At 44.7% G+C, this 144,179-nt stretch overlaps 4 protein-coding genes and 1 pseudogene across 12 annotated transcripts; 3 read left to right on the top strand and 2 right to left on the bottom strand.

Moving 5' to 3' along the window:
* Positions 1-2,023: 2,023 nt before the first annotated feature.
* On the top strand, positions 2,024-5,289 carry LOC147615410 (mitochondrial import receptor subunit TOM9-2 pseudogene; annotated as a pseudogene). Of its 2 annotated transcripts, none has more exons than XR_015262849.1 (2): positions 2,024-2,501; positions 5,028-5,289. The product of XR_015262849.1 is annotated as a mitochondrial import receptor subunit TOM9-2 pseudogene, transcript variant X2 (transcript). The 2 variants fall into 2 exon arrangements; XR_015262848.1 differs by having other exon boundaries at positions 2,026-2,501; positions 5,031-5,289.
* Positions 5,290-22,700: 17,411 nt separating this feature from the next.
* LOC147615407 (uncharacterized) lies at positions 22,701-77,341 on the top strand. 2 transcript variants are annotated; one of them, XM_086779510.1, is made up of 19 exons: positions 22,701-23,491; positions 41,899-42,439; positions 66,369-66,623; positions 66,913-66,992; positions 67,091-67,300; positions 67,390-67,581; positions 67,918-68,157; positions 72,618-72,796; positions 72,887-72,980; positions 73,084-73,140; positions 73,227-73,361; positions 73,465-73,533; positions 74,093-74,206; positions 74,310-74,471; positions 74,819-74,947; positions 75,321-75,422; positions 75,581-75,651; positions 75,851-75,973; positions 76,096-77,341. In XM_086779510.1, exons 1-19 carry the CDS (start codon positions 22,988-22,990, stop codon positions 76,730-76,732), a joined length of 3,894 nt encoding a protein of 1,297 aa, XP_086635636.1. In that variant the 5' UTR covers positions 22,701-22,987; the 3' UTR covers positions 76,733-77,341. The 2 variants fall into 2 exon arrangements, with proteins under 2 accessions (XP_086635636.1, XP_086635635.1); XM_086779509.1 differs by having other exon boundaries at positions 66,901-66,992.
* On the top strand, positions 30,938-33,521 carry LOC147615409 (uncharacterized). The gene is made up of 3 exons (XM_086779511.1): positions 30,938-32,367; positions 32,498-32,813; positions 32,921-33,521. Exons 1-3 carry the CDS (start codon positions 31,118-31,120, stop codon positions 33,377-33,379), a joined length of 2,025 nt encoding a protein of 674 aa, XP_086635637.1. The 5' UTR covers positions 30,938-31,117; the 3' UTR covers positions 33,380-33,521.
* On the bottom strand, positions 47,435-48,290 carry LOC147615408 (uncharacterized). Its single transcript, XM_086779512.1, has 2 exons — positions 48,145-48,290; positions 47,435-48,037 (listed from the first exon to the last, which is right to left on the bottom strand). Exons 1-2 carry the CDS (start codon positions 48,283-48,285, stop codon positions 47,579-47,581), a joined length of 600 nt encoding a protein of 199 aa, XP_086635638.1. The 5' UTR covers positions 48,286-48,290; the 3' UTR covers positions 47,435-47,578.
* A 20,970-nt stretch (positions 77,342-98,311) lies between the features above and the next one.
* On the bottom strand, positions 98,312-141,503 carry LOC147615406 (casein kinase II subunit alpha-2-like). Of its 6 annotated transcripts, none has more exons than XM_086779503.1 (11): positions 141,096-141,503; positions 132,781-132,910; positions 131,980-132,075; positions 130,418-130,612; positions 100,762-100,919; positions 100,508-100,598; positions 100,361-100,426; positions 100,075-100,157; positions 99,269-99,336; positions 99,124-99,188; positions 98,312-99,025 (listed from the first exon to the last, which is right to left on the bottom strand). In XM_086779503.1, the coding sequence occupies exons 1-11, from the start codon at positions 141,374-141,376 to the stop codon at positions 98,948-98,950; spliced, it is 1,311 nt and encodes a 436-aa protein (XP_086635629.1). In that variant the 5' UTR covers positions 141,377-141,503; the 3' UTR covers positions 98,312-98,947. The 6 variants fall into 6 exon arrangements, with proteins under 6 accessions (XP_086635629.1, XP_086635633.1, XP_086635632.1 ...); XM_086779507.1 differs by lacking the exon at positions 131,980-132,075 and adding an exon at positions 133,002-133,476 and having other exon boundaries at positions 132,781-132,903; positions 141,096-141,499; XM_086779506.1 differs by having other exon boundaries at positions 132,781-132,903; positions 141,096-141,232.
* Between the last annotated feature and the right edge of the window lie 2,676 nt (positions 141,504-144,179).

The following is a 144,179-nucleotide window of genomic DNA, read 5'->3' as shown; positions in this document are numbered from 1 at the left end:
ATTAGCAAACACATTTTATAAATATGAAGTGAACAGGGAGGGAAAAGGTAGCAAAATCTTTTACTACATGAAGTACACATGGAAGCAACTACACCCCAATGTGTGTGACTGCCCAATATGACCTAAGAAATCAAATAAAATGCTATGGTTGTGGTATTCAATCCAATCCAATTATAGAGAAAGAGTCTCAGGGTGCCCTTACAATATCAATTAGGGTATTTTCAAGCACTATGCAAAGTTGGTCACTTGTACAAATATTGGGCAAAAACGTCAACTCCACAAGCTTCCAACTTTACAGAAGTCAATAATCAATGAAATCCTTAACATTGACAAGTTGGTCACTTGTACAAATATTGGGCAAAAACGTCAACTCCACAAGCTTCCAACTTTACAGAAGTCAATAATCAATGAAATCCTTAACATTGACATAGAGAAAAAGTTTGAAGGACTCTTCATTTCGGATATTGTTTTAATACTTAAGTCAATTCATGCACTTGATAACATAACTTAAAATAAGATGTTTTCTATTTATTAAAGGGTTTAAAAAATAAGGAAAACCTAAAGTTGATTAGTGTTGAGCTTACATTTTCTGTGCGAATGTAACTTCAAGGCTAATGTACCTCGGTTTCATATCTTGACTATAGATTGTACAACCCCTTTTAGTTCTTCTTTTGGCACAAATGAGACTTGTAGTTCAAGAAGTTTCTTTTCTAGCTTATGTCCTTTCTTATTCTTCCCAATAAACTTTCTTGTTAAACTCCACATGCTCTAGATAATTTTTATTGAAGTTAAAAAAACATTGCTTATATACAAGCTCTTTGGTGCAAAAATAGAGCGCATCTATGTTCTCTATTTTATTCACATAATAATTAAACCTAAAACCTTTGTAACTTTTTCATATGGGCTCGAAATAGGGTCAAATTGTGCTCAAATAAAATCAAATGGTGTGCACTCTTTGTTGTGATTTGTTATTTTTGTGAAGCAATGTGGAGTGTTGCCATGGATTTTATGCAACTTTTGATTGCAGTGTTGGAATTGCACAATAGTATGCTTTGGAGTTTAGAGATTCAAAGAAATGATAGATACATAGAGTTGTTGAGGTGCAAAGTTATTAAAGATTTTAGAGATGAAGTTGGATTTTTTCTTTGTGTTAGATCTAAATCTTCAGCACATGCATGATAAGTGCACGTTAACACAGAGTTTGGGCTTTAAAGCAAGCCTATAATCCTCCTATAATCCCTGTAAACTGTGGGCTATATAGTGGTGTTGCTAAATGACATTGGTCATTTCCAAGTGTTATGTTCATTTACTACACACATGTTTGCTCACTAGAGGTCTTCCATCAACCAAAGTGTAGCATGCTCTTCTCTTTGTGTCACCAATATAAAAAGTGCCACTGACACACTTCAATAAGGTAATTGGTACACTCATCCTGAAGCTTGTAATTGACAAGGTGCCACTTGTAAGGTGGAAGTTGTGAGGATCTGTTTAAGTAGGTAGCTTGTGATTACACACAAAAGTAATGCCCAATATTTTGAATTCCATGCACACGATATCTTCCCATCTATCCCATCGTGCTAACTAGGATGTTACTTCATCCCCATCGTTTGGAAAATCTTGGGCATATGCGCATGGGATAGGCAAGCATCGTTCATCCAATTAGGAGACGACTGGGACTGTAGCCATCTCTGGAGTCCGCTTTTAAGCTTGTGTTGTGGGCACCCAGATACCTTCTCGAGGGCACCTACGAGCAAGGACAAGCACAAGTAGTGTTTGAAATTTGCAACCCTGCCTTAGACTTCAAAATTTTCAAATTGAAGGTCCACAAGGGGTACCGTGGCCTCTATGTGAAACTCGCTACTCACTAAAAGTTAGTTGGGGTAGCCGACGGGTGTGTAGTTCAGCTGGTAGAACGGTTAGGTTCCACGATGAGGATGGAGGTTCGATGAGACGGACGCCCACACACGGGATGCACATATTGCACATGTCAACCTTCCAAAAAGAAAGTTACTTGAGGTGGCCTTGTTCATTTGAAAACCCAAAATGGTTACAGCACTTGCATGTGATGTAAACTGTTAAGACTTAGGGTTTTATATGATTGTCTGTGCCTGTGTAGGGTAAAGCTGTTCTCAAAGGGGTGTTGCTGGAGATGGCGCCAGGGAGGGCTTCCGGCAGCAGGCGAGGGCTCCCCGCCGCAGCAGCGGCAGGAAATGAAGGGATTCTGGCGCGCGTCGGCAACGCCGTCCGGCAGTCGGAGGTGTTCCACAAGAGCAAGCGGGCGGCATCCAACACGGCGCGCTTCAGCAAGAAGCTGCTTTGGAGCACGGGCAAGGCGGCCTGGATCGCGGGCACCACGTTCCTGGTTCTCGTCGTCCCCCTCATTATCGAGATGGATCGCGAAGCGCAGCTGGCGGAGCTCGAAGGCCACCAGGCCAGTCTCCTCGGCGCCCCTTCTCAACCCCCCGGCCTCGCTGCACTCAAATGATTCCCACATCTGCTGCGTAAGTTCCTTAAACCATGCCATGCTTAACTTTTTGCCTCTAAATCCAGTAAATCCAGTTGTGTAAAATCCAACTTATTTTTCATGATCCAGCTTAATCTGTTTATTTGTTGTGCCCACCATGATTCAGCTCAGTCTTTTGAGCAGCTTAGTCTGCTAATCTGCCTTAATCTATTGTGCCATGATTGAGCTTAGTCAGCTGTGTCCATAATCCAGCTTTATATGTTGTGCCCATAATCCAGCTTAATCTGCTGCCCTTAGTTGACCACATAGTTAGCTTAATCTACGATCGTAATGTATTCCCCTTAATTCAGATTAATCCATAACTCGGCTTTATAATCTGTGGGCATAAACCAGCTTAATCTAAGCCAGTTTGACATCCTGAGCTCTGGGTCCTCTAAATTTGGTGTCAAATCTAGTCATCCACTGTTTTAGGTGTTTCTCGTGCATTATGTGTCCTAAACCGATTTCTTTTGTCCAGTTTAGTGTTTTCTTGTAGATTGTGCTTCTGTGCTGGGTGCTTTGAACTCCAGCTGACCATCCACTGTCTCGGGTCCTTCAGTTTTACCTCATCCATCTAGGGTATCATCGTAGGATTGTCATTCACAGTTTTGGGTACTTTACCGTGTTTCCTAATCAGGTTGCCATGTGCTCTTTTGGGTCCATTATCCATTCTCCAAATCCAGCCCAGCTTTACCCTATGTATTTGTCTTGTCGTGTCCCCTAAAGCTTACTTATCGTCAACTGTTTTCTTTTAAATCCTCTATCATTGCCTTTGTTACTTAGCTTCTTCTCAGGCTGGTTGCACCTTACAGATTATTCTGATTTGTCTATGAACCTGCTCCCACTCTTGGGTCCTGGGAGGTAGTCTATGTGGAGTGGATGGTGTGAAGCTTTGTGAGTAGACTCTTATGGAGTCAAGATCGCACATTAGTTTTTGTGAAGTTCAGGAAATAGCCTGAACTTTCAGTTGGTATACATTTCTTCTGCATTAGCGGACATGCAGATATCTTCTTCCTTCATGTTGCAGCCAGCTGATTTATACTAATTCTTTCTATTCAAATCAGTGCAATTTCACAGCCAGCTACAGTGTGTGCTCTCTTTTAGTGCTAGTGTTCATCATCGTGGCTGAGTCTGCCCTTGTTTTTGGGGGAGTGTTAGGAACTCAATTTGACGGTTTATCTATAAAGATATGTCTATTTCAGCAACATACCTTTATGAACCTACAACTACTCTTGAGTGCTGATGTCATAGCACGTTATGCTGTGCATGATGTTGTTGATGATTTGAAGGTTTGTGAGCAGACTCTCAAGGAGTCAAGATCACACTTTGGGAAATAACCTGTCTTTTCTATTGGTATATATCCTAGATCCTCGACTGGAGTTGGATTATATGCATGCATGTGGGGTGTATGTGTTTGTAAAGGCCCTGAGTGTCTCTTGACAGCACGTCTGGCATAACTGTCTTGATTCCTTCGTCCTGGCTGCTTATCAGTCATTGTATTAGACTGTACTTTTGCTTTGCATTCAAGTTGTCACTCACAATCTTGAGTCCCTTGGGAATCTAGCTTGTATAGCACTATTCGGGTCATTTTTTAACTTTGCTTTAAATCCAAGATTTTATTTATTAATCTTGGTTCTAGAACCATCTATGCTCAAGACCATCTACTCATCACCTTTTTTGGCCCATCATTTCTAACTCCACCATGTCATCACTCCTTTGGGTTCTCAATCTTTCAACTTGTCATTCATCATTTTGGTTCTAACTCTTTTGGAAGCCAATGAATAAGCTTCACCTACAACAATGACGAAATCATGACAAGAAAGCTTCAAATGCAGCTAGCCAGTGACTGGTTTAAACTTTAGGTTGCCTTAAATCTAGATCATCATGCTGTGTTTTGGCCATGAAATCTGAATATGCCTAGTTTTGTGTCTATTATTGTCTTTTAATTCAGGTTTGCTCCAGACCAGGATCACTATTCAGCTTTTCCCTTATGTAGCTTATAATGCACTTTATCAGGCCCATGCTTTTCTTTTGAAGTTAAGATTTGCAGTATACTCAAGTCGTATCGTTGATCGTTCTCGGTATGGTCTTTTCTGTGAGTTCATGTTTGTTCCATTTTATAATTGGCCTTGGGTCCATCCACGTCTCTCCGACCTGTTGTCAATCTGCTCATTATCTGCGATTTTGAGCATAGTAACATGAAACAGTCATTCCTAGCAAAAAAGGCGAAACACTCTCTTGCGCCACCATTGTCGTTTTGGTTCCCCGTTTCCTAATCTTCTCTCAAGAATTCCCTTCCTTCATGTTCTAATTTTCTTACTATCTCTTCCAAGTTGTGGTTTTCTATACACACAAACCAAACACCCCCCCCCCCCTCCTTCCCTTTTTTTCTTCCCAAATGGCCTGCCAGTTCCTGGTTGCTACCATGGTGCAGACATTAACCGATTCTTTTTGGTTGTCATGTGGTAAGTCCAGGTTTAGGTTTGCCTTCTGATTCACAGTTTGAACTTTCCTTGTGTCCCAGCAGGCTTGATTGCGGGAGAATCAATGTGAACCTTGCAGAAATCTAAGTAAAATTTGCAGTCTATTGACCATCGTGTGGATGTTCTGTATCTAAAGACAAGCAGGATGTAGTCTATCAGAAATTGATGTCCATTTTGGAGGCCTGAAGGGCTTGTTGTTTTAGGACAGGCTTTTTGTGCCACTTAGTTACTACACAGATGTAACAGAGAACTAAAAATTATGTACAGCTTGAGGCTTTAGTATATTCCACCTTTATTTTGAAAGTATCGTTTCTTCAACAATTCATATCAGGTCCTACATCTGAAGATAGAAAGTAGGAGACGCCCTTTGGACTGGCATTCCCAGGAAGAACAGACATGGTGGAAGACCGCAGGTCAGCACATTCTGCATCTGAGAATGCTGGCCCAAAGGTTTCCCACTTGGAGTTGGGAATCTGGATCACCATTTCTCTGTAGAGCAAGCTTCGTAAGTGTTTGCTGCGTTTGAACTTTGGACAATGGACTGTAAATACACATGCAGGTTTCTGAGTCATGGGAATGTCACTTTTTAGGCGAGTCCTCTTTCCTTAGGTACCTGAATTAGTCCTGGAAAGTTAATATGTAGATTGAACGTTAATTTATATCCGCTCAACAATTAGCCCACGTAGCACTGCTAGCAGGTACTGACTTCTTACAGTTGTTAGATTTCATTCTATCTGTACGTGACATTATTATGTTACAGGGACTGACTGCAAAAATGTGGTTGACCTAGTATTTGGCAGAGTTCTGATTCTACCACCATGTACATCCAGATTCCACATCCATTGCTAACTTGGAATGTAGTGTGGTCGTTTCATAGGGCTAGCAAGGTGAAATGTATCGGGGAGGCACATATTTCAAAACCAAATTAACGGATAGCACAAATTATGTGCACTTAATCATGACATAAGCACAACCACAAATGAAAGTATGCACAATACACCACACTAGGTGTCAAAGACGGGGTGACCTCCCCTCTAGGTTAGATTACCAAAAGGAGTATGCTTCCAAGTACAAGATTACAGGTGCCCGGGGACTCACCACGGGCCTGCACTTGACTTCTCCAAGTACAACCAAAAGTGAAAGCAAAACAAACAAGTTCTTGTGACTGTCAGTCACAAGACCAGAAGACATTCACAAGTAAGTAGCCTCCTGCCACACTGCCTGCATGTCCATGAGGTTTGTCTCGGGCAGTGAACAAATGTGCCAGGGGTATCCGTGCCTAGCTTACTCCTTGTGCTTCCAGCGCCTTCACAGGTTTTTCAGCCTGTGAACATGGCCACCATGTGTATCCACGCCTAGCGAACTACTCCTGGGAGAAACTCCAGCAACTTGCCTTAGATCACCTAACACTGCCCAAAAGCTCACGAGCCAGTGCTGTCCAGCTGTTACACAGCTCCACTGGTCCAAGTCAGGATGTTTCCTGCGCCTGAAGTCCACAGTCGTGAGTTCATGATGCTTTGCATGAGGCCTTGAAGCTGTCTGGACAGCCACCTGGCACATGATTGGAATCCATACAGGTACCAGTAATATAGCCTAGACTTTCTCAATACCACTGCGTTGTGCACATGATCCAATATTCACCATGGACATCGCCTAGCCTTCATACTACACCATGTGTACAAGACCCGGTATCCATAGGGCACCGCTTGAAGTCCACATGGGTACTGCCTGTATGTCCAAAATATTATGCCATGCCCTTGGACTCCATATGGGCACCATCCATATGATCCATGTGCATGCTAAGGTCAGACATGTACACCACATGTCTGAAAGTCGAGAGTTTGTGATAAATAGTGATGAAATGATGTTTGTGAGGGCCATACATGTGTACATGTACCACGTGTCTCAAAGTCGAGAGTTCGTAATAAATAGTGATGAATGATGTTAGAGAGACAGCATACTAATGTCAACCACAAATCATAAACTGAAACTGAAAAGAGGATTTGTTTGAGTAGAGGTAGAAGTGCTGATGTTGAGGTACTATGCAAGTGGTCCATATAATCATATAGGTCTGAAATAGCTTTGGACATTTCCATAACCACTGACAGGAACTGTGAGGATGCATCGAAGATATAGTTGTCTCAGGTGGGTGTTCTTGACTCACTAGTTTGATTCCTATTTACACAACGGGACATTATGCAGAAGCTTATATTTTCAGTCAGATGCTTAAATTTTCACTTTGTTATCATGATACTATTTGGATTATTTCAATAATTACAAATATGATTTTACATGCATCTTAAATTTGATTAATTAGTCATTTTATTAAGCAATTTAAATTATCATCTAGTTTACTACCCGACAAAGAAACAAATTTAACAGCATATATACTTATGCATTTAAAATTAAATGCATACAATATCCATCATGGTGATTCATGGAATGATTATATATATGTGAATATTTTGGCTTGATGGTCATTTCATTATTATAAATATATGTGTAGGGTCCTAAAATTAGGAGTTGTTTTACTGTTGTTAGTTAGTAACTCGTGTTGAACAAATTTTGAATAGTTGATAACTCAAGATTGAGTCGATAGATTAACTTAATATACTAATCCTAAAATTCTGTTCTATATCTTAATGGTTGGTATTTTCTAAATAATGCAAAAGATCTCTAGATACTTGGGTTTCTTTTAAGGTTGTTTCTAAATAAGGTTCCTAGATATTTATTTTAATTCTACCTCACTCAGTGAGCTCCTACAACTAAATTTGATTGCTAGATCAAGATGGAATTTTGCAAAGTTATATAAATAAGGTTCTACAACTTGATAGTTTTGAGGTGGGGAGAGATGGCCTAGCGGTAAGGGCTCTTGCCCTACACGCCCCCTTCTCCCACATGTGGTCCGTCAATCTTGTCTCTAAAATAACCCTCGCAATACCAAAAAAAAAACTTGACATTGGATTAGCTCAAATAGCTTCCATGTAATTAGTCTATTTTAGTAAGAAAAAGAAGTATACTAAGTTCTATAAAAGAGAAAAAGCTCTTTCATCATCATAAGGATGTTACTCCTTAATACATGTTCTTTAACTTGGACTAGTTGGATCAATTAAATTAAGCTAAATATTTTCTCATTTATCTTATCATTGTATTTAATAATTGTTTCAAGTATGCATCACTTACTATATATTGTTGCATGTGATTTTCAAGCCTTGTCCTCCTCATTTTCTATTTTAGATTGTTAGAGAAAGAGAAAATGTATGATAATGATTAGTAAAAGCACAAAAGATGACACCAAAGAATTACATGCTATTAAAAGTGTTTGAATTTGCAATACATTAAAGATAAAAATTTACCTTTGAATTTTGGAGCTCTTGGAATCCCCCTTTGGGCTATGGATAAGCTATGGATAAGCCCTCACATAAAAAATGAGAATTTTCCTACCTCATCTTTGAAAGATCCTTTTTAAGCTTTACCTCTTGGTATATGAGCTTGTGATGCTCCACATTGAGGCCAAATTGTTTGAGGTAAATGGAGTATATGTGCTTACATAGCATATCTAGATGATGTGTTTTCTTCAACAAGTCTTCACACGTTCAAGAAGGAAAAACAAATATAATGATCATTTATTGAAGGTTCCATATATGAGATCATGGCATAGACACAAAGAGCTCTAATTGCTTTCTTGGGTTCACCACATTTATATTTACCATACCACATTCCAAAGCAAGGTTACATATTTTAATAGGGCTAGTGGGTCAAGGTGAGCCTTCAACACATGAGAGTGACAAACAATCAAGAGTGACACTCAAGCATGGAACAACACTAATTTTCTCATTAAATTTTACACATGCAATCCCATGGTGTGATTCTAAAAGAAAGGTGATGAACTTTTTGTTTAAGGATGGCATCAAGTTCTCTCGAGGTTCCATGTATGCAAGGTTCCCAAGAAAACAAACATATCAAAGGTCACATATATGAGATCATGGCATAGACACAAAGAGCTCTAACTACTTTCTTGGGTTTATTGCATTTATATTTACCATATCAAATTCCAAAGCAAGGTATCATATTTTAATAGGACTAGTGGTCAAGGTGAGCCTTCAACACATAAGAGATAAGAGAGTGACACTCAAGCATTCCAAAGCAAGGTATCATATTTTAATAGGTCTAGTGGGTCAAGGTGAGCCTTTTACACATAAGAGATAAGAGAGTGTGAGAAAGAAGAGATGAGAGAAGAGACAATGTACTCAAGAACTCATCAATGAACCACTAGCCAACTTGATTAGAAATGAACTACAATGCCTCATATATATAGGCATTAGATGAACGGATCTCTAGAAAAGTTCCTCCACCCAAAAATGTGTAAATAGGAAAAAATGGAAATGAATGCTATAAATCCCAAAAATGCCTAGAGGCTAAAGAGTGTGCCACTAGCGTAACACCATCTGGAGATGACACCTATCCAACACCTCCTCTTCAGGTCCAGATGGGAGGACCAATGCCAACGCGCTGAAGAAGATAATCCAAGGTAGGTCGAGGAAGAGGCTTAGTAACCTTGCCTTGGCTTACAAAAGCCGAGTCCTTTTTGTTTTGCTTGCGAGTAAGGCACTTATCATGAAGAGGACCCATAGTCTCTTCAAAGGAAGGGAAAGGAACTCGAAGAAAGATGTTATCTTTGAACGATTCAAAAGAAGAAGGCAATTTACCAAGTAGCTTGTGGACCGGATTGCTTACCAATGTACCAAACTCTTCAAGTTGCCGCTTGGTTCGATTGAATTCTCCAAGCTTCTCCACTATGTTGTCGGATTCGGAAATAGAAAGCTTATCCAAATCTTCTTCCAACTTAGCCATCTTAACCGTTGAAAGTCTTCCATATTGCATTTGTATAGCGTGCCATAATTGTTGAGCCGTACTCCTTGTAGAAAGAAATTGAGACACAACCGATGTAGACATGCCATGCACAAGTAAAGCTTTGGCCCGTACGCATCCATATAGGTTTGATATTGAGAAGGCACCATATGAGGAGAAGTGATTATAGACCACACCCCGGCGCTTTCCAAAAGAAGTTGCATAAACAAGGACCAAGTGTGGTAGTTGTTTAGGGTAAGCTTTTGTGAATCGGAAAGACTTGGAAGGCTCAAAGATTGAGTGAATGGGTTAAAGGGCTGATATGATTGAGTGGAGAGAGGAGTAGTAGTGGAAGTAGTAGAAGGAGGAATCATAGTAGATGAAGTTGCCATAAAAGGCATAGATGATGCAGGGGGATATACCATAGAGGGCATAGAAGTATGTGGATAGGAAGGCATAAAGGACAAAGAAGAAAGAGAGAAAGGATCCGTAGAAGGTAACGGATACGACGGAAAAGAGAAAGTAGAAGCACCTACCGAAGAAGGAATTACACCAACTTTCGTTGTAGTAGTTGCCGGTCCCCAACCGTCGTAGGAGATGTAGGATCCATAGTATCTTCAAGTTTGCCTTTGTCTTTTGGAGTAGAGGACTTTCGAGATCCCATAGGGAGAGGAGGGTGGGAAAACACAAGGGAAGAAGTGTCGTACCTCCAAAAACACAGCCAATAGATGGGCTGTCCACCAAGGAAGTATCTCCAAAATATGCACAAAGATAGTGCGAAAACGCAGCCACAAAACGCAGCCAATATATGAACCAATAGACTCCGTAGAAACCACCAAAAGAGGGTTGAGAATGTAGCCTTAGGTAGAAGGAGTATGGAGGAGTTGATTGTCCACAAAAACGCAAAGTGTGTAGCAAAGTGGAATTTTCAGCTGGTAGAAAGGTGTAGAAAAGAGGATGAATATGTACCTCAAAACACCATGAAGAGGGCTGAGGTTGATGATGAAAACGCAGCCAAGAAATGGCTACGAATCTCTCCACAAGAAGCCTCCAAAAAAACGCTACCGCATGTAGGGAAAACTAGTTGGCAATGTTTTCACCGCAAGTAGAGTTGTAGGACTCGGATTGAAGTGCTTTAAAAACACACTTGTAGAGGATGGTAAGGGGCTGGTTTGAAGCCTTTTGCATCATTAAATGAGTGCAAGGATGATGAGTAAGGGTTTCTGCAAAAAAACGCAAGCAGAAATTCTGCATGCAGGCAGTCTGCGAAGAATAACTCAAAAACGGTGAGGAATTTGCGAAAACTTTCTTCTGCTAAGTTGTAGATCACGATGATTCCAGTATTTTTCGTGGGCACAATCCTCAAAAACGCATTCGTTTAGCAGAAAATAAAAAAATAAAAAAATACCTTTGAAAGCGGGGTTGTTGAAGAGGACTAGAGGTAGAGAGGAAGAAGGATAAGGAGGCTCTATGTGCGCCACCACCTTGCTCTGATACCATGTGAGAAAGAAGAGATGAGAGAAGAGACAATGTACTCAAGAACTCATCAATGAGCCACTAGCCAACTTGATTAGAAATGAACTACAATGCCTCATATATATAGGCACAAGATGAACGGATCTCTAGAAAAGTTCCTCCACCCTTTCCTCCACCCAAAAATGTGTAAATAGAAAAAAATAGAAATGAATGCTATAAATCCCAAAAATGCCTAGAGGCTAAAGAGTGTGCCACTAGCGTGACACCATCTGGAGATGACACCTATCCAACAGAGGGTGACACTCAACCATGGAAAAACACTAATTTAGTCATTAAATTTTATACTCCCTCATGCAATTCCATGTTGTGATTCTAAAAGAAAGGTGATGAACTTTTTGTTTAAGGACATGGCATCAAGTTTTCTCAAGGTTCAATGTATGCAAGGTTGCCAAGAAAAAAAGTATAATGACCATGTATCCAAGGTCCCATATATTGGATCATGACATAAACACAAAGAGCTCGAATTGTTTTTTTGTGTTCACCATGTTTATATTTACCATATCACATTCCAAAGCAAGGTTACTTATTTTAATAGGGCCAGTGGGTCAAGGTGAGCATTCAACATATAAGAAATAAGAATGTGACACTCAAACTTAGAAGAGTAACACTCAAGCATGAAACAACAATAATTTAGTCATTAAATTTTACACTCCCTCCATGCAATCCCATGGTGTGATTCTCAAGCGGAGCCTCGTAGTCCTGCATAGATGATGACCCCCAATATTTCATACCGTTTTGTCATACCCGTTGGCTAGGCCAACATTATACTCATGATCGCTCTGGGTCTCAGTCAACCCCAACTTCTTGACTAACGAGTAGTTCAAGAAGTTGTGGCTAGCTCCACCATCGATAAAAACTGTGACTCTACGGCCACCTATGGTGCCATACATATGCACCATGTCATGCGGACCTACAGTAGGCTGCCACATCGCTGGTGTCACCGAACAAACGTGATGCTCATCACAATGACACACTTTCACCTCTCTGAACTCTGCGGAACTGAGAGGGAGTCTCTGCACTATATGCAACTGCCTAGAGGATTTACCATCTCTTTTGGGCTCGTTGCCTCTTGTGCTAGCTTTAAGCTTTGGACACTCAGCCTTCGTGTGCCCTACATCGTTGCAATTAAAGCAACGATTTTCCTTTCATGCTTTAATATATTGTTGGACTTCGCTGTCTCTTTTCTTCCTGGATGGTCGCGGTTTTTTAGACCAATGACCACCCTGTCCTCCCTGGTCCATCCTATCCCCCTGCTTATCCACTGCGGAGCCCTTTTCTTTTAAGGCCTGACCTCCTCTTCTCACTACCCTCGGCCCTGCTTGAACCACCACGCGCACTACGGCGCTTGATGTCATCAAATATCTGCGCATACTTAATTGCCTCTGCTAAAAGTCTTTAGGCTGTCTACGTACTCAAGGTAATATTCTTTGAGGCCTCTTTTAAAGCCTCGCAATGTGTGGAATGCATCGATCCCCTTTAGCTTGGGTACTATCTCCCTATAGTCTGAGATGTACTGAGTCGGGGATTTGTTCTCCATCAAGCACTTGTCCCATAACTCCCAGCTTCTCTCAGCCTCATTAACAGGCAAAAACTCTTTTCGAAACATCGTTTCAAACTCCGTCCAAGTGGCAGGACGAGTTGTCAAACTCATCCACCACTTGTACGCTTTGTCAGTTTAATGAGAGGCTAGCCTCTACGGGCACCCGGCTAGGCTGCTGTCTCGCAGCGCGTGCAAGTTTGGCCACTTCGCTAGAAACATGTTGACCGAGTCCTTGTTTCTCTCCTTCTCCTCGCCACCAAAACTAGGCGGCTTCAAGTCTTTCAATAACGACGAAGCTGTCTCTACGGACGGCCCCACAGGCGCATCGGCCTGTACTCTTACAACCACTGGCAAGGCTACGCTCACCCGTGCCGCAGGAGCTCGTCTACCACGAGGAGTCGGAGTACTAGCCGAGGCGGCTATCAGTGCATCTAACCGTGTGGAGATGCTCTGTAGCATCGTGACTAAGTCAGCTTGGACTTTACCCATATTGTTCAGTTTTGCATTAAGATATTTAAAAAGTCCACTAGAGAGCTCCGTCTCTGTCAGGACGTCGGCAGGGTCCAATAGGTCATAATCGTCGTCGTCATATTCCAAGAGGTCCTCCTCGGTCCCCTCGGCGACGTCGATGTTCATGTCATTGTTCATGTCATCTGGCTCATCGGCCAAAAAGGGGGTCATCTGCTCTGCGGCCGCTACTACGGGCTCGCTGGGTCCTAAGGTGGGGTCAACATTCCAAGAGGGCGCTGGCGGATCATGCGTGATTAACGAGCGCACTCCAGATCGGACAACGATTTGGGGATATATGGCTTGACAATTCGGTCGGGGTCAAACGACCGAGGACAAGAGACCTGAAAACCCTAGAGAAGTAGAAAGCGGTGGGGATACACTACACCTAGCAGACAAATTTTAATTCTTGCACGAATAAAAATGCGAGAACTCAAAAATTACAAAAACGCTAATAAAATGAGCAGTGGTGGAGAGAGAATAGTCACCCCCCTTACGGTCGCCTGCTGACTGCCGATTTGTGTTGCGCTGCGAGCCTTTACAAGCGTCGCTATTTCAGGATGCTCCAATCCGAGAGAAAGGTGCCTGCAACTCATTAAAAAATTTAATTGACAGTTATCATGCGAACAACCGCTTGGAACCGTAAAAGCCGGTGGTCATCAAGTCTTGTGTTTCCCTCTGCAGGAACAGCTTCACTGAAACATATGTCCCAAATACGAATGCCATCCCACTGTGGACCAGCCCCTGGTGCCGTGTATAACTTCCCCCCCCCCAAAAATATATATATATATATATATATATATATATATATATATGCGAGGACAGCCCCTTGCTGTAATTTTTTCCCCCACGGGAACCTGTGCCTGAACCACCCTGGTGTTGGATTTTATTTTATTTTTTTTCCATTCCTGCATCTGGCCGGGTTGCCGGCGCTGGCCTGGCTGGCCGCCTGGGGGTTGGCCGCCGGCGCTAGCCTGGCTGGCCACCGGCAACACCAGGCAGGCCGCCTGAATAGCATGGCTGGCCGTCTTTCCCCTTACAAAATACCCACACACACAGTGTGATATTACACAGTCGACCTCTTCTCCCACAGAGAATTAAACACAAAATTGACAAGCTCCAAAGCAAAAAAACACAGAAATTGCTTACCTGCAATGGAGAGCTTGGGTGTGTGCAAGGGAGAGAGAGAGAGAGAGAGAGAAAAAGGAGAAAAGAGAGAAAATAGAAACCCTTCCTTCCAGCTATGGCCAACTTCTTCTCTGTACACGACTTCTTGCTGTAGAAGATGATAAAGACCTTTGGGATAAGGTTATCCCCCCAATTTTGATTGAGAGCCAATCATTAAACGGCTGGGCCCGCTTTGCACGCCACTTGCGATCCCCACGCCAAGCTTTGATACCAATGTTAGATCTCCGTAGCGCCACTACGGGTGCTACTACAGGAGGGGACGACCTCTGGCTCACCACCCAGCGCCACAGAGGAAGAATGAGGATTGCCCCTCATCCCCCAGGCTATATAGTGTGTGGCCTGCCGTCCACACTAGCCTGGCCGCCCATGACTCCGCATGGGCGTCCTCTCCCATTGAACCCCGGATGGCCACGTCCTCGGCCATCCGGTCTGCCCCGCCGTCGGTCATAGGTGTTACAGCCTACATGTGACAATATCACTTGACTTCTCAGGTTTGTGCGATAAATAGCCCACACTGTGTCATGCACATCAACCTCTTGCACACTACAACCCCTTCAGCCAATAGCCTCAACATTTGTTGTAGAGAAACAAGTATAGATTTTCTCCTTCCCATGGCTTGCCTAGCCTAACACTTTGGTACTCTGAATTATCCAAGTCATGGACACACCCATCTCATCAAACACATCATTTATGAGATCAATGAGAGCTCTTTTCTCCATGCAATCCGAATACTCTCTCCTCATAAACTTTTGCAATCGAAATGCTATCATGTATGTATTTATAATTGAAATAATTTCATGTATGTATTTGTAATCCAAATACTCTCTCATAAGCTTTTTCATGCTTGGCCCGTCTCCAATGTGCCTTCCTTTTTAAAATAAGAGAGATGCTTGGAGATTTGTAAAATTAATGCAGCACCCCTGATCCCTAAGTGGACATCTTGAAGACATGACACTTGTAAATGAAGAAAATGATAGATGGCCTATTAAAACTATACTAATGAAGAAAATGATAGATAGCCTAGAAAAACTATACTATGGAAGAAATCATATGCACTGCACTTTTTTCTCTCAATTGAAGAGCAGTCTATCAAATCCACATTCCACATTGGTAATTCCCCCCTTCTGCTTCACTTTTTCAAACAACACATTCCCGTCAAACTTTGTTGGGAGTTCTGTAACATATTATATAGAGGACGCCATCTATAGCATATTGTATAGAGGACACCATATGAAAAGATGTATATAGATCATTTTTCAAAATCTACCAAAATCCCCATTGTTTAGAATGAATGGAGGAAATTATTCATTATCTAGCCAATGGATTGTTCAGAATGAATGGAGGAATTTGTTCATTATCTAGCCAATGGATTGTTTAGAATTTGTCTTGTTCCTGAATGAATGGAGGAAATTGTTCATTATCTAGCCAATGGATTGCACATTATCTAGCCAATGGATTGTTTAGAATTTGTCTTGTTCCTGAATGAGTGGAGGAAATTGTTCATTATCTAGCCAATGGCTTGCACAAGAAAGACAATTAATAGAGATCATGCTAGATGCATTATCAAGAAGGAATTCCCATGTGTAGCTAATGGCTTACCCCATAAAAGACCACGTAACTGAGATCATACCAAATGCCTTATTAAGAAGGAAGTCTCATATCAATTGACAGTTGGGTGTAATGATGCTAACAAGAGCTTAAGTATACTGAGATCCTAGAACAAGATCACTCTGGTGTGGTTGCTCTCTCTGGAGGATAATTTGAGCAGACACCACCATAAAGGAAATCCTATTAGTAGGCTTATAGTGGCCTACATTGATGATGTGCAAATATGTACTCTTCCTAGGAGTATCGATGCTTGTAGTAGATCAAAGATCCATAATGACATGTTGTCACTCTATCATGTTAGGAATGAAGAAGAAGTATGTTGCCACTCATACCATCACAAAGACAAAGCAACCAAGTTGTAGAAAATCCACCCAAAATTGTGCATAAGAATCATGCCCACACCAAGACATCATGAAGAAGAAAATCCACCGAGAATTGTGCATAAGAATCATGCCCACCAAGACATCATGAAGAAGGATGGGGATGTGTGTCAACTCACATTTCCAAGGGTCGCATAGTTGATGATGAGGTATTACCACCAAGGAGTTATCCATCAAGGATGTGTGTGCTCCTATTGGAGCCAAGGGGGGGACCACCATGCATTGAGGTCCCACAAAGCTTTGCACGAAGGTTGATGTAAAAACACCAAGTAGAGCTCACAATAGAGTAAGGAAATTCACACTCACATGTACTCACAAAGTAACATGTCTTCACAAAGAGTTGATAATTATGACAAGTGTAACTCCATTTCACACATGAAATGGATAAGGCCCCACCATGAAACTCACAAAGGTAAACATCACTAAGAAGATAAAGAAGTGCATTCACCCATCTCACACATATGGGTTGGGCACACATAAGTCACCATAGAAGTTGGGCATAACTCTCAAAAAATGTCTCACATATAGGGAATTTCATTAATAATGAGGACTATAATAGATTTTGATTTTGTTCTTTAGAAAGGATTAAAGACTCACAAAGGTTTGAACCACTTCACTCACAAAGCGAAAATGGAAGCCCTTTATACACAACGAGGGCAGTACAAAGGAGCTCAAATTTGCCAAGCTTAAGCTTAAACCAACTTAAAGTTTTGGAATTTACCACAAAAGGGGGTTAAATATAAATTTTCAAGGGACTCAAAGTCAACCTTCCTTCTTTTCAAGGAGGGAAAAGAAGGGAATTTCACCTTGATTTTTGCACCACTAATTGTTGTGCTCATTGTTGCTTCTACTACATGCCAACCAAGAAGAGATAACTGAGAAGGAATGACATGCTTATGTTGCTACTGATTAGGACTCTAATCATAGCTCTAATTATCTCACCACAAAGCTCAAGAATTCACACAAATTCTGCACATAGAAAGGCCTTCTTGTACCATACTAGCACATTGATTGGGGGAGAAGGGTGAGCATGGCGTTGCACTTTTTTGCTCCTGGGAGAGGCTAATATTTAGCTCACCACTAATTCATGCTTGATGTTAAGGAAAGTGAGGCTTTTTTCAATGCTATTCCGCACGATTAGACCTTAGCATACTCAATGCTAAGCTGGTAGCTTCACAAAGATTCTTTATAGCAACATGGGGCTTACATAAAGCTAATTTTTTGTGCTAGGGTGTTTAGAATTTCAGCTGGATGCTTTTGAGCAAGACATGCTGCATTCATTCTCATCTTGTATTTTTGATGCCTTTTTATACTTTTACATGTTGCTGAGAATAATGTCAACATTTGAGGTGTAGACATCATGCCAAGACCCATAACCGTCGAAGCTTGAGAGCTCCTTATTTTGGAATGGGAGGAAAAGCAAGCATTGTTCTCGTCGATAGTGTTTCTCAGGGTCTCTTTCCTTGTTGTAGTTTATGTACCGCACTATTCCTCGCATCTTTTGTATTTTGTGTGTTCTTCTGGTTGTGTCAAAGAGTGCCAGGAAATCCGCAAGGCATATGTTGGAGAGATGTGAAGGTCTTCTAGTGTACTTTTGAATGGAGTCAAGGAAAAATATTTCAGTGCTATCTTCTGGTAAGCATTCTAGGGATCATCATCGTTTTAGCAATAATGTACATTCTTCTGTCGGGGCCGTGGTGTTAACAAAGACACATTGCCTATAAGAAGTGCTGAGAGGAAGTGACAAGGCTATGTACAACAGCTTGTTTCGAGCTCAGCTACTGTGTGTTTAAGATTGTAGCGCCAATTTTTCGAGCTCAGCTGCTGCTGTGTGTTTAAGATTGTAGCGCCAATTTTTCGAAGTCACTCAACAGTGCTAGCATTGTTTTCAACACACCATTGGAATTCTTGCTTGATGGCTCTAGTCAATGTGGTGTCTATTTTTGTCATATATGAAGTGCAATAGCTTGTCAGACCATGCACATTGAGAATGTATGTATTGGCAGACCATAGTTCGGATAGATTCTTATTGAAATTATTTGTGTTTATGTCTTGTGGCTTTTGCTGAAAAAAAAATATCGACATGCTTATTATGGTGTGAATGTAGGAAAGGTATTCTGGTTTAGTTATTTCCAAGCGCTGCAAACGAATCTATAAATGAAGGTGTTGCATTCTTCAAGGCTAGTTTAAGCCTTTGTCTTGTTGTTTTTGACAGTTGTGAATTGTTTGAACTTGTTGGAAGCGGCCATAGTAAGATTGTGAATGCCATAGGAATCCTACGGAAGCCAAATTTGCATGTCTTTCTAGTCTTTGTGCATGATTTCGTATGACGATGAGTTTGTGCCTCACGAAGGTTCTCTGGTAGAGGTCGTCAGAGTTTGTGCTTATGTATTTGTCAACAAAAAGCGTAATCTCTTGGTTTGTGTCCCTATCCAAAATCAGGGCATTTTCAATCCATAGCAAGCCATGATCATGTTGGCTTCCTTTGCTTTGGAATTATGTAACAAAGAAGTAATCTTGGAGTTTGCCTATAATGGTTTCTTCGAATGCCAAGAATTTCTTCATTGCTTAAAGCGATGGACATAGTGACAGGCACATGTAATGGGATCAAATCGAATGAGTTATGGCTCGTATGTACCAACTGTCTCATCAAGTGCTTTCTCGATTGGGTTCAGAGCTTGTAATTAATCAAATCTCTCCATAGTCTCTCGACCATAGAAAAAGTCACGAAGAAAGTGGGCGGGCCTAGTTGTCGGATCATCATATTTTTTTTTCTTGAGCTTCTCTTTGAAGTCAGGAGAAGTGCGCAATGTCTCAAAGTCTCTATAGACTATCTTAGAGCTCAAAATTTTCTCTATATTGGTGTCGCGGGTGATATCTCTTGCTGTGAAGCTATAACCTTTCAATTTGCTTTTGCGTAGTCAAACCCAAATTGATGATAGCACTTTGCTGACCATGATTTTCACAGTTTTGAAGAATAAATTTTCAATGTTCAAAGCAAACTGTCTATCACCGGCTATGTGTCAATTCCCATTTTGCTGTCAGCTAGGTAGTTTTTCATTGAGTACTGATCGTATTTTCTTTCTTGCCCAAAGAACAATGTTGGGAAGCATAGTTCTTCACAATGTGCATCCTTGAATAGACTCAGTTGTAAAGCCTTCACATGGTGCAACGTGAATCATTGAGTCATTCATGTCTACCACTTGATGTGAAGAGTAGAGTCCATGCACAAGGTAATCAGAAAGGTAATCAAAAAAGGGCTTGTCATCTTGGCCACCATCTGAGAGCTTATTGACGTTTGCTTGCAAATTACACACTTATTAAAAATGAAAACTCCATTGAAGTTTGTTATCGCCAAAGTTCCAAAAACCTAATGACAACACGAGGTAAGATATATACACATACAATTTTCTTCCCATGTATTTAAGCACTCACTTTTGCCTCTTTGCCATATCCCATCTCGGATATTTGAACATTGAAGGTAGCTTCAAGCTCGCGTTTGTGTTTATCTCCGAAAACTGGTGTCAATAATGTGATGTCCAAGATACAGAGAATGTTAGGCAACTCCTTCCAAATGCCGATGTTTCGAGCGACAAACATGACAATTTTGCCTCTCTAAAACTGGTCAAACATTTGATGGTAAACATTTTTCCTTTTGTTCAACGAAGGTAAGCTGCAATGCAAGCTTCTCATGAGACACTTACAAAAAAACTATGGAGAAATTAAGCATTGAAGAGACTTACAATTGCCAAATCCATTGAGGTTGGACCATCTGCAATGGTCGATTGCTCGAAGTTACCAACACTCTACTCTTTTAACTTTGTCAATTTGAATGACAACAAAGCTAATGGTAGCTTTCAAGGTAGGATCACTTCGGGCTTTAAGAAAGTAGTTTTACGAATTTGTATTTCAGGCATAAATATTAAAGATACTTCAAAGGGCTCAGCCTTGATTATAAAAGTAGTAGCATCTACACACAAAGAAAAAGCAGCACTTCCCCCATCATTGGCATTTTTAGGAACAACATTTGCACCTTCTATGCGGATACATGCATTTTCTTCTATTTTGTCCACAAATTTTTGAATAACCCCTTCGCTAATCACTAAGGTTATAGTACTAAAGCCCTCCCTATGAGCGAGGTCCGCTTTTAAGTACTTCTTATAATCTTTGGTTGCCTTAAATGTACCATAAACATTCAGTACCCTACCCTCAAAAGCAAAACGAAGGTTGCTATTGGTGATTTGTGAGATACTAAGCAATGGAAGAGATAGAGAAGATTGGGCAGAGGTGTGAGGAACAATTGAGATCAACTTTCCTCTGCTTAGCTCCTCATTAGCTTTGCACACTGCTTAGCTCCTCATTAGCTTTGCACACCGCAACACAAAGTATAAATCATCATTCGGTTTTATAAGGATTACGTCAGAGTGAGGAGAAAGAGTTTTTTACCTTTCTTTCATTTGCTAGCAACAACAAGTAGTTCTCTATTCACTTTATGCTTAGACTGTTAGCCTCTCTCTTCCTGAGAGCTTTTGGAAACAATTCCTTCGATTTGTGGACAAGGAAGATAGGGATCTTCCAAGGACACAAAATCAAACTTTAGACACCATTCACAAGCTAATGATGTCGAGGGAGAATGCACACCCTTTTCATCCTGCTCAATAGCTTTAGAAGAAGACGTGGTAGAACTATTTCTAAACAAAGAAAAAAAAAGCTAAGCATTTTACGCAATGGTCTAAGATTAAAATATGTTTCAAAGACTAAGCAAATTTACCATTTGTCACAATCCATGTTGGAGAGCTCCATGCTTGTTGGAAATTTCCTAGCAACTTTTCATTGGTAGGCAAAATACCCACAAGCATGAGACGCTTCTTTATATAGTAGCTGGGCGCATGTGCTTTAATTTTTTATGTAATTTCATTTATTTAATAATTCCATTTCATCTCATTGACCTCACTTAAAAATGTGGTTAAATTTTCATTTCATTTTAGTTTGAATAATGACGTCACTTGGCTTTAGATTTACAAATCGCTTTCACAAATTACACATAAAATCTCAGATTTGCTAGTTAAATGAGGCGACCACGAAAATCTGTGCCCACTCTCTCATAGAAAACTTCTTTTGCACATAAAAAATAGCGCCACTTCTACTTAGATCCACCGCTCAGATTTGCCCACCATAGAAGCAAACGTGCCATGCACAACTTAACAAACAAAGCCCTCTATCATTAGGATGGAGGCTCCATGAGCCATGGGGAGACAACCCTTCATCATTGCGGTGCAAGCTCCATGAGCCATGGACGAGGCCTTGCCCATGGCAAGCCAATAGCATAGTACAAGCTTGCACGCATTAATAAAAGAACCATCAACATTACACCAAAAAAATAGACAAATAAGAATAAAACATAGTTTAGTTCGATCTAATAACACAAAAAATCATCTTTGTTCAAACTCTGTGCTCTCTCTCTCTCTCTCTCTCTCTCTCAGTTTGTGTGAAATGAGTAGGAGCAGTGACTTAAAAGCATCACAGGCCTCAAGGTCTCAAGATCAGGCTGCCCCTAACAGGGACACATCAGCATGAAATCCCATAGACTAGCATAGGCTGCCCAACAAACAAAAACTTTGCTCTCTCTCTCTCTCTCTCTCTCTCTCTCTCTCTCTCTCTCTCTCTCTCTCTCTCTCTCTTAGTTTGTCCGAAATGAGTGGAAGCTGCGAATCAAAAGCATCAAGGCCTCGTCATCGGTTGCCCCTAACAGGGACGCGCCAACATGAAGGCCCATGGACTAGGCGCATAGGCTGCCCCTCAGAGCTTAGCAAATTCAAAGCATCATTGGCATGAAAGCCTCAGCAATTAGCATTAGGTTGCCCCTCATAGGGACGCATCAGCATGAAGGTTTGCTGATTCACATCACAGAGAGGCACAAGAGCATGCTCATATTGAGAAGCCCAACGCTGCACATGAAGTGGGGGGAGGGACGCGAGCTCAAGTTGCAAGGTGTGGGTAGGCGCGGCCCAAGCAGCAATGTAGAATCTGCGGGGCACGAGGCCCAAGCTTCTCGATAGAGGAGCATCCCTTTATAAAGCCTCGGATACCTAATCCTCACAACCCTTTCAGCCAATAGAAAAAAAGAAGCCTAACTAACCTTTGAAACGACTTACTAACACAAATGATTATTTTTCCTTAGGAAAAAATATGGAACCGACCACTAAGGCCTGCCATGGTTGGAAAAAATATGGAACCAACCACTAAGGCCTTGCCCCCCATGGCAGGCCAAAAAGGCATGCATTAGACAGGACAAAAAAACCCTAAGCGAGGGGTTTAGTGCAGATTTTGGCGTCAACAGGAATACGTATTTAGTAGCTCCAATTTCTAGGGTTTCAACAGGCAACCTGCAATGGCGGAAGACGAGGCCATGGATACGGCCGAAGTATTTGCAGGGCAAGCGGACGACCTACACTTGTATGTGATGTCAAGATTTCAGAACTCCGCCGCCTTGGAGCATCGCCATCTTTGTGCAGTGGTTGCGGCGATGGCGGAGGTCATCAAGGAGCAGGGCCTGCCTCCCACTCCCACCGCATATTTCGCCGCCACCATGTCTGCCCTTGAGCGCCAGTGCAACAGCAGCGTGCCCATGGATGATCATGTGACCACAGCCCTCTGTACGTTCCTCGCCATCGTCCTGCCCAAGATCTCTCACGCTGTGCTCAGGTCCAAGGGGGCCGCCGCCCTTTCATTGCTCGTGGCCATAGCTGGCAACGGCAACGTCTCTGGTGGTGGCCTCAAGCCTGCCTTCACATGCATTGCCGCTCTATTGCGTGCAGCTGATAAGTCCGATTGGGCATATCTTGCACCCCCTTTCAACATACTTGTAAAGCACTGCCTTGATCAACGCCCCAAGGTAGGCGCTGCTTTCCTTACATTGCTGTGCTTTTGAATGTTTTGTTTGTATTAAGGAAAAAGGGTCTAGCTTGCATTCGTAATTTTTCTTGGAACTTAAAATTTGCAAACTTTTCATGGAATAGAACCTGGAATGGAAATAGAAAAAGGTGATTTGAAGGTTGGAGCCCTCCTACAGGAAAAGAGTCCATGTCTTTTGTTTCCTTGCTGGGCCAGCACTCACAGTCCTTGAATATGGAAAGTCGTACATGATCTTCTCACTAGACCTTGTCTTTAGCTGGCTGTGAATCAGAACTCACACCCTTGGTCGACAAGTATGCCTAGGTTAACTTTAGATCAACTTACAACCCACTAGGGACAACGTTATTTGCCTTGACTTGTGCTCTGCCAAAAACTCACGTGAGTTTTTATCCTATCTATAGCAGCATGAAGGTTTTAGGTTTTATTGAAGGACAATCAATCGCTAGTAGATCAAGTGTGAGCTTTCGTTTTCAAAGCATGATTAGATTCAACATGCCTCGTTAGCTCGAGGAGTTTGTGACTTGTGGAAATTTACTAGACATCACGACGTGAGGTCATAAATCATGGGTGGGATGCCTAACAGATTGATGCAAGGAGAATGCACTTGTGGACGTCCTTAGCAAGAAGGGTGCAACAATCTCTATTCTTGCTTGGAACTCAACTTTACTATTACAATGAGGGGGACTAAGAGTTCATTTTGAGTGGCCACGAACACATGTGACGTTTGATTTTATGAAACACCTCTGCGAGAGGTTCCCACTTGGTGGATTTCTTCTCAAAGGTGGGCATCGGACCAAACGGCGACTACTAGGTCTTTGCCTTGGTGTCAAACCTACCAAGGTACTCTTGGTATACACTCCTTCTTAGTGACCTCCTTGAGGGTTCATTGAGGTGGATTCTTGGAGGGTGGTCTTTGTCAGTGGTGATGGTCTATGGATGGTGTGAGGGGTGGGTGGCCTAACAAGGTCCATGTTTCCTAAGACAATCTCGCTGTTTTTCGTTTTCTCCTTCTTTTTCTTGTGAATTTGATTGAGCATGTTCTGGGTGAGAGGTCTATAGTAGCATTTCAGCTTGCTACCATTGAAATATCCTTCTATCTTAGTCTTATTCAATATCGCAATCTGTATTGCACCTTAAAGGAACAATTTCGGTGATTTGGTAGGGACCTTGGCCTCTATACTCGAGTTATCACTTGGTGTTCTTAACACTATACGTAAGTCCATGTTTCCTTCCTTCATGTATTTGTCCTTGAGTTGGTTGTCAAACCCCTGCTTGTGCCGTAGTTTTTCAACCATCAATCCATACACGGATCATAATCTTTGCTCGCTTAGTTGTTCTAAGGCAATTAGCCTTTTTGTGAGAGGGTTTTCCTTGAGGTTATGCCTTGCTGCAATTCGAAGGCTTGGAACCAAGTGTTTCATTGGCATTTCTGTGTCAAGTCTGAATGCAAGCTGAAAAGGTGTGCTCTTGACAACCACCTTGTATGCGGTGCGATGGGTCCATAGAACAGATTACAACTTGTGCTTTCTATTGCTTCTTGCCCATCTTTGTGAGAATGGTGCACGTCTTCTTTGTGCTTGCGGCTTAGCCATTGGCTAGTGGATAATAAGGTGTTGACTTTCTGTGCATCACCAAGGTGGATAGAAACATTAGGTACAGTACGCTTGGAACGTGCTCGGTACGGGTATGAAAAGTACTCATCAAGGCAAGGTACGTAAGGTACATTCATGTTTTTTTTAAATATTGCAAAAAATAAAACATTGATAGATTTGTCATTGATGACCTACATAAAAAAATATCAAGGAGCTAGCATATGTAGTATGCTCTTCAATCAACATAAAATGATATACAAAGAGATAATGCAGAATCCATATGAAATCATAGATGATAAATCATCATCAATCTATATCAAGAGTCACGACTTAAGAGTCCGCAACTTGCTAATAGATGAATCTTAAAATTGCCTAGTGTACAACTCTACTAGGCAATGGGCACTCAACAATGAATCCATAAGTGACAACTTGCACCATCAATGATCGCTAAACAATGAACACCATCACTACAGATCATCATCCAGGTCTAAAGATGAGGATGATGAGGAGTCCCCAATTGTGAGAACATTTCCACCACTATCATACTTTGGCTCCGCCACACCAAGAGGTAGATGTGCAACAAAACCCGAATCTGACTTTGGAGGAGAAGAGGGTTCTAGTTCTTTAGTTTCTCTTTGAGGTTGGTCCTCACGCCTCCCATTGCCAGTCGATCCTCTACCTCGAGATTGTTGCCACCTCTTCCTCGAATTTGAAGGTTGATCTTGTGGTGTCGAAGGAGTGATTGCGTAGGCATGTATCAACACTCCCCAACTCTCTATGGAATTGTCTCTACAACTCTTGCTTATCTTGAACCTCATTGGACTGAACCTCATGTTGTTCTCTGCTTCAGTGAATCTGGATGGACCTGTATGTCATTAGAAGTTCAAATTAGCTATTAGATTATGGAATCTCAAAAGTTAATAGAATATAATAGCATGGTGTTTTGTTGGAAATTGGCCCGGGGACCAAGTCGCAGGAGGTCACCCATCCCTGTGTTCATGCCATTACACGCTTAACTGGAAGTTTCCACAAATTGGTCTAGCCATCCAGACCCCAAAACCATAAGGTGATGGAGGACCTCCGGTCTATCCATTTTGTGGAAATCTCCTAATGCTACGCTTGGCATCACTTTTCTTAACACCCCCCCCCCCTTGGTGCCAACTTGTCCACTTTTTCTTCACTCAGAGGTTGAACTTGTCCATGTTTTCTTAGCTCAGGGGATCAATTTGGCTTCTCTAGTGGCTTAGAGGTTACACTTCAACCTATGGCTCCTAAGAGTCCCGGGAGGTCACCCATCCTAGTTGTGTTCATGCCAATACACACTTAACTGGAGGTTTTCAGAAATTGGTTGGTATCCATGAACAAATCAGCAATCTTGTAGAGGGTATGGAGCAATGTTGCCATGAGACGACGCATCCAATCCCACCTCCTACCAACAAGCTGCAAAATTTGCTTCACCCTGGATAACCAATTAACATTTTAGTCTTCGTTACAACGCTACGAAAGAAAGCCCCAAAGATTTAAGAGTTATGAAAGGATAATCACCTGTCTTTGGAGATGGCAGTGCTAGCACGTATCTTGTCTCTAGCTTTTGGAAAAGATGGTAGAGAAGTCCCATGGTGGATCCCTCCATATTTGTCACACGTAAGAGATACCAATAAAAAAATATTCCAGATATGGGCACAAGAACCAACTTTATTTCAAATACCAATGCGAGAAAACATGTAAGTCTTGGCACAGGTAATAAAACCCATCTTTCTCTGAAATAGAATTCTTTAAACCTTGGGAATAAATCTCTTACTTTGGATAAAATCTAAATCCATATAGGCAGGAATATTCATTATCTAGTCATGTTCGGTGACAAATCCCATGCCAGTGCATGATCCAAATACGATTCCTTGACTCTTCAAGTGATACTCTATATAGTTGGGTTCCTAGCCACAAATCCTAGAGAAAGAGTAGGGCTCAAGTCCAAAGAACTTCAATTCTTGTCTAAGTTTTAAATCTCATCCAAGCCATAACCTAGCGTAATACTACCAAGCCAAGTCATAGACCACAAGTGCCATAGCATCATAATCACAGGGGACGGAAGGGACGGACGGTTGGAACGGAGGGACGCCGAGTCGGGACGGATTAGCAACGGGGACGGCAGGGGACGGTCAGACGTCCCCCTAGAGGCGTCCCTCACAAGGGACGGTGACGGGGAAGGGGACGGTGGCAGAAACGGGGACGGCACTGTGGGGGGACGGCAGGGAGCCGTTGCGCGTAGTTTGTTTGTTTGTTTTTTTTTTGCCCGTTTCTAGCTGTTTGCCTTGGCCGTTTCTAGCCGTTTATGGCCGTTTGGCTTGGTCGTTTGGGGATGCCTTGAGCCTTTGAGGCTTGGCCCTTGAGGCTTGGCCCTTGAGGCTTGGCCCTTGCCTCTCTCTTGCCTTGGCCTTTAGGCTTGGGGCCTTGGGCCTTGAGGCTTGGCCCATGCCTCTCTCTCTTGCCTATCTAATATCTATATAAGAACAAGGCTACAAGGCTACAAGCACACACACACCCCTTCAAGTTTTCAACTTTCAAGGCTTCAAACTTGAAACTTCAAAGTTCAAGCAACTCTCTCTCTCAACTTTCAAGCCTCAAGCCTCAAGCTACACTCTATGAGTGTATCCACTCTCTCTAGTCTCTCTCCCTCAAGCCTCATTTTGATGGTACTTCCAAAGTAGAATAAGTGTAGAGTAGAAAAACTTAAAAAAAGGTATTTTTTGAGTGCCGTTCCCTCCCCCGTCCCCGTTCCCTACTTATGGCCGTCCCCCGTCCCCGTCCCCGTCCCCCGTCCCTTGTGACTATGCATAGCATCATACAGTCCATGGTCCAAATCTTGGACCCTATATGCAATACCGTCATGTGGTCCAAAAGCCAAGTCCTTGATCCTAGGTGTAATACCATCACATACAAACACTGGATCCCAGGCACATTGTCAGCATATGATCGAGTTCCATACCCTCCTCTCCTACGGACAAGGGAGTGTATCCTCTTAAGTCTTGGACTGGAGGCCCTATCGCCGTGAGATCAAGAACCTCTCCATGATGAACTATACCAAATGGATCTACCCAAGAGTTCCACGCCCTTGTCTTCCACGGGCAAGACAATGTATTTGTTGGAAGGTTGGCGATTTCGAGCATGTGATCTATGGCTAGAAGGTGCCTTCGATTATCCCATAAGTGGAAGCATGGGAAGTTGAAGAGCCATACATAGGCTAGAGTGGCACCTTGTCATAGTCATCTCCTCTGGCCGGTGTTTTGGGAGGCAGCTCACTGGGAGATGGGAGCCCGGTGGAGGGATGCTGCAGTGCCCGTTGGGGGTGTTCATGGAGCTCGATGGTGATGTGTCTCCTAAGTGTGTTAGTCTTCCGCTGCGCATTCTGACATGGTATCAGAGCTCGGGCGCGTGTGGTCCTGGGCGGCTCAGGCGTGTGTGGTCTTGGGTGACCCCCTCGTGCCTCGGTGGCTTGCAGAGCTCAAATCGAGGGAGGGTGTTGGAAGGTTGGCGATTTCGAGCATGTGATCTATGGCTAGAAGGTGCCTTGGATTATCCCATAAGGGGAAGCATGGGAAGTTGAAGAGTCATATATAGGCTAGAGTGGCACCTTGTCATAGTCATCTCCTCCGGTCGGTGTTTTGGGAGGCAACTCACCGGAAGATGGGAGCCCGGTGGAGGGATGCTGCAGTGCCCATTGGGGGTGTTCATGGAGCTCGATGGTGATGCGTCTCCTACGTGCGTTAGTCTTCCGCTGCGCATTCTGACAGTATCCTCATAGTACTTACCTCTTAGACCATGGTTTAATATCATCCCAGGGGAGAAATTCAGATAAAAACATATTCTCCATCACGAGAAAGTATGATTCCATATAAATTTTGAATCTTGATCCTCATAGCAAGAATACACGACTGTTAAAAGCGATTTAATACTTAAAATAAAGGCACTCACTTATCCACTTAATAACCACATGCACACTTTAAATATTGGACACCACACACGAACTTGAAATCCATCCCCCCCCCCCCCCTCCGAGCATGGATGTGTAGACTTGTATGTTAGATGGATGTGCAGTCTTGTATGGCCATCAAGCGCATGTACAATCGTGCGGATTGCTCATAAGCATGAACGAATTGTGTATGGCAACAATCGGCAAATATGGGCATCAACGAGAGAGAGAGAGAGAGAGAGAGAGAGAGAGAGAGAGAGAGAGAAGTTGAGATCTCACCATGCGCACAGAATATATATTTATATATGCACAAAGCTTTCTACATTTTGTGTCTGTGCGCATGGTGAGATCTCAACACACTAGCCAAAGAATATATATTTATATATGCACAAAGCTTTCCACATTTTGTTTTTCCTTCATGGTTTTCTTCCATGCTTGTCCTTCACGCTTTTGTATTACCAAGATTTTATTTTGCCCAAATTTACAAGCTAATGTCTAGACTCTAACCATAATGTTTGTGTCTTATCCAAAAATTCTTGAGTGCACCAAAAATAATAATGAGTGTGAATTGTTTTCATGTGACGAGGGCTCCAAAATATAAATTGCCCTGCCTTTTATTATAACCACCCATTATAATAATGATGTGAACACACATAAATTACATGTTTTGACCTTGTCTTCCACGCATATGACCATCTTGTCATCCCAATGACATACGTCCCGTGTAATCAAAAGCGTGGGTCTTGTTCTTGGGAGCCCATGAAGATGGCTTGGGTGCAGGCCTTTTATTATCAACTTTTCCACCCATTATTATAATGATGTGAACACACATAAATAACATGTTTTGACCTTGTCTTCGAGGCATATGATCATCATGTCATCCCAATGACCGTCGGACATATGTCCCATGTAATTTAAAGCGTGGACCGTGTTCTTGGGGGCCCACGAAGATGGCTTGGTTGCAGGCCTTTTATTATAAACTTTTCCACCCATTATAATAATGATGTGAACACACATAATGTTGCATGTGCGGAAGCCTTTGTTGTATTGATCCATAACCCTAAGCCTGATTAAGAACATTGTATTATTAAGACAGAGGAGAGAGAAGAAGAGAGAGATTGGTGTAAGGGTTTTCTTATATTTAATATGGTACAAAAAGGTTGCATGAATGCTTGTACACGTGTGGGCCTTGGTCGGCCTGAAGGGGTTGACCTTTTGGCCCCTTTCTACATGCTTCTACTAATGACTAATGATGTACTACTGAATGTATTGATGCTTGATGAATGAAATGACTTGTGCTTATATATATACTTTGGGAAGCAGTCAGCCAGCTACAAAAAGCCGTCAGCCATAGACCTTGATATAATCCATGTTTAAATGTTGAATGTTGGTTTGGTGGTCTAGCCACACTTGCCGCCTATTGTAGAGCAACTTGCTGCCTGTTGCACACATAGTTTCCAGAAACGGCGTTTCTGGAGCACCGAAACGCCGAAACATTTCGGAAACGTTTCCAGAAACGGAAACGGCGTTTCTGGCTTTTATTTTTTTCCAGGGTTCAAAAACCCGCGTGCTCTCTTCGCCGGCACTTTTCGCTTCTTTCCGCCGCCTGTTTGGAGCTGCTCTAGCCATCTACCTTGCCCTCTACTCCTCTACCTCCACATCAGCCCTCTACCACGCCCTCTACCTCTCTACTTGGGGCCTCCACCTTTGCCATCTAAGCTCTACCAAGCAAGAAGGAGTCACACCTTGCTCGCAGCCTGCAGGACCAGAAAAACAGCCTCCACTTCTCGAATCTCTCCGAGTCTTCCGACCTCGAACCGCACAAGTAAGTAACATGGCTCGGACTCCGGATCCTTTTTGGCAGCATGTGGAGCAAGTGGGGGCTTATGCAGGATCTGGTGGCTCCAGGAAATGGAGATGTAAATATTGTGGGTTGGTCAAAACGGGGAGTGTCACCCGTGTGAAGGACCATCTTGCTCATGTTCCAAACAAAGATGTAGGGCCATGCCCCTCTGTTCCTCTAGATGTTCGGAAAAGCCTTGAAATGTGGAGGCAAAAGCGTTTTGCCGTTCCCGAAGAGGAAGTATCTACAGCAATGGGTGGTCAAGAGCATGAAGCTGGTTCAAGTCAAGCAGCAGCAGCAAAGAGGGCCAGAGGCAGAGACACAGGATCAGATTTCTCCTCTACCTCAGTGTCGGGTGTGCATGCAAGGAGGACTCCTTTGCCAGGTGATGTATCACATTCACAAGACACCCCTCCAAAAAATACTGTACAAAGGGCTAGCATCCAAGCAGGATTTCAAAAGCAAGCAATTGCAGAGGCAACTAGGGAGCTCACCCGGATGTTCATACGGTGTGCCATTCCCTTTCATGTGGCCAAGACAAATCAATGGAGGAAGACCATGAGGGCCATCAGCCGCATTGGATGCGAGTGGGATGGCCCTACATCTGAGGCTCTGCGGACACGAGAGCTAAAGCGGGAAAAATCATGCATAGAAGTGCAGCTAGAGCCCTTGAAGGAAACATGGAAAAAGTATGGCTGCACTATATTGTGTGATGGGTGGTCAGATGTACGCAGGAGAAATGTATACAATGTTTTGGTGTCATGCTGCAAAGGCACTATGTTTTTGAAAGCCATTGATGCCTCCCTCCCAGGTCTCACAGTTACAGGTGCATTTATTTGGACACATATAAGGGAGGCTATAGTGCAAGTTGGGCCTGAGAATGTTGTGCAGGTGGTGACAGATAATGGAAGTAATTGTAAGTCTATGGGCTCTATGCTAGAGGATGAATTTCCAGCCATTGTGTGGACCCCTTGTGCATCACATAGCCTCGACTTATTGATTGAGGACATAGGTCAAATACAATGGGTTGAAGCCATCTTTTGCACCGCACGAAGCATGGTGAAGTTTGTGAAGAAGAGGCCAAAAGTCTTGAGCATGTATCGGGCCTACAGCACTCTTGAGCTATTGCAGCCTGCAGCCACCAGATTTGCATACATGTTCATTGTGCTTGAGAGACTCCTGCGAGTCCGTAGAGAGTTGATACGCACTGTCTACTCAAATGAATGGCTAGAGTGGGATGAGAGAGAGAGCCCCAAGGCAAGAGCTTTTGTGCGTGATGTCATGAGAGAGGAGTGGTGGGTAGAGGTTGAGGGGTTGATCAAAACTCTCAACCCCATCTACACAGTGTTACGCATTACAGACATGGAGGGCAGTACTCTAGGCCTTTTATACGAGTACATGGACAAGATTGGGGAGGCTCTCAACAAGCAAGACTACTTGAGAGCAGAGCAGTAAGTCTCCTCAGTCATGGCTACCCTTGCTTTACTTCTTATCTTTATTTTACTCTTGAGTCTTTACATTGGTCTCGACTCTTGACTCTTGTTTTTTGTCCTTTTTTATCTTATGGTTTGATCTCTAAAGGGTTGATGAAATCAAGGCTGTGTGGAATCGGCGATGGGATTGGTTTCACAGGCCGATTCATGCAGTAGCACATGTATTGCATCCTTTGTGGCGAGATGAGGAGCAATACGAGAACGAGGAGCTAGAAGAAGGCTTCATGACATACATGAGGAACTTGACATCTGGTAATGTGCACATGCTGAAATGTATAGAGGATGATCTCTTGGCCTTTCGCAACCAGACAGGGAGCTTTGGTCGAGAGACTGCAAAGCTTCGAGAGACTCAGCTACAGCCTGTCTCATGGTGGGAGAAGTATGGAAATTGTGCTCCCACGCTGGTAATTCACTACCCTTAACTACAGTTTACATAGTACACTGTACAATGTGCATCTTTCTTGTTTCCACTTAGTTCTAATTTCTAATTGTATGTGCATTTCAATAACAGAAACGCATCGCCATTCGAGTGCTCTCACAGGATTGCAGTTCGGGTCCATGTGAGAGGAATTGGAGCACTTGGGCCCTCTTCCATACAAAGAAGAGGAATAGGCTGAGTACCGCTCAGCTAGAGCGGTTGGTGTTTTGTCATTGCAACCTCCAGCTCCTTGAGAGGAATGCCCGACATCCGGAGCCTTCACAGGTGAATGTGGATAAGATCGACATCATGAGGGAGAGGTTCATCCCAGAGATCCCACAGAATGAGCGTGATATGTACACCTTGCTTTATGAGGAGCTGACAGTGCCGAGCCACAACACCCGCTGCACCACCCATTCTCAGAGGCAGAGGGGGGGATCCATCGCTTCCACTTCAGCAGAGGCAGAGGACCATGATCCTACCATTTCTTCATCTGAGCCTGACTCTCATGAGTCGGAGGATGACTCCTCCATGGATGATCTTGATGAGTGATTTTTGGAGCACTTAGCTCTAGGATTTTGTCATGCCAGCAGCTGCTGCCAGCCTGCCAGCCACATGGATATTTTTTGATCATGTTTTGTATTTACTATAGTCTATACATATGGATTATGGATTATGGATGATGGATGATGGATGATGGATCTTGTTTTGTATTGACTCTTTTGAGGCTTGAGCCTACAGTTGTCATTTCTGAATTTTGATCTATCATTTGAGTCTTTGACATTGAACTTGTTACTTAAGCAAAGATGTATTTTTCAAGCTTTTGTAATGTTTTTATTAATTATATATGTATGTATTAAACCCTAAAACCGAAACTCCGTTTCCCCGTTTCTTCCCGAAGGCCAAAACTCCGAAACTCCGTTTCCCGCCGTGCTCCGCACCCCCGTTTCCGAAACTCGTGGAAACTATGGTTGCACAAGGCATGCTGCTAGTTACATGGAGAAGCTCTGAGATGCTTTTTTCAATCCTAAACACCATCTAGAACATGCTGATGCAAAAATGCAGACCGAAGGGAGAGTAGAGAGAGAGAGAGAGAGTTGGAAATTCAATATTTCATATGGTACTAAAAAGTACATAATCCCTTGCAGCCATGGGTTGCCTTCTGGAAAAGGTAAACAAACCCTAACCCTAGTCTATGTCTAGACCCAACTCAACAAGGAGTTGAATGAGTAAAACAATGAGCAAAACCTGCCTTTTATAGTCCTTGGATAGCTAGAGATCTGGCCAACTGCTGGTCGGCCAGCCAACTCCGACCTGCCTGATGCAGCCGACATAGTCTTTTCTTGGTCTCCATGCAGCCGACAGGTCCCTGAGTCCACTCCAGTCCATCCCTTGCCTAAACTTGCACTCCATGCTCCAAAACATCTGGTTCTAGTGAGTCTTTATCATGTTGCCTCCAGGATGAGCCCCTGAGATTAGCATGTACATGTGTGTGCACATGACATCCCCCTCTGCTATACTTGATGATGGGATTCCAATCTGCTTCTTGGATGACTGTCATCATCCCATTCTATTCTCGGAGTCCCTCTGTCATCCTTCCTACTCTGGCAACCTTTTCACTGAATGCCCGGCCCGGTCCAAAATCCACTCTAACTCTGAATAAGATCTATGCATCTGTTCCATCCAGTCCCCATTTTGTTCCTACCCTGTCTCTGAACACCGTCTTGGTCTTCATTCCTGAGAAATGAGTCTGGCACTCTCATTCCACCCCTTGGAGGATCCTCCTCCCTTGGAACCGTTGCCCGAAAGCCTTTCTTGGCTCATAGGACTGCCATCCCCTTTGGGCTTTGTGGAACACCACCAACCAACCTCGTGGGAGCTCTTCCCGGTCTTGTGTTCCTTGCCTTGGGCTTCGTACCTGTGCACTTTCTTGTACCTTGGACTTGTACACCTTCATATGGGAGTGAATCAGCGTTAAGCATTGCTGAGCCTGATGCTCTGATACCAAAGTTACATGCGGAAGCTTTGAGATGCTTCTTTCAGCCGTAAACGCCAAAACGTAGACAGAAGGGAGAGTAGAGAGAGAGAGAGAGTTGGAAATTCAGTATTTCATATGGTACTAAAAGGTACATAATCCCTTGCAGAGCCATGGGCTGCCTTCTGGAAAAGGCAAACAAACCCTAACCCTAGTCTATGTCTAGACCCACTCAACAAGGAGTTGAATGAGTAAAACAATGAGCAAAACCTACCTGTTATAGTCCTTGGACAGCGAGAGATCTGTCCGACTGCCAGTCGGCCAGCCGACTGGACCCAAACACAATAAATGCCAACTCCGACTTGCCTGATGCAGCCAACACAGTCTTTTCTTGTTCTCCATGCAGCCGACAGGTCCCTAAGTCCACTCTAGTCCATCCCTTTCCTAAACTTACACTCTATGCTCCAAAACATCTGGTTCTAGTGAGTCTTTATCATGTTGCCTCCAGGATTAGCCCCTGAGATTAGCATGTACACGTGTGTGCACATGACACTGCTAGCCGACAGGCTCGTAAGCTTTCCCATGACGATGCTCATGTTGGATATGATGCTGCTGATGATGATACTGATGAAGATGCTAATGCTACGAATGGTGACCTAACTGGATATTAACCAAGGATTAATGATGTTCATGCTGAAGATTAAGCCATGGCATGGGCATGCAGGAGACATTCCTTTCTGCTAAACTTGATGACGGGGTGGACACTCTTTCATCCTTCCTCCCTGGACTACTATTGACTTTGACTTATTGCTACTGACTTCAACTTCTACTTTACTGACTTTGACTTGAGTGATCTTTTTGTCTGAACACCTTCACTCTAGATCTCCACTTCCAAGTCTTGCTGAAGAACTGAGCAGCTATTCCACTGCTATCCCCATGTCTGCTTTTCCCTTACCCTTAACACAATGGTGGGTCACGTGCCGGAACTGATCATGCTTGTTGCTAGGCTTTGGAACTGATTTGAGAGCTTAGTGATGTACTGGTTCTACGTACATACCCTCAGGGAATGTTTCCTCTAGTTTCGCCTGTTGTAGCCCGCTCCATCTGCCACCCTGTTGCATTCTTCTGTTGGAATTGTGCACCTTCCTTGGGACTATGCTTAGTGGGCTGACTTGAATGCTCTAATACCAATGTTGCATGCGCGAAAGTTTTTGTTGGATTGATCCACAACCCTAAGCTTGATTAAGAAGATTGATGCTGAATAAACATGATTAAGATAGAGAGATTGGTGTCAGGGTTTTCTTATATTTGATATGGTACAAAAAGGTTGCATGAATGCTTGTACATGTGTGGGCCTTGGTCACCCCAAGGGGTTGACCTTGTGGCCCCTTTCTACATGCTTCTACTGATGACTAATGATGTATACTGAATGTACTTGATGCTTGATGAATGAAATGACTTGTGCTTATATATATGGTTTGGGAAGCAGTTGGCCAGCTACAAAAGGCTGTCGGCCTAGTGTGGACATGGATCCTCATATAATCCATGATTAAATGTGGAATGTTGGTTTGCTGGTCTAGCCACACTTGCTGCCTACTGTAGAGCAACTGGCTGCTTGCTGCACAAGGCCTATTGCCAGCCGACAGGCTCTTATGCCTTACCATGATGATGGTCATGTTGATGTGATGGTGCTGATGATGACCAACATTTATCAGTATTTTAAAAATTTATAAGAATTTTTGGACTCTTAGACAAGCTTTGGGAATGGGAGGTTATCCAAATATGGGTTTCTTGCACCCACGCCATGTAGCATGTGCCGAGCTAGGACTGTGTGAAACAACGAAGCCTTTCTTTAAACCTGAGTTTAGTGAGTCTTTAGCAATCCTTTAAAACAACATACATGAATCTGAAAATAGATGTAGCAGAGACGAAACCAGATGGGGTCCCGAATTATCCACTGAAAACGCCCCCTCCCCCCTCGCAAGCAGGAGTATTTGCTTCATTTCTTCTTTTGGAGAACTGTATACAAGCTGAATTGTATCCACAAGATTGAGCGGACAAACTGACTGATTGACCACCAAACGCAAGGACAAAGTGACCAAACGCTGGGAAGAACTGTGCATAAGCTTTAGGTGACTGTGAAGCTATCTTCGAGAGAAATACACTGGCCCGAGACTGAGGGAAGGTGTGCTGAATACTCCTGAAGAGATTGAGCTTCTTTGCCTTGGGCTGAGAGCACAAGTATGGCTGTAAGTATGCACAAGCACAAGCCTAAGCATACATGCTTGAGTTCTGATGAAGATCTCTGATTTCTGACGGATGATTTATGGACTGAACTGATCTTGCCTTTTCATACGCCTCAGGGAAGCAGGTCGGCTGCCCCTACAGCAAGTCGGCTGGCATAAATTGTCCACGACTGGCATTTAATGCTAGTCGGCTGCAGCAAACTGCTCACAGCTAGCATTAAATGCTAGTATGCTGCTGGAACTGAATGGTTGGCTGGTCGGGTGGCTGTTTGGCCGGTCGGCTGCCTTCCTGACCTGACCGATTGGAGCCCAAGCCACATGGGCTTGGCCGACATGGCCTTGTGTGCATGGCAAGAGGTTGGCTACCCCTTGCAAGGCTAGCCACCTACCTCTTGAGGTTGGCCTTAGGGCTGGCCTCCTCTACATGAAGTGCATCTACATGCTCTAATGCATCTACTGCTATGGCTGACATCTACATGCTCCTGAATGATGAACACTTGCTGAATTCTCCACAGGGGGTTAAAAGGACTGACCTGACCCTCTAAGGCTGGGAGACTGACCTACGAAGTTCGTGCTTGACATGTCCCGGATTGGGCTCACAAAGGGGTCACGGTATACGACAAATAAATCCTAAAAGGTACCTTTTTTGTACATGATTCTTGCACTGTTGCTGAGCTAGTTTTTCCCTGTGTACCATAGTGCATGGGTGCACGTGACACTCCATCTTTGTTGGCCCCCAAGAATAGGACCCATGCTTTAGGTTACATAAGATGTATGCCTGACAGGTCATTGGGATGACAAGATGGTCATATGGGACCTCCTTCTTTCTCAATGAGAGAGAAGGAAGGAAGCCTAGCCTCGAGGCTCTAATACCAATGAAATTGGAGAAGGGGCTTTCACATGAACCACAAACTATACAAGAAAGATCAAAAGCGGTACCACATTGGCTTGGAATGGGCCGACCCTTTTATTGTCACGTGCATCGTGCACTTGGATGCCACGTAGACATTTCTGTACAGAAGGTGCAGGACCTGGGATGGTGAACTGGTCCCATGTGAGCCCGGTCCGGGACGAGTCAGCCATGGATCCATCTCAGTCGTCCGAGGTTAGGTGTGCATTGTCCTGCACATGAGTCCAAGGTCAGGTGTGCACTGTCCTGCACATGAAACAGTGCCAGTCCGCGCTGTGAGTCTCCCTCTAGAATGATGTTAGTGGTTCTGTGTATCTGGTACGGTACCGGATGCCAGATCGCTGAGTAGATAGTGGTTAGGACAAGGGGCCAGCCCATAGGGCTACCCCGGATCTGAGTGTGGGCATGGGAATGGTGTAGAACCACCCCCATGAGGGCCAGGAAGGCCCAGGCTGAATCCACCAGCCATGGAGGGGCCCTAGGACAGCCCTAGGGCAAGATTAAGGCAGTTTCCAGGAGATTACAGCCTTTATATGGCTGTAGGGCAAGTATGGGGCAGCCCATACAGGCTGCCCAGCCCTTGGATTATGGGCAAAAGCTGTGCCCAGCCCTCTGGAAGCAGGCGCATGATGCCCAGCCAGTTAGGGAAAAAAATGCAGCATTTTATGTGATTTATTTCAGCATTAAATGCTGGAAATTAAGTCGTGGGAGTATTTTATGCTGGCCGACTGCTTTAATGCTGGCCGACCGCTCATGATTGGGTAGGATAAATAGGAGAGTCCATAATCCCAATTGTTCATCTCATTATTCACCCAAGAGCTCAAGAAAATCAAGGGCTAGACAAGCCAAGGGAGTTGCTAAGCAAAAGGGTGGAGAAGTGAAGGTCAAGGGCAGGGATTTTCCAGCCAAGAAAAGGTCCAAGATTGTTGTATTTTCTTTCAGATTTCTCATCATTCTAATAAAGCAAATACACCATCCATGGTGGGGGCCCTACAGAGGGTAATTGGGACCCAATACTGTGTCCTCTCCACCTCTCCCTCTCTCTCTCTATTTTCTGCACTTCTCCTTTCAGTTTGTGCGTTACTTTCCGTCGCCAAAAATGTGCTGAATTCTGAGTATTGAAGTTACCGATTCTTCTCCGAAGCTTCCGCATACTACAGTGGTATCAGAGCCGACTTCAAGTACAAAGATTTAGCAAAGAAACCAGAATTTTCTCTCGCTCGTGTGGTTGGTTTTTAGACGCCGGTGGACTACCCCTTTCGGAGTGACTCCTGTCCCTCGAAGGACGGTTGGTTTTTAGCCTCTGGAAGCCTTCGGAAGTCTCCTACATAGATAGTGGATGGTCAGATTGCGTTCCGGAAAGGAATTGCATTTTCTTGCTATGGCTTCTTGCTATGGCGAGCTTCGACGACGAGAGAGACCAAGAACCATGGGACCAGAGTGCACCAGGCAGCTCAGCTAGGGCACCAGGCTTGAGTGTCACAGACATGTTTCAGCAGATGATGCGAGCAATCGCAGAACAGACAGCCAAGTTGGATGAGCAAAAGGCGCAGATCTTGGCTCTGGAGGAGCGCACCCGCTCTCCAGCGTCACGTTTTCCATCTCCTCCTCCCTCTCCTTCCGTATCCCAGATACTAGATTCTCGACATAGGGACCCTCTCGCGGGGTCACAACTGTAGCCAGGCTCTTTGCTTGAGTTGCAGATGCGTGCATTGGAGATCCGACAACGAGAAGACAAAGCCATGCGACGCATGGAACACGAGCGTTACCTCAGAGCCTTGGACGCCAAATTGACACCGACGGCGTCCTCGAATCATTTTCCTGAGAAAATGAACTTTAGTAAGTATAATGGTAAACTCGATCCCACAACTCTTTATTCATGGTTACATCAATTTGAAGCTTACTTTGCCGCAGTTAGGAAAACAGATATTGACAGAGTGATCTTAGCCAGTTGGTACTTGGAAGGTGAGGCCATTCCTCGGTGGACTTAGGAGTCAGTGGGCTCATGCCTACACCAGAGCAGGTATGGCAGCTTATGTGGGACGAGTTTGTCCGCGACCTTAAGCAGCGGTTTCTACCGCCCCACTACCTTGAGCGACCTCTCCCTTTCTCTCTCTCTATTTTCTGCACTTCTCCTTTCAGTTTGTGCGTTACTTTCCGTCGCAAAAAGAATACTGAATTCTGAGTATTGAAGTTACCGATTCTTCTCCGAAGCTTCCGCATATTACATTTATTGCTAAGGAGTATTTCATATGTACATGCCTAGGAACCTTCTCTTCCCTTTGACTAAATAAAGGCCAAATCATCCAAAATACAATAATTGATGTTACAACAACGTTCGATCCTCTAATACATGCCCAAAACACCAAATCGTGATGTAGATATTCCAATACATGTGTGGGTAGTGATTCTCCCGTATATTTAGAGGTTGTCATAAATAGCATAAAATTCAGTTAGATCCATGAATCCAAAATACTCCATAAATACTTGTATGAATATACGACTGGAGGCAGATGGCCGAGGTACCATATCCATCCGATCAAAAGTGGTGGTCAAGCCCTCAATTCGTGCATCCACACGAGCAACGATTCCCTTCTTAGATAGGGGTGCAATCCAAATCCTAATTTTGTGCACAGATTTAGAACTAGCAAGACCAAGAGAAGAGGGGAAATTCCTCTCAAGGAGTTCATTATTATATTTGAAGTGGTCAAAAGCTTCAAAGTTGTGGACACAAGCCCACACATTTGGGCAATATTGTGTAAAATTAAGTAGTAATAACCTACTCAAGTCTTCAAACCAATAGGTCAATCATAAAGTATAATTACTTGTGGGGCTAAGTCTCTTTATATTTTCTTTTGCTTTGGTTCTAACATTAAACTATATGTGAGTTGGGTTTGCTTTGTAGTTGACAAATTCCAAAACAATTTCAGGAAATAAAACGTTGAGTGCATCAAATTTTGGGAATTTTGTTGAAATGGTATACACAATGGTGATTAATAGGAAATGAAAAGGTGTGCATGGAATTGATGCAAATAATTTTTGTTATTGGATGTTTGATTTTTGATGATTTGGTCTTTGTTACAATTATGCAATTGCCACACATACATACTTATTACCGGTAAATACGTAGCATATGCATGTTGCCCATATTCTTGCTACTCATATACTATGCGTGCAAGGCCCTAATGCTATTCCTCTCCATCTACCCACATTCTTACATCCAAAGTGGGCATCATTTGGATCTCTTTAGATGCTTTATTTTAGGGCGAAATTTGCTTTTCTTTAGATGCTTCATTTTAGGTTCATTGAGTTGACCTAAAATGCAGGATCTGAAGAGATCCAAATTGGGCCCTTTTCTTTGGATGCTTCATCGAGAGACGGAGGTTGTGGAGCCAAGACCAAGGGCAACAGAGCCAAGAACAACGGCCTGCAGTCATGACATTTGGATAAGCCAAGTATGTCAAAACTGGACCATGGATTATACCACTAAGTTCGGTTCTGCCCGAGACCATGGGGAGATTGTTGATGAGTCAAAGCCTAGATGGTAAAGATTTACTGATGATGCACTGCATTGTTTTTGCATTGTTATTGGTTCAGGATTTTTTCCTTAGTTGAGAGGAGGTGAATTTCATAGTTCCATAGGAACAGGTGTTGAAACAGTATGAAACGTTTCTTATGTATTTTTTAGAGAAAAAATTTAGTCCTTTTTAGGCCTGTTTCCTTGTATGTGCCGCTTCAGTATCTTGTTTTATGCTTTGTGAGGAACTCTTGATATTCTTATACACTCATGCACTACTCTGACATGCTGCCCAAGATGTGCATGGTGGATTTGGGGCGTTCTTCAAGGTGCATTTGGGGGATTTCTACACTATTTTTTTCTTTATATTGTCTTAGCTCTCATGATGGTGAAATATGTTCAATCAAGATGCCATTGTTGCAGGTACGGAAGCGGGCTCATGAATGCACAGCTGATGCCCTTCGTGGATTTCAAGGTTCACCCTCAGTTGCCATGGCAAGTGAGGTTATTTTAACCTTGTTTGAGAGGTCATTCTTGGCAGTGAGTCAAAACAAGGGAGGGGATTCTGGTGACAAAGCTTCAGGAAAAGCAGGAAACACAGAAGCTCTTCAAATCCTTCATCTACTGAATGCCTTGAAGCTGCAATTACCTTTGATGTCAGGAAAGTCAGTGGGGAAGGTGTTAGCATTTTTCAGTAAGCTCCTTGAGCTTCAGCAGCCTTTTCTGTCGAGGCAAGTTCTGAATACAATTCAGCCACTCTGCACAGACTCTGGTGTGGAAATTCCTTCTGCGGCTCTCAGTGACCTGCTGGAAAAACTTGCTGGAATGATTTCTGAAGAAAAAAAGGCTGGTGATGAAAGTATGGTTGCAGCTCGTGTTCTTACGAAAGGCATGGAAAGGCTTCATGCAGTTGATACGCGGTCATGTGCACTCAAGCTTCCCTCAGCATTTCAGTCTCTTGCTGGTAATGTACTTTCATAATTTATATGGCTGCAACACAAGGTTTCAGGGTTTTGTAGTAACATGTCATCAAACTATTGGAGATGAGCATTGGATGCCCCACTGTCTAGTCATGCTGCTTATGGCTCCTTTGAAAAATGCTGTGTAAGAATTGATGCAAAGCTTTGCTGTTATTTGTGAAGAGATTGGCTGCTTAATCAAGTTTTATGCAACGAATTGTTTTAACAGCAATTAAAACACTGAAAGGGGCATGGAGATTCATGCACAAAATTGACACTAGTACCTTGTTCCTACAAACACTGAAAGGGGAATGGAGATTCATGCACACAATTGACACCAGTACCTCATTCCTACAAAGCCTCTGCCCTCTTCCCCGTCGCTCTGTGCTGCTCGCAGGGATGCAAATATTTCTCAAGCTTGTACCTTCTGTCCATGCTGAACTACTCCTTTGTTGTCCTTGCATGACTCCTTTTAAATCCTGCCTGTCATTTTCATAGCAGACTTGGAAACCCTGCATAAGTGGTCACCTAATTTACCGCAGTGCAACTTTAAACTTCATTGCCTTGTAAGGCAGCAGGTTCTGTTTCTTATACATATAGGGCTCACACAAACCCAACCATCTTTCTCATCATTCCCCAGTCCTTGTATCTTGGCCGTTTGAAATTTGAAGCACCAATTTGCCCATCTCTAAGTCCTTAAACCACCATTTCTTGTGACTACGCAAATGAATTTTATTCATCCATGCCAGGCACCATCTTATCGCCTGTTTATGTCTTTGGCCACATGTACATCTGAATGTGTGAACTTTTTAGAAAATTTTGCGACTTGCTGAACCACAAGACCAGGCAGATTAACATTACAAGGATGTTAAGTACAAAGTTGGCGACTGGGTGTACCTCACAATCACAAAACAAGGATTGCAACAAATCAGGACAAAATGGCATAACAAGTTTTCTGTTTCTCTAGCACCATCACCCCCATCCTCAAAGCTGGAGATCCACTTGATCCTAATAATTACAGGACGATCATGACTGGCCACCCATTGGCCAAACTCTATGGATTGGTGCTAGAAGCGGAGCTCAATTCATTCGCAAAGAGAGGGGGATGCAGAGCCTCAATATAGGCATGCTTTCGGAGGAGCTACTCTACCCTTGACCACATCCATAGTTGCCAGGCGTTTCACGAAACTGTTTCATAACTTTCAGAAACGTTTCATTCATTTCCTAGAAGTTTCAAGAATGTTTCATACAAAAAGGGGGGGTACAGGGCCCAAAATTTGTATACAAGTTTATAATATGTTGTCTTCCTTGTAAAACAATATTAAACATGCATCATTTACACATTAAAACATGTTTACAAGCTAAAACTAAAGAATCTGGGTGACCCAGTTATAGTGGGCACCCAACTGAGTCACTGACCAATTGGCATAAATAAATTGGCAACATCAAGAATCAAGATCTGGATTTCATTATCAATAATGGCAACTACTCAATAATGGCACTCAAAGTGATAACAAAAAGTTTGAATCCTGAGCTGATACAAAAAAAGTAAACTGAAGTCTAAAATACACAAATTAAAGCATGCTAAAGCTTGATAGATGCAATCATGCATGACAAATATTAAACTAGAGGAGCTTGATAGCCCCAAAGACTAGAGTCCTCCATCTGGAGTGTGGGCACTGGGCACTCTATCCTCAACATCCTCGATGTCCTCATCAGCTTTGCTGCACTCGTCTCAATGTCATTCTCAGAAGAGGACGATGCTGGCTCAGCTGCCGCACTCGTCTGAGCTGCTGCACTAGTAGTAGCACCTCCTGATAATGCTGTTGTAGATGCTTGTGTTCCATGAGCAGGTGCCATCAACTGCTCATACAACATGGCATATATGTCGCGCTCCTCGTGAGGAATCTCTGGGATATCTTTCATCTTCTCAATGTCGATTTTATCGACATTGACCTGGCGAGGCTCTATCGGATTGCCCGACTGCTCAATTAGGCAGAGATTGCAATGGCAATACACCAACCGCTCCAACTGAGCAGTAGACAACCTCTTTGTATGGAAGAGGGCCCATGTGCTCTAGTTCCTCTCAGCGGGACCTGAACTGCAATCTTGTGAGAGGACTTGCATGGCGAGGCGTTTCTGCCATTAAAATACAGAAACTTTGTAAGTACAGTGTACTAAAGTCTAAGTATAATCATCATTGATCAATGTATTATGTAAATAATAGACTTGTCTTTTAGAGTTGTACTCACCAAGTGAGGGCTACTGATCCCATACTTCTCCCACCATGAGACTGGCTGAAGCTGTGTCTCTCGCATGCATGCAGTCTGTCTACCAAATGCGTGGCTGACATTCCGATACACTCGCCGCTTATCCTCCAAGCGTCTTATGAGCTCCACGTCTCCTTCTTTCATTTTTGAATGTAATCTTGCCATCCATCTTCCAACTCTTCATTAATATACTGTGCCTCACTACGCCAGAGAGGGTGCAATATGTGGGCAACCACGTGGATTGGTCTATGGAACCAATCCCACCGGTCGTTCCAAACCCGTCGAATGTCCTCAACCCTGAAAATTAGCCACGAATGATCAAAGCTATTAGCTCACTCCTACAGGCTACGATAGTACGATACAAGTTACAACAAGAAGGCAACTAGTTGGAAGTTTAGTACCTCTCATCTGTCAAGAGAGTGCATCAGTTAAGAGCCTCTCCAATCCGGTCCATGGACTCGTACAAGAGTCCAAGAGTGTTGCCCTCCATGTCAGTGATGTGAAGAACACTATAGATTGGTTGAAGAGTGCTCAATAAAGTCTCTGCCTCCTTCCACCGCATCACTCTGCGTGCAAAAGCAACTGCCTTCGGGTGCTCATGGTCCTCCCAGCACATTCGCTCTTGACTAACCACTGTGCGCATGAGTCCCTATTGGACTCTCACTACCCTCTCAACCACAATGAACATATATGCGAACCTGGTTTGTGAGGGCTTCAAAAGCTCAAGGTCACTATTGCCACGAAACATTGCCAAGACCTTGGGCTTCGTGGTAACAAACTTCACCAAGCTACGCGATGTGTCAAAGATGTCAGCAATCCACCTAATCTTGGCAAGATCTTCAACGAGCAAGTCTAGGCTATGGGATGCACATGGAGTCCATACAATCTATGGGAACTCATCCTCTAGCATCCGTCCCATAGAGACACAGTTGATACCATTATCAGTGACCACCTGCACACTATTTTGTGGGCCTATCTCCATGATAGCCTCGCGGAGGTGTGACCATATAAATGTGTCAGAATATGCAGCGGAGATGATGACCAAATCTGGGAACACAAGAGCAAAAACGCAGGCAGAAAAAACAGCACAAAAAAAGAGAGAGATGTAGGCGTGTAACTCTGCTCTGATATACACAAGAAGATCCCGAATATGATACAAATGAGGTATGGGGGCTAAGGACCTATATATACTCCCCTAGAGGGCAGTCGGCCAGCATCAAGAAAGCCCAGGACTGAGAAAAATGTCCACGACTGCTAAAAATAGCAGTCGGCCAGCTACAGATGCCTCCGTCTAGTCATAACAAGTCGGCTAGCACTCTGACAGCCCACGACTGATGTAGATCCAGTCGGCCAGCTTCAGAGTGCTCCTGGCATCACCTGGCAGTCCTCCCAAGCCTCAGAAAAATGGGAAAAAATAGGAGAAAAATACGGAGTGTGGGGAAAAATGGGAAAACACCTCATAAGGGCGGGCACACCCACAACAAAGGCCCTGGTGTATAAAACTAGACAGGAGATGACTTCTAACACCCCCTCTCAGCTCCTGGCTGTGTAACCAACCACTGGGAGCTGGGGTGCCGCCTGAGCAAATCCTGAGAGCGACTTCGTGAAGAGGTCCACCGTACTGTCCTCCGTCGAACAGAACTCCAGCAAGATGTCATCAGCAACAATCTGTTCACGAACAAAGTGCCTCTGGATGACCATGGGTTCCTCCAGTGGAAGCCCAAACCTGCAATGTAACCTCCTCCTGCTCCGTAAAACTGCTCCTGGGGCATAAGTAGATCTCCTCGTGTCCGGATCTCCTCCCCAAACCGAGTCACTCCAACCGTGGAGTCGGACTCCATCCAACAATCCCCCTCCCGTGTACAAGAGTCCATGATCCTTTGCATGCCGCAGAAACCACAGGAAACGCAATCCTGCCTCACAAAGAGACATCTGCAACCAAGAGCTCAACTGCCTCATCAGGAAGCTCCCGTCCAATCCGGTGTCCATCAACCAGATCCATGAACCATACAGCTTCTGAATCACAGAGACATCACACTGCTCACAAGGATCAACACCTGTTACGGTGCACAAGCAAGTCCTGGAAACCTTCTGAAGACCACGCAAGGCCTTCTGAAACCTGTCAACCACCCCCTCTGAATCCGGAACCACAACGCCTGGAGAAACCACCTCCTTCTGCAAGTAATCACCTGTCACCTGCCTGGCTTTCCGAAAGGTCCCCGTGGAAAGAACATCCTCAACTACTGGAAGTTCTATGTCCCGAACACTACGAGACATCAGAGCATAAGTGACCTGTTCAGCTTCCTCTGACTCACGAACACAAGAACTACCAACCTCAGTACTGGAAAGTTCCTGCCAACTGCTGCCATCTACTGGTAAGCTATCCACCATCTGGTCCCGGAAAGCTCGCACCTGCAGCGTATCCACACCTGAGTAGCTATTACCATACTGCCACTCATAGTTTCCACGAGTTTCGGAAACGGGGGTGCGGAGCACGGCGGGAAACGGAGTTTCGGAGTTTCGGCCTTCGGGAAGAAACGGGGAAACGGAGTTTCGGTTTTAGGGTTTAATACATACATATATAATTAATAAAAACATTACAAAAGCTTGAAAAATACATCTTTGCTTAAGTAACAAGTTCAATGTCAAAGACTCAAATGATAGATCAAAATTCAGAAATGACAACTGTAGGCTCAAGCCTCAAAAGAGTCAATACAAAACAAGATCCATCATCCATCATCCATCATCCATAATCCATAATCCATATGTATAGACTATAGTAAATACAAAACATGATCAAAAAATATCCATGTGGCTGGCAGGCTGGCAGCAGCTGCTGGCATGACAAAATCCTAGAGCTAAGTGCTCCAAAAATCACTCATCAAGATCATCCATGGAGGAGTCATCCTCCGACTCATGAGAGTCAGGCTCAGATGAAGAAATGGTAGGATCATGGTCCTCTGCCTCTGCTGAAGTGGAAGCGATGGATCCCCCCCTCTGCCTCTGAGAATGGGTGGTGCAGCGGGTGTTGTGGCTCGGCACTGTCAGCTCCTCATAAAGCAAGGTGTACATATCACGCTCATTCTGTGGGATCTCTGGGATGAACCTCTCCCTCATGATGTCGATCTTATCCACATTCACCTGTGAAGGCTCCGGATGTCGGGCATTCCTCTCAAGGAGCTGGAGGTTGCAATGACAAAACACCAACCGCTCTAGCTGAGCGGTACTCAGCCTATTCCTCTTCTTTGTATGGAAGAGGGCCCAAGTGCTCCAATTCCTCTCACATGGACCCGAACTGCAATCCTGTGAGAGCACTCGAATGGCGATGCGTTTCTGTTATTGAAATGCACATACAATTAGAAATTAGAACTAAGTGGAAACAAGAAAGATGCACATTGTACAGTGTACTATGTAAACTGTAGTTAAGGGTAGTGAATTACCAGCGTGGGAGCACAATTTCCATACTTCTCCCACCATGAGACAGGCTGTAGCTGAGTCTCTCGAAGCTTTGCAGTCTCTCGACCAAAGCTCCCTGTCTGGTTGCGAAAGGCCAAGAGATCATCCTCTATACATTTCAGCATGTGCACATTACTAGATGTCAAGTTCCTCATGTATGTCATGAAGCCTTCTTCTAGCTCCTCGTTCTCGTATTGCTCCTCATCTCGCCACAAAGGATGCAATACATGTGCTACTGCATGAATCGGCCTGTGAAACCAATCCCATCGCCGATTCCACACAGCCTTGATTTCATCAACCCTTTAGAGATCAAACCATAAGATAAAAAAGGACAAAAAACAAGAGTCAAGAGTCGAGACCAATGTAAAGACTCAAGAGTAAAATAAAGATAAGAAGTAAAGCAAGGGTAGCCATGACTGAGGAGACTTACTGCTCTGCTCTCAAGTAGTCTTGCTTGTTGAGAGCCTCCCCAATCTTGTCCATGTACTCGTATAAAAGGCCTAGAGTACTGCCCTCCATGTCTGTAATGCGTAACACTGTGTAGATGGGGTTGAGAGTTTTGATCAACCCCTCAACCTCTACCCACCACTCCTCTCTCATGACATCACGCACAAAAGCTCTTGCCTTGGGGCTCTCTCTCTCATCCCACTCTAGCCATTCATTTGAGTAGACAGTGCGTACCAACTCTCTGCGGACTCGCAGGAATCTCTCAAGCACAATGAACATGTATGCAAATCTGGTGGCTGCAGGCTGCAATAGCTCAAGAGTGCTGTAGGCCCGATACATGCTCAAGACTTTTGGCCTCTTCTTCACAAACTTCACCATGCTTCGTGCGGTGCAAAAGATGGCTTCAACCCATTGTATTTGACCTATGTCCTCAATCAATAAGTCGAGGCTATGTGATGCACAAGGGGTCCACACAATGGCTGGAAATTCATCCTCTAGCATAGAGCCCATAGACTTACAATTACTTCCATTATCTGTCACCACCTGCACAACATTCTCAGGCCCAACTTGCACTATAGCCTCCCTTATATGTGTCCAAATAAATGCACCTGTAACTGTGAGACCTGGGAGGGAGGCATCAATGGCTTTCAAAAACATAGTGCCTTTGCAGCATGACACCAAAACATTGTATACATTTCTCCTGCGTACATCTGACCACCCATCACACAATATAGTGCAGCCATACTTTTTCCATGTTTCCTTCAAGGGCTCTAGCTGCACTTCTATGCATGATTTTTCCCGCTTTAGCTCTCGTGTCCGCAGAGCCTCAGATGTAGGGCCATCCCACTCGCATCCAATGCGGCTGATGGCCCTCATGGTCTTCCTCCATTGATTTGTCTTGGCCACATGAAAGGGAATGGCACACCGTATGAACATCCGGGTGAGCTCCCTAGTTGCCTCTGCAATTGCTTGCTTTTGAAATCCTGCTTGGATGCTAGCCCTTTGTACAGTAATTTTTTGGAGGGGTGTCTTGTGAATGTGATACATCACCTGGCAAAGGAGTCCTCCTTGCATGCACACCCGACACTGAGGTAGAGGAGAAATCTGATCCTGTGTCTCTGCCTCTGGCCCTCTTTGCTGCTGCTGCTTGACTTGAACCAGCTTCATGCTCTTGACCACCCATTGCTGTAGATACTTCCTCTTCGGGAACGGCAAAACGCTTTTGCCTCCACATTTCAAGGCTTTTCCGAACATCTAGAGGAACAGAGGGGCATGGCCCTACATCTTTGTTTGGAACATGAGCAAGATGGTCCTTCACACGGGTGACACTCCCCGTTTTGACCAACCCACAATATTTACATCTCCATTTCCTGGAGCCACCAGATCCTGCATAAGCCCCCACTTGCTCCACATGCTGCCAAAAAGGATCCGGAGTCCGAGCCATGTTACTTACTTGTGCGGTTCGAGGTCGGAAGACTCGGAGAGATTCGAGAAGTGGAGGCTGTTTTTCTGGTCCTGCAGGCTGCGAGCAAGGTGTGACTCCTTCTTGCTTGGTAGAGCTTAGATGGCAAAGGTGGAGGCCCCAAGTAGAGAGGTAGAGGGCGTGGTAGAGGGCTGATGTGGAGGTAGAGGAGTAGAGGGCAAGGTAGATGGCTAGAGCAGCTCCAAACAGGCGGCGGAAAGAAGCGAAAAGTGCCGGCGAAGAGAGCACGCGGGTTTTTGAACCCTGGAAAAAAATAAAAGCCAGAAACGCCGTTTCCGTTTCTGGAAACGTTTCCGAAACGTTTCGGCGTTTCGGTGCTCCAGAAACGCCGTTTCTGGAAACTATGCTGCCACTCATCACAATCTTGAGGACCTGGGAGAGAGAGTGCTGAAAGCCTGTAGACTCCATTCTCCACTCCACCTTCCCAAACCACTTGGCGTGTTGCTTTGTCCCGGAGAGCAACAAAATGCTCATCAAACTCCACCCGTACGCCAGTCTTGCAAACCTGATGCACTGACAACAGATGAAAACCAAGTGCCGGAACATACAACACCTGGGAGGAATGCTTCCCCCCTCTGCCATCGGGAACTATCTCCATCCTGCCCTCACTGTGAACTAGGATAGTGGACGTATCCCCAGTAAGAATCTGACCAGAAAGCCTGCAGAGATCCTGTAAACCGGAACGGGAAGGAGTCATGTGCCTGGAAGCACCACTATCGAGAATCCACTCCCGAGTATCCGTTGCGGAGAGTCCTCCAATCTCCTCCCTGCCTGAAGAAAATGAAGCATCGGTGTCCATCACCTCCAGGTGCACAAAAGCCGGAGTCTTCATGATTGTTGAGGAGTCTTCACCCTTCTCGGTCGTCCGCTTGGGACATTGCCTCCAATAGTGGCCTTTCTCGCCACAATCATTACACGTCCTCTCTGCCTTTAGTTTCTCGCGGTCAGCGTCGGACATCTTCTCAGAAGACTTCTCCGATGAAGCCTTCCCCTTGCCCGAGTTACGGCCTTTCGACCGTTGGCCAGTAAAGGCCTCCGAACCTCCACCCTGAGGAGGGTTCGTGAATCGTTCCTCCTGGTCCAAGACCATGGGCACAAGCTCCTCCCACGTGATGGTGCTGAGCCTGCCACTGGTAATCAACGACGAGTAGAATGCTGAGTACGAAGAGGGCAAATGTGACAGCAACGTGATGGCCATGTCCTCCGACGATATCTCCTTCCCAGCCTGAAGAACCTCCTGCTGAAGAGCCTGCAGCTTGTTAATATGCTCCCGCATCGTCGACGACTTTGCAGGGCTCATAACCCGCATCTGTACTTCCAAGGAAATCCTCTTCATGGGCGATACCCTGTTGTAAAGTGAGGCCAAATGCTGCCAAATACCTCTAGCCAGCGTCATATGCTTTATATGATTAATTACCTGTGGTGTGCAGTTGAGGAAAATAAACGAACGGACCCTGGCGTTGACACGATCCCACATCTGTGTCTGGGCCTCCCGGTCCTTTCGGGTTGACGGTAACTCCCCTTCCTCTACTTCCGGCCGTGGAACACCAACAACGACGAAATCGGTGAGGTCGTAAGACTCCAAAACGGATTCCATCATCACCTTCCATATGCCGTAGTTGCTCCCGTCCAATTGACGGTCCACCGGGAACGTGGGGAGTGTCGGAATCTTCACATGTCTCTCGGCCATCTCAAACAGATCTGCCATAGCGGGGATGTACTCTGAAAAGGGTGGGTGGGTGGGAACAAAGAAGAACTGATACCTGCAAGTGGCTGTCCAGCAAATCAGCCCGCCTTCCTCTTGCTTCTCCTCTTCCCGAACAGTCCAAAACAGTCCACCAATCAGCCACAAAACAGCCCCCTCTTGCTCACACAAATCCCAAGACCTATCTAGAGCCTAGGCTCTGATACCATGTCAGAATATGCAGCGGAGATGATGACCAAATCTGGGAACACGAGCAAAAACGCAGGCAAAAAAAACAGCACAAAAAAAGAGAGAGATGTAGGCGTGTAACTCTGCTCTGATATACACAAGAAGATCCCGAATATGATACAAATGAGGTATGGGGGCTAAGGACCTATATATACTCCCCTAGAGGGCAGTCGGCTAGCATCAAGAAAGCCCACGACTGAGAAAAATGTCCACGACTACTAAAAATAGCAGTCGGCCAGCTACAGATGCCTCCGTCTAGTCATAACAAGTCGGCTAGCACTCTGACAGCCCACGACTGATGTAGATCCAGTCGGCCAGCTTCAGAGTGCTCCTGGCAGCCCTCCCAAGCCTCAGAAAAATGGGAAAAAATAGGGGAAAAATACGGAGTGTGGGGAAAAATGGGAAAACACCTCATAAGGGCGGGCACACCCACAACAAAGGCCCTGGTGTATAAAACTAGACAGGAGATGACTTCTAACAAAATGCTCCTGTCACCACTGTCCCAGGCATAGATGCATCAATGGCAGGCAAAAACATAGTGCCCTTGCAAGAGGACACCAAAATATTGTACACATTCCTCTTGCGTATATCTGACCACCCGTCACATAACAATGTGCAACCATACTTGCTCCAAGTGGCTTTTAATGACTCCATCTCCACCTCCACTGCTTGTTGCTCTCTTCTGAGCTCTGTAGTGCGCAAGGTCTCATAGGAGGGTCCCTTCCACTCACATCCAATGCGGCTGATTGCCCTCATGGCCTTTTTCTATCATGACTCCATCTCCACCTCCACTGCTTGTTGCTCTCTTCTGAGCTCTGTAGTGCGCAAGGTCTCATAGGAGGGTCCCTTCCACTCACATCCAATGCGGCTGATTGCCCTCATGGCCTTTTTCTATTGTGGTGTGCACACAATGTGAAAAGACAAAGCACATTGAATGAAAAGCCTAGTGAATTCCCTAGTTGCATCTTTAATTGCTTGCTTTTGCAAGCTTGCTTGAGTCATGCAATCATTTCAGCATTGAAGAAGTAGACATCAATAGAAGCATGTAGAAGGGGCTAGAGGTCAACCCTTAGGGGCTGACCAAGGGCCTAGCATTCAGTCACCTTTTTGTACCATAGGAAATACAAGAAAACCCTGACACCAACTATCTCTCTCTTCTTCTCTTTCCTCTGTCTTAATCATGTTTAATTAGCATCTTGTTGTGAATTAGGCTTAGGGCCGTGGATCAGTACAGCAAGGCTTCCGTGCATGCAACACTCAAAGTCGTAAAGCTGAGCTAGCGTGAGGAAGTCTCGTGATGGTGTAAGATGATGGCCTCGATCCTCCTATGGTGGGGCGGGCGTGGGTGTAGGCGTGGGCGTGGGTGGGGGGCCGGGGCCTTTGGGTCGAGGTCGTCGACCTCTGCATAGCTCGATGGCTCTGTCCAGTGTCACTCCTCTAGGTCAAGCTCCTACATTCAGCGTGGGGTCTAGGTAGGGTGGGTGGGTCTGCCCTTGGATCTCGGGTGTCTGGAAGAAATTAGTGAGAGTACTTTGCGTTGGTCCTCGGGTAGGTTCTATTGGTTTGGGCCGCAATATTGACTCCCTGTGTTTGTGAAGCTCCAGAAGGAAGAGTCCTAGGTATCTTTGAACTGGGAGGTCGCATCTCGGAAGAGGCAATGGAACCTCCCCCCTGATCTTAGAGTACGTCGGACATCGACGTATGTAGTGCTCCTCCGTCTCGGCCTCGGTATGGCATAGCTAACACATCCTATCCTTTGGTGCAGCCATCCCTAGCCATATCTTGCTGTCTCCACTCTCAATTGGTGGGATGAGGTGCGGATCTGGTCAATCTCACATCTCACTCCAATTGTACCAACTGTACTAGCCATTGTACTAGCTGTACCAGCCCTTGTACTTGTTGCACCAGCTGTACCAGCCATTGTGCTAGCACATTCATCCCCAGATTCTGCTCATCATTGGAGTCCCCTTTTTGGTCCCTTTTCATGGCCCTTGGTTGTGGGCTGGCCACCCTATTTTTGTACTTTTTTCTAGGATTTTCCCATGTCGGGTACCTTTTTCCCAGTCGGCCAGCAGATTCATGTCCAATCGGCCAGGTTCTCATGTCCAGTCGGCCAGCCCCTCTTACCTATAAATAGGTGGGCTGGCCTCCCACTTTTCTCATAGTCTAGTCTTTCTTTTTGCTTCCTCACTTATGAGACTCTTCATGTCTCTTGCTTGGGACTGTATCACTTCAGTATATTCAGCATAGTTGCTTCATATCTCTCTCTCTCTCTCTCTTGCACTCTCTGTTCAGCACACTCTAGTGCTTGTTTGCTTCCGCTCCGTGCACTCATTCATGGTATCATCGCTCCCGGTTCAACGTTAATCTGCTGCCCCAGTCAGCGTTAACTTCCTGCCCCAGATCTGCCTCAGTTTTCAGCACCTTAACATCTGTGTTTTCTTCTCAGTTCTGCTGCTGGTCGGCTGGCTTCTTCCGGCACCTCTCCATTGCAGATTCAGGTCTTCCCTTACTGGTTTGATCTCTAAGATTCCCTTCTTCACCCGTCGGCTGCTCCTTTTCAAGGCTGCAGCATCTATCTTGCTGTGTTTTCTTCCCTACAGGTGGTTATTGCAGTTTTTGGTGTTTTGAGTTGAGATTTGGTGGCTTCTGGTACCTGTGGTGGACACTCCTTCCGAGATTGTGCATTTTTTCTGAGATTGAGCCCAAGCTCTTGTGATGGCTGCCCCGACCACACTTCATATATTCTGTGAGTTTGCAAAGTCGGATGGCTCCAACCACACTTTGTGGAAGGTGAAGGTGAAATGAGCCTTGCGTGGCGTGGATCTCTGGGATTGGCTTGTTACACTTGCCAATGCCACCCCTCCCACCCTTGCTTCCGGTGGTGTGACTCAAGCACAGATTGATATTTGGTAGGCAAATGATCGTTGTGTTTTCACTTTTCTGATGTTGAATTGTCAGGATTCTGTTCTCTCTCATGTGCATACAGCAGATGCTGCATATGAAGTTTTGAAGGCATTTGCAGATCTTTACGAGATTAAGTCTCCGAGACGGATTTTGGCTTTGGAAAAGCAGCTTATGAACTTGTCAGTTTCTGCCTTTCCATCTTTATCTGCTTTCAACTCGAAGATGAAAGATCTCCGGGATGAGCTTGCTGTTTGTGGCAAGGATACCTCTACAGAGGATATGGCTATTCGGCTTCTCTCTAGAGAGGTTTGATGCTTATTTTTAGTGTCTTGTTTCTTCTCCTCGTCCTCTTCCAGTTACTTGGGAGGAAGTTCTCCCCTCCATTATGCAGATTGAGTCTCGCTTTGAGGAGCGGACTGGCACCTCTGGTGGTTTTGATGGAGCTTTGGCTGCACGAGATAAAGGGAAGAATCAACAGAAGAAAGGGAAAGGGAGTTCTTGTCAGAACTCCAAGGATAAAGACAAAGATAAAAGCAGATCTTCTAAAAACAAGGACATTGAGTGTCATTATTGTGGAAAGAAGGGTCATAAATCGCCCCAATGTCACAAGAAGAAGTGGGATGAAGAAGCAAAGAACTCTTCCTCTACAACGGTGTCTCAGACCAAGGATGATGATGGTATTCTTCTATTAGCAGGTACTCGTCGTGTACTTGCTCTTGTGACTTCTTAGTTGCGGTCGTGGATTGTGGATAGCGGTGCTAGTGCTCACATGACACTCCATCGAGATCGGTTCAAGGACTTCACTGCCACGACAGGCGAGATCACTTTGGGTGATTCTTCTTCCGTGCTAGTGCATGGACATGGCACCATCCCCATCTTCCGCTCCTCCGAGGACAAGAGATACTTCTCTCACGTTCTGTACATTCCAGATTTGGAATTTAACCTTTTGTCAATGAGTGCTCTTACAGCTCAGGGTGCGGAGGTGATCTTCTCTCGTTATGAGATTACCATTCGTGATAAGGAGACTGGTAGTATCTTGGCTCAGGGAGTCCAAGATAGTGGTTTGTACAAGTTGACCGCTTTGCTTTCTTCTGGTTCTTCAGCTCTTTGGCATGCTCGGTTTGGCCATTTGAGCTATCAGCTTCTACAGTGAGCTTCGAAGGATGGGTTGGTTGAGCGTTTACTGACCATCAAGGCTCCATATTCTGTTCGTTTCTCTTGTTTACAAGGGAAGCAACACCGAGCCGTCTTTCCGAAGGAGGCAACACACAGATCTTCAACATCACTTGCTCTTGTTCATGCAGACTTATGTGGTCCTATGAGTACTGCATCTTTGAGTAAGGTGTTGTACATGCTCGTGATGGTGGATGACTTCTATAGATATACTTGGGTTTCTTTTTAAAGTCCAAGGATGAGGCTTTTCAACACTTTTGTGATTGGAGGGTTGAGGTGGGAAAAGAGACCGGTTCCTCGGTCGAGGCTCTTAGGACCGATAGAGGGGGTGAGTTTACATCCCAGGAGTTTCAGCAATATTGCAAGGCTCATGGCATTTAGAGACAGCTTACTACAGCATATACTCCATCACAGAATGAAGTTGCAGAGAGGAAGAACAGGACCATTATGGAGATGGGCCGTGCTATGCTTGAGCATTCTTCATTACCTCGACGTTTTTGGGCTGAGGCGGCTTCTACTGCTGTCTACATTCAGAATAGGTCTCCTATTGCTGCGCTTCCAGATAAAACTCCATATGAGGCTTTCCATGGTGAGAAGCCCTCTATTGTTCATTTCCGGGTATTTGGTTGTTTGGCGTATGTACATGTGCCTAAGGAGCATCGTTGCGCTTCTAGATAAAACTCCATATGAGGCTTTCCATGGTGAGAAGCCCTCTGTTGTTCATTTCCGGGTATTTGGTTGTTCGGCGTATGTACATGTGCCTAAGGAGCATCGCTCCAAGTTGGACTCCAAGTCTTAGCGCATGACTTTTCTCGGATACATCACATATCGTCTATATGATCAGAAGTTGTTGTGAGCCGTGATGTGGTGTTCGACGAGACTCCTACATCTTCAGAGGGGGGTGGTGAGCTTCTTCTTCCTTCGCCTCCATCTCCATCTCTGCCTCCTCCTCCTCCTCCTCCTCCTCCTCCTCCTCCTCCTCCCTCTGCTTTTGTTACACCTCCAGTTGTGGATTCTCAGTCAGATGATGATGACTATGCTCCTCCTCCAACGAGTTCGAGCAGATCTGTGCCTGGATGGTATTTTTAGATAGTTCGTGATTCTGGGTTACTTGAGCTTCCTTCTACTCCTCCGCTTGGTTCTCTCAGGCGATCTTCCAGAGTTTTAGGGAAGCAAATTCATGAGGGCAACATGTTTGTTAACTATGCTCTTATGTCCTCTATCATTCATGGTCCTTCTGATCCCACTTCTGTGGACGAGGCTCTTTCACATGAGCCTTGACGTTGTGCTATGCAGGCAGAGCTGGATGCTATTGAACGGAATGGCACTTGGATTTTGGTGCCTAGGCCACTGCAGCGTAAGGTGATTGCTGTGCGTTGGATCTTCAAATCGAAGTTCTGAGTTGATGGCAGCTTGGACAAGCACAAGGTGAGCTTGGTTGCATCACTTCAGTATATTTAGCATTGTTGCTTCATATCTCTCTCTCTTGCACTTTGTGCTCAGCACACTCTAGTGTTTGTTTGCTTCCGCTCTGTGCACTCATTCACATTGTACCAGCTATATCAGTCCTTGTACCTGTTGTACCAACCATTGTACTTGCTGTACCAGCCACTGCACTTGTTGTACCGGTTGAATGGAGAGTCGGCATTTCTACAGCTATGTGCTGGCTGAATTTTATGGTTGCCTCGTGTTCGGCTGTGTTATGGCATTTGTATATGGATAATCCGGCATCTCCCATGGGGAGAGTAAGGCCCTCAAAGCTTGTACATGATATTATTCTCCTTGGGTAATAAAATACTCCAAGGGAGGGGGTCGGCCCATTCCAGCCTCTATGCGGTGTCACATGTGCAAGCTCCATTTTCAGCATTTGTGGATGTTTTGTCCAGCTTTTATGTTTTATGCAAAGTGATGATGGATATGTGTTAAGGCTATGGCTATGTTTAAATGTTTTAATATGCATTGATGGTATCAACAAGTGTGTCAAGGGCCCTAGTTCCCCGGGCACCGCGAGTTTCATCAATAGTGCTATGTATGACCTTTGAGGTCCCCCCCCACACACCCCCCCCCCACCCCCCGAGGCCTGTACTCTGCTAGTGAGACGGACTCAGAGAGTGTAAGAATCCCCCAAACCATCGGTACCCCCATATCTTGCAGTCTCCTCATTAGCTTGGCTCGTGGGACGATATCAAAAGCTTTGTAGAAATCAACAAAGTAGCAGTAGTATGTCTGATGCCCTTGGGCTCTCCCCTCCTCAATGATGGCCTGTAGTGTGAAGATCATGTCCATTGCCTGCCTTGGTGCCCCGAGTCACTGCGCCTTAGCGCACCTGCACAGCTCATGCTCCATAATTGACTCATAGATCTTGGCCAAAGTATGACCGATTGTGATAGTCTTGTAATTGTTGAGGTCCATGGGATCACGTGCCTTCAAAATGGGCACAATGGTGTTGGAGGACTAGTTTGCTGGGAAGCCCTTGCATAAGGCCCTGTTGAACATGTTAACCAAGAGTGGACCCAACACGTCCCTCGCGTGATGAACCGGGGGCGGAAGGAGCTGAAGGGAGGGAAGTCCGAGGAGAAGATTGGGGAAGCGGGAGAGGAGGGGGTGGGGGGACAGCCGGGGGGGGGGAGAGAGAGAGAGAGAGAGAGAGAGAGAGAGAGAGAGAGAGAAGGGAGAACCTGCGGAGAGGGGGTAGGAGCTGCAAGGTCGGGCCTACAGTCTCCACTCTTTGTAAAATAGAAGCTCCTTGGAGGGAAGGAAGCGATATGACACGAGGAACTGACTGCGGTGAGGCTATGTAGATACGAAGTGAGGGCATCCCTATCGTCCAGGCTAGAATTGAAGTGTCGATGGGAGGGGATTCTATCACTCTCCTAATAACACCACCTATCACCTGGAGGAGGGGAAGGTATTCCTTCATAAGACCAGGAAAGCAGAGTGTCACAGGAAAGGCTGAGACGGCAGCAAGGGGGGTCGGACATTGGGTCGAAGCTGAGCTGCCACCTCGCACGGAAGGCTTCATCCGTGCGTAGTGCGACAAGGCTCAGTTGCATGACTGTTCGATGCTACATGCGTATCAAACTCGACTTGGTAATATCCACGCCCCCAAGGATGAATATTAGTGATCTTTCTAGGCTTGTCGATGAGGCTTGCTAGCAAAAGATCCCTGAGTTGTCCAAGCGCCGGGCATCTACCCACAATCTTGTAGACTAAGGTGGAAGCCTCCAAGGAGGCGCAACTGTCGAAGTGAGGAGCTGGAGGCCCGCTTCTGAGAAGGAAAGGCAAGGGATGATGGCCTTGGTCGGGGATGAAGGAGCGGCTGCCATGGAGTCCTCCTGGAAGAGAGACAACTAGAAGATGCCGAAACTTGCCACACGAAAAACTGTCCGAAAGCTGCCCATTCCTAATGAAGCTGAAGAGGAAAGGGCGATGGGGGGGAGTTGGAAACGGGGTAGATAGGTGAAGAGGCAGGGAAGGTAGGGTTGGCGGAGAAGATGAGAGGTGAAGGCGAAAAGGCTGGGCGCAAAGTGGAGGCCGTGTAGAGTGGGGAAAGGGGAGAAGGGGTGGGCGCTAGCGGGAGGAAGCTCCAAGTTGCTGTTCTTCTTCTTCTTTGGCAAGCTTGTGAATAGTTTTGGCCAAAATCAAGATAACCCTCAGAAGACACGCTTCATCTTCTTTTAGATTTTGATTTTCTTGATTTTGAGTTCTTGAGGGCTTCGAGGTCTCATATTGGCTCGACAACAAGGCCCATGCTTTCATTGTGGAGACAAGTTGATTAGGTCAACATACTATCTTCCACGCTATTAGTGACCATCCCGTGTGAATACGGGGATGCCAGGCGCTAGGGTTGCTCAACCATGGCTACTCATAATGGAGGTCATACGAACATGAGCTAGCTTGTGCTTGGACAATACAATATGAGGGTGGAACATTGATATCCAACAGTGCACCTAGTGCAAGTTTCAAATAGGTTTTTCATTTGTGTCTTTGGATGGAAGTTAATTGAATCTACCTCTCTCTGTGCGGTGAAGCTCAACTTGTTGGAGTGAAACCCCAAAGTAATCAGGCATTAAACCTCAACTTTTAAAGTGTAATGCCTCCACTAGAATTGATGGAGAAATGATACCAAGTGTAACATATCCGCTCAAAATTTGAATCCCTACTCAAAAGCTTCAAGCAATTTTAAAGCTAGTTAAAGAAGAAGTAGTAGAATTCTTCCTAGCATCCACCTTATCCAGCTTCACACATTCAAAGAAGAAAGTAAAACTTGTCATGATGTGACAGTTCACCCAGAAAATTCTAGGGACGAATATGAACACCTTAAATAGGTGCTAACTAAACCTATCTAATGCGGAAACCTGTAAGTGATGTAGAGCAAACCCAAACTTGGCAAATGACATGTGGAAGCTTGATGAATAGGATGGGTACTTCAATGGACAGAATTCAGCATTCTTTCGTGAAACGAAGATAACGCACAAGGTAGAGAAATATGTTCAGAAATAGAGAGAGAGAAAGAAAGAAAGAAAGAAAGCTGTATTAACGTCTACTAGAGGCCGAACTCGACCTATGAGACAAATCAATGTACAACTGTCAATGTCTTCTGGATGTCCAGAAAAAAAAGTTCAAAATGAACATGAAATAAACTATGAAAGTACTGAGCTAGTGGGGGGGTGTGATGGATGGAGAGAGAGACAGAGAGTGAGTCGGACACAATATTGGGTCCCGAATACCCTTTGTAGGGCCCCTACCATGAATGGTGTATTTGCTTTGTCAAAATGATGAACAAATAATGCAAATATTTGTGGATCTGATGATTTGATTCTTGACCTTCAACCTTCACCCTGGCTGTAGCTTTCCCCTTGGCTGTCGTGGCCCTTGGAAGACTGCAACCCCTTGTGAATTATGAGATGATTGAATGAGATTCTTGCCCATGCTTCTATAGGCACTTCTATGCTGGTCGGTGGGTACAAAAAGGTAGTTGGCCTGTTTTATAATGTCTAATCATGCTTTAAATCAGGCGCCTCTTTGCTGTTTGTGCTGGCCGCCTCCTGTTGTGCTGTCCAGACTGGCCAAGGCTGGCCGACATGCTGCTGGACTGCCTGTGAGGCTGGCTGACAGGCTGTCCAGGCCACCTAGGCCTGGCCGATAGCCTGTCCAGGCCATCTAGGCCTGGCTGCCCTGCCTGCCCAGCCATGCTTGGCTGTTGGGCAATGCCCATGGGCGCCATGGCCCCCAAGATGGCCCACAAGGGTGGCCTAAGGCCTACCACTTCTCCAAGGCAAGGGATGTAAACACCTTCCTGGGGTAGCCCAAAGGGCTGCCTCCCTTCTTCTACATGCAACTACATGCTTCCTACAAAGATGCTTGGTATCTGGCTGTAAGCCAAACACTTTGGAACACTCGACATCATTCCAGAGGGTGACTCATTGCTTCATGTGCGGGACTTGCACACTTGACCAAGACCATGTACGAGACTTGTACACGTGACCTTGGATGCTTAGAGTGGAACCTTGGCTAACTCATATTGGACTGGGGCTCACATGGGACTCCAGGACTCACTTGCTGTGCAGGTATGTCCACGTGGCATCCAAGTGCGGGATACATGTGACATCCCCTTTTGCTTAACTTGACAGAAGCTGCATAGCCTCCAGATAGGCCATCAATAAAGCCGGATGGTCGTTGAAAAATTCTTTGTCAAGACTCAAGCCAAACCGCTTTGTGAGTCCCTCTGTCTTGAAACTTCGTGAGGAATTGTCTTTTTGAAGGGGTGTAGAAAGATATGCTCAGGAACCATCACTTCAGCTTCATCACAATAATGTATGGTTCCACTTTTCCCTTAATCTTTGAAGGGATTGGATGTGCATATGGTTTGAGCCAATCGACATGGAACACATCGTGCAGTGGTGTAGAAAGATATGCTCAGGAACCATCACTTCAGCTTCATCACAATAATGTATGGTTCCACTTTTCCCTTAATCTTTGAAGGGATTGGATGTGCATATGGTTTGAGCCAATTGACATGGAACACATCGTGCATAGTTGAGCTCGTAGGTAACTTCAACTTCATGGACACCTCGTTGATCTTTCTGTGGATAGGAAACGAACTGAAGCTTTTGAAAGATAACTTTGGGCATCACTTGCCCACTTGATCTTGTTACGACCCTGTGTTTTTCTCTTGATAGTATGCAAGTGTGCACGGGGACATGGTGGACAGTGTGAATGGTACCAGTTTGGGGCCAAGTGATTAAAGTCCTTTCTCATAACCCATGGGGACAAAGGTTTAAAAGCCTTTAAAAATAAAAGAACCCCTTTTAGGGGATAGTCGTGGCCCTTACACTATTATTGGGGCCTATGCTTCTTTTGGGGAGAGTCGAGTTGCAGGTTCAGGCGTGTGTGCTTTTTAGCTTTCTCTAAGGGGAAATCGTGGGCTGGACTGCACGTGGGCTAAATTGAGAAGCAGGGCTGTGAAGCAATCTCTCTCCCTCTTTGCAACAGGTTGGCGATTGGTGTGGGCTGTAGAAAAACGCAGGATTGCAGGGGCAAGAAGTGCAAGGCTGGATGGTGCTCTCCTTTTCTCTCGTTGTTGGTGGCTGCAGAAGGTGCAGTACGGCAAGAAGTGGGACTGAACAGGCACACGCGCTTACTCCCTCTTTGCAACAGGCCGGCGGGCTGGTCAGCAGGGAGGCAGGGCTGAACTGCGTTTTCTCTCTCCTTTGGAAGGGGGGACGGGCAGACTGCAGGCCAGCGCACAGAGTTGAACAGGCTTTTCTCTCTCTCTCTCTCTCTCTCTCTCTCTCTCTCGTTTGGAAGGGGAGCGGGCAGAATTGCAGGAGGACCAGAGGAATGTTTTTGAAACTGTTTATGGTCTCTTTTGGTTAGCTGCAAGTACAGCTGTGTGTATGGGTTTCTGGCTGCAAGTATAGGGTCACCTGGATGTGTTTCTTGGCATGGAAGTGATGCAAGCCTACCCCCCTTCTTTTTGTTGGCAAACTGCAGGTTTGGTTGCGCGTTTTGACGCACCATCTGAACTCGTCTTCGAGTCGCTCAAGGTAGTGGGGCAGTAGAAACCGTTGCTTAAGATCGAAGATGAACTTGTCTTAGACATAAGCTGCCATACCTAATCTAGTGTATGAGCCCATCGAGTCCACCATGGGATGGCCTCGCCCTCTAAATACCAACCGGGCCAAGATCACTCTGTTCGTATCATTTTTTCTAATAGCGGCAAATTAAGCTTCAAATTGATGCAGCCAAGAATAAAGAGTTGTGGGGTTGAGTTTACCATTATACTTTCTGAAGTTCATTCTATGGAGAGGATGACTCCAGGAAGAAAGGAGGATCACTCGAGGAAGAAGATGGTGTCGCTTGAGTCTAAAGTCGCAAGAAATCTTTCGTGCTCCACGCGTCGCCTGGCGTCTTCTTATGTGGCAGCACGGGATGCTGTCACACGGTCTTCCATCAATGGAATCTCCAATGCTCCTGCAACTCGAGTGTTGAACTTGGTTGCGGTAGCAACCCTCCAGAATCCGGAAGAGGATCTGCTATCGGGGTTTGGGGAGGGAGAAGGAGACGGAGAAAAAGGGGTGGAGTATGCGTTCTTTCTTCTAGGGCCAAGATTTACGCCTTCTGCTTGTCCAACTTGGTGTTCTGGTTTGTTGTCTGGAACATCTCGTGCACACTCATGTCTGCCACCCCTGAAGGACTGCCTGGTGCTCCTCGTTATGGAATTCTTTGTTCTCTCTTCGTCGAAGTTCACCCTAGCTGGAATATGCAACTCCTTTCCGGATTGCAACAAAACCATCCACTAGGTATCAGAGCCTTCTTCTTCAAGTGTGAAGATTCAGCCAGAAAACCAAAAAAAAAGAGAGGAAAAAAAGTCGCTTGTGTGGTTGGTTTCTAGACTCCGGAGGACCAACCCTTTCAGTGTGACTGATGTCCCTTGAAGGACGGTTGGTTTTTAGCCTCCGGAAGCCTCCAAAGAGTCTCCCACATGCAAATGTAACATGCGGAAGCTTGATGAATATGATCGGTACTTCAATAGACATAATTCAGCATTCTTTGGTAATGAAGATAATGCACAAGATAGAGAAATATGTGCACAGAGAGAGAGAGAGAGAGAGAGAGAGAGAGAGAGAGAGAGTTGGGTCTCGAATACCCTCTGTAGGGCCCCCACCACGAATGGTGTATTTGCTTTATTAGAATGATGAACAAATAACACATATTTGTGGATCTGATGATCTGATTCTTGACCTTCAACCTTCACCCTGCCTGTACCTTTCCCCTTGGCTATCCTGGCCCTTGGAAGACTGCAACCCCTTGTGAATTATGAGATGACCGAATCAGATTCTTGCCCATGCTTTTATAGGCACTTCTATATGCTGGTCGGTGGGTACAGTAAGGCAGTCGGCCTGTTTTATAATCTCCACAACCTGTCTAATCATGCTTCAAAAATCAGGTGCCTCTTTGCTGTTTGTGCTGGCAGCCTCCTGCTGTGCTGTCCATACTGGCCAAGGCTGGCCGACATGCTGCTGGCAGATGGTCGCCTTCTGCTGGACTGCCTGTGTGGCTGGCCGAGGCCCGACAGGCTGTCCAGGCCACCTAGGCCTGGCCGACAGCCTACAGCCTGTCCAGGCCATCTAGGCCTGGCTGCCCTGCCTGCCCAGCCGTGCTTGGCTGTTGGGCAATGGCCATGGGCACCATGGCCCCCAATATGGCCCACAAGGGTGGCTTAAAGTCTACCCCTTCTCTAAGGCAAAGGATGTAAACACCTTTCTGGGGTAGCCCAAAGGGTTGCCCCCCTTCATACTCATTGCTTCATTTGCTTGATGACCAAGACTATGTACGGGACTTGTACACTTGACCTTGGATGCTTAGAGTGGAACCCTGGTTGACTCATCGTGGACCGGGGCTCACGTGGGACCAGTTTCCACCCTAGGTCCTGCACCTGCTGTAGAGATATGTCCACATGGCATCTAAGTACGGGATGCACGTGACATAGTACTGACAAAGGATTTCATCTTCGTGGCTTAAAGGCTCAAACATGTCAGATGGTCATGGAGGAGACTCTCTAGAGATGATGTACCTATTAGATCCATGCAAGTGACCCTAGTGTCCAAACCACTTTTTGATTCCCAACCACACATGTTGGCATGTGATAGGGATATTCCCCTTATTGTGCTTTATCATCCTGTCATGTGATGTCTGCCACATTATCGAGTCATGTTAAATGACCATCTAGATAAAGGTGTCCATCACACGATGCAAATTGACCAACTAACTAGCAATCTGAGAATGCTCCAAATTGATGATCCCACATGCATATCCACATAAGCAAAAGTGATATGGATGAAGTCCATGACTTGTCGCATCATCTCCTGTATATGAACCATGTGTACTCATGTGATGTCATCATCAAAATGCATGGCGAACTATGTATGTCTGAATGCACTGTTGAAAAGTACGGCTGGACTAAGGTATCGATGGATGGTCATCTGATGTGATACCCATCATCTGACATATCAAAACTGAAGTAGGGATCTAACTAAAACTTTGCTGGATAATCAGAAACAGGAATGAATTGGGTGCTTGAGAAGGAACAAAGCTATTGTAGATAGGAAAGCTGCTACTTAAACCCATAAGCCTTTACTAGAGAAACCCCATATGCCTAATATTATTCTATTAGGATATTGAAATATGGAAAGAAATGTCTAATAAGAAAACAGGTCTTATTGTCCAATAAGACCCAATCGCAATCAATTTTGCAATCAACTCTTCAATGAAGGCACCGATTCATCATGTTAATTAGAAATCGGATTAAGTTTTCTGTTAGTTTTGTCAATTAAGTTTAACAATTTAATGCTTGATTAAGGGTGCCAATTTAACAATGTGGGTAAGAAATTGAGAAATTAATTTCTCAACTTTGTCTTGTTTAATGCAATTGCAAGTTTAATGAAGTAAAAGGGAATTTGTCGGCTGATGGATTCTGCAAGGTATTTATTGCATTAATTAAGCACCTAAATGCTGACTGATTTTTTTCAACGAGGGCAGGTGAGGGGAAGCAAAAGGGCAAAAAGTAATTGGGCAAAAACTGTTGAGGTGTTCTTGTTTTTTTTTTTTCAAAAAGTTAGAAGTTTGAGAACATCATCTCTAAATCGCGCATCCCTATGCTTGTGTTCTTGTTTAAAAAATAAAAATAAAAGAGCAATGCTTTTAAGTAGAGCTTTTTTCTTAGAGCTTCACACTTTGCTTGGTGGGACATCTATTTGCAGGAATGCTGGCATTTAAACAAGAGGAAGCAGTATATGCAGCAGCAGATTGTCTGAAGAGTTTGATTCAGAAATGTGTGGATAGTGCTATGATCGAACAGGGGCTGTCCTTTTTACAATCACGGGGAAAATCCTTGAATATAGGCCCAAGTGAAATTGAACGGGTTTGCGTAACAACTTCTAGCCTACTTGGGTACCAGTTCAGTAGTGCTTGGGATGTTTGTCTGCAAGTTATCGCATCCTTATTCGATAAACTCGGTTAGTGCAATTACACTTCTTCCTTTGCATACACATACACGTATGTCATACATCCCCCAGAGCGGTTCCTTGCATGTATGCATGTAGTTATGTATGCACATTTTTTTGGTGTCAGGTTTGAACTCGACTACATGTCGTCAGTGTGGCTTGATATGCACTCAAGCAAGGGCCTGGATTTCATTTTCAAATTAAAAAGGATATTGTCAATGATGAAGGCAAAATAGGAGCATATACCTGGTCTGTTAAGATTGCCTGTCCATAACCTTGGTTTTTGCAGGTGAATCCTCAGTTACTCTGATGTCTGACATTGTGCAAGCCCTAGCTGACTTAGAGGGACTTTCGGATGAAAACATGACCTGTCGAAGACAGGTATATGTATGAAATTTTTCCGATAATGCTAATGGGACTTGTACTGATATGTGCATCTATTGTATGTTACTGATTGATGGCTTCTTTACATTCTGTAGCTACATAAAACTATTGGTGCAGCTGTGGCTGCAATGGGCCCAGAGAATTTTCTGACCTTGCTTCCACTGAACATTGATAGTGGTGAGCTATCAAACACCCGCTTATGGCTGTTACCAATACTACGGCAGAATATAGTTGGAGCTCAATTGAAGCTCTTTGCTGAGAAAATGCTCCCTCTTATGCAAAAGCTGCAAGAAAAAGTCAGGAAGGTTTGTAATTGTTGTTGAATTGACCATGTGTTTTTAACGACTTAATGAGTTACACAGAGCAGATTGATCATTTGCTTTATTTGTGTCAGCTGTCTGAAGAAGGGAAACCAACAGCAGTAAAGAAGGCAGAAGCATGTGTACAGTCTCTTTGGGCGCTATTCCCAGCATTTTGTAACTTTCCATCAGATACAGCACAGAGTTTTGGGCGGATTGCTAAACCTGTGGGAAGTGTTCTCTCTGAAGAACCGGAACTGAGAGGTGTAGTCTGCCACGGTTTGCAGGTTGTTAACTCTTGATTTTGCTGCTACTTCAAAATAAGAGAAGGGGTGGGGAGCTAGGGGTATGATCTAGATTCTTCCTCCTCTCCGTGTAATTGAAGGTCAGGGGTCTAGGCCTTCAAGTTGTAGTTGAGGGCCAGCCTTCAAATTCTTCCCCAGGGCATGTATGAAGATGAATGGGAAGATTTCCTGTCCATGCCCTCCCTGCTCTGACCATTGTTAGATCATGGAAGATTTTTCATGGGTGGGAAGTTTGTAAAGACCCCAAATTTTAATGTCATTTTAGCGCAGATGTGAATATTTTCCCTGCTATTACATTACCCTTTTGTTTCTTTCCAGATGCTCATCAGACAAAACAGGATTGCACGTGGTGAGCTTGTGGCTTCCATGATCAATGGTGAAGATCCTATAGACAGTCCTACAGTGAACAAGGCTGCAGAGGAGAGAGCCAAGGCACTTTATACTAAAAAGAATGCAAAGGAAAATCTTGCAGCTATTGCATCTTTTTCAAGGAACTTCCTTCCTCTTCTGTTCAACATCTTCATCGCAGCTCCTCCCGAGAAGCGTGGAGTTCTCCAGGTATTCGGGAGCATTGCTTTTTGTATGTTTGGGTTTTAAAGACTACTCACATTCTAAGCATACTTCTTAGAATCGATGAAACCATTTCAGTGTTTTTGAGGATTAGTAACTCAGGAGTATTACAAAGATTGTCTCTTTCTGGAAGTCTGGAATCAGCTTAGCAGCCACGGCTTGATTTTGAATAGGCATTTGACCAAGTAGATTGGGTGTTCTCTTGGATTGCATTCCATCCTGAAGGTGGATCAAGGTGTTTCTTCCTTTTACTGCTGATTGCTTTAAATGAAGCAATATTGAGGGTTTTTAATTGTACAGCTCAGTAAGGTAGGGCTGCACTTTTTCCTACGTTAATTTTTGGTGGAGGCCATGTTCTACTTTTTAGAGTGGCTAATGGTGGGGTTACTGGCAGCTGTCTTCTTTTCTGTCAGACAAGATGAACAATGAGTCTGTTGATTATATGCGTTAATTTAGGATTTTTGAGGATGGAGTGATCCAGCTGGGATACAGGACAGTCCTATTCTGTCAAGAGAAGAGTGGCGTGGAGGTTGTCGTGATGCAGCAAAAGTCTGATCCTGCCTTAGGCTAAGGTCCAAAGGGCCTTGTGTCTTCACACAGGGGGAGGGGGCCCAAGGAGGGCCCTTGCCGAGGCGCCCAGAGAGAGAGAGAGCGAGCGAGCGAGCGAGAGAGAGAGAGAGAGAGAGAGAGAGAGAGAGAGAGAGAGATTTTAATTGTATAGCTCCTGTCCACCCTTTTAAATTAATGTGAAAGCCTTTGAAAAAAAAGGTGCCCAACTTAATAGCCTCTTTGTAAAGAGTATGAATGCCTAAAAATACAGGGTGCCCTTTCAATAACCTGTCCACCCACACTATAAGTGAGTGTGGGCATCCATTTAAGAGCTGTTTCCATGCCAAGTTCCTTCCTTTTTTGCCCTTGAGCTTTGGCGGGCGTGTTTCCCACTCAAGACTTGGCCATTTCTGTGTCCGATGTCTCGTTCTGGGCACACATGATCATGTGCTGGCGCTGGATTCTTGTACTGGATAAACCGCCCTGCTTGCACTCCAGAAAGATTTGCGCGTTCTGGATTCAAACAGAGCTCTTTCACATATGAAAATACTGAGAAATGTCCGAGCTGGTTACAGACTCCATTGGCAGTGTTACCATCTTACTAGAGTCATGGATGGCTGTTCTGGAGGAGGTTGTGGAGTTTTGAGTCCTGGCAAGAGCTGGAAGGGTACTGTCTTTTTCTGTTGTTAGTCCAGCTATCAAGCAGGGGAAATTAGTGATGGATGGAGCCCTCAATTGTCCAAGCTTTACTTCCTTCGAGAGTATTTGGATTTTGTTTACTTAGGACAATACATTTCCTTTGGAACAGATTCGTGGCTTCCTGCATGAGGACCTCAGATGTTCTATAGAGGCAATTCAACCAATAGTAGTGCAGTGTATGAGTTCATACTATGCCTTTGTTGGTGTTGGACTCACACACTCACACACACAAACCTGCACATTAGGGTTAGGTGCAGGATAGAGAAGCTCACACACAGAAATATGAGAGAGAGAGAGAGAGAGAGAGAGAGAGAGCCAAAAGTGTGGTATCCACAAAATGCAAGTCAACCCTTGCATGTGTGCCACATCCATATAATATAGAAGTACAAAATATTATATGTAAAGTGTCCTTTTACACTTGATATCTAAGGGGAAAAACCACATGGGAAAAAGTGCCCTTGGTTAAGCCTTGTTCACACATAGCACTACCATAAGTGAGCATATGCCTACAAATCCCCCCTGTAGTGGAAGTGTGAACCTGTACAAGGTAGCAGATCACTCTTTGTATGAGAGTAAGCCCAAAGCTTTGCGGAAAGCTTCAAACTTTTCTCGAGGTAAAGCCTTTGTGAATAGATCTGCAACAGTAAAAAAATATGTTTCACGCAAGAAACCTGAGAAAAGCATGCAAAACAAGGTGACCCACCTGTGCTCCATGCACAAAAGACGAAGAGCCGACTGAGAATGCTAGCAATGGGCTGCCTTCAATTGGTTTTGTAACGTGCTGAGGACAAGTGGGTCTAAGGCCTCCCCTTTTATGGGCAAAAAAAACACCTAAGTGCTTTTTCCCTTAAAAAAAACTAGCCTTTTTTATTTGTGCGCTAACAACCCCCCCCCCCCCCCCCCCCCCCCCCTTCATGTGTTTTATAAAAACAGCCTCATACTGTTTTAATAATAAAAATAGCATATCTTTTTGTTTTAAAAAAAGCACCACCCTATAGATGGCTTTAAAGCATGCTTTTTTCTGTAAAAAGCCAGCCATCCATACATCGTCTCTCTCTCTCTCTCTCTCTCTCTCTCTCTCTCTCTGTGTGTGTTGCCCTTCTCTGTACCAGATGGCTCATCAGCGTCTATTGCGCTTTGTATGGATTGTTCAGGATAGTACAACCTGTTTCAGGCCCCGACAACATGCTATTGTAGGGTTGCCCTTCTGTGCATCATCTGCTGGTGGCTGCACACTTGGGTGAAATCAAGTTTTGGAGGTTATGCTTTGTGCTTACGGCTCCAAGTGACCATTTTATTGGGAGAGGTACATCCCTATGGTCGAGTTTGCCTATGATACTACTCTGCATATAGTTCTGGCAATAGCTAGATTATGTTTGAAAGGAGTTGGGTTAAAACCCCGATTCTGTGAGATTTTGATAGCTTAGTTGTGGTGCTTGATAGTTTAGGAGTCTCTAAGAGGGGGGTATGTTATCCCCTAGGTTCGAGGATATACAAATCTTGAAAAGGATGGGTATTATGTTGTAGCTAGCAGAGAGTAGTCTCAACGATTTAAGGTTTATGATTCCATGAGGAGTTGGAGCATTGAAGGATGGTTTATGTTTTTCAAGGACATGAAAGGGTTCTGTTTTTTTTTTTGTCTTTTTTCCATGGTCATATACTAGAGGAGGAGGAGCTTTAGTTGAGATGGTTCCTTGATACACGGCTATGTGGATTTGATAGACAGGTATAAACCTGATTTCGGGGACAATTGATACATTCTCGTTCATTTCCAAGAGTGGAACTGCCCTAAGTGGGAAGGAATGTTACGTACCTAACACCAACCCTTGGGGTTAGGGACTAATCCAATAATAATAATCAAGATTATTGGCTATTTATGATTGGACTGTTATTATAGCAGCAATAAGCACTAAAAAAGTGAGTCTTGGGTTATTATTGATTCATTTTGGTTTGGACTTGGACATGGACCAAGAGGCTTACTCTTGCACAGAACAACTGCCTGTTGCACCCCATAGATCCTGTACATAATCGCCTTGCGCCTATTGCATACACTTAAGCCCATGCTAGTTGACCTCATACACCATGGAATAGAAATGCCTAACCGCGTCGTTGACCAAACAAACAGAGAGAAACTACGGTTTTATTTCTTTCAAAATAGGTTTTCTCGGGACAATTTCACCTTCACACATGCATACAAATCTCCCTTTCTCCCCCCTTCTCTAAAAATCCACATGAATCCTATCTTGGCAGCAAAACCTAAAAAAGGACCTACTTCTTTCATATCCAAAACACAGATATGGTGACCAAGAGATACCTAGCTTAGACAAACTTGAAAAAACACAAACAACATGCAAACCTTGCTTTTTTCTGCCTCTGCGATTGAGTTAGCTATAATACCAAGTACAAGAAAATCTGATGCAACGGAATCAAGTACAAAAGATAACGCCAAAATGGAGCTCTTGAACAAGAGGTTATAATGAAAATGCCTAGTCTCTGACCTTAGGGCCTTGGGGTTGTCCTGTATCCTACTGTATATGACGTACAAGAAAATCTGATGCAACGGAAAAGATAACGCCAAAATGAATCTCTTGATCTCAGCCTATGGACCTATGGACTGCTGTTAAATGCTAGTGCTCAGCCGAGTCCCTTGCTGCAGATTGTTTCTCTCTTTGCTGCTCTTGACTGTCGTGGCCCATAGACAATGAGATGAATAAATGAATATCCAACCCTTGTTTATATAGGGGGAGGACAATACCTGGTCGGCCTGTCTTCATACTGTCGGCCTGCCCACGACTGGCTAGAGTTTACACTCGTTTATATGCTGCCCGACCAGTGCCCGTGCCTGATTGCTTCTGGCCCTGCCTGACTGCCCGAGAAGCTGCCGAACTGTTTTTGTGTGCTGGTTTTGACTGTCCCTGATGCTGGTGTGCTACCTCTGTGCTGGATGCTTTCCTGGGCTGTCCTGGGTTCTGGCTGGCCCGTTTAGGCTGCTCAGGTGGTTTTTGACTACTTGCAGGTGTGTCGTAGTTAGGGTCTTGCACTTGTCTTGAACAGAATGTCCACAGAATCCAAGTGTGGATGCATATGACATACATACAGACATACATATGGGTGCACAAGGCTTTGGACATCAGAAGTAGACCTTGCTGTCTAACATCCTACACCACATTTATACAAGGTTTAAGTTGTGGTTTGTTCAGGTTACTATTGGGGATTTGGCATCTGTTTCAGAGAAGAAAGTGGTGAAGGATTTTTTTGTAAGCATCATGCAAAAGCTTTTGAAAGCAACTAAGGAAGCCAGTGAGATTGCCAGGCCAAATGGTCCGGAGCCAATGGATCTTAGTGGTCCAAAGAAAGAGGAAACTGCATCATCAAAAAGGTTATGACTCATAGCTAAGTTAAGTTTTGGCCAGGTTCAAATCAAAGCTCTATTGAGCAAGGCGTGTTAATACCTTTTTGGCTTTTTCAGGTGCATTTTCATGGACTTGGCTCTTTCACTGCTGCAAGGATTGGATGATGAAAGTGTTGGAGTACTCTTCACAGCTATAAAGCCTACTTTGCAGGTAAACATGGAAGCTATTTGTTTGTAGTAGGTCAAAAGGATGCAACTTCACTACTTTGTTTTGGGATTTGGCATGGTTGTCTGAGTTGGAGTTTGTGGAACAGGATGTGGATGGGTCAGTGCAGAAGAAAGGCTACAAAGTCTTGGCAGGCTTATGCAAGGTAAGTAGTTGTAATGAAACATTTGGATGGTTGAAGTTTGTAGACTCAAGCAGCTGCATGACCAATTTTTCACCTCCTCTTTGAAGGAACATGCAGGATTCCTTGCCAACAGATGTGGTGATATACTGGAGTTAATGCTCATGGCCATGCCGTCTTGCCATTTCTCTGCTAAACGGCATCGGCTTAACTGCCTGCATCCACTTATTCTTTACATTTTCAGGGTATAGCTGCAGCAAAATCTAGTTGAAAGGCACATGCTACCTTAGCTCAACTCCTTCGCTTCACCTTCTGCTCCATGTGTGATGATGAAGTTGTTTTTTGCAGTCGAATGTCCAAGATAAAGACCAAGTATTGAGCTCTTTCATTGGTGAAATTGTCCTGGCCACAAAAGAGGTTTGTTTTTTTTTTCTTTTCAACTTGTGAAACCTAGGGGTTCTGACCTGTGCCCGATGTACCTAAGAAGAATCTTTCATCCAGATTTAATGTGGAAAACCCAAAAATATTTACCTCAACGGACCTTGGAGACACTGGCTAGCTCAACACTCAGCCATAGCCTCCCTTGGAGCATTCCGGATAGTGAGGCTAGACCAAACCTGCCTGACTCCTCAACGCCCTTGTGTCCCATACCACCAAAATGTACCTTCTTGGTGTTACGCCAGAGCCAGTTCCAGGTGTGATCTGGGTCCTGATTCTTAGGAATGCCCATTAATGAGCCTAATACTCACTTTTATAGATAATGTGTATACTTAAAGGTCACATTGCACTAGCTCAGGGCTTAGTAACTTGTGTATACTCAATTATTGCCTAGTGTCCCATTATTTAGCCACTAATTTGCATTAGCCTAACCTCATCGGTATTGCCAGGCAAGTTATATCTTTACATCATGCCACTTTAGCGCTGAAAAGCCATGATGATAGATGTGTGTATATTTTTTTCCGGATATATGATGCAGACAAACATAAAGACAAGGAACTCAGCATATGAAATTCTAGTACAGTTGGGACACAGCTTGAAGGATGCTGATCCAGTTGGTTCTGATGGAAAATTAATCCAGTTTTTCACCATGGTAAGAATGTGAGTATAGCATAGTCTAATGATGATCGTGACGTAGGGATTGGGAATGTGAAGGTATGTTCTTTTTATTGATTTTGTTTCCGTTCCTATTGCAGATTGTCGGTTGTTTAGCAGGGACCACACCACACATGAGAAGTGCAGCAATCACAGGCCTTGCTAGATTAATATACGAATTTAATGATCTTTGCCATACTATTCCTGATCTCTTGCCTTCTGCTCTTCTTCTGCTGCACAGCAAGAGCCGAGAGGTTATCAAGGTGGGTGTTTTTATTAAGATCATTACTTGGCCATATTTAGATTTTCCAAATGATTGAGAGGAAATCGTTAGAATAACTTCGGGAAGAAAGATAGGAGGGGGTGGGACCCTCCTTGCCCAATTATATAGTTGTTCCAAGGCCCATTTCCAGCACCTTTTATGCCCTTTTTCTCCATGGCTGATTGGGGGTGCATTGTGGAAATGCTGCTGGTAAGTATTTCTGATATCTGACTTTGGATTCTGTGTTGCTTCAACTTGCCCTTCTTCGTGGAGTCAGAAAAAGAGGTGATCCACAATGCTAGCTAGCAAACTAATGCTTCAAATACTGAGTCCTCTATCATTGTCCAGTCTGTTTTAGGTTTCTTGAAAGTGGTGGTTGCACGGCAGCCAGCTGAACACCTGCAACAACATCTCAAGAGCATGGTGGATGGTCTACTGGTGTGGTCTGATGACTCCAAAAATCACTTCAAGGCAAAGGCATGTTTCCAACTCAATTACATGCGCATCCACTCACTGATGTAGGCCCCCGTCTCTGTTAAATAACCCTGCTGCATGAGGTTAACTCACTCTGTAATTGCCCACTGCTAATCCATGTTACATCTTGCATGGCCCATAGAGTATTAACCATGCCCTTAAAGCTGATCCATGATAATTTTGCACATTCATGATGATTTTTTCTGCCTTTTTACCTTCAGAGAAGGGAGATATGTCACATACTTTTAGCCGGGATCTCACCCGGACATACCCTAGAGCATTGAGGACATGGATAGGGATGCCTAGTGCTTTTACTGTGTGCTGTACTAAATCAAAGTGCTGGTCTGAACCTTTGTGAGCTCTTCTGATGGAACAGGTTCGAGTGATTTTTGAAATGCTGGTGAGGAGGTGTGGTTTACAAGCAGTTTCTGCAGTAACACCTGAGCCACATGCAAAGCTCCTCACTCACATCAGGAAGGTAAATGGCATGTACCTGCATAGAATGTGTTTCAATCTCAAATGTGTCACTATTCCTTTCAGGAGATCTCATTAATTGTAAACAGAAGCTTGTCCCGTTCATTTTGTTGTGTTGACAATTGGTCATTACTTAAATTCTGACTGTGTGATATTTTCCAGATGAAAGAGCGAAAAGAGAAGAAAGAGGGTGATGAGAATAAGTCAGTTAGATCTCATGCAACTACAGCAAGGTTTGAACTCTTTTTTAGCTCTCTTCAGTGAAGCTCCTATTTCAAATTTGCTAACATAGTTGATGACATGTAAAGCCATTACAAGCATATGCACACATTCTCGCACATGCACATATAAATACGTGTGTGTGTGTGTGTGTGTGTGTTAATCAAGGCATTATATTTAAACTAAGGAATTGAACACAATTAATAATTTCAGGCAAAGTAGGTGGCAGCACACACAGTATTTCTCCGATGCTGAAGATGAAGGGGGAAGCGAGGATGACAATATTGACCGCTTTACAGTAACTTCTGGTGGAAAATCTTGGGCTGCAACAACAAGGTGAGCCTTAAACAGTAATTACCACTAGCTTTTCAAGTGTGAATTCTTATCCTAATGGTGCTCATATATGGGTTTATTTGTCTCTTGTAGTTTATTTATCTACTGCACTTGATAACATACAGGTCAAGCCGGAAGCTTCGGAAGTCGAATAAGATGCTTCCAGAGGATGAGCGTGATGGTGAAAATGAACCATTGGATCTCTTAGATACGCAAAAAACCCGATCTGCGTTGTCTGCTAACAAGCTGAAGAGGAAAAATTATGACAGTGATGACCATGACCTGGAGGTTGATCTGGATGGCCGTTTTATAGTTCCGGCAGATGATAGTGCTGCCAAGCGGAAGTACTTACACGGTAATGATAATGGGGATAATGACGCTGATATGCGCAGCACAAGAAGTGCGAAAAGCTCTGGCAAAGCAAAATCTAAGGTGCATGCGAGTAAGAAAAGAAAGACGGACACAGGTTGGGCATACACTGGACAAGAATATGCTAATAAGAAAGGGGTGGGGAAAGGTGATGTGAAACGGCAAGGAAAACTTGACCCCTACGCATATTGGCCTCTTGATCCTAAAATGCTTAACCGACGTGAGGGCAAGAAATCAGTTGCTAGGAAGGGCCTTGCAAGCGTAGTACAAGTGACCAACAAAATGAAGGGTCTGAGTGCATCAGAGGCACTTGGTTTGAAGCGGACAAATCCGAAAGGGAAGCAGAAAATGCACAAAGGCATGAAGAGCAAGGGCAAAGGTAAGAAACGGTGAACACAGGAAACTCCCTTTGGAGGAGTGTTGGCAGTTTCTTTTCAATGCATGCTGAAAGGTGTATACATAACAGGCAGATTGGAATTATTCAGGGCTGTCAGCTTAGTGCCATCTCTTACGAATCATACACCTCCGGTGAGAAGACTAGCAAATATGTTAGGTTGCCTTATCACAGGTGGAATTGAAAAGGAAGATTATGTCAAGGTGACGATTTTTGTCCTGAGGTTTGTATCATACCAGAGCTCTGGCTTTGTGGTTACTTCTTTTGTAAGATGTGTTGAGTTGCATCAGCAGTGTCTTTAAAATCTTTTTTTCTTTAGTATCATCAGAAATGCTGAGTTAGCAGGCTCTTTTCAGCATGAAGCTTCATTCCTCATGCTTAATTATTGGACTTGGAGAAGGCATACTCTGAATATCTGTACATGGTTTCCGGAAACAGTTTTGGTTGTGTTGTCAGGAGGGGGCACAAACACTTTCCCTTAGGCTGCAGGCTCCCTTGTTTTCTGCCATATACCAGTGTTTTTAATAAGGCAGACTTCAAGAGATTTTAGTTTTTAATCTCCTCATTCCCGCATCATCAGCATGTTTAATTAAAGATAATTTATAACCTTCTTGCTTCATGCTGCAGGACTGCCTGAAAGGCACATTGCAATAATTTTTAACGACTTTTTTGAGTGCATGCCGCCGAAAGACAACCATAGCTGTGTCAAACAGCTCTCTCTCTCTCTCTCTCTCTCTCTCTCTCTTCATGCGAGTGGATTGGGAGACTTCATGATGGCAGGTTTGGATTTGCTGGGTGCCACCCCCAGTCCCTATTAGAGGGCATCGGAAAGATGTAGACGAATGACAAAAGTGCTGAAGCTCCAAGAGAGAGAGGAGAGAAAACAGAAAAACGCTGATGCACTAATCCTCAAGAAAAGAAGGATACAACCAGCCCGTAGGCGATGAGTGGACTCTGTACGCAGAGGGCTGAAGGTGCTCACCAAAATGATCAAGAAACAATGATGGTAAGTGAGGGAGAGAGCACCGTATATATACATCCCCATCGATTGCCTCCTAGATGCTACACGACCTGAAAATTAGGCATAAATGCCATAAAATAGGGTGGGCAACCCACAACAAAGGCCCATAAAATAGGGAAAAAATATGGGAAAACGGGGGATGCCTGAGCACGGAAAGGCCCCCATAGACACCAGAGTAGTCACTAACAGGAGATGATATATGCTAACACCCCCTCTCGGGTCTCGGGGGTGGCCCAAGACCCAAGGAACTGCCATGAATGTTAATAGCTGATTGTGACAATCCTTTGGTGAATAAGTCTACAACATTGTCCTGACTAGGACAATATTCAAGGGTGCTCGAGGATGTGCCAGGTCAAGTCGAGGAAGAGGAACAAGAGGATCCAATGAGGAACCAAGGAGAGGCTGAGTTGAATTAACCCTTGAAGATGAAGGAGCCCCCTTTGCAATGGAAGATGGTCTCATCAACCACCACATCTCTGCTAACGATGATCTTCGAGGTTGTAGGATTGAAGAGCCGATAACCTTTGGATTTTGAGTTGTAACCAACCATAATATGGTGCTTGGAACTTAGCGTCCAGCTTCTCCTTGTCACTATCAAGTACATGAATATATGCATTTCATCCAAAAACCTGAAAGAGTGAAACCAAGGGTTTTCTTCCTAGGTAGGCTTGAAAGGGGGTCTACCTTGGAACAACAGTAGTAGGGGAGTGATTGAGAATGTAAATCTTAGTAGCAACAACTGTCTGCCCAAATCTTTTGAGGAAGTTGTCGATGCTCCACTGTTTCAGCCATCTCAATCACCGTTCAATTCTTCTGCTCCACCACGCCATTCTCTGAAGGAGTACCTGTGTTGGCAAACTCCTGCCATTGAATGCCATGTAGCTCACAATACTAGCTAAACTGGCGAGAAGTAAACTTGCCTCCGTTGTTGGCTCGTAATGTCACGATGGAGCGTCCCGATTGTTTCTCCACGAAGGTTCTCCATGTTTGGAATCTGTTGAAAGTTTCTTTGGATTTGAGAAAATAAGCCTAGGTATACTTGCTAAAATCATCAACCAATTGAAAAACATAATTAGCAAAACCAAGAGACGAAGTGCGCATCAACTCTAGAGGTGTTGCAACTCACCTTGTAGCCTTCTTTGTAAAGGCCTCTAGATGTTGTTTTCCATTAGAGATGAGTAACATGGGCCCTCACGTGTTCATGTGCACTTTCAGCCTTGCATGTATACCTTGCATGTGCACAAACTTGTATGTGCACACGTGTGCATGCATCCCTTTGCACTTACATTGCATGTGTACATGCAAACACATGCACACACAAATGCACTGTGCTCACCCAAACTTTCCTCGCACATGTCTCGGTCCAAAGAAATCATTTTTTTATTTTTCATCCCTTACTTGTTCAAAATCTCTCCCCTTTCTTTAATCTCCCACCCCCCTTCTTCCATTCCCTCGGCTCTTTTGATTTAAAAAACTTCTTTTTCTTTTCATTTTTTTCCTCTTTTTGATTTTGATTTTATTTTTATGTTTTAAAAAAAATATCATTTTTCTTTTTTAATATCTATTAGAAAAGGGGAATTAACTAATTATTTATTGAAAAATGTTAATTAATTAATTATTAAGCAAAAAAAAGCTAAGGTTACTCCGAATCAAACAAAGTAAAATTAAAATAACAATGTGACTTAAATTTTTTCTTAAAACCACAGCAGCCTGCACCTTTTGCTCCGAGCATGGCCAATCCCCGTGCTTGGCGCACAAAGAGCTCACCATAGCTAATGAGGTCCGCCTTGCCAGTCAAGCTGTTCACCATAGTTGCATTTCTTTATTAATTTGGTTACTCAAAGAGATGCTTACTCTACATTGTCGCCATAGTCGAGCTTCTCTGTGTGCCTGTTAAGTTTGTGTGAGCTAAAGGCTCTCTTTGCACGTGCAAACACTCGCGCTATAGCTTGTCTCTCTCTTGGCACCCAGATGTCCCTGTGCAAACCCTCAACAGTTGTAGTCATGGGGTTCCTTTTGGCCATGCGTAGAGAGAGGCTCCCCTTGCAACATCCAATCGGACCTCTACGAATCGAAAGTCTTGGCAGATTTTCCCAATTCTCCAACATGAAAGATTCGTCGATGCTTGTCCGTCAAACATCACTGCAATCCCAAAACACCCATGTGCGTCGTGCCACAACACCAACTTGCCACCAACTAGAATGACAAAGCTCAATCAAGTGTACCAGCAAAGTCGACGTCAGTGACATCAAGGATTTCGTCATGGATCAACAAAGTAGCACTTCCTATTAATTGTACACACGTACTTGTACTTGTGAATGAATAAAAACTTAAAACCTAAAATAAAACTAAAAATGAGCCAAAGTTCAATACATGCGTATGCACCTACCACACCCATGCTTGCACATGCACACTTTACACATGGTAACATACGCACAAGCATGTATCCAGACATCTAAAAACCAACCCCTGTTTGTGAAAAACTACCTCCATAGTAGATCTGTTAAATTTTCTCTCTCAAATTTTTAAGCATCTCTTAACTAGGAGAAATTTCCATGTATGCACACATTTTAAAAAAAGTAAGATTGCATGTGCAATGTAATGCAAGTGCACATTACCACATGGCATTAGATACCACATCATTACCTAAAAAATAACTTAAAAAATTTACGGTTGCATGTGCCACATAGCAATGTGGACATGTGACACTAATTACCTCTCTTAAAAAAAAGAAATTAGGGTTGCATGAAAATGGAGGTCCCCTTTGTGACATGGCATCAAGTGCCACATCATCTCTTCAAAAAAATTCTTCAAAAAATGTGTTTCTTTAATTACTTTATTGAGAGAATCGAGAAGAGAATCTAATCGAGGAGAAGAGCTAGCAAAAATGAAACCGAGGATAAGAGCAAGCTTCACATTTTCTTGCAAGGCGCAAAACATTCCTCCAACCATGCTATAATAAAGCGAGGTCACATGCCACATTCGATGTTGTCAATCTTAAATTTCACCTCAAAGCCACGCAAGCTTTCTTATGGTTCAGTCCTTTTCAATGCCATCGCCATGTGTCAAGCAAACGGGCCGAGTAGCCACCAACTTTTCAAAAAGAGGTTGCACCAATGCTTGAATCCATTCGACCATGTCCCACAAGCCATCGATCGCTCACAGTTTAGCAGCGTACATGTCACACTGGGTGTTCTAAATTCTTTCATTCTCATGGACAAAATTCACACCCACCTTATTGACTAGTCTCGATACACATTAACACTCAATTCCCTACCTCAAACCTTGTATAAGAGGAAGAAAGAGGTGTGTTGGAGTTTTTACCAGAACAAGCTTCTACATGGGCTAAGCATCTAGTAAACACATCAACAAGCATTGATATCCCAAGCACCTCCATTACGCCTCATCATGGACAACCATCCAAGTACATTTTTGGATGGGGAGATCATGGCGAGCGCAAGGTTGGCCCATGGTACGACCAATTGCCTGGACCTTCTGAGAACCTTTCGTAGCCTCTTCATCCCCACCACCCCTTGATCCACATTGCATGTATCCCTAGTACTCACTAACACCAAATCTCTCAAGCCACAAAGACCGCCTAGCTCCATCGCATGTATGAACAAAGTCCGCTCCCTTGTCAGTAGAGAGAATTACAAAAAAAAGCAGATGAGTTGGAGAAATCTTTAAGTTCAAGGAGTACACACACAAGGACACAGGTGCAATGTCGTCAATGCTAACCCTCAGTGCACACACAAACACATACACCTACAACTAACCTCATCAACGCCAACCTACATCTCTAGATAGGGGACCACAGGGAGCATAAGCCTGGTCCATGGTAGAACCCATCGCCTTGAGAATCCTCCACTTTGCAAGTACCTCCAAAGAGCTTTAATGCATGCAACCTCTTCTTTGACTTCAATTCAACACCAACAATAGGCACTTCCTATGAGATTGTGGTATATTATCATGCCATGCCAAGAAAATTCGTATTGCCATCTACCCATGCAAATCATTCCATGGTGGTCGTGATGCTCATTTCATGAATCACAAGGTGCGGACCACTTTTACCAACTACCTAATTTTAAAGGGTCTCAAAAACATCCACAACAAAAGGAGGCCTCACATGAAGAACTTACACATCGCCTATACCTTTCATGATACCTACCACTAGGGCTTTCCCCAAAGCTTTTCACTATTATGCCATGCATCTAGTTACAGATTGGTCTCAACCCTGCATACCAACTTCATGGCATATATACACAACCCATACCTTTTCAACTCGACAACAATTTCACCACTGACTTAGGTGACGCGACAATGCAATCACCATTAGGAAGGGGATATGTTAACCACTCTATAAGACAACATAGTTTTATGTGTCCGACCTACTGAAGTTACTTTGCCATCTTACCCTGAACGGACACTTATCTTTAAGAAGACAGTGTTAGAACATATATAGCGGCATTACCTTGTGCTTTTTATGTCAAATAGGGGAAGTCTTAATAACTTTGTGTATATACTTGCTTAGGACTAGCAATAGAGACCGTGCCATTTTAATTTTGTCTTACCTAGTGGAAAGACTAGACACTTGAATATAAGTCATTTTTTACAATAAGCAATACATAATCAGTCCCTTACAATAGAATACTTTTGAGCTCTTCTTCTCTACTCTTACTTGCTAGTATAATATTGGATTCATACATTATAGATGGATGCTTGCTTGATTACATTTACTTGTAAGTCGCTCTCTTCCAATAGCTTCTTCTTTCCAAGGCATGGAACCACGTTGTGTAAACTTGACATGGTGGTAGATCTAGATATGGAAAACGTCCCTAGTATATAGTGTGGAGATGTTAGCTCACATGGCTAGGCATGACTTGTTCATAAAAATTTGGCCACTTTACTGGGCCAAGTAAGGTCTTTTATTGAACTCTAGTTTTAGATGACCACATGTAAGAATGCATGGTCACATGGATGGTGTAAACAAGAGCACATAGAAACTGCTATAGATTAGATACACATAGAAACTCCCATATAGATCACATGTGCATGGATAGATCATGTCGAAGGTCTAGTTGTACCATGGATTTGGTCCCTCTATTGACTTATAGTTTCACTCTAGGGTTTAGACATAAGTAGCATAACCCTGTCCACATTCTTGACCTGTGCTGGGACATTTGTACCTTTGAAGGATCTCATGGATCTGAACCCAACTCAGTCTTATGGGCCTGGAGTATCAAGCACGTTGTAGCTGGATTTCCCATACTAGTGTGACTTCTTGAGTGGCATAGTAATCATAGCATCCCACAAGCAGTCAATGTGTGTTAACTTTTTAATGGTGGTGTCATTTGGGAGGATACCATCAAATATCTCTACAAGCAATCTACTGAAAGAAAATGGTGATGGGTGGCTATGAGGTTGCAAAGAAAAGCTATGTCAACACCACTCCGACAAGCATGTCCTGACCAGCACAGGTCTAAGAAGGCATCTAAAAAGGCAGTGCTCCACTGTGACTCAAATTCCATACTAGAGCATCGCCTACAGATCTTGTCCTCCATTGAAATGCCCTTTGCTCTTTCCGTCTACAAACACATGCAGAGACATAGTAAAAATGGGACGGGGGGGTGTTAGCATATATCATCTCCTATTGGTGTGGCTATTATGGTGTCTATGGGGGCCTTTCCATGCTCAGGCATTCCCATATTTTTTTCCCTATTTTATGGGCCTTTGTTGTGGGTTGCCCACCCTATTTTATGGCATTTATGCCTATTTTTCAGGTTGTGTAGCATCTAGGAGGCAGTTAGCCGGCTCATATGGGGTGTATATATACACTACCCTCTCCCTCCCTTCTCATTATTATTTCTTGATCATTTTGGTGAGCACCTTCAGCCCTCTGTCTATGGAGTCCACTCCTCCCCTACAGGTTGGTTGTATCCATCTTTTCTTGAGGATTAGTGCATCATCGTTTTGTTGTTCTCTCATCTCTCTCTTGGAACTTTAACCCATTCATCTACATCTTTCCACTACCCTTTGACATGGCATTAAAGCTCAGAGGCGTCTAGACCTAGAATCGTTGATTGTTGATGTTTTCTTCACGTTTTCACGCAAACTCTGTGGTCATCCGTAGTGTTTCAGACCTATGTATCTTCTCGGGAGAGACAGATTTGCATTTTTGCATTTTTTTCTCCTCTCCACTCTCTTTATATCCCACCCAGCTTCTCTACAAGTGCAAAGAACAGCTCTTGGGATGTTTTGGTAGCTACGTTTTTAGAGGAGGTACATCACGGGGTTTAGATACCCACTCTTCCAACTTTTCCTTTTGATTCCAAGTTGGATGGCACAAACTACGACATCTGGAAAGTCATGGTGTGGTGGAAGAAATCTTGGAGACTTATGATCTTCTAGAGTTCATCACACAACCAGTCCTCTGGCCTAGCCTGGACACCGCATGGGATAAGGCTACGAGGGATTCTCTTACGCACGAAGCTGCTCTATGGGATCGGCTTAATGCCTATGCTTGGTCATTCATGCTTCTAAACTCTCAACCCTCAGTCATCGCTCACATCAAACGAGATACCCATGCATATGTTGCCTTGAAGAGACTCTCCGACATTCATCCTTCTGAAATCTCAACTCTCAATCATCGCTCACATCAAACGGGATACCCATGTATATGTTGCCTGGAAGATACTCTCTGACATCTACTATCAAAAGACACCCATGAAGATGAAAGGATGAATTGAGGAAGAGATCTTGAGCTCTTGCAAGCACACACACTCACACAAACCCTAGAAAAGAACACATAGGCTAAAAATTTGTTGTTCTTCTTCTTCTCAACAAAAGAGTTCTACCAAGAAGATAAGGGAAATAAAACATAAGTACTAAAGTACTATGAACATGCCGTCCATAATGTGAACACGCGGTCCATAATGTGAACACGCTAAAGTTAAAATATATGAATCTATGGTGGTTCATAGAAAGTGATCAAGGCCATGATGGACTATGAAAATGCTAATACGAGATTAAGATAGAGATTAATCAATGACACAATGATTAAGACAAACTCAATAATTTCATTCGAATAATCAAGTTTCATACACCCATATTTATAGCCTTGGGAAGGGCTCCAATCCATGCTTTTTGTGCACCCTAGTGCCAACCATGTGTTCATTAATGCTCACACTACATGTGCAACCTTGTGCTTTCCATGTGTCGCCTTTTGACCATTGATTTCACCTTTGAAAAGTGACCAGACAAATCAACCTTTGATATTAGACCCTTAGTCTATTCCTTGTTCTAATGTGCATGCTTCTTTTCTTGTTCATGTGACTCACTCCCTACCTTTCTTGTGCTCCATGGCACCACATCGCTCCCCCTTGATACATACTCCTTGTGAATCTAGGCACCACATTTTCAACACCCCCCCTTGGTGCCATCTAGGACACATCTAGGTGTAAGGTACACATCATAGGCATCTTGACCTAACATACAACTAGGCATCTTGGCCTTACACATGAACTAGGCATCTTGGCCTTTACATCATTCTACCATGGCTACATCATCGGTGTTAGTGGGTAGAAACAATACAACAAGATACAAGGGGTGGGTGAAAACTCCATAGTTTCAAAAAAGTGTTTCCATATCCTCCTTTGGAAAGGAGACCTCCATCACATTTGCTTGTTGAGGTTGATTCTTTGACCAGCAGTTGTTGAATTCCATGGTGTAATCATACATGATGCACATGTGAATAGCCTCTTAAAGCGGTCTCTTTTACACCCAAGAAAAAGATAACCTTTTTTATTTTATTATTATTATTAGTATAAAAAAAGGACCTTATCTCCTGCATGATTCTTCTTTGCTGCTTGTCCTGCAGATGCTTTTTCCTCCAGTCTCTCCTCGCGATGGCGTGCTTGCTTTCTCTAATTTTGTGAACTGCACGATTCTTCTTTGCTGCTCCCCTTGGGAGGATGTAGGAACCACTGTCTTCTCATTTCCCCTGAGCATGAGCGCTGGAATCAATAGGGTTGACATGGGGGTCTAAATTTGTTGGTTGTCCCCCACGTTTCCTAGCATTACTTGGTGGTGATGACACTAACTCTAGCACCCCCATCTCAGATGGCTATCCCTTGTAGGAGTGTTGCATTCATATAATTACTCTCAAAGTAGTGGATCCAATTTGTTTACATGCACTTTTGGAAAAGTCTTTGATTTCCAGAATTCCTTAGTAGGATCTTCTATTTTTAACTTGTTTGAAGAGTTTGTTGGTGGTGGTTTCTCGTCATGCTTGTAGTCTTTTAAGTTACTTCATACATTTTCTTGGGTTGAAGTAATAAGACAATAGGGACATGGACTTGAGAAGAGAAGAAAAGCATACAAGTAACTTCAATCACAAGAAGAAGAAAAGCATACAAGTAACTTCAATCACAAGAGCAAGAAGAAGAAAAGCAATCACAAGAGTAAGAAGACTCAAACCCAATTGTGGATATGGAATTATCTCTTTTCTCTTTTCTCATTAGTCAAAAATCTTGTATACAACACTCATTTGTACGATTCCCAGCCACCCAGGTAAGTCTAGGCTAATTTCCTAGTCTAAATGTACATCACCGTCATTTGGTGTTTGACTATCTTTCGACATTACACAAGTTGTAAGCTCGGAGATTTCCCATAATCATTTTACATAAAGTGCATTACGTGGTACAAAAGTATAGCTTGAAGAATACTCCCCTCCCTAATCACGGATCCGTCCTCAAAATCAATAGTGAAGCTTCGTGGGAGACTAGTTGGTAGAAGCTGTTGAAGTTCTAGTCAAAGTCAAAGCAAGACTTCATGTATTGGGTGGTTCGATGGCTTTGTAGGATGTCCACCAGAAGGTGGTCTCAAACATGCCTTTAAATGAGCATACGCCAGCTTTGCATCCAATGTATTCGCTTGTAGTAGCGGAGTATTTGTTGGCAAAGTGGGATCCTTGTTAATGTCAAAGGCCATGCCCGGTTGACCTTCATCAAATGCATGCCAATTAAGAAATCCCACCAAAAGGAAAACGATGAGCCTGAAAAAGCGGATGGTGGGGCGACTATATCAAGATCTAGCACAACATCGTAATCTTGGATGAACTTGTGCATGGTGTGAAGCATCCATTCTTCATGTAGGATGAGGGGTGGTCAAGGTGGATGAACTATAGCTTCGGGTTCTTCTCTAGCTCTTGCTCCTCAAAAAGGTCCTATTGGGGAATCAAGTACACTTATCACAAACATCAACCCGGTTATAGGCTCAGTTCTTAGATTCTCGTGCCCTAGGTAGGCTCATTTTATGGGAGGGAAGTATGGGAGTCAAATTCAGACAAAAATTGTGCGTCTGGGTAGCCATGAGTCTAGAGGCATGAACTTGGATACATGAGCCTAGAGACATGAACTTGGACACAAGAACCTAAATACGTGCACTTGTAGATGTGATCCTAGAGACATGTCTAGAGGCATGAACCTAGACATGTGAAACTAGCAGTAGTAACATTTAAAAAAACAAAGTTTGAGACCATTTTCAAACCTATACCAAAAACACAATATAGTCAAATGTGCAGCGCATCAAACCACACTTCCCCAAACCCACCATCTCTGCAAATGACCAGCACTCAACAGAGTTCTCCCTACTGTTAAGAAGGCTCAACTCCTTTGGATCCACCTCCAACAACGAGCTTTATAAGAAATGAGCCAACGAAACATAGACATGAGTGGAGGAACAAGAAATCCTTGGAAACGGGAGCCGCTATAGGCCTCCAGATTCATCAACTAGCTTTGTAAACAACATCTTAAATTTTATGAGAGAGCCTTCAACTGCCCTATTTTTGGACACAACTTCAGTGGAGTGAAAGAAGGTCTAGGAACCTCAAGGTTCACTTCCACCACAAGAAGTGATCAAACCATGTTTGATGCCAAATTTTTCAAACATTTAGTGTCGATCCAAAGCTGGGTTTATCCCAAGCAGACCATAACCAACAAGCAACAACCACAGTTACCAAAAATGGCTTATATATCTTTCGCTTTAGCACCAGGGATAAGTGCTCCTTAATACATAGATAGTGTAGATGACTCCACCGATCCTTGCTAGGGAACTCAAGGAATACTAACACAAACCTTGGGGATGGGGAAAAGAGAGCGTGGATCCTCTCAGGGAAGTATACCTGCCAAGGATGACCTCAATGGCTAGACATGTAAGACCTATGCTCTACACTGTCTATACTGTGCTCTTCGACCACCACCTAGCACCGCAGTATCCCTACATGCCTCTCACTCACACCACACCCACCACTGACCACTCACTCACCTCGCTCACACACAGAGAGACAGGCAAACACCACAAGAGCGCAACACTGTATACCAAATTGGGGGTAGTTGGTGAGCTAAAGAAAACAAAAAGGCGGGGGTGACGGTGAGATGCGAGAGAGAAACGTTTTTTTTTAAATGGTTTTTTTAAAAAGGGTAATGGAAAATTTTACTTAGAGGAGGGTTTTTTTTTGAGAGGCGGCGACTCGATACCTAGCACTTCACAAACACCAGAGTAAGGTGAGGCAGGTTTTCCGCTCGACCCACCACCCTTGGCCAGCCACATCTCAAAAACCCACTCTATGAAACACAAGGGAAACCCATCTTTGATTGTGCACTGATTGAGGGCTTTGAAGTCTACACAGATCTTGATCTTGCTGCTGGTATTCTTTTTTGGAATCACCATTATAGGTGACAACCACTCGGAGTGCTCAATGGGAATGATGATACCTGCCTCTTTCATCTTGTCCAGCTCTTTCTTCAACTTTGGAATATTTTGGATTCATGCGGTAGATGCCCTTCTTGACTGGCCGACTGCCTTCTTTTAGTGGAATTCTGTGAGTGTAAATGGCTGGGTCTATCCCTGGGAGATCCTTGTAGGTCCATGCAAACACATCTTGGTGTTCTCTGAAAAAGTTGGTGATTCTCTAAAGAGTGGAAGGGTCCTCTCCCCCCAGAGATGACCCAAACTGCCACTAAGATGGGGTGCGGCTACTTTGATGTGCCCAGGTTCATCTCTCTCACCTCCTCGTGAGATAAGTGGTGGGTGGAAGAGGAGCGGTGCCGAGTGTTGCTCTTGATGGAGAGATAAGGGGTCATGGGCTAGGGTGATGTGCCTAGAGGGAAATCACCAATGCGTTCCTTCGTCGAGGCATACCCTTGCTTGCTACCTGGGCTGTCGCCCACTACTACTAGATGTGGCTTCACCCCTAGTTGCCTTTGAATCCATCCAATGCTGGACCAAGCCTAGCAGTTGCTCTCCTATTTCCTGTTGGCTCAAACCACAAGTTAACTAATGGGGTTCTACAATAATCCTGTGTGTAGTGGTCTCGGCTCTCCGGGCAATGGAGGCATGGGGGTGAGCCCTGTGGTACACAATGCACGTGGCTGCTCCCTCCACAATAGTAGCATATGAGGGGTTGGTGGGATTTTTGGGAGGATGGCAATTGGCGAACCTTTGGTTACCCTTGGCTCCATACATGTTGCCAGAGCAGAGATACTGGAGGAACTGCCACCGCATAGAGCACCGGGGGTGGGTTTTGATAGACTTGGGTGTTTGTGGGACTGGCATAGATGGAAGGTACGACTTATTGGTTGGGAGAGCATCTACTTGATCTCCCTACTGAGATAATGTGGCCTCGGTGGTGGAGGGGTTTGTACAAAAGTAACCACCATAGGGAAGGGAAGGGTATGTGGGGCAGCTAAGTAGGAGGGGCCAGTGGTGAGAGGGTTAATATAAGCTTGGGATTGGGGGGTAACTACTCCAGCTGATTGAGGGTTCAAGAAGGGTGTTGGGTTTGGTTGGTGGTTAGGGGCCTGGGCAAAAGTTGAAGCACTACTGGTTGGGGTCACCATGTAGTCTTCAGCGAAGGGATTAAGCGGGGTGGCACCTTGCTTAAGTTGTTGTTGCATAAGATGAAGTCCCTTGAGATAGTAACACTCCTTGTCCTCATGGCCCACCTTTGAGAAAAATGAGCCATATTTCTTGGTGGGAGAATCATTTGGAAGATGGCCCTGCGAGCTACAAACCGGGCACCATGGACTCGTCTTGGGATCTTTGACCTTGAGCTGCTCAATCTCCTTCCTGAGTGTTGCCACGGCCGCATCCTCTTGTTGTGACCTTTTGAAATCTTCAAGCTCCTTCTTGAGCTTGGCTAGCTCATCCATGGAAGCGGATGTAGAAGCTATCGTCGAGGTTAGAGGAATAGTTGGAGGAGAAGAAGACATGTCGGGGATAAGTGGGGACCAAGAGATACTGCGCTTCGCCTTGAGGTGAGCGTTTTCCAGTTGTGTAGCTCTGTCTCTTGGAAGTCTTGCAGGGTGCCTTGGGGTGGAAAGGTTTCTCTCATCTTCATCGCCATTTGAGTAGGGAGTGATCAAAGCACCCACTATTGCAACATGTAGTTTCCAGGATCTTGGGATAGCCGAGCATCCAAAACTTTAGCTCTTGTGACAAGTTAGGCCGCTGACTCCCGTGCCTTCATGGAGAGTTGGTTGAGCTCTTCAGTAATGAGGTCAAAGTAGTTCCCAGGCCGAAAGGTAACCAAGAACTATAGCCTCCTGAGGGTGGCCCAATCCGAGAAGTGGTTAACGGGAAATTGACTGTACCACCGGTCAGCACTTTCTTCCAACGTTGTCTAGAACAAGACCAAGCGTGCATCATCTCAGTTGAGACCTCTTGAGTAACCACCGCACATGGTCTTCCGCATCTTCAATGATGGTACCTTTGAAGGTTGTTGGTAGTTTAACTTGCACACGCGGTTCACAACACTAGCCAATGGGTCGGGGGCCCTGGAGCTACCATATGGTTAGAAGAGGAAGATGCTGAGGGAAGAGTAAGGGAATAAGGAAGAATCCTCCGTCGACAACTAGTTCGAAGAGGAGAATGAAGGGGTAAATCACTTCCAGAAGCTCTAGTCTTCGGGGGCATACACAACACTCATCTGACCACCCACAAACAGAAATCACCAAAAAGAAAAAGAAACTTTTTTTGAGACTATCCTTGACCTCTAGGAGAGTCCCATCGTGATTGCCAAATTTTGTTTAAGCTATAGATAACTCTGCCGGTCCTCGCTAGGAAACTCCACGAATACCGACACAAACCCTAGGGTTGGGGAAAAGGGAGCATGGATCCTCTCAGGGAAATATACCCGTCAAGGATGATTCGACCTCAATGGCTAGACATGCAAGACATATGCTCTACATTGTAAACCATGCTCTTCGACCACCACCTAGCACCGTAGTATCCCTACATTGTAAACCATGCTCTTCGACCACCACCTAGCACCACAATATCCCTACAGGCCTCTCACTCACACCACACCCACCACTAACCACTCACTCACCTCACTCGCAGAGAGAGATAGACAAACACCACAAGATGTATACCAAACTATAGACAAGAAGAATGATACAAGAGAGACTGTGCTCCAACACAGAGAATGTGCTCCCTGCGCCGAATGTGATACCAAAGAGTCTCCCAGAGAGAGTGTCTCCTCCATTGTCGAGAGAGTGCTCCCCTTATCTCCTCCTTAGGTGTCCTCCTCCTCGAAGTACCAACCCTCATCATCATGTAGTGTAGAGGGAGATCTTCCGTCGAGAAAAGGAAGATGGTGCTTAAGAGGATCTCAAAGAGGATCTTGGGAAAGGGAGAGGGGGGCATTGCTTCCATGAGTGCCATCGGAGTTGGCCATGCAGGTCATAGATGTCAAAGGGCACCGGTGGTGATGGTGGTCAAAGATGTTGAAGGGTAGCACCGGCGGTGACAGCGATCGGAGCGGTCGAAGGACACCGATAGTCGGAGGGCATCGACACGGTGACGGCGGTCAAAGCCGTCGAAGGGCACCGGTGAGTGGTGACAACAACGGTCAGAGCTATCGAAGACGGTGACGGTGGTAGGCTCTTGATGGAGTGTGGAGGATCTGGCTTCCTGTCCACAGATAGCAAGCACACACAATGCAAGTAGGAGGCGACTATAGAAGTGCCTTTACTATGTAACTTAGTTCTTCGCCCTTTAGACATCCATTTAGACAAGCCCAGGGAACACGAGGAGGAGGGGTGGAAGCCAATGTGAGGGACTACCTCAAGGGATCCACAAAGCAATCTCTTAATGTGTCCTCAGCCGTACAACGAGCCTATAGCCTTGAGACCAGGTTGGCAGAGGACAAGTCCCATTAAAAATTACGTAGCCCAATCCCATAGGGCAAAAGATTCTATACAATGAAACAGAGGGTTTTGTGCAACCACCTCCTTACGTTCCACCGCCACTGAAAATACACAGAAGACATGCTAAGGATGGCATTTGAAATGGGAAGAAGGGTTGCAACTAACATAGCATCTAGAGCCTCAGAGTTGGACAAAACCAAGCTAATCTACATTGCAAGGATGATGACCAAATTTGATGGAACTGGAGATCCCATTCAATACCTAGAGAAGTTCGATCAAATTTGTGAGGCCATGGAATGGATTGATCATCCCACCAAGATCTTCTTTTTCAGACTTTTCCTTGAAGCAAAGCAAGCTAGGTCACTAAACCCACTTAAAAATGCCAACTATGATGTCTTGAGACACACTTTCATAGTGGCACTCTCACCTAGTGGAGCTAGATTGTACATATATATAGCCTCAAGCAAGAGCAGGGAGAAATGATGCAAGATTACATTACTAAAACCAAGTATCTCCACATGAGATGTAGCACTTGTGATGAAAGGCTAGATGGTCTAGCACTCATCGATTGATTTACGATTAGTCTTAAGAGCAAGAGGCTTCACGACCATATCTACAAGGCAATTCACCTAGTAGATAATCTGTAAGACAAGGATGTAGAAGTCGTCCACCTGAACTAAGAGATAGGAATGCATCATCCAAAGCCTCATCATCACCAAGGGTGCCCAACTAGCACCAACTAAGTATGGACGAGTTGGTAGAGAATCTGCTCAACCGTTTAGGCCAGTAGTGGCAGGGTCAATCCCAAGGCCAACCCTAGCAGCACCTCAAGCAAGACATCCGCATCTATTCCCACGAAGAGATATGGTTTGGTGTGCAATTTGCCACCGGAATCATACAAGTATAGAGTGTCCAATTCTAAGAACTAGACAACATTGTGCTCAGGAACCATGACATAGCTCATTGTTGGTACCAAGAAGACTCAGCACCACAACCTATGCTTACAGTGCCCAAGCAACCACCACAAGCCCTACCATCCATACCAAATGCTCCTCAATAGGCACAAGATCTAGAGCCTATACATCAAAACCCCTTACCAAGAGGTATGTACAGACCGCCACCAATGCTATACCTAGCTCCAATATTACCACCCCAATCGCATCCTCTTAGAACCGCACTAGTACAGTAGTGCTCGATGACTTTGCCAATTGACTCCGAGACATGTAGATCCAATGGGATGTGCGTAGGTTTGAACCACCGACCTTCGAACGGGCACTCATGCTTGCACTAAGTGCCGAAATGAAGTACAACGATGGAAAGCCCAAGACTTTCCAACCCACAGTGCCCACAACTGTAACACGACTTTCCATCCTATTCTTATATGAAGGAGGTTGGAAAGACTAGATATCTTATAGATCTCTTAGGCATCTTTGAGGTGTTGGCAAGAAACCCTGCTTAGAGGTAGCTTGAGGTAGCTCTAGGCACAGAGGCAAGCATCTAGACAGCATGATGAGTCATATGAGCAATGTGATTCATATGGATACCCATATGAACCTTCAACCATAGACTATACCTCTTCGTTTGAGCCCATGATACAACAAAGAATGAGAGCCCTTAACAATATGGCACATAGGACATCGATGCAATGTTTCCATTGTAAGGGCCTACACTGCATTGACGAGTGTTCTCATAGAGACACCTTCGCACCTAGTGTCCCAACTCTATCCTCGAGTCCAATGCCAAGCCTAATGTCATTCCATACAGGAGCACATGTTACAAGTGTAGATTTGAACATGTCTTCAAGGATTGTCCCAACATAGTGATAATCACCCCAATAGTAGCGACAGCCACTTCGACGAGCCTTAATTTGTTAAGGCTAAGTGTACAAAGAGACTTATTCATATAGTCCTCTTAATTCTATCACAAGTCAAGGGCAGTTTCCAAGGAAACATCCAAGGCAACGTTAAGCTTCGTCCTCAAAGAAAGTAGCCCAAGAGGTAGAGGCGCAATTCCCAAAGGCTGCAAACAACCCCTATAAAGGCTAATGAACCAAAACCCAAGGTTCTAAAAGAAGAAGACCTCAAAGAGCACACAAAAATGTAACATAGGATCAATTGTCAAGAGTAACGATGTCGTAACCATTAAAAGTGCCTTGGATGATAGCTCCAAAAAGCTGCCTCCCTCGTGGAGATCTCCCATGCGAACCAGCTCTTCTTAAAGAGATAATAAAACCCATTAACTAAAGAAACTTGAAGAGTACCCCAATCCCGTGTTGAAGAAAGAGCGAATGAAACAAGCCCAAGAGCTTGTAAGAAAGGTGTAGATTGAACTAGGGCTACTACTTGAGCAAGTGGGCGAGTACGAACCACTGGCTCTGCTGAGCCGATCCCTGACTCCATCCTAAAGCCAATCATAGAACCATTGCAAGAACCTGAGTTTCTGCTAAAGGCCTTGACCGAAATCGTAACCATTCTTAAGAGGCTGCAAAAAGAGCTAGTTCCAAAGTCTCTGCATTTGGAACAAATCGGACCAGATTCTACATTGCTAAATGTAGTGGAGGAGGACTTGATGGGAGATGAAAGTTGGCCTTCCATAGGACATCATAGTCACCATAACATTTTCTCCGATGTGATAGGTGAGGATTTCATTTCGACCCCATCAGAGGCGTTGCCTCCTATAAAAGGATCAATGCACATCCCATACACATTGGCAGATCCAAGCCCATTTCCACGTGAGTACAAGCTAAGTGAGTACAGATAACGCATGAGGGACATAACAAGCCTCACAACGTTTTTATTCTCAGAAGTCCGAGTCCCGATTAGTTTTCTTTTACAAGAGAATTCTCAACTTTGGAGAGACTTACCTGATAGGATGAATAGGAATTTAAGAGTCCACACACTTTAACTTGAACTTGAAGAGGAGGATGAGCCATGCCATAGTAAGTGCTCTTCTTCCATACCCAAGACAAAAAGACATCCAAAAGTGCCCATGAATAAGCTAGGAAACTACCTCAAAAGCGACAAAGTGAACACTGTATTACTTGTTGTTCATAAAAGAACAACGATCCCCGCAATCTTGGATGGTGGCGATAGTGGCAACATACTCAACAAAGATCGCTGGGAGGTCTGGGGAAGCCCACCACTCGTCGTAGGAACAAAATCCTCATGGTCAAGCTTGCTGATGGGAACACAGCTAAATCTATGGACGTCCTTCAGAAAGCCCACCACTCGTAGGAACAAGCCTCGTGGTCAAGCTCGCCAAGGGGAATATAGCACCTATGGGTGCCCTTCAAGATGCAAAGATCAACTCCTTTGCACAAAGCTTTCACCATATTTGTGGTGATGGATTTTCAGAGAAAAGGATCATACACCCTAATTGACCTTACCTGAGAGATGCAAGCTGATACATGATTGGAAAACCAATCATAGTTAATTTTTCTTCCCCCTTTCTTTCTTAATTTCTCTCCCCCTTCCCCTTTTTTTTCCCAATTTTTATACCCCCTTTTTTTGCTTTTTCTTTTTAATTTCCTTTATATATATATATATATATATCTCTCTTTTTAAAAAATGATGATGAAGAACTCTCCTAAAATGTTTTCTATTTTCTAATTTTTCTTCAACCTATAACACCCCCCCTCCCCTCCTTCATTTTCTTCTTGTTGAAATTTATTTTCAATTTTATTTTTATTTTAATAAAAAATCCACCCCGTTTTTCTTTATTTTTTTTCCCCTAATTTTACATTTAAAAACAAATCCCCTTCGTTTTCTTTTTTATTTTCCCCTCCACCTCAGCACGCAACCTGCGTGCCACTAGCTGATGTGTGCCCAACCAGAGCCGTCTACAACACCTGCTCACGCCAACTGCGCCAACCTCTGCCACACGCTGCCTGTCTAGGCCGCTCTACACTCACGACACCTCCCCTTGCTGCCCGATCTACTGCACAGAGAGAGCACTCTTGCCACACTGGAAAGAGTGCTCTAGACACACTGTTGGCCCTGTCTCTACCCCCTCAGCCCTGTTGGCTGCGCCATCTTCCTCCTTTGCCCAGCTGCATATGGATCACCTTTGCTAATTATGTGCAGTGGATCTTTAAACCAATACCATATTTCCATCATGTTATGCCTCTGAGAAGAAGCTGGATATGCAAGGTACAACAGAGGTGGATGTATTGAGTTTCAGGGATCTTATCCTCCAGATGAGAGGCTAAGAGGGTCTTGTGTATCTCTACAGGACAAAATGCCCTTGGAGATGGAGAACCATGTGGTGATGTTAGGACACGGTGCAAAAGCTATTTAAAAATGCCACAAGATCGTTGATCCTATGGAAACGAGGTTGGTTGGTAATGACTTGGATATCATTTAGAAACTGAATCATACAAAATCTATGTGAAAATGACATGGTATTGTTGATCCTATGAAAGCGAGTTTGGTTAATAATGACTTGGATATCATCCATTGTGATACTTTTGCTGACATGCATAAAGTTACCTGCAATGCATAGATTTGACAGTAAGGGGTGAGCAATCACATTGTGTGCGCGAATCACAAGAACCAATGATGAGCCTAGTAAAGCATGAGCTTGCTTAAGTGCTTAATACGTAGGATGATGAGTCAACATATGGTTTGCCATCAACACCATCACTCCTTTCGTTGGTTACAACCTTGGCATGATTATCTCATGAGGAAGGTGGAGAAACTGAGACTGAAGCTTCACAAGCAAGAACCCTGGGAGGCAGTGACATTCCTTGAGACCTAGTTGTTGGACTTGTTGCTTATGTCACAACTCCCCGTGCTCTACGAACCTTGTCCACCCTCTTTGCTTAGTGTTTGTGTGATGAATTTAGAAGGCACTTCTAGATGTCTAAGTAGACAGCTTTCACAAAGCATTCCCAGACGTTCAGCCCAAGGAAGGGCAAATGAAGAAGTAAGCATGTGTCATTGTGTGCTCAACCACTTCGGTTAGGAAGCTAAATCAACCAAAGGACAACCCGGGGTTTAGGGCAATGGTGGCACGATGGCTCAGCAAGGTGACCTTGGGTGGTACAAGCTTTTCAACAGAACAATGCCCATCGACCACCAATTTCTGATCTCAGATCATGTTGTCAAAGAAAGTAGACAAATGTCCAAGAAAGCAATGTGTTACAGTTGTCACTTGACGAAGTTTCTACACAAGCCACCTTTGCCCAATGTCCATGCATGCTATACCTGCAATATATCTATGAGCTCTACATATAATAGACACGTATGTACTATTCTTTCATAAACTTGCATTAAGTCTTATCACCAATAGCCGTCTACCAATTCAACACCAACAAACCTCACCTTGACCGCTATATTTGTCACTCAAAAGTCCAATCTCTCGACATCACTCTCTAATAAGATCTGAGCATAATGTCTTGTTGTGCCAAGAGGTCCTTGACCTCCATCTACCCATGCCAATCATTCTATGGGATCCTCGCACTCATTTTGCCAATAATAGAGTGAAAACAGTTGTTACAACTACCTCCAATTAAAGTGTCCACACCACTTCCACAACCACAAAGGCCTAGCACAAAGAACCTCTATATCGCCTATCACTTTCCATGCCACCTCGACAAGCCGCCTACCATCAAATCTTCCCTTTAATTTGCCCTGCATCTGGCTCCGGATCGGTCCCGAACTATTTTGACTACCCACTTCATGACGTGTCCTGGACAATTCACACCTTTTCACCTCACCACTGTCTTGGATGATGTGAGGATGCAAGACACAATCATTCCCTAGCAATAGTTTTCTTGTGAGCTCTCCTTTCCTCTTCTTGCTTGCTTGCATGCTATTCGATTCTTACATGCTTGATGGTCGCTTGTTTGAGTGGGTGTGATTGTAGGTTTCCCTCTTCCATAAGAGGCTTCTTTCCCTACCTACTATGAGAGAGAACCTTTGTGATGTAGCATCTCTTTTCACCTCCATTTAGACATTGTTTCGGTAGAAAAATCTCCTATAACTATATTTGAGAGTGGTTCTCTTCTTTTTTCCAAGATTTGGTACACATAGTTCTTGCTACCTCACGTCTTTGCAAGCTTGAAGGTGCAATACTTTATATCAAAAAAGCATTGAAAAAATCCTCTCGTATGACTGTATTGTTGAGAGATGTTCTTATTTTCCCAAGGTTTGGTATAAGAATACGAACAATAGCCACCCTAAAAGAATATTACACCTTACAAGAATACTAACCTTTTCTTAATTTGAATTTCCCCAATATGCTATGCATGCATGCATTTACAATGTTAGGGCACCCACATCATATAACATACAATATCTATTGTTTTGGAAAGACCTCTAATGCCTTTTGACTTAAATGTGACCATTGAATGCTAACAAAACATGGAAGCCTTGATATATAACTGCTAACACTTAAAATACAATGGCTATAGCTTGTTGATAAGGACCCTTTTCCATCAACAGACTATTGTGCTCTTTAAAGTTTGAAGGCTGCCATGCTCTTCAAAGGGGGGATTCTCCTCTCCCCCCCCCCCCCCCCCCCCCCCCCCCCCACACACACACACACACGCACACCAAAAAAAAGGGCCCTCCCCTTACCCCTCTCTGATGTTGCTGCCTGGTGATGTACGCTTTCACATGTACCAGTACAAAGACTAAGCAAGCTCAAATGACTAAAATGGTACAAAAAAGGTAAGAAGATAATCTGAAAACCACATGCATTTGAGACGGTGAGGACAGCTGAAGCTTTTTTTGAGAGATTTTACACACCCCCATGAGCGGCCCCTCCCCCTGCCCTCTTGCAATGTCCCTATTGAAGGCGATTTGGCCATGTAACACGGACTTGGTGGCCATCCAATTCCAAAATGAAGGCTGACCAACACTTTGGAAAAAAACAAAATTCTAGGCTACCCAAGAGGTGGATGGTTTCACTGGTAGCATCCCAATGTCAATCGGTCTCCTTGCTTTATTAATCAGCCCCCCATAAAAGTACTTCTGCAGCGACTTCTACGCAACTGAGTCCACCTCAAAAGGCTGCACAGTGTTTGCTTCTCCCCTCCGGAAAGGGTAGAAGTAGGGATGCATCTGCATGTAAACCAAATTAAGTCTTGTGTAGCCCAATTCAAGGAGACAGAAGTTCCTAAATTATGGCGAATCTAAATGACAGAAGGGTCTTCACACACCATGGCCTCTCTAGCCGTGAGCCTCTCCTGGTGGTCATAGCGCAAAAGCCTGTCCAAGAGATCTTCTGCCTGCAACAGCATGAAAGTCGAGCTGAACACTTACGCATCATTGCCTTGCAACATGCTTGTAAAGATTTCTGAACACTTGCCTCGGAGGTGATCAAATGCTCATTATCCGAAGTTCGGAAATTCTTCCATAGTTTCTTGCTTTGTCTGTCTACACAAAAAGCACATTAGTCATGATGAAAGCACGAAAGGAAAAGTGTCTTGGGAAATCAGACAACCGCCGCACACCCCCCCCCCCTCCTTCCCCTTGCACACCCACACCAGCACCAGCACCAAAGCATGCGCATGCTGCAAAGTGCCATTCCCGTGAAGGAATCAATCGCTTCGCAAACCCGCAGACCCTTTCAGCTTGGGCACATAACAAACATTTTTTGGCTCTTAGTGCTTTCCCTGCCAGTGATAGCTCGTATCATGGGTGACAAAACACAAAGACCACTCAAGCACACTCCGAGACACGCACCCATCCACCAACCCGCCCACTCCCACTTTCTTACTAAGTGACGTACTCTACACACATCAGAGCTTAGAGATTTTGATGATGGTTTCCTACTCTGTCTTATACACAAATGCACCTTGGTGGAAAAGTGCCTTGAAAAAGTACACACATCCCATGCCCGCCCACCCGCACGCACGCAGACATGCACATGCACATGCACATGCACATGGTGAAAAATGCCATGTCTGTGAAGGAATTAATAAATATTTGCTTTCCAAACCTACGAACCCTTTCAGCGTAGGCATGCTATGAACATTTATATGGCTTACCCTACTAATTTTAACTCATTTCATGTGAAAGACCATGCAAACACACATGCGCACACAGGTACGTTGGTACCAAAAGTGTCATACAAAAAAGCTTCAAGAAAAAGGTTACATGGATATCACCTTCCAATCAAGGCATTGAGATCCAGCTCTAGTTCAATGTTATACTTCCTAAGATAAGCATTAAGGTCGGCAGTTCCTAGCACCTGCAGAGAAGTCTTGAAAGTTGAGATTAACACAACATGGAACCCATATCCAAATAGTTTGTTAAGATCTGGTAGCAAGTTCACCTTCACTTAAACTGCAATACTATAGGATAACTGCTCCAAAGACTGGATGTACTTATGGGGCGCCTACAGTTTCAAAATAGTGCAAGTGACTAGAAAGCTTAGTTGAGACAGTGCTTCACCTTCACAATCTGCACCAACTGGTCTGTGTTATCACGTCCGTAAAAGAAGGGTTCCATCCGAAAAATCTGAATGAAAACATGCGAGTTAAACTTTGCGGCCTATTTCAGGTATTTCTTAAATCTCTTGAAATGCAGCACAAAGCTTACCATCCCTGCAAACATGCAGCCCAGACTCCACATGTCCAAAGAGTAGTCGTAGTGTTGCAAGTCTACAAGAAGTTCTGGGCCTTTGAAATATCTGCATATAGCTAAGAAGAGAAGCCTTAGAATTTCTTGCTATTTCTTAAAATACGGCCCTATGCAAGGCCTTTGAAATATCTGCATATAGCTAAGAAGAGAAGCCTTAGAATTTCTTGCTATTTCTTAAAATATGACCCTAAGCGTTGCATCAAATCCCCAACCTTGATGCAACACGGACATTGTATTCCCTGTTCGGGTGGTAAAACTCTGCAAGGCCCCAGTCAATGAGCCTTAGTTTGCGCTGGTCGTGATCAATCATGACATTGTGGGGTTTGACATCACGGTGCATTATCCCTCGGGAGTGGCTGAAATCCAAAGCCTGTGCAGCACAGACCATATAGTTACCTTTATGAAGTTACAATATGAATATGCACCCTATATAAAACTAATTGAGTAATTAAGTCAACAAGCCTGTTTAAGCCATGGGCACCTCACTTAAAGTATATTAGTGAATAGACAACTTAATTCCAACAAAGAAGAGAACCTAGACTTGGAACATGCGTATGCCACGCTGTTCAAGTCAAGAGCTTACCTTAGCCTTACCGAAACATGTGACTTTGGGTTTTGCCTTAGAGCCACAAATGCAACTTCCCATGTGGGTGCGCTAACTTGTCCGTCGCATCCTCACTCTGTTGTCACACCGGTATGCTCCTTTGCCAAAGGGGTGAAGGGAGAACTCTCTATGCCTTGATGGAAGCAACAAGAGACCCGTCTTCGTGAATGGTTCTCTCTCACAAAAGGCGGAGAAAGAAGAGGAAGCTAATGCAAGAAGAAAACCTACAATCAAACCTATCTAGGATGCATCCATCAAGCATAAGAGCAAGCAAGAAGAGGGAAGAAGGAGAGCTCACAAGTAAACCATTGCAAGGGAAAGATTGTGTATTGCTTATTGTCAAAAATAACTTATATACAAGTGACTAGTTTTTACACTAGGCTAGCCAAACTTAAAAATGGTCCAGCCTCTATTACTAGTCTTAAGCAACTATGTACACTAAGTCCATCGACTTTTCCTAATTGACATTAAGCTCATGGTGGTAAAGCAGCTTTACTTGCTCCAACACCGTCTTACAAAAGTTAGCTGCCCGTTCACGCGCGTAAGACGGCAAAGAGCCTTACGGTAGGTCCGGCTAACGAAACAATGTTAACCAACAGATTGATTAACATACCCCCCTTCTAATGGTGACCGCGTCCTCACATCACCCAAGTCGGTAGTGAAGCTTTTGCCCATGGGAAGAAGCAAATGGTGTGGATGGTCCAAGATATACCATGGAGTCGGTGGCTGAGGTTAAGTGGTTAGTTCAGGACCGATTCATAGCCAGAAGATAGGACAAGGTAATGGGTAGCTTTGGGCAGCCCTGATGGTAGGCAGCTTGCCGAGGTAGCATGAAAGTGATAGGCGATGTAGAGGTTCTTCATGTCAAGACTCCATTGGTTGGGAAAGTGGTGTGAACCCTTCAAGATGAGGTAACAGGAAGAAGCGGTCCACATCCTGTGAGTGGCAGAAGGAGAGCTAGTGATCAGATCTCACCCTCTGCTCGTCTTCAAATCGTCAACTCGACTTTACAAATCGCCAAACCCCTCAAATTGTCACGATCCGACCATGTTGATCCGACTTTAGATCACCGATCGAGCGAATGACCTGTGAGATACCCGATTCGACTCAAGTGCCACATTAGCACGGTCACTATATATAGCAACAATGCCGAACTCACATTTACATACGCAAGGGTCACCAGTCCTTGAAAACAGGAAAGATTTACCCCATGGGGCGAGGCATTTTCGCCAATGAGTCAGACACAACCGCTTGAATTGCTTCGGTCGATATTTGTAGAGCATGCAGCGTAGAAGCTCACACCACGTCAACTGCCATTTGTAGAGCATGTAACAAGATATTGGATGGTGAAGATGAGGACCAAGAATATTCCCCTCCCAAAGCCTACTGACTCCAACAAGTGAATTCATGTTCTTGCAACCATGGACACTCTTCCATAGAAGCTTGGGACAAGGTTTGCACGATTGGACGGTGCCGAAATTACATCCTTGTTCGTGGTCGACGCATTTGAGACAAAACTAGCGGTGGAACTGGCTCATGTTGAATTAGAGTTACCCCAAAAAGACCACCTAGTTGTTTCCCTGGCCTGGTTAACACCGGGGCTAGCCACAATGTAGTCTTGGGAGACGTGGACCTCATTAGGCCCACCACCCCTTGCACCATCAGCAGCGGCCATTACCGTGGTAAATAATTCCCAATCTATGACCATCGGTTGTTTTAAAACAAAGTTTTTTATTGCATCTAAACTTGCGTCGTGCAAGTTTTATGTGACCTCCATAGATACATTGAAAGAGAGTATCATCCTCGGAAGGGGATGGATTGCGGCCACAGATTGCATCACTAGCTGGCGAAGGAGGACTGTGACACTCGAACCCCCTTCAAAATGGTTACCATACGCTTGGTGGATGAGGGCACCCCGAACCTATCAACATCACAAGCTTCCACCACCTCTGGTAACCTCTAACACTAAATAACACTCCTGCCTAGCCATGTCGACTACCCCCTATGGGGATCCAAAACCTCGCCAACGAAGACGAAGACCACCTCCCAAACCTTAACCTTAGCAACCCTTCCAAGGAGGTCACCAAGAACGCATGGGTCCCTGAGAGTACCCTGGCTAGCCAAGGAAAGGACGACACCCATTTAAGGGCCTGGTAGCCACCATTTGGCCCAAAGCCCAACCGTGAGTGGAGATTTGCCAAGTGGGTGTCTCAAGCAATAAAGTTCTACCCAAACCTCGAGCCCCATCGGATCTCCGTCAAGCTACTAGAAGCCGAGGGCTTCAATGAAGGGAAGATGTCTGTCTAGGTTCCAAAAAACTCGCCGTCCCCACGACCTCGGAAGCCAAAAAGATCTAAGTGACAGCTTGAGTACCCAATACCACCCTAGAAATCTACGCTTTGTTGGATCCCGACAAAATAGCTAGATGTATAAGGATAATCCCCACATTTGGGTGCTGAGATTAAAGAAAATTGTGCCCTGGACCCTTGCAAACGCACCCTCAAACGTCAATTCCAAGTGGGTGTGGAGACCCAAAGTCATGCCTTTGACGCCAACTCCAAAGCTTAAGCAAGAATGAAGAGCAGTGGCTTCCACTTCGACTCGTGTGCCGACACCACCTTTAGAAAAGTTGGCAGAGCCTGTGGACCCCGAGCAGCAAGAGGCGACACCTTGCCCATGTGCATTGGCTCTACCTATCCTTGTTTCCATCGAAGAAGAGCCACTCTGTGGCTCGTCGAGCAACCCCATGGCTCAAAAAGATCACCACGGTCCCACAACATCTATGTGCCCCACATTGTTGCACCAACTCGAAAGCTGGAATTGGAAGCTTTCGTCGTGGATGGGCAATCGACTCTCCGCGCTCACCCACGGAGCGTGCACACGGTAAGTGTCGAATCCTAACTCATGTGTACATATGTAACGTAGCCCCCCACGCAAGTGTACAGTTACTACCTTCATCTTGTAATTAAAAAACTCAAAAACCCAAAAACATATCAAGCAACGTCAAAAAGCAACTACAAGCATGCACGTGCACACATTTGCATACATGCGTGCACACACATTACATTTGCACATACACACACCCTTACATATTTGAATGTGCAGACGTGCATTACCCGCGTTCATTCACCCTCATGCGCACACACCCCCACACACACACATCAACATGTGCACACACACGCACACATAACCCCTGTGTGCACACTTCCTTTCTTCACTTTGTCAGTCAAATTTGCTAAAATATAGGGTGATTGGTTTCCCAACTAGCCTTCCGTCTCTCACGCAAGGCCTTATGGTGTATGTGAGAAAACAGGATTTTTCCCAGCCCGAAAAAGGGTTTTTTTTTTATTTGAATTATTTGGGGGTTTTTTGTCTTGGCTGCTAGCCTACTCCTTTTAGGCTGACCGACCAGCACCCCCCCCCCCTTCCCCTCTCAGTATATATAGCCTTGCCTATCTTTCATCATTGGTGCACCACTTCATTGTCATATCCAGTACCATATGGCCACTACCCGGGACAGCAGCCCCCTCTGCTACAGGCCACCGTGGGACAGCAGCCCTCTCTGCTATCATCTGCATTTTACATCTGCTGGCACAGGCCACCTACATCTGGCTAACTTCAGCGTTTCACATCAGGCTGACATCAGCAAACATCAGTGCTTACATCAACGTTTCACATCAGGTTTACATCAGCCTGTCTTCAGTGCTTACATCTGGGCTGACATCAGCATTTATCTTCAGCCTTACCTCAGGCTTACATCAGGGCTCACATCAGTGCTCACATCAGCATATCATCTGTGTTTTACCACAGCCCATGGGACAGCAGCCCCCTCTGCTATACATAGAGCATATCACCGTTTTTCCCTCAGCTCTCGCCATCGGGCCAGCAGCCCACTCTCTGCTACATCATACAATCGGGATGGCAGCCCACGCTCTGCTTAGCTTCACCATCAACATCACAGCTAGTTTTGTGTGCGTGTTGCACACGGTAGATACACTCTGTGCACATGACATACTTCCCTTCCTCTAAGAGCTCACTCCTGAGCTCAGTACAAACTCAGGGCGATCCCTCTGAAGGGTAGTCAATGTCTCCCATGTAGTGTCCTCAACACGATCCTTCCACTTGATCTTGTACTCCATGGGTAGCGTATGCCGCAATCGTCTTTCACGAAATCCAATAATCTTTTCCGGCTCATGTAGCACAAATGTCATATCCTCGACATCGATGATTTCTTGAGGAGTAACTAGCTAGTCTCCTCCACCCTGTACTTCCTTAAGTCTACTGACATGAAATAAGGGATGAACTTTCACATAAGAAGGCAAGGCCAATTCATATGCAACTGAACCAATCTGGTGTTGAATCCGAAATGGTCTGTAGTATCTAGGGGATAATTTCGAAGATTTGCTCGTCCGTAAAGTTTCGGAATCTTTTGAAACTTGCAAATACACCATCGTTCCTTCAGAGAACTCTCTCGGTGAACGATGTCTATTAGAATAAAATATGTCTCTACCTTGAGCGCTTCTAATAGATTCCTTCGCAACTTGTAATATTTCTTGCATGTCTTGCAAAAAAATACACCCTATGTCATGCAGAAGTCCTGAAAATCCCACAGTAATAGGTGATCTAGGTTGAAATCCATACATAAGCATAAAAGGACTAAAACCAGTACTCGTATGCTTAGTACTGTTGTATGCAAATTCTAACATAGGAAGATACTCCTCCCATGAACCCTATCTTTTGGAGACATGCACGAAGTATGTCCTCCAAAGTTTGATTCACCCTTTCAGTGTGGCCATCAGATTGAGGATGATCTGAGGAACTCAAATTCAAAGTTGTTTCCAACTTTTCGAAAACAAGTCTCCAAAAGTCACTTGTAAACTTAGAGTCCCTATCACTGACTATGTCCATGTCCTATGGTAAACCGTACAGTCTAAACAATTGCTCGATAAACTGCCTTGCTAATTGCGTAGTTGTAACAGTCTTCCATGTAAGTAAAAATCTAGCCATCTTTATCAATCGGTCTACCACAACCCAAATAGAATCGTGGCCTTGACGTGTTCTTGGCAATCCGGTAATAAAATCCATGGATATACTTTCCTACTTATTACCTGGGATTTGCAATGGATGCAACATCCCAACATGTCTATTCTCTTGATAAATATGCCACTTGAGGACATAATCTTCTACATATCCTTTCATCTTTGACCAATAGAAAGTGTCTCACTAAAGCTAATGTCGGGGTGTCCAGCAGAAGGGCGTTGTGACACTCCTTAAGAATCTTGGTCCTAATGTCTGAGACCTGCGGTACACAAATTTTGTCATTACAGAACAGTAACCCATTTCGAATCATCCACTGGCCTCTCCCAGCCTAAATCATAGGTTGCTCAGTCACCGAGTCTTGGTCAATCAATAAGCTCTCACCCTGGATCCTCTGCCAATATGGACCAAAATAACTATCAGTTCTGCAAAGCCCTCTCAATGACTGAAATAAGTCCGTGGAAATCTCGGTGAACGACAAAGTATTCACCTCTCTTATCTGACTAAGCCTTGCGATAGCGTATTTCAAAATCAAAATCTTGCATTAACTCTATCCATCTAGCTTTTCATCCTCTCAAATCATCCGCATCACACATACTTGATTGACAATGATCGGTCAATATCACAAACTTGGAGCCATATAAATAATGCCTCCAAACCTTGAGAGCGTAAATAACAGCTTAAAGCTCCTTCTCAAGGGTTGACCAATGAGATTTGAGTGTCCTCCAGCTTTTGACTCTAGAAAGCAACATGTCTACCATCTTGGAATAGAGCACCCCCGATCCCATAGTCACTCGCATCGGACTCAAGAACATAAGGCCGACTAAGATCGGGCAGTGCTAAGGTAGGTGCTTCCTTGACTTTATGTTTCAAAAGTCTGAAGGCTTCATCCAAATCGTTATTCAAGGAATAGGCTAATTCGACTTACGTCCACGACCTTTCAACAGGACGGTCATCAGTAGTGTGAGCTGAGTGTACCCCTGCACAGATTTCCGAAGAAAAACAATAAAACCGAGAAAAGAACGAAGTTGTCTCACTATCTGCGATCGGCCAAGCCAAAACTTTCTGCGCTCGGTCATAGTCAATGCTCAACCTGACTCGTGTGATCTTGTGTTCCAAGTAAATGATTTATGTCATAAAAAACTCACATTTACTAAATTTAGCATACGGTCGATTCTATCTTAAAATAATCAAGACAATCGTAAGGTGTCTAACATGATCCTCAAGAGTACGACTGTATACTAAAATATCGTCTAGGAACACCACCATGAACTTCCCCAAATGTTGATGAAAAAGATCATTTATCATTTGTTGCAAAGTGGCTAGAGCATTGGTCAACCCAAAAGGTAATATGAGAAACTCGTAATGGCCATACCTAGTCCGAAAGATGGTTCTTTCAACATGCCTTTCATGAATACGTATCTCATGGTAGCCAGTACGTAAATCTATTTTCGTGAAATACTTCGCTCCCACTAAACGGTCAATCAGATCATCTGATCTAGAGAGAGGATAGCGGTTCTTGATTGTCACTTTGTTCAAGCTCTTATACTCTACACACATTCGCTAAGTGTCATCCTTCTTTCTCCAAAGTAGCACAAGCGCATCCCAAGGTGATTTACTTGGACAGATCTGGCCCAGTTGTTTAGCCAACTCATCTTCCTCAGCCTGGCTCATCTTGTAAGACGGAATGCTAACAAGTTGAGCACCAGAGACTAGATCAATACAATGATCCACTACCCTTTCACGTGGTAAATCCAATGGCAACTCCTTAGGAAATATATCTTGAAACGAGTCAAGTAACTTCTTTAATTCTTTGCTTTCAAACACACTTAATTCATTAACATCCATAGCAGGTACAAGAAATGAAGAAAGTGGAATCAAGACACAATGGAAAGCTGTATACAAAGAAGAATCCATTATATTTCCAAAATCAATGGTATTTACAAGAGGTCCCTGAGAGGGATGTATAGAATCACCTTGAATGCAAAAGTGGGTGTTCCTATGTTCAAAAGAAAAAGAATGACTAAACCAATCTATCTGGACCTTAAGGATCTTAAACCACTCAATCCCTAATAGCAAGTCTACATGCTCTAGAGTCTAGGTGCATAACATACACTCCAGAATATTATTGTAGTCCTGAATCCAGAGTGGTAGCTTCTCAACCCTTTTGATCCCACACTTGCCATCCCGTAGGTAGGCGTACCTCGTAGGTATGATTGCTAGGCGTCGTGTCTAGACCCAATTTCTGCACAAGTTTATAATTGACAAAGTTGTGTGAGCTTCCGAGGTCGAGAAGAATGTCTATTCTATGGCCGTTTGCTTCTCCATAAACTCGGAGAAGATCGTGCAAGCCGAAAACCTCAACAGATAATCGGATCATGAACTAGGGCGAGAAAGCATAACCTATCAAAGACAACTAGTTGGTTGCCTTCATCTTGGGTCCTCCGTTTGTCTTAGTACCCTTCTTCTTCGGGCACTCGTTACACACGTGTCCTTTTTCTTCGCAGATGAAGCAACGTCCCTCCTTGAGCTTCAAAGCCTTGAGGAGACGGTTTTTCTTCACTCGAGTCGAATTTGAATTCTTCGAAGATTGGTACGAAGAATTTCCTTCTGTCATGCTAGTCATCAGCGCGGAGAACTTCCTTTTGTGCTTGTTCCCCTCCTCGGTTACGGTCTTGGTTTTGAAAGAGACCATCATATCATCGTAAATACGTGCAAAGTGAATGATCTCGTCCAAAGTTTTGCACTTGTTATTCTTGACCTGTAAACAGTACGAGTCCGGTAATCCTGCTACGAAGAAACCCAAAAGAGTAGTAGAATCCATCTTCGTAGCTTTCATCTCCAAGTCTCTAAATTTCTAGAGGTAGACCTCATAAGTGAGGTTCTGCGAGGTCATGGTCAACCTAGCAAACTGAACAACTATGTTGTAGTCATCCTCCTTCTTGAGGAACTCCTTGAAAACTTCTTCAAACTACGCCCAGGTTGTCGGTTTAAGTCTAAGTTCTTTCCACAAAGAAAAGCCTTGCCCGAGAGAAAACCTGTTGCTAACTGAATCTTTTTGTCATCGCCATATGGATGAAACTAGAAGTGGACTTGCCACTTATAGCCACATGTCCACAATCTCCTTGGTACACTGCTTTTGCTCGCCCACGAACTGCTCCGGAGTGATGTTGGAGTCTAAAGCAGACGCCAAGGCATCCATGCCCAAGAGAGTAGACAGAGTAGTGGTCAATAAAGAGAGGGAATTCTGCAAAGTCTGCATCTACACAGCGACATGTGCCTAATGCTCTGTGAAAGAAGTCTCGAAAGTGACTTTAAACTCTCAAAAATCAGTTTTAGTTACGAAATCTTCGAAAAGATTGCCGTCGGCGGTCTTGGGAGCCGGCAGATCTTCGTGTTCGGGAGCCGGCTCCAGCTCGGATTCTTGGGTCAACATCCCAGAAGAGGAGAGACAAAGAGAAAACAAAAGCTCCCGAAAGCTAAGAGAGAACCCGCGCACAAAGGGTTCAGGTAGCGCTAAGGAGAGCTGGCGGCCAAAGGATGAGAGAAAACAAGAAGGCACTGCCAACCCGATATGGTGCAAGAGAACTCCACGAAAACCTGCACTGAAAATGAGAAGCCCATGCTGGGTGTTGTTTTTCTTTTTTAAACTTCAGCGATGAAGGGTTATAAATGGCCCCGTTGGTCGCTATTTTCTTAGCCACGCTAGTGGCGTCTTTTTTTAGCCACCCAGGATGTGTTTTGTTTTAGCCACGCTAGATGCGTTTTTTTAAAAACGATGCCGTTAAAAAACGTGTGAGAATCCCGTCAACGCTAAAAAAACATGGAGGTGTGTAAGCTACAAAAAAAATGTTGCACCCGGCTGTATGCCACCTACTAACACAGGAGACGAAAAAGAACAGTTCTCTCTCTCTCTCTCTCTCTCTCTCTCTCTCTCTCTCTCTCTCTCTCTCTCTCTCTCTCTCTGCCTGCCTGCCTGCCTGCCTGCCTGCCTGCCTGCGCGCCCCCCCCATTCGCTCTCCCTCCAAGCCTCTAGGCCTCTAGGCCTCTAGGCTCTCTCTCGCTGCGCCCCCCCTCCCGCTGCCCCCTTCGCTCCTTCTCTCCCTTCTCTCTCTCGCTGCGCCCATCCCTCCCGCTGCCTGCCTCGCCCCCCTTCGCTCTCTCCCGTTGTGCCCCCTCCCTCCCGCTGCCTGCCTCGCTCTCCTCTCCCGCTGCGCCCACCCCTCCCGTTGCCTGCCTCGCCCCCCTTCGCTCTCTCCCATGCTGCCTGCCTGTGCCCCCCCCCCCCCCCGGAAGAAGAGAAGCAACACGAAGCAAAGACTTCCTCATGGGTGGAAGTCATCACCAAGACTCAAAGGAAGATGGATGAAGTGGAGAAGTGGATAGAGGTCGCCAAGAAGCGTAAAGGTAAGGAGACAACAACCCCTACACCTACAATCATTAACATGACTTTGGAAGAGGAACAACGAAGACGTACACGTGCTTTGCATGTGAGGATTACCGGCCTTAAAGACGGGGATAAAGTTGAAGAGGAGGTGAAAGAGCTTAAGGTGTTGATGGGGATTGACAGTCCGGCACACGCAAAAGCCTGGAGAGTGGGTAAAAAAAGCGGAGGCAACGGGGAAACATCAAAGGAAAGAGCTCTCATACTTCGCTTCCCCTCTATTGAGGCGAAGAAGGAGTTCTTGAAGAGGCGACCCACTTTAAAGAATACAAGCATTTTTCTTGGTGACGATCTTACTCTTTCACAACTTGCACATATGAAGGAAGTCATGCCAGAGATTAGGGCGGCAAGAGAAAAGGGAAAGATAGCATTTTATAGAGAAGGGAGGGTGGTCATCGTGGAGCGACGCTCTACACGACAGTGCGAGACCTATGGGACCAAATTAAAGCTGGCAGCCTGGAACTGCAATGGATCCCTCAGACTTGATGTAGGTGCCTTTGAGGACAGCTTTAGAGATAGAGATATAGTCTTTTGCTCGGAGACTCACCAGGCCCCTGGTCAGATGATGCCACAGGTGACAGGATACAGATGGGAGAGTAGGGACGAGATCGGTACACAGTAGTAGAGGATCAAGGGGGGTGGCAGTTCTTTTTAGGGAGGAGCTGCAACCGCTTCTACACATCGTTCGGAGAGATGATCAAGCCAGATATATGTGGGTGAGACTGAGGGCCGACACAGGCAGATTCCTGTATATTGCCATATGCTATTTTGCTCCTAGTACACCGACATATGCAGCACCTAGAGGGCAGTCTCCTTTTTCTGTGCTAGATGATGACATATGGGAGTTCTCTAGGGATGGAGACATCATCCTATTAGGGGACTTTAATGCCTGGACGGGCAACCGCCAGACAGCCTTTTATGATACCTCAGAGGAGATGCTGAGAGAGCTGGACACTTTGGATTAGACAGACACTCACAGGATGTGGAGTGCACAGAGTATGGGAGATATTTGGTAGATATGGGGACTGCACATGGGTTGGCCATACTTAATGGCTTGCAGAGGTTTCCGTCAGCAGCTGGTTTTACTTGCTTTCCACATAGACATGGTGCTAGCACAGTGGATTATGTTATGGCTATGCCGAGCTTTGTTTCATGCATTGAGGACTTCACAGTTGGATCTCGGCCCATTGGGATAGTAGTGGATCATGCATTGTTGACATTGACCATCTCTTTTCACTTTACCACAACTCAGAGGACACGAGGAGCAGATCACACTCGATATACTTTTACTTCAGAGACTGATGTTGTCTACAGAGATGGGATTTATAGACGTCTGTACACAGAGGAGCCAGGGAGACCTTTGGAGGAGCTGACCCATATACTGACAGAGACTTTAGAGGATGCAGCGAGAGAGGCATATCCACATTCTCAGCCTAGACAGAGACAGCGTTCTAGGTGTATGCCCCAGAACAGCTGGTATGATGAGGAGTGCAGAGAGACAAGAGCCCGACTGCAGCGGGAGGTTGCTTTGGGAGTCACTACTCACCGACAGTCACGTATTGCCTTCCGGCGCCTTGTGCGAAGGAAGAAGCGGGCCTTCCTTGCTCAGCTAGAGCAAGAATTATACCAGCTGTTCTTGAGCCAGGATTCGAGGGAGGCTTGGCGTTTGTTTCATGAGTCCTCCCCTGCTTTGGCCATCACTTCTACAGAGGTCTGGGATAGTTATGCAGCATCTCTATATACAGTTCCTGGACAGACACCTTTTCCTGACCCGCCAGCACCATGCCCACAGACATGTACTTTCTTTATGGCAGAGATGGTAAGGAAGGCCATTGATAGGATGAAGACTGGGAGAGCATATGATCATGATGGATTGGTCGCTAAGCACTTTATTCATGCAAGAGACATGCTGGCAGAGCTTCTAGCAGTGATGTTCAATCGTGCTATGTGTGAAGGCTTACCCGAGACTTGGAGTATGTCCACCATCGTGCCTATCTTCAAGTTAGGGGACCCTATGGAGCCAGGGAATTATCGCACTATTATGATTGGTCACACACTAGCACGATTGTATGCATCCATTCTTGAGCAGCAGTCGAGTAGATGGGAGGGCATTCGAGCAGAGGGACAAGCAGGGTTCAGGAGAGGTTTCTCTACTCTTGACCACATCTTGACTCTGCGGGCCATTATTGAGGAGGGCAGGTCACATGGGCGACGGATTTATTGTAGCTTTGTGGACTTCTGCAAAGCATTTGATACAGTGCCCAGAGCCAGATTGATGAGGCGATTACAGGAGATGGGGGTACCCACAGAGCTCATATGGGAGATTATGGCTTTATATAGATCAGTTGCACGACATGTACGCACCCCAGAGGAGGTCTCTACTTTGGTTCACTCCACTATAGGAGTGAAGCAAGGTTGCCCGTTATCTCCTTCATTGTTTGGTATGTATGTGGATGAGGCTTCTGACTACATTGAGAGATTGGGGGACAAAGGAGCCCAGCTAGCAGGTACATGGATCCCACTATTGTTATATGCTAATGATATTGTGTTGATCTTTGACTCCCCTGAGGGTATGCAGCGTCATCTGGATGCTTTACATGAGTTTGCACATGATAGTGGATTGTCTATCAACCTTGGCAAAACCAAGGTTATGGTGTTTAACACCACGCCACAGTGGGTTAGGCGATCAACTCCCACATTTACATATGGGCAGGAGATTGTGGCGTATACAGATGCATATACATATCTTGGGGTAGTATTCAGTGGGCCAGTGTTTTCGATGAGGAGAGCAGCAGAGACTAGATTGACTTGAGCACATGCAGCCCTGGGTGGTTTGGAGAGGATGTGTTCGCAGGTTCAGTTTCAGGAACCTCGAACGAAACTTTGGCTTTTTGACACTCTAGTTACATCAGTTATGCTTTATGGAGTGCAGATATGGGGACCTTTAGTGGGCCATCACAGCGCAAGCGGGTGGAGAGGTATGGAGAGGCCTTTGGTATCTATGATTGCTAGGATTATTAGAGCCAAGGCCTTGGTACCTCATGCAAATTTCACCTTTTGACAAATGATACATGCACATACATATGCCTCTAGCTCCTTCTGCAGACCTGGCCAAAAGAAATACCGCTCAATCATGTGCGTAGTAGACATTATGCCTCTATGACCAGCATATGGAAGAGCATGGCACTCATCCAAAACCTTTGCCTCATGTCAGACACCACACATAGGCAACTATCTTTCATGAGATAACCCTCTTTAATCACATATGAGACATGTGCATGACCAGCCATCAAATCAGCCCTACATACGACTTGCGTGACAATGCATCTGCCACTACATTCTTCTTTCCTGGGGTGTTCAAGATCTAAAAATGAAACATAGAGAGAAAATTAGCCATCCTCATATGCTTCTCTAATAATTTAGTTTGAATAAGAAAATATCTCAAACTTTGGTTATCTGTTTTTACAATGAAATCAGTCCCAAGAAGGTAATGTTTCCATATGATAAGTGCATGAATTACAGCGAGGAGCTCTTTCTCATAAATGCCAAGAGAGAGCTCTGCATCATGCAATCTACGGCTCTCATAAGCCACGGCATGTCCCTCTTGATTTAGGACAACTCCTATGCAATTTCCAAATGCATCACATTCCTCACTGAATGGCTTTTGCAAATCCGGAACGATCAACACTGGACCATGTGTAGTTGCATCTTTGAATTTGAGGAATGCATCCCTCTCTACATCAGTCCATTTGAATGTAGCCTTCTTCTTTGTCAATTCATGCAAAGGAGAAGCAATCCATGCAAAGTGCCGAATGAACCTGCGAATTAAGAGCATAGTCCAAGAAAACTACGGATCTCATGCACTGATCTCAATTCGGGATTACATCAATCTTTGCAAAATCCATCTGCACTCCATCTTTGGATACAATATACCCATATGAAGAGTTTATACTTATGAAGTTCTTCAAAAACAATACCCAAATGAGCTCTACGCTCTTCTTTGGTCTTCGAGAAGACTAGAATGTCATCAAAGAAGACACCTTTAAATTTCCTGTACCCACGGAATATACGATTCATCATTCTATGGAATGTAGCTGAAGCATTTGTAAGACCAAAAGGCATGCCACATAACAAGATACTCATAAAGTCCAAATGCTGTCTTGAAAGCAGTTTTATGTACATCCTTAGGCACCACACGCACTTAATGGTACCCACTCTTAAGATCAATTCGGCTAAAGCATGCCGATCCATCCAAATTGTCAAGGATATCGTCTATACGTGGAATCAAAAACCGATTCTTGATGGTGAGCTTATTCAAAGCTCTATAATCCACACACATACAAAAAGATCCATCCTTCCTTTGAACCAAGAGGACAGGTGAACAATATGAAAAAGAGCTTGGCTGAACCAAACCCTTCTCAAGAAGCTCATTTACCTCCTTCATGATCTCTCTTTTTGGGATGCACTTACACGATAGGCTGGCCTATTAGGTGGTGAGCTACCCGGCACAAGATCAATGCGATGATCCTCCGGTCGTACAGGTGGCAAGTCATTTAGTAACTCATCAGCAAAACAATCATAGAATTTCAGCCTATCATTACTAAGAATGTTTACATGCACATTATTTTCTTCAACATGATCCCGTACAAAAATCAAGTATGCAAAAACACTCTTTCTCATTACTTTCTTAATTTGTACAAGAGATACAAGGGGAATAGTATCACCCTCTTTACCGACATCAATCACATGCTCTTGACTTTTATGCATGAAGGTGATCCTGTTAGTCTTGTGAGCCTTGCACGGATCAATGCGTGTATGCCAAGGCTTTCCAAGCAATACATCACAGCCATTCAAAGGCGCCACAAGAAAGTCCTCATGATCCACATAGCCTTGAATGTGTATGCGCAACTTGCCAATAATAGGCATAACCTGCACTTCTCTACCAACAAAGGCAACCCTTGCTTCAATTTGAGGACCCATGTCCTCCACTTCAATACTCAAAGCACCTGCCATCTGTGTAGATATGAAGTTCTCAGTTGCACAATCATCAAACATGAACAAAGTGGGCTAATCCTTAAGCTGTCCCCAACCTTTACATACAACCCTGTCTTTACTATCATGTGAAGTGTTGCCCTGCACATCCAGAACCATATGCACATTGGGCTTTGATGCATTCGCATTATAACGCTTCTTCTTATTTGGGCATGCATTTGCAATATGCTCGGTGCTACCACAAGTAAAGCATTTCCCCGTGCTCATATATTGTTCTTTCTGCTCCAGAGTGAGACCATAGTCTCTCACTTTGAAGGAACGCTTCTTGATAGACTTATTTTCAGCCTTTGGACCATTTTTGTCTTGGTTTTGGTCCTTTGGTGGCTGTCCATTATTTTGCACATTTTGGACAGCCCTCGCTTTGCCTTGGAATGAGGATTTAGTCTTATTGCACCAACTCAACTTGAGTTCCAATTGCTTGGTGGCAATGGCAGCTGCGATTAGTTGGTGTAAGGTGTGACCAAGATACATTTGTAGTCCCACTTTGTACACGGGTTGCAATCCTGATTGAAACCTTCTCTTCCTTTCCGCCTCAGTGACATGCATAAACGGGGACGCCTCCCAAAGCACTTTCCAAAACTTTTGCACATATGCATTCACCGTTTCCCCCTCATTCTGCTTCACCCAATCCCACTTCATTGTTATCTCATTCAATGTACTGGGAGGCAAGAATTGGGCATAGAACCTCTCCTTGAACTCTTCCCATGATCTAACACGATTTGGTGAGAGCTTGTCCATGAGCCACCAATGGGCAATAGTGCCTTTCATGAATATGCTTACATGCCAAATCATGGATTTCTAAGTGAAATCCTCATCACTAAAAGTAATATCAAGCTGGGCAATAAAAGCAAGTGCCTTTGATGCATCATATTTCCCATGATATGCATCAAACTTCACATATTTGTCTCCGACTTTGAAGTCACAAGACTTTGATGCATTAGCTTGCATCTCAACCTGTTTTCCCACATTTTTGTCCATTGAATAGCCCCTGTGACTAGCATCATTTCATTTTAGGAACCAAAAGTGATGCATTAGGCATAGATACATGTGCTCTGTAAGCATGAGGCATGGCTGGCTCCTCAACACACATTGCTACATTTTTACCCATAGCTTCTCCCTCATGAGCACACTCGAAGGCATGAGTGGCATGAGAGATATGCGGAATACTTGCACCAACAGAAATTGCAGCCCTTGTTGCATGTGTTGTGCATGCACATTTTCAGCCGGCAATGGCATTTGACATACATTTTGACCACTGCCATAAACATTGTATCCTTCGCGGACTACATAGGGTACTCTTGCACGGTGTGAAGTTGCCGATAGTTCCTCTCCAATAGCATGTGGATTCATCCTCTTAGACATAAGTTCTTGTTCCCTATGGGGATACCAAGGCATGTGGAATGGTTGTCTTTTTTGGATATGCATCCTCGGTACGACCCAAGTATGCACGTGCTGCATCCCTCGGTTGCATGTGCAACTCTTGAGTAATCATTGCCATTGCATAATCCATATAAGATTCAGCTTTCTTGGCCTTCAAACGATCATGTACCAATGGAACCTCACGGCGGCAGAGCTTCAATTCTTCTTGTTGTGCATAAAGAAGAGCCTGCATACGAGTAAGTTCAACCCTTAAGGCTATGAACTCTTCTTCTTGCATTTTCTCATTGCCATTGGACGACTGTCCCAGGTGTTCTTGTTCCCTAATGTGCACCACATGAGTTTGCTCATCGTGTATGAAAGCATGCATTTCATTGTCCCCGCCTCTTGTGTAAGCATCTCCAACATTCACTGTATGGCTGTCCATAGTGTTCTAAGTGTAGAGATAGCTAGTGTTCACGTGATCGTCTTTCACGATCGAAGTGAAAGAGAACCGTATGCTCTGATACCAATGTGACTTGGTTGAACACAATGCTAATCAATACACTTAAATACACCAAGATTTAGTGGACAACATGCTCAATACAAGAAGTAATTTGCTGAATTGACAAGAGATGCACAGTGAGCCAGAGCGGCCGGCCCCTCCCTCAAATAAAGTATATTGATCTTGGGAGAATCAAGTACATAGTGTCATGGGCATTTCTGACCAGATTTCCATACCAATGCATATGAATACAGTATTGTAAACAATGTAGTTGTCGATATAGACTTGCAGCTCACGCTACCCTCTCAAGTACCCATGTTCCCTACCATCTGCTCTCTATTGTTCCACCAAACACATGGTAGCAACAATCTGCAAGAGAGCACGTAGAACAAGAGAACACTACACAGGGTATGTAATCATGGAGTCCGGTTCCTCCCTCCTGCTACTTGCTTCCATATTTAAGCATCAAAGATTACCAATTGCAAGTAGAGTCGATGACAACGAAAGTCTTCACGATGGAAGCGTTTGGAGTGTTCAAATCTTCGATTTATCGCGATCCTTCACAACAAAAGTCTTCAAGAGGATGAAGGGAACCCTCGGAAAGCTTCCCCTATGGTTCACCTTGAGAAAGGAGGACTGAAATCAGGGTTTTCAACAAAAAGACCTGAAATTACAGCAAAAATAAGAGCTGTTTCGCTGAATTTCAATCATTGGGAGTGTGGGAGTGGGAGAGTGATAACCACCTAAAAACACTCTTGGAAGCTTGGAAAACACACTAGCAAGCTTGGATATGGAGTTGGGAAGAAAAAGTGCAGAAAATACAACCAAAGAGGCCTCATGAAGCGGGCGCCTACTTCTAGAGAGAGAAAGTGAGATGTCCACTCTAGGTGTCAGGTAGAGAGGACAAGTGGCTTGTGGTGCAAGCTAGAGCGGACACAGGGCTAGTTGCTCCCTTTGTACTAACGAGATAAGATCTAGGCGGTGGGCATTGGGTTTTGTCCACCTCGGGACATCAGTGTGTGCGAACACACAGCTGGTCTCATAACTCATAAGTGAGTTTTGGTCGCCCAAAACTTAATGAAGTGTGTTCACACTCACTTATAAATTAGTGCTAATTTCCTAAAGCTAGGTTTATGACCAATACTTACAACCTGTCACATGCCACATAATCATGTCAGCATACAGTTACACGCACGGTTCATGGGCGGGTGTCCCCTTACCCGGAACTACACATTGGTCAGGCAAGCATGAAAACAACATGCAATTTCAATTGCAAGCAAGCACATAAAGATGCTATGCAATGCAACATTGGTATGGATAATCCCCGTTCATGAACCTATACCAAAATAGACGTGCTCCAAGCCAGTACACGAGGTACCAGACCCAATGGAACACCAATCCTCCAGGCATTTCTGGGCATGTACACATAGACACAAGTCCCAACAGAAAGCCAAGTCCACAGTATCACATGATCGACATCAATCCTCGGCATATGCAACTACCATGGACGTCAGTCCAATGTACATACATAATGAGAAAAGACCGCAAACGGTGACAGTCAGGATGGGAGAGATGTGCATACACAGTCCTTGCTTGGAAGACCTAAGTCTTCCAGTGGATCGGAGAGCTGTATCCATTCAACATCTTAGGGGCTCTCGCACACGTATTGATTAGATTGATGCAGCTATTCCACATGAGTGGCTCTCTAGGACCTTTCATGGAGACTATCATCCGATTTGACTGGGAGTCTTTTCGAGGATAGGCATACCTCTGCAAGTCATTGCTGTCCAAGGCCAAACACCTGCGTAGTGGATCTAGATATGGACACCAAGATGAGAAGTCATGGTAGAGTGTTATTCCATGCTCCTAAGTGGAGCTATGGTTGCTAGCCAATTCCCTTCCTCTGATCTTGGATTGATGATTAAGTGTGATAGGTAATTTACAAGCTAAAGCTGGTTGAAGAGATTCTCTTGATGCACAATTGGTAATGGTCACAACTCAATAGGTAACCTAATCTTCCATGTATGTCTTAGTGAGGTTTATTGTTTTCCCATCTATAAGCTTTTCCCAATAGAGATGGTTCTGTAAACCATTCAAAGATCATGCTCTAGCTAGCCCACACAAACACACTTATGAAAATGTCTGTAAAAGGCTTCCAAGATCAAATTATTCACTCAAATTCACTAATATCCCTAATCAATATTTTTTATAAAAAAGTTGAGAATATTAATAAATAGATACTATGCAAGCACATTGTACAACTCACTAGGGACCAAAAAAACCAAGTTGGTCCCCTCCCCTCCCAAAAAAAAAAAAACCCATGTCTTCACAGCCTTTCTCAGCGTGTGCATACGCATCAGCACCTAACTATTTCCCATGAAGGTTTCTTTACTAAATTTGGCATGCTCTAGAGCGGCATGCCCAAAAGTCTAAATTATATTGGAACATAATAATTGCCAAGTTTCGAAACTTCATGATACGAATGTAATTTTTATTTCTAAGAGAACATGAACAACTTCGCCTAATTGTTCAGTCTAGTGGTATGGGACGTTCGGTTGGGGCCATCCGTACCAAGCAAGCTCCCGGCAATCAAACCTCAGGCCTCATTAGAGTTTCAATAATGGGTCACTTGATCCTTGGTCTTGATCTGTGGAGGCCTTACATTGGTATCATAGCACACACAGAGGACAAAAGTGTTTGATGTGTGCCTAAGCAAGCCATCAGTGCGGAAAGAGAACTGGGCAGTGTGGGCAAGCCGATATAGGGCCTAGACATGTTGCATAGATGGAGGACCGAAGAAAAGGTGGAGCACCCGTACATGTTGGTGGATGCGCGCATAGGGATGTAGGGGGCCGTGTGGCAGAAGGAAAGCTAAAAGAGGCATGAAGGTTAAAACAAGAAAAAGCATGAGTAAAAAAAACATAAGTGAGCTTTTTTTTTGTGCTAAAGCACGAGGAGCTTAATTTTAAGCCCCAGCTTTTTGAAAAGCACAAACTAAAGCAAACATGCTTTTTTAACTTATTACACCTATAAATTCAGCCTCTCCCTTCTTGTTGGCTCATACCTACACGTTGTGCAGGGTCTATGCGCACCATCTACTCGTTCTTGGTCCCCAAAAGTTGAAAACGTCATCTCAGCCCTCTCGTCCCCCCTAAAAGCCTTTCTTTAACCTTTCACTTCTTTCCATCCCATAACCCATCACCTTTTTGTTACTGCTTTTCTGCAAGCGCGTGCACCGCATAGATATAGAGTCAGTGAGCAGTAATTCCATGAAGTTATCTGGCAATAACGACATGAAGTCGGTCTCAGCGATGACGACTTTGAGCAAGTGAAGCCACCGGGATGGCTAGCATTTTACCTGCCACCAGCAGTTAGGCTGGAAGACAAATTGGGGTGCCTTGTCTAGGATAATGTCGAGCCCAAGGTTGATAGGTGCTCCATGCCTTTGCCAACCGATGATCGTGGGGTTGTCAAGTGGTGTCACATAGCTTTCGCTAATTGGGATTCAAGTCTGAATTCATGTTGGGTATTTTGGAGCTCATATGTATGTGTGTGTTTGTGTGTGTGAACACTCCCTATGAGTGTGTGTGTGTGTGTGCACCCACTCTTAGAGTGGTTAAATATCTGTGTATTATTTGAGTTTGACGTAAGCAGTGACGTCATTTACCCAAGCCTCTAAGGCTATAAATGCATTGTACTTGGTGAAGATTATACAACATCACATCAATCAAATTATATTCACTGAGTCGAGCAAATACTCGATCACTGCTGTGTATCTAAGCATTCTCTCTCTCTCTCTCTCTCTCTCTCTCTCTCTCTCTCTCTCTCTCTCTCTCTCTCTCTCTCTCTCCCCCTCCTCCCCGCCCGCTTCGCGCCTGCTCGCCGCCCGCTTCGCTTCGCTGTTCGTTGTTCGTTGTTCGCTATTCGCTTCACTGTTCGCCGCCCGCTTCGCTTCGTTGTTCCCTGTTTGCTTCGCGCCTCTATGCGTAGCCGCTGCCTTCGCCCTGCTCACCGGCCCGCTTCATTTCGCTCCCTGTTCACTTCGCGCCTCTGTGCATAGCCGCTGCCTTCGCCCCTGCTCGCCGCCCTCTCTCCCGCTTCCCTCTCTCTCTTCTTCTTCTTCTTCTTCTTCTCTCTCCTTCGTCTCTCTGTTCGCTACTGCCGCCCATTAGCCCTTCCGCCTCGCTGCCTTGCTGGCGCCCCCTGCTCGCCGCCCGCTTCACTTCGCTGTTCCCTGTTCACTTCGCGCCTCTGTGCGTAGCCGCTGCCTTCGCCCCTGCTCACCGCCCCCCCCCCCCCTCTCTCTCTCTCTCTCTCTCTCTCTCTCTCTCTCTCTCTCTCTCTCTCTCTCTCTCTCTCTCTCTCTCCTCTCTCTCTCTCTCTCTCTCTCTCCGTCTCTCTCTCTCTCTCTCCGTCTCTCTGTTCGCTAACTGCCGCCCACTAGCCCTTCCGCCTCGCTGCCCTGCTGGCACCTCCTTTCCACTCTCTCCTCCGTCTCTCTGTTCGCTACTGCCGCCCACTAGCCCTTCCGCCTCACTGCCCTGCTGGCGCTAGCTTTCCACACCCACCCTTGCTCAGGCCCCCAAGGCAGCAACATAACTCTCTCTCTCTCTCTCTCTCCTCTCTCTCTCTCTCTCTCTCTCTCTCTCTCTCTCCTCCCTGCCTGTGGGAAGGGCTGCAGAGTATTCTCGAGGAATGGCCCCGAGTCTCCATCAATTCATTCACACCACCATTGAGGAGGAGAAGATAAGGCATGCCCGCCGCCTCAACATTCGAGTCATAGGTATAGCCGAGACACCCAACTCCACTCCCGAGAAAGATGGACAGCTTCTATGCATGAAGCTAGGCTACAGGGAAGAGGACCCTCTCCCCTTCACCAAAGCATGGAGAGTCCAGAAAGACTCAACACGCAAGCGAGCCCTCAACCTACAGTTTGCAGGAGAGACAGAGAGGGTCACCTTCATAATGAAGAGGGTCATACTACGAGGCTTAGAGGGGAGCTCCTATTTTCTTGGATGATGATCTCACGAGGATGCAGCTAGAGCACAGGAGAGCTTGCATGCCACGAGTCTTACACGCAAGGAGAGAAGGCAAGAAGGCCTTCTATCGAGATGGTCGGGTCATCATTGATGGCCGGCCCATGGATTAGCGGTTTGGGGCCTATGGGACACAGACCAGGCCACTGACAAAGATACACATGGCAGTATGGAACTGTAATGGTTCACTATGGGTGCAGCCTGGACGAGTGGAGCATGTTATGGTGGGGAGAGACATCATACTTCTGACAGAGACACATCAGAGCCCAGAGAGAGGGCTACCTACATCCTAGTCTTCTCGAAGACCGAAGAAGAGCATAAAGCTCATTTGGCTATTGTTTTTGAAGAGCTCCATAAGCATAAACTCTTCATAAATGCAAAGAAGAGTGAGTTCTTCTTGTCAGAGATACATTATCTTGGGCATATTGTGTCCAAAGATGGAGTGCGGATGGATCCTGCAAAGATTGATGCAATTCGGAATTGGCCCGAATTGAGTTCGGTTCATGAGATCCGTAGTTTTCTTGAATTATGCTCTTACTACCGCAGGTTCATTCGGCACTTTGCATGGATTGCTTCTCCTTTGCATGATTTGACAAAGAAGAAGGCCGTGTTCAAATGGACTAATGTAGAGAGAGATGCATTCCTCAAATTGAAAGATGCAACTACTCATGGTCCAGTGTTGATCGTTCCGGATTTGCAAAAGTCTTTTTGTGTGGAATGTGATGCATCTGGAAATTGCATAGGGGCTGTCCTTAATCAAGAGGGACATGCCGTGGCTTATGAGAGTCGTAGATTGCATGATGCAGAGTTATCTCTTGGCATTTATGAGAAAGAGCTCTTGGCTGTAATTCATGCACTTACTATATGGAAACATTACCTTCTTGGGGCTGATTTCACTGTGAAGACAGATCACCAGAGTTTAACTCCCTCAAACTAAGTTATCAGAGAAGCATATGAGGATGGCCAATTTCCTCTCTATGTTTCATTTTCAGATCTTGCACACCCGGGAAAAACGAATGTAGTGGCCGATGCATTGTCACGAAAGCCGTATGTAGCAGCTATCTCGGTTGCCTCTGGTTCACTCTTGCTTTCACACTTTGTACATATTGGATTGGTGTCCATGGCTTATGGAATGTGCCTATGCATGTGATTGACACGTGTCATGCTGTATAGTTGGATATGATATTCCGCTGGGACTTGACGTTATCATGCCCGGAATATCTGGAGGACTTGGCTTTCCGCTGGGACTTGTGCCTTTGTGTACATGCCCGGAAACGCCTGGAGGATTGGCTTTCCACTGGGTCTGGTATCGCATATACTTGCCTAGAAACGCCTAGTCTTATATGGTTTCATGAACAGAAATTGCTCATGCCAATGCTGCATTGCATAGCATCTTTATGTGCTTGCCTGCAAATGAAATTGCATGCTGTTTTCATGCCTGCATGACCTATGTGTAGTTCCGAGCTAGGGGACGCCTGCCCGTGAACCGTGCGTGTGAAACTGTCTGCTGACATGGTTGTGTGGCATGTGAACAGGTGGTAAGTATTACCCAATCTAGGCTCAAATAGCCTTTAGGACTTAGCCAATATTTATAAGTGAGTGCGTTCCCACTTCATTAAAGTTTGGGCACCCAAAAGTCACTTATAAATTATGACCACTTCCAAGTTCACACTCACTGAAGTCCCGAGGCGGGACAAGACTCAATGTCCAGGACCTGATCTTCCTTTTTACTCATAAATGGGCATCTCCCCATGTCCTCTCACCTGATTGGACCCCAATTCACTTACTTATTAAGAGAAAAATTTGTGTTTTCTCTTCATGAGGATTTTTGGAGGCTGAAAACTCTGTTTTTCCACCATTTCTCTCCATTTCCAAGCTCTCCATAGCCATACCCAACTTGCTAGGGTGTTTTCCAAGCTTCCAAGAGTGTTTCCAAGTGCTAATCACTCTCCTACTCACTCCCAATGACTAAAATTCAGCAAAACAGCTCTCATTTTTGCTGTAATTTCTGGTCTTTTTGCTGAAAACCCTAATTTCAGCCTTCCTTTCTCAAATTGAACCATAGGGGAAGCTTTCCCAGGGTTCCCTTCATCCTCTTAAAGACTTTTGTCGCGAAGGATTGCGGCAAATCGAAGATATCAACACTTCTAAAGCTTCCAACGTGAAGGCTTCCGCTTGCAACAACTTCTATGAAGACTGGTAAGCTAATTGGACAATGTGTTGTCATTACTTACTCAGTAGAAGGGCAGGACTCCTTGTTTAGCCGCCCTGTGTAGTATTTCTCTTGTCCTATGTGCTCTTGAAGATGTTGCTACTTTGCTTGGTAGAACATAGAGCCAATGGTAGAGAATATGGGCACTGGAAGTCGGGCCCGGCATCAAGGCAGCTCCTTGGTGATCTACATCGACACACCATTGTTTTCTAAATGCAGAATTTCATATGCATTGGCATGGAGGATTTGGCAATGGATGCCCGTGAAGCTATGTATTGAATTTCTCCAATAGTAATACAATTTACTCAAGGGAGGGGTCGGCCGTTCCGGCTCATTGTGTGTCTCTTGTCAAATTCAGCAATTTTACTTCTTGTATTTGAGCAAGTGTCCTTCAAATCTTAGTGTATTTAAGTGTATTGATTAGCATTGTGTTCAATTTACACTCATTGTACTTATTGCACACCCAGATTCAGCTTTTTAGTTCAGTACTTTTTCATTTTGTTGGGATGACAGAGGATACCCCATGCAAGTACACCGATTTGTCTCATAGGCCGAGTTCGGTCTTTTGGAAGACGTTAATAAAATCTCTCTCTCTCTCTCTCTCTCTACACTCACACTATGAGTATCTACTATCCACCTTAGGTTAGATAGGTTCTACTAACCCTAAGTGCAACATTTGGTATCACAGCCATTTCCTGCCCACACCAGCGCTGGAGTCTTCATCTTCCCTCGTTCCACCATCGTCGTCACTGCTCACTCAAGGGGGCGGAGCTCATGATGGTCCGTCGGGTGGGCGGACCCGCCCGGGGGGGGGGGGGGGGGGGGGGGGGGGGGCAAGGACCCTGTTTGAGCCGCCTACTCCCTAGGTGGGGTTTCGCCTCTGCTGGTCTTCCCGGCCATGATGACTTTTTCACCCTTTGTCGTCTGTGCTGCAACTGCTCATCTGCACCTTCGCCCTGGGAGTGCCACCTACAAGTCAACTTGCAGCGCTAATGTGTGGGTTGCCACCTTCACCCAGCACGACAAGCAGCTAACATCAGCCACAATAATGCAGATGCAACACAGATGTGAAGGTTTTCAAAAAAATCTGGTAAAATCCATAAAATTGAAGCCTCCACATGCAGGTTTTTTCAATTTTAGTCTTCTACATCAAAATTGAAGTCTGCAGCAGCCCGGAGAATCGGGGGATTTCCAAATCTGGGAAAGAAACATCAAATTAAAAGCCCAACACATTGCCTGCAAACAACATGGATATGATCAGAAGTAGTACCATTCTTGAGAAGTTCTCCAAAGCCAACTTCCCTACATGGCAAACCAAGATTCAAAATATTGCTAATGCGTCACAGGGTTTGGAATGTGGTCAAAGGCTCAGAAGATAAGCCAAAAGAAGAAGAGGGATCACCAACAATGCTTGGCAGGATAAGAACGATAGGGTGCTCACACACATTGGCTTGGGACTAGCTGACAACGTCATCCATCATCTTGACCTGGACAAGCCGTCCAAAGAGGTATGGGAAAAACTTGAGAACGTGTTCGGTAACAAGATCGATAATTCCAAAGTTTTTCTCAAGCACAAGTTTTTTAACATGAGAATAGAATGAAAGTTCAAACTCTGCAAGAACATCTGAGCAACCTAAGCTCAGTTCTTCAGCAACTCGCTCCCTCACAAAGCGCAAGTTGATGAGGACGACATGAAAGCAGTCCCCCTATCCAATATAGAAGAGATTCCAAAATATACACAGACTCACTTTTCTTAGGGTGGTCTGTGAGATGTCACTTCAGGATATGGTCTCCATCCTCGTTGATGAGGATCGTCATCTCAAAGAGCTTGTGGATGCCGGAATTGAAGCAAAAAAGGTCTTCATGTCAAAGATGAAAGGGAGGGGAAAACCAAGCAGAACTAGAAACTGCACTTATTGCAAAAAGCTTGGACACTCCGAAGACAGATGCTTCAACAGAATGGCCAAGGAGCAAGCTGTAGATCATGCAACTCTATAGCAGAAGAAGAATACGAAGACGATGAATAATCTTTCTCTTGATGAGGAAAATTATGATTGGGCTTTTTAAAATATTATTGTATGAATTAAAGGTTCTCTGCCAAGGCTGAACCCCAAAATCTGATAAATAATCTTGTGTTTTTTTATTCTAAGCCTTGTTTTCTATAAAAGGCTCCTTGCTTACAACATATCCCCACTAAGGTTTAGGGGGGATTGCTTTGGGAAACTGATGTAGGCTCAGTCGTGTGGTGAAGCTCCCAAGTTTCAACTTAAAAAACTGAACAATGAAGAGCTAATACAAAGATTCACTATCCTTACAAACTTATGACAACATAATTAGTGAAACCAAGACATCTGAATAGACTATAGTGAAGCCACACACCAGGACACGTGAATACATAAATAAGTTCTCTACAAAGAGCCAAAATAGGAATTCACTCATCTGACCAAACTATTGGATACAAAATCAAAGTGAAGGGCCAAGGGCTCAAGCCTCTATATCCTCAAACCTCAGTATCTCCTCTCTCCTCATCACTAGAGCCCTTCTATGGTTGCTTCATGAAGATGAGAGGGAGGGAGGGGAAAATTCACTCAGCATACGGGATGAATCTCAGCTGATGATGCCAGTTGTGCTCTGAGAATGAGGCTGCCAGCATATGCTTCTTTATCTTTGCTATGGAGACCACCAAACACCCACGGCTCTTGGCATTCCCACCCAACTGTCACACCTGCTGCTGTTGAGAGCACACCTCCATTATGACACGGGAAGAAACCATTGTACCTGTGACTGCTACTTGATGCCATCAGATCCTTGTGCTGATGCTCTTGCCAACCATGGTGTTTCTGCTCTTTGCCAACCACTCAAGGAGAGCTTCTGTTCCAGCCCTCTACGTCGCGGTCCCTCCCCCCCCCCCCCCCCCTCTCCAAGTTTCAACTTAAAAAACTGAACAATGAAGAGCTAATACAAAGATTCACTATCCTTACAGACTTATGACAACATAATTAGTGAAACCAAGACATCTGAACAGACTATAGTGAAGCCACGCACCAAGACATGTGAATACATAAATAAGTTCTCTACAAAGAGCCAAAATAGGAATCCACTCATCTGACCAAACTAGTGGATACAAAATCAAGTGAAGGGCCAAGGGCTCAAGCCTCTATATCCTCAGACCTCAATATCTCCTCTCTCCTCATCACTAGAGCCCTCCATGGTTGCTTCATGAAGATGAGAGGAAGGGATGGAAAATTTACTCAGCATATGGGATGAATCTCAGCTGACGATGCCATCCTCCATCAGTCCACTGGTCGTGCTCTGAGAATGAGGCTGCCAGCATATGCTTCTTTTATCTCGATTCTCTGCTATGGAGTGCACCAAACACCCATGGCTCTTGGCATCCCCACCCAACTGTCGACACACCTGCTGCTGTTGAGAGCACACCTCCATTATGACACGGGAAAAAACCATTGTACCTGCGACCGCTACTTGATGCCATCAGATCATTGTGCTGCTGCTCTTGCCAACCATGGTGTTTCTGCTCTTTGCCAACCACTCAAGGAGAGCTTCTGTCCAGCCCTCTACGTCGCAGTTTCCCCCGCCCCCGGGGGCATTGTGTCAGCCCTTTGCCGTGAAGCTTTTGCCAACAAAGCCATCACCACGCCACAACCGGATCTTCTAAAAGTGTGTTCACACATAGCCATATCGGGCCTTTATAAGATGTTCATGATTCTGTTAAGTTGGTGTTTACACAATCTTTTCTAGCTTGAGGTCACATCTTAGGGTCTATTCATATGGGTCCCTAAAGAGGGTTTGCACAGTTTCTTCATAAGGCTCATTTCTATGGGGTTTCACACCTTTGGAGTATATGCACATGGAGTTCATGGGTATTAAGGTGTACTTCTGATCTGGCCTAGTCCCCTTTGCTAATAAGGAGTTCGCATTTGGCTTTGGTGAGTATACTAAGGGGTGTTACATGTGTGGCTTGATCTCATAAGCTCGTGAGTGGGGTTTCTAACTGGGCTTTCACACAAAGAAGGGTTGCACTTGATTAAGGGGGGAAATTCATTTAGAGTTCATGTGAACTTGGGGTGTTTTCTTTGTACTTTTGTGGGTGGCACACACAACACATGACTATGATTCAGAATCGTTTCCACTTGAGAATGTTAACACGAGGTTCCCCCTAAGGATAGGAGGTCACATGCCTTAAAAAGTACATGTGGGTATGTGTTTGTGTGTGTAAGCAAGTGTTCTCTTTGCAGTTTGTGTCTAGTGACTGATGGGATTGAGACCAACACTCATACTCCTTAACCCTCTCACATGAGTTTCACCCTCCTTGGACCATAGTGACAACTTGACAAGTGCTAAAACTCAAACATTTTCCCATCACATCATCTACTCATCGGTCCAGATCCATGACAATCTCTAGCAAACCGAGGGGCTCCCCCATGAACAGTGGACATCGCTTCTGTGAACAAAGTTATAGAAGAGAATGACATGACGAGTTTGAACACCTGAGGTTTTTATGCCGACTCCACCTTGTTTTGCTTTTGTCTGCTTGGTTTTCTTTTCAATGTCATCATGACATCCAGTTTACTCATGGATAATCTGTAACATCTTTTGATCACATATGACATAGACCCTTTGGGTCTTTTGGACAGAATGTGCCCTATATAAAGGTCCCTCTTCTTTTCATTCCTCATCTGCTTCCCAGTTCAAGGACAGATCAATAGAGGCATCCAAGTGGCATCAAAAAGTCCAAGACAATAGCACTCCACTTCAGCAGAGGAGCAAAGGCAAGAAGCCCAGCAGAGGAGAAGAGGCAAGCGTGCTGCTTCGGATAGTTGCAGAACAGGGTGTTCCAGACACTCACTCAACAGACAGGTCGCAGCAAGGACCTATTTGAAAGAGCAAGGGTAGCTAATGTTTAATCTGATGCCAAGCCCAGAGTGCATCTAAGCAACGAACAGGTCAATATAGGCATCTAAGTGGCATCAAAATCCAAAATAGCAGCACTCCACTTCAACAGACAAACAAAGGTAAGGGTGCTGCTACAGACACTTGCAGAACAGGGTAGACCAGATAGTTGCTCAATAGACAGGCTGTTCCAGCAAGGACCCATTTGGTGCAGCAAGGCTGGCTATTATTCAGTCTGGGTGCCAAGGCCAGAGCGCATTTAAGCAATGAACAAGGATATCCTAAGGTCAAGGACAAGGTAGGTTTGTGAGGCAAGATTCAAATCACTTCTAAAGCTATCTATGCTTCAATTTTGATATCCAAACAGCCCAATTAATGCAAATCTTGTCTTTTTTTCTATGCTAAACTTGCCTTTAATAAATGTCCAAAGAGTACAACTTGAAGACAAGTGAATGCAAGCATGCTACAAACAGAAACATGAGAGAAACACGAGCCCCTTCTTGCTAAGCAAAATAGAGATGCTTTCGTAGACATCCTTTCTTCCTCATAAATACATGGACAACCTTTCAATCGCTTTTTAAAACATCACTATGACCTATGGTGTTGTATGCAGCTTTACTTATATCAAACGAAGTGATCAAAAAACAACTTCTAAATCTCAAACTTGTGCAGCAAAAAGATAAATGGAAAACGAGTGTGGCAAACCCGTACCTTTAATAGCTCGAATATATAATAGCGGATGTCAAAGTCGGTTAAAGTTGGATAAAGAACCTTAAAATCTGTGTTATTCACATATTCAAGCACAAGGCTTGGAGTCTTGGATTGTTGATCACGAACAATATCCAAGAGTTTAATGATATTTGGACCCCCCGAAAGATTTTGAAGAATCTTGATCTCTCTTTTTATCTACAACACATCAAAAACAACGTTTTGGACTTACGAGGTGCTCAGCCTGGCCTTCACTAAATCAACCAAACACAGAGCATGTAACACTTGGATTAGAAAAGCAAACTGCATCAAATTCAGGCCAGATATCTGAATCAAAGTAAAGAACTATAGCAGACAATCGTTTAAGTCACTCTGAATTGATTTCATTAATTGGAGCTTGGCGTGCTGTGACATCCACGCGGAAGGTGGTCATGATTAGTGCTAAGCGCATTGAGAGGTTAAAGCTAATCACATAATAGAGAAGAGGCAAGAGAGACCCTAGGGCCTGTACTACTATATATTGCATGAATGCTTATATACAATGGAATCTCTCATCTAAACTCGATCTGAATCATGCATCCTGTGCAAAGACTTATTAGGAATCAAAGCAAAAGCAAGATAAGTAGGAGAAGCACAAATATAAAGGCATGCCAGGGTCAATATACAGAGAATTAAACACTCGGACAGCATAAGATTGTGCCGCAGGTCTTCCTGCTTTCAACTTTTGACCTATTTAGACTAATTGAAATCATCCACTTCTCTCATAAAATGCCTCATGCATCATGGATGTGCCAAAGCTGGCTGGGGACCAAAGAGCATCAGATATCCTGTGTCAGACGTTGTCGAGCTTTGTTGGGAATATGGGACACTGCTGAGATGTGCGTTTGGGCATGACTAGTTTAGACAGGGATGGTGCAGGTTTGGCAGTTGGGGGATTTTTGGCCTATAAAATACGCCCCTCTAGCCTCCACTCTGCATTCTCACTTCTCTCCAACCTCTCAGGAAAGAAATGCTGCCACCAAGTGCCCAGGAGCAGTCCAAACAGCACAGAACAGCAGCAAAATGAAGATGCGGTGCTCCAACAGACAGTCCGACCAACATGATGGGACAGAATTCAATGGAAGGCAACGGAATTTGCTTAGGTCCCTATTTTATCTTATGCACAGAGTGCATGGTGAGATTTTCTGTTTTCAGCCTTGTATTTTCATTCTCGTCTCTATAAAAGCAAACATTTTCCTTTTTTTTTTGTTTGGGGACACAGGGGGAGCACTAGATTGTGGGACCAGATTCAGCTGTTCTTGATCAATTTTGACCTTTTCTGATCAGCTTTGCTAAATTTGAGCAGTTTTGAGTAACATTTGACCATAAAACGATGCACATCCATCTCAACAAAATGGATGGAGCATCAGCATCCCTTCTTGATAAATTTTAAATTTCCACTCATACTTCATAACTCAAGATCTCTCAAACATGCAACACATGGCTACTCTGGTAAGGTATGAAAATGCCACTCTCTTAGCGTCCTAGATCTGCACGCATGTATGCATCTTGCCATAGGCACTCACATGATGCAGTGGTTGAACCTTTGCAGTCCAAATGTGTGGGCAAAAACGAGACAATCGTCTATTTCTTTCTACACCCCAACAAGGAAGCTCCAGTGCCTACGTCCAAATGCATAGCAATGAGTTCACAACTTGAAGTAACGCAGAAAATGCTATGTGGGCATTCAAGCAACAAGATTATTGAAGTTTAAGACGAAACTTGTCATATTTAGAGTTACTGATGGACAATATAAACAAAACTGGAAATGCTGCCATCATTGCACAGTGAGTTAGCTCTGCCCTGCCTTTGTGTAGGCGACATTTCTATATCTTAGCAATCATCATTCATTACACAAAGAATGCAAGCTTGGGTTTGCAAGTGCCCAAATCGTCAAACAGGTCATGGAGGCTTGCATGAACTGTTTGAAGGCCACTAGTCTCATTGTGAGAAGAGAAAACAAAGGAAGAGAGCTCTCCAATGTTCACATCGGCGGCCACCCAAAAAGTGCACAGGGGCCCAATGGATTTTATGAACTATTGCAGCCACAAGTTTCTACTACACCCTTGGGGCGCATGATTTCAACTAATGAGGCTACTGGACAGCTACAATTTACGGTGCCTGATATGATAATGCCAAATAGTCCAATTCCACAAGAAAAAAACCAGCACACTGGGAAACAAGGCACCATCATATAGCATTAAATTACAGGATGGTATGGTAGAGACACCTGACAAGAGAAGAACTAACTGGATACATAGACTACCAAAAGAAGCTATGCATTGTGCAGACATTTGCAACAGCAAAATTTACATCAAAAGGGGTACCTTCTTCTTCTTGACTGGCTTCAAGATTTTGATGGTGCACGGCTGGTTGTTGACAACATTTACACCTTCAAAAACTTCACTGTACTTTCCACGCCCAACTTTACGCAGGACTTCATAGTCATCCTGATCCCTACAAAGACAATTAGTAAACAAAGGGCAGCAAGAAAATTAGCCCTGAAAACAGGCTAGCACTTCAATCATCAAAAATAGGCTCCCATTACCAAATCGAAGAAATAGACAGCCCCTTGATCTCTACAGGAATCCATGATCCTTAGAAAACGAATTGAGATGATATGGTTGAATACAAGCTACATGGAAGGCGCTTGCCTCTTGTCAAAACACCCTTCAGAGGTTAAAAGAAAGCAAAGTCATCCAGACTAACCACACACAAAAAATCAGACATTGAAACCCTCTTCTCAAAAGGCACCCCAAGCTCATGTACAAAGCCCAAGCGCCCCTAGTGGTGATGCAATGTAACCCTAGAAATGTTGAGGTTGGAAAAAGGGCTGGGCTAAGCAGATGAGGAGGTTCCAGTACATCTAGACCAGCAAGCGACAACCAAGCACCAAATATATGGTGTGGAGACAATATGTTGGAGGAGTTCAATAGCTAAAAAAGGAAGGATGGTTGTGTTGCATATCGAATATGGAGAGTCCCATGTGCATCTTCTCTGGACGTGTGCTGATTCCACAGGGGCTGCAACAATGCATTGAACAGTTTATAAGGACAGTACTTCAAGAGAAATGAAAACTGGACAGAAAGGGGATGCAGTAAAGAATGTACGAGATGTATATGTAATTTATGGCACAAGCAACTGTGTGTGTGTGTGTGTGTGTGTGTGTGTGTGTGTGTGTGTGTGTGTGTCCCTACCCGCTGTTACTAGAGATCTAGGTTGGTATCCGTACATCAGCATAAACAGACTGTAGCCCCGGTAGAAGCCACATGCTTAGCACTATTATAGGCAAACTCAACCATCGGGATGTACTCCTCCCAACCTGACAGAGGATGATCAGAGGAACTCATACTCAAAGTAGTCTCCAGTTTCTAGAAAACTAGGTGCCAGAAATGTCCAGAAAACCTAGAGTCCCCATCACTGACTATGTCAAAAGGCAATCCATACCTGAAAAGCTGCTCAACTATCTGTTGTGCCAATTCAGTTGCCTTCACTGTCACATTTGTAGGTAAAAATTGTGCCATCTTCGTCAATCTATCTACCACCAACCAGATAGCATCATGCCCTCTACTAGTTTGTGGCAACCGTACAATGTCCTCGGCATTGATGCCACTTTACCTCATAGTCCTAAACATATGTCTTCATCTTAGGCCAGTAAAACATCTATTTTACTAAATCATAGGTTCATTGTATCCCTGGATGACTAGTTGTAGGAGCGTCGTGACATTCACACAGGATCCTCTTCCTGATCTCAGCGTTATCCGCCGGTACACAAACCTTCTCATTCCGTAACAGCAATCCATTCCTAGTAAGGAACTGACCACCTGCCACACTCACAGATGGCATGACTCCCGAGTCTCGGTCTAAATCTATGGAGCTCCCTACCTGGACCTGCTACCAATACCGACCAAAGTGATTGTCGGTCTCACATAGGCCTCTCAGAGAGTCATATAGGTCAGCCCTAATCTCGATGAAGCTCAAAGAGTTCACATCCCCAATTCTACTCAAGGCATTTGCCACTCTATTCAAGCTACCATTCCGATACTTAAACTCCATATCAAAATCTTGCATCAGCATATAGGTCAGCCCTAATCTCGCTTGAGCTCAAAGAGTTCACCTCCCCAATTCTACTCAAGGCATTTGCCACTCTATTCAAGCTACCATTCCGATACTTAAACTCCATATCAAAATCTTGCATCAGCTTAGCCCACCGTGCCTTCCTCCCCCTCAACTCAGATCTATCACATATGTACTTAATCGACTCATGGTCAGTCAGCACAACAAACTTGGTTCCATAAAGATAATGTCACCAAGAATGTGCTCGACGGCATGTCAACACGATTCACTTGGATGCGTCTCCACTCCCAAATTCAGTGGCATTCATGAAGTTGTGAGTACTCCCAGGGTCAAAAAGAATGTGTACAGTTTCCCCCACAATTGACTCATACATCCGTATTAGGTGTATTAGGTCCGTAGGCCTGAAAACATTCATATTAAAGCTACAACCCTTGCAAGAACTCTGAGCTGAAACAATGGTATGTACAGACGGGTTTTTTCCCTCGTGTGTGAACACACCCTTATGGTGTGTAAGTGACCTTTAAAGGTCACATCTTGTACTTTGTACCTACTCTCATTATCTCATTATTGTGTGTATCGTGCAAGCTCACTCTCACTCTCTTTGTTCAATGTGCATTGTATGCTTCATTTCTACACCTAAATCTAACCCTAAACCCAAGTTCCAACAATAGCTCATCGTGGTCCACATGCATCAGCTTCTTTGCCATAATTACCCCATGTTGGAAAATGCCTCGAATATGACGCAAGTACCCAAATAGAACACAATAACCAGCATCAAAGTCCTAGTTGGGAAAACAATTATCTCTAGAAAAGTTTAAAAAGTCAAGAATTTGAATTAATAATCAAGAAAGCTGGATAATAAAAACTCTTTTTTCTTTTGGGGATCCTCGCTACATACTCAAGATGGTTAAGGGGTCAAAGTTGTTACATGTGGAAGCTCTGGGAGTCTTCTTTCAGCCCTAAACACTATCTGGGAACATGATGATGCAAAACACATGCAGAAGAGAGAGAAGAGAGAGAGAGAGAGAGAGAGAGAGAGAGAGCTGAGTATTCAGTATATTCATAAAGTACAAAAAGGTACATCTGTTTTGCAGCCTTTCATGAAAAGGAATAAAGCTAATCTATTCCTAAGTCAAGACCCAGCCCCAAGCAAGGGCTGAATGCCTAAAATCGATGAGCAAGGCTGCCTTTTAGAGGCTGGAAAAGACGCCATCAACTGGCCGACTGCTGGTCGGCCAGCTACCTGGACAGAAACCCGACTTTTGCTGAAGCCGACTAGACATTGACTGGCCGACAACCCCTCCAGGTCCACCAACAGTCAAATCCCTGCCAAATCAGCAACACCTACCCCTAATCTCTAGTTGCTCTCCTCAGGATTCGATCTGGGCTCAACCAATGCATGTCTTGCACATGACATCCCCCTCTGCTAAACTTGATGACAGGATTCCAATCGGTATTCCCCATTCTCTATTCGCGGTGTCCCTCTATCATCCTTCCCTCTCTGGCAACCTTATCACTAAACACCCAACCCGATCTCCAAATCCACTTAACTCTGATGAAGATCTATGCATCTGTTCCATCTAGTCCCCATTCCGTTCCTGCCCTATCCTTGAACACTAACTCCGATCTTCTTTCCTAAGAAATGAGTCTGGCACTCTCACTCCACTCCTTGGAGGATCATCCTCCCCTGGAACCGTTGCCTGAAAACCTTTCCTGGTGTGCCCCTAGCCCCAATGGGCACCCAACTCACAAGATTGCCATCCCCTAGGGCTTTGTGGAACAACACCAACCAACCTCCTAGAAAATCTTCCATGTCTTGTGTTCCTTGCCTTGGGCCTCGTACTTGTGCACTTTCCTGTGCCTTGGACCTGTGCACCTTCATCTGGGACTGAATCAGTGTTTAGCCTTGCTGAGCCTGATGCTCTCATACCAATGTTACATGTGGAAGCTTTGGGAGTCTTCTTTCAGCCCTAAACACTTCTGGGAACATGCTGATGCAAAACGCATGCAAAAGAGAGAGGAGAGAGAGAGAGAGAGAGTTGAGTATTCAATATATTCATAAAGTACAAAAAGTTACATCTGTTTTGCAGCCCTTGGCTGCCTTTCATGAAAAGGGGTAAAGCTAATCTATGCCTAAGTCTAGACACAGCCCCAAGCAAGGGCTGAATGCCTAAAATCGATGAGCAAGGCTGCCTTTTATAGGCTGGAAAAGACACCATCAACTGGCCGACTGCTGGTCGGCCAGCTACCTGGACAAAAACCGGACTTTTGCTGAAGCCAACTAGACATATTCTTGAATATACTGGTCGACAGCCCCTCCAGGTCCACCAACAGTCAAATCCCTGCCAAATCAGCAAAACTTGCCCCTAATCTATAGTTGCTCTCCTCAAGATTAGATCTGGGCTCAGCCAGTGCATGTCTTGCACATGACGTCCCCCTCTGCTAAACTTGATAACTTGATGACAGGATTCCAATCGGTATTCCCCATTCTCTATTCCCAATGTCCCTCTATCATCCTTCCCTCTCTGGCAACCTTATCACTAAACACCCAGCCCGATATCTGATGAAGATCTATGCATCTATTCCATCCAGTCCCCATTCCGTTCTTGCCGTGTCCTTGAACACTATCTCTGATCTTCTTTCCTAAGAAATGAGTCTGGCACTCTCACTCCACTCCTTGGAGGATCATCCTCCCCTGGAACCGTTGCCTGAAAAGCCGTTCCTAGTGTGCCCCTGGCCCCAATGGGCACCCGACTCACAGGATTGCCATCCCCTTGGGTTTTGTAGAACACCACCAACCAACCTCCTAGGAATTCTTCCATGTCTTGTGTTCCTTGCCTTGGGCCTCGTACTTGTGCACTTTCCTGTGCCTTGGACCTGTGCACCTTCATCTGGGACTGAATCAGTGTTTAGCCTTGCTGAGCCTGATGCTCTCATACCAATGTTACATGTGGAAGCTTTGGGAGTCTTCTTTCAGCCCTAAACACTATCTGGGAACATGCTGATGCAAAACGCATGCAAAAGAGAGAGGAGAGAGAGAGAGAGTTGAGTATTCAATATATTCATAAAGTACAAAAAGTTACATCTGTTTTGCAGCCCTTGGCTGCCTTTCATGAAAAGGGGTAAAGCTAATCTATGCCTAAGTCTAGACACAGCCCCAAGCAAGGGCTGAATGCCTAAAATCGATGAGCAAGGCTGCCTTTTATAGGCTGGAAAAGACACCATCAACTGGCCGACTGCTGGTCGGCCAGCTACCTGGACAAAAACCCGCCTTTTGCTGAAGCCAACTAGACATATTCTTGAATATACTGGTCGACAGCCCCTCCAGGTCCACCAACAGTCAAATCCCTGCCAAATCAGCAAAACTTGCCCCTAATCTATAGTTGCTCTCCTCAAGATTAGATCTGGGCTCAGCCAGTGCATGTCTTGCACATGACATCCCCCTCTGCTAAACTTGATAACTTGATGACAGGATTCCAATCGGTATTCCCCATTCTCTATTCCCAATGTCCCTCTGTCATCCTTCCCTCTCTGGCAACCTTATCACTAAACACCCAGCCCGATATCTGATGAAGATCTATGCATCTGTTCCATCCAGTCCCCATTCCGTTCTTGCCATGTCCTTGAACACTATCTCTGATCTTCTTTCCTAAGAAATGAGTCTGGCACTCTCACTCCACTCCTTGGAGGATCATCCTCCCCTGGAACCGTTGCCTGAAAAGCCGTTCCTAGTGTGCCCCTGGCCCCAATGGGCACCCGACTCACAGGATTGCCATCCCCTTGGGTTTTGTATAACACCACCAACCAACCTCCTAGGAATTCTTCCATGTCTTATGTTCCTTGCCTTGGGCCTTGTACTTGTGCACTTTCCTGTGCCTTGGACCTGTGCACCTTCATCTAGGACTGAATCAGTGTTTAGCCTTGCTGAGCTTGATGCTCTCATACCAATGTTACATGTGGAAGCTTTGGGAGTCTTCTTTCAACCCTAAACACTATCTGGGAACATGCTGATGCAAAACGCATGCAAAAGAGAGAGAAGAGAGAGAGAGAGAGAGAGATAGCTGAGTATTCAATATATTCATAAAGTACAAAAAGGTACATCTATTTTGCAGCCCTTGGCTGCCTTTCATGAAAAGGGGTAAAGCTAATCTATGCCTAAGTCTAGACCCAGAGGGCTGAATGTCTAAAATCGATGAGCAAGGCTGCCTTTTATAGGCTGGAAAAGACACCATCAACTGGCCAACAGCTGGTCAGCCAGCTACCTGGACAAATACCCGACTTTTGCTGCAGACATATTCTTGAATATACTGGCCGACAGCCCCTCCAGATCCACCAACAGTCAAATCCCTACCAACACCTGCCCCTAATCTCTAGTTGCTCTCCTGAGGACTAGATCTGGGCTCACCCAGTGCATGTCTTGCACATGACATCCCCCTCTACTAAACTTGAAGATAGGATTCCAATCGGTATTCCCCATTCTCTATTCCCGGTGTCCCTCTATCATCGGCCTAATCTCCAAATCCACTCTAACTGTGATGAAGATCTATGCATCTGTTCCATCCAGTCCCCATTCCGTTCTTGCCCTGTCCTTGAACACCATCTCTCGTTTTTCTTTCCTAAGACTCAAATCTTCTTTCCTGAGAAATGAGTCTGGCACTCTCACTCCACTCCTTGGAGGATCATCCTCCCCTGGAACCGTTGCCTGAAAGCCTTTCCTAGTGTGCCCCTGGCCCCAAGTGGCACCCGACTCACAGGATTGCCATCCCCTTGGGCTTTGGGGAACACCACCAACCAACCGCCTAGGAATTCTTCCCTGTCTTGTGTTCCTTGCCTTGGGCCTCGTACTTGTGCACTTTCCTGTGGCTTGGACCTGTGCACCTTCATCTGGGACTGAATCAGTGTTAAGCATTGCTGAGCCTGATGCTATGATACCAATGTTACATGTGGAAGCTCTGGGAGTCTTCTTTCAGCCCTAAACACTATCTGGGAACATGCTGATGCAAAATGCATGCAGAAGAGAAAGAAGAGAGAGAGAGAGAGAGATAGCTGAGTATTCAGTATATTACAAAAAGGTACATCTGTTTTGGCTGCCTTCCATGAAAAGGGGTAAACCTAATCTATGCCTAAGTCTAGACCCAGCCCAAGCAAGGGCTGAATGCCTAAAATAGATGAGCAAGGCTGCCTTTTATAGGCTGGAAAAGACACCATCAACTGGCCGACTGCTGGTCGGCCAGCTACCTGGACAAATACCCGACTTTTGCTGCAGCCGACTAGAAATATTCTTGAATATACTGGCCGACAGCCCCTCCAGATCCACCAGCAGTCAAATCCCTGCCAGATCAGCAACACCTGCTCCTAATCTCTGGTTCTAATCAGTCTTTATCCGGTTGCTCTCCTAAGGATTAGATCAGGGCTCAGCCAGTGCATGTCTTGCTCATGACAGAAGTCCCAGCACGAAATAATGGGCTCTAGCCCGAAATCAACAAAAAAAGGGGGGAGAAAAAGAAAGTAACAAAATTGGAAATTCTATCCTTTTCAACAACAAAAATTTGCTAATTCTCCCAAAAAAAGCTGTCCAAATATTTTTAGTGAAAAAAAAAACACAAATACCATCAGAAATTCAAATTTTAAATACATTCGAAAAGATTAGGATTTTCATTCTTCAAGTATTCAGTCAGACTAGGTCAACGGATTCAGATGGATGGGATTGAGGGCATGACACTCGAGCTCTCATGGCATCTCATCCCTCTTGGGCAACTTCTCGAAGCGGCTTTGGGACAGTTTTCAACCTAGGAAGGTCACTTTTTTCCTTTGGCAGCTTGCTCACAAGAGCCTCGCGGTTGGCACTTGGCTAGCGATTGCACATGGCCAACTTCTTGCTCCGGATGCGGATTTCACCAAGAGTTGCCTTTGGGATTGCCCAAAGGCACAGCAGGTTTGGTGGCAGATTCTTAGGCTTTCATGGCAAATCCGGGGACTGCCTGGTTTTTCACTTGGGAGTCATCCTGTGGGCAACATAAACAGGTCCGGATCTCATGTACAAGGAGAATAGAGATGGCATTGCACTTCACCTTACACACTTCAGAAGCACAACGCCCCTCTGACCCCAAATACCCACACAAATCCAAGGTGGGAGATCATTAGCAGCATCACAGCCTGGCACATCTAGCACGGACGGAGCAGCTAGGCCATTGAGGGTGCTCTCACCCCTCCAACAGAGACCATCAGTTGTATCTGGACGGACTTTGCATGGACATTGCATCCCTCCTAACGAGGAAGAAGTCCATGGGAAGGCCACTTGGCATTGTCTCATGTGGTCCAAGTCTCTTCCCAAACATCATTTAGCACTACAGCCCCAGTGTGGGTTTTACCCCCTCCCCCTTGGATGTTCTCATGGGTAGACGTTTTTTCTGTTAACTAATAGAAGGATTTTTTATTTTTTTATTTTTTTGGGGAGGATTTTTGGGGGAGCTTTCAGATCTCAAAAACAAACAAAAAAAAAACTGTCAATAATCAAGGAAGAAAATTTTAATTCTAGCTAGGGTTTTAAATGAATGTAGCGTACCCCCATTGAAGGTCGACAGACTCGTAGTCCCAGTACTCTTTAGAACGGACAAGGTTGGCATCGGAGTAAACACGGGCCATGGACACAGCACGCGTGAGGGTGAGCTTACTCACAGAGGGCGTGTGGGAAGACTTGCCATGGGCCAGGGAAGATGTGGGGCGGGAGTCAGACGCGAGCGGAGGGGGCCTGTAGGAGAGTAGGAAGTCGGACAGTGATGAGGTGGACAAGTGGCGAGTTGTGAAATGGGCAAAGAGGCGTTTGCGCGAGAGACTACAGGCCATTAGATGAAGGAATTGAAGTACCAGTAGCAGAGGCCCGACATAACCAGCCCTCTGTTGTTTTGGGGCTGCTCTGTGCGCGCAGATACTGCAGCCCAACTTAGATATTGCAAAAGTTAACTATCTACACTATAGAGGTGAAACATTAGGGCCTTGGGTGGACGAATTTAATTTGCACCCTTTTCAAAATTTAGGAATTAAAAGTATTGACCTTCATCTCAAACCCATTACTCACAAATTATGGTTTCTTTAGAAGGTAAGACTTCCCATGAAGCTTTGGAGGGCATTGATGCTCGTCGAAGGTTACAGAAGGGCAAAGAGATGAACAAGGTAGACTTCTGTAACCTTCGACGAGCATCAATGCCCTTCTGTAACCTTCGAGGAGCACAAGCACGAGCATGGGTTGGGTGGGCAAGGATCTCCACCCACAAACAAGGGCAAGGTTGATTTGTCCAATTTTAGAGATTCCGTGCACTTTTCCTTTAAAAACACTTTCCACCACATATGGAAAGAAAGGCCATTGAGCGAAATTTACATGCTTTTGGGAATTTTCGCGAGACCATAAAGATGGGCAAGGGAGACTCGCGAGACCACAAGCTTGGGCAGGGAAGTCAACCCCAAAAAAGTAGGATTCCTTGCACTTTTCAACAAAATTTAGGTGGCCACCCAAAGTGTGCAAACCCCCTATAAGGATAGTTCAATTCTTGATAGTGCCATTTTTGTGTGGACCTTCTACCTCATGCCTAGTCTCTCTAAACTAGAACATTGTTTTCATAGTGAACATCGGAGATTAATATAGGGTAGCTACCCAATACACGTTAGAAGTCATCTCCTGTCTATTTTTATACACCAGGGCCTTTGTTGTGGGTGTGCCCGCCCTTATGAGGTGTTTTCTCATTTTTCCCCACTCTCCGTATTTTTCCCCCATTTTTCCCTATTTTTTCTATGGCTTGGGTGGCTTCCCAGGGTTGGCAGGAGGGCCCATGAGCTGGCCGACTGATGGTACTGGTCCACGACTCCACATTTGTGTTGGCCGACTGATGGTACTGGTCCACGACTCCATATCTGTGATGGCCGACTGGCTGACAGCTGGCCGATTGGCTGTATTTGCTGGGTCGTGGAGGTTCAGGGCCAGTCGGCTACCTTTTAGCACAGGCCGACTGGGTATTTGGGGCCATATAAAATGGCCCCATGGCCCTCATTCCATTTTGTATGATACTCGGGATCTTCTTGTGTATATAGAGCAGAGTTACACGCCTCTATCTCTCTCTCTCTCTCTCTCTCTCTCTCTCTCTCTCTCTCTCTTGTGCTGTGATTTTCTGCACTGCGTTTTGCTCTTCTGTTCCCAGATCTGGTCATCATCTCCGCTGCGTATTCTGACATGGTATCAGAGCCTAGGCTCTAGATAGTTTTTGGGATTTGTGTGAGCAAGAGGGGGACTGTTGTGTTGCTGATTGGTGGACCGTACGGGACTGTTCGGGAAGAGGAGAAGCAAGAGGACGGCGGGCTGATTTGCTGGACAGCCACTTTTGCAAAAGTTAGTTCTTCTTTGTTCCCACCGACCCACCCTTTTTAGTGTACATCCCTGCAATGGCAGATCTGTTTGAGATGGGCGAGAGGCATGTGAAGATCCCGACACTCCCCATGTTCCCGGTGGACCGTCAGTTGGACGGGAACAACTACAGCATATGATGGAATCTGTTCTGGAGTCTTACGACCTCGCTGATTTCGTCGTCGTTGGGGTTCCACGGTCGAAAGTAGAGGAAGGGGAGTTACCGTCGATCCGAAAGGACCGGGAGGCTCAGACACAGATGTGGGATCGTGTCACCGCCAGGGTCCATTCGTTTATCTTTCTCAACTGCACACCGCAGGTAATCAATCATGTAAAGCATATGATGCTGTCCAAAGGTATATGATGGCAGCATTTGGCTTCTCTTTACAACAGGGTATCACCCATGAGAGAAAGAGGATTTCCTTGGAAGTACAGATGCGGGTTATGAGCCCTGCAAAGTCGTTGACGATGCGGGAGCATATTAACAAGTTGCAGGCTCTTCAACAAGAAGTTCTTCAGGCTGGGAAGGAGATATCGTCAGAGGACATGGCCATAACGTTGCTGTCGCACTTGCCCTCTCAGTACTCATCATTTTGCTCGTCTTTAATTACCAGTGGTGGCAGGCTCAGCACCATCACATGGGAGGAGGTTGTGCCCATGGTCTTGGACTAGGAGGAACGATTCTCGAACCCTCCTCAGGGTGGAGGGTTCGGAGGCCTTAACTGGCCAACGGTGGAAAGGCCGTAACACGGGCAAAGGGAAGGCTTCGTCGGAGAAGTCTTCTGAGAAGAAGTCCATTATTACTGACCACGAGAAACTAAAGGCACAAAGGACCTGTAATGATTGTGGCGAGAAAGGCCACTACTGGAGGCAGTGTCCCAAGTGGAAGACCGAGAAGGGTGAAGATTCCTCAGCAGCAATCATGAAAGACTCTGCCTTTTGTGCAGCTGGAGGTGGTGGACACCGATGTTTCATTTTCTTCAGGCAGGGAGGAGATTGGAGGACTCTCCGCAACGGATACTCGGGAGGGATTCTAGATAGTGGTGCTTCCAGGCACATGACTCCTTCCCGTTCCGGTTTACAGGATCTTTGCAGGCTTTCTGGTCACATTCTTACTCGGGATACATCCACTATCCCAGTTCCACAGTGAGGGCATGATGGAGATAGTTCCCGATGACAGAGGGGGGAAGCTTTCCTCCCAGGTGTTGTATGTTCCGTCACTTGGTTTTCATTTGTTGTCAGTGCATCAGGTTT

Source organism: Cibotium barometz, chromosome 40, assembly GCF_041138505.1.
Source record: "Cibotium barometz isolate CiBa-2024 chromosome 40, ASM4113850v1, whole genome shotgun sequence".
Taxonomy (NCBI): domain Eukaryota; kingdom Viridiplantae; phylum Streptophyta; class Polypodiopsida; order Cyatheales; family Cibotiaceae; genus Cibotium; species Cibotium barometz.
This window is presented reverse-complemented; position numbering and strand designations above follow the sequence as displayed.

What these genes read in the sequence shown, in the direction of transcription:
- LOC147615407 (XM_086779509.1), top strand. Translation starts at nt 22,988, where the DNA reads ATGGCGGAAGACGAGGCCATGGATACGGCCGAAGTATTTGCAGGGCAA. An exon ending in GCCTTGATCAACGCCCCAAG is followed by an intron (nt 23,492 to 41,898) that starts GTAGGCGCTGCT and finishes CCATTGTTGCAG; the next exon opens with GTACGGAAGCGGGCTCATGA. An exon ending in ACATGACCTGTCGAAGACAG is followed by an intron (nt 66,993 to 67,090) that starts GTATATGTATGA and finishes TACATTCTGTAG; the next exon opens with CTACATAAAACTATTGGTGC.
- LOC147615409 (XM_086779511.1), top strand. Translation starts at nt 31,118, where the DNA reads ATGTGGAGGCAAAAGCGTTTTGCCGTTCCCGAAGAGGAAGTATCTACA. An exon ending in GACTACTTGAGAGCAGAGCA is followed by an intron (nt 32,368 to 32,497) that starts GTAAGTCTCCTC and finishes TGATCTCTAAAG; the next exon opens with GGTTGATGAAATCAAGGCTG. An exon ending in GAAATTGTGCTCCCACGCTG is followed by an intron (nt 32,814 to 32,920) that starts GTAATTCACTAC and finishes TTTCAATAACAG; the next exon opens with AAACGCATCGCCATTCGAGT.
- LOC147615408 (XM_086779512.1), bottom strand. Translation starts at nt 48,285, where the DNA reads ATGCTGAAATGTATAGAGGATGATCTCTTGGCCTTTCGCAACCAGACA. An exon ending in GAAATTGTGCTCCCACGCTG is followed by an intron (nt 48,038 to 48,144) that starts GTAATTCACTAC and finishes TTTCAATAACAG; the next exon opens with AAACGCATCGCCATTCGAGT.
- LOC147615406 (XM_086779503.1), bottom strand. Translation starts at nt 141,376, where the DNA reads ATGGCCTGTAGTCTCTCGCGCAAACGCCTCTTTGCCCATTTCACAACT. An exon ending in AGGTTCAACCACTGCATCAT is followed by an intron (nt 130,613 to 131,979) that starts GTGAGTGCCTAT and finishes GATGTGTTGTAG; the next exon opens with ATAAAAAGAGAGATCAAGAT. An exon ending in TTTGATCACCTCCGAGGCAA is followed by an intron (nt 99,189 to 99,268) that starts GTGTTCAGAAAT and finishes TGTTGCAGGCAG; the next exon opens with AAGATCTCTTGGACAGGCTT.